The sequence below is a fragment of the Dreissena polymorpha genome, chromosome 16 (genome assembly GCF_020536995.1).
Source record: "Dreissena polymorpha isolate Duluth1 chromosome 16, UMN_Dpol_1.0, whole genome shotgun sequence".
NCBI lineage: Eukaryota > Metazoa > Mollusca > Bivalvia > Myida > Dreissenidae > Dreissena > Dreissena polymorpha.
Window position 1 is genome coordinate 49,846,680 of NC_068370.1, and position 134,247 is coordinate 49,980,926.

At 35.1% G+C, this 134,247-nt stretch overlaps 1 protein-coding gene and 1 long non-coding RNA gene across 5 annotated transcripts; both read left to right on the plus strand.

Moving 5' to 3' along the window:
- Positions 1-18,539: 18,539 nt before the first annotated feature.
- Positions 18,540-109,493, plus strand: LOC127862067 (uncharacterized). 2 transcript variants are annotated; one of them, XM_052401014.1, is made up of 10 exons: positions 18,540-18,633; positions 57,488-57,620; positions 70,945-71,041; positions 81,397-81,452; positions 86,211-86,258; positions 88,676-88,769; positions 91,498-91,549; positions 92,500-92,598; positions 94,738-94,818; positions 98,323-109,493. In XM_052401014.1, the coding sequence occupies exons 2-10, from the start codon at positions 57,509-57,511 to the stop codon at positions 101,893-101,895; spliced, it is 4,212 nt and encodes a 1,403-aa protein (XP_052256974.1). In that variant the 5' UTR covers positions 18,540-18,633; positions 57,488-57,508; the 3' UTR covers positions 101,896-109,493. The 2 variants fall into 2 exon arrangements, with proteins under 2 accessions (XP_052256974.1, XP_052256973.1); XM_052401013.1 differs by lacking the exon at positions 18,540-18,633 and adding an exon at positions 42,701-43,576.
- A 6,784-nt stretch (positions 109,494-116,277) lies between these two features.
- LOC127862443 (uncharacterized) lies at positions 116,278-128,219 on the plus strand. 3 transcript variants are annotated; one of them, XR_008040616.1, is made up of 4 exons: positions 116,278-116,591; positions 124,609-124,757; positions 126,037-126,161; positions 127,850-128,219. It is a non-coding gene; the product is annotated as an uncharacterized LOC127862443 (long non-coding RNA). The 3 variants fall into 3 exon arrangements; XR_008040617.1 differs by lacking the exon at positions 116,278-116,591 and adding an exon at positions 117,511-117,665; XR_008040618.1 differs by lacking the exon at positions 116,278-116,591 and adding an exon at positions 118,675-120,396.
- The last annotated feature ends 6,028 nt before the right edge of the window (positions 128,220-134,247 follow it).

Genomic DNA, 134,247 nt, shown 5'->3' on the forward strand with positions numbered 1-134,247 from the left:
ATAGTAGAAATTTGACAGCTGTCAAAAATGGGAATTTCCCAGTTTCTAAAAATAGAAACGAGACGAACGATGGACAACAGAGTGAGCCGGAGGTCAAGAAGTAGGACGGAGAGGAGAAGATCAAAGTTCGATGCGCTTATATGAACATTAACGGACTATGTAGTAAAAGGACTGACAAACTGAAATCGGATTTTGTAAAGAAATTATTCGATAACAATGATTGTATTTTATTTACAGAAACATGGACAGATGCTTTTTCAAATTTACATGTAGATGGTTTCGAACATTACGTTTTAAATAGAGAAGATATTAAAAGCACAGCAAAACGAAATTCAGGCGGTATTATTGTTTATATAAGAAATAATCTAGTGTCAGATGATAGTTTAGTTTTTACATCAAAAGATGACATTATTTGGGTTAAATTATCTGCCAAAAAGTTAGGTACAGAGAGAGACTTTTTTATAGGTTTATGTTATGTGGTTCCAGATGATAGTAGCCGCCAATCTATGGATGAGACTAATGTTTTTGATAGGTTAATTGATTCCGTTATATATGTAGAAAGTTTGTCAGAAAATGAAAATTATTATGCAATTTTTGGAGACTTTAACTCACGCACTTCAACTTTGCCTGATTATGTAGAAAATGATATTGTGAACAATTTCAATATTGATTTACTGCCTGAGGGGTACCAGTCGGATATTGAATTACGTAGGTTTTCATTAGATAAAACGTCTGTCAACAATAATGGAAGACTTATGTTAGATTTTTGTAAGCAAACGGGCTATAGAATTGTAAATGGTAGAAAAGGCAATGATAATACGATAGGGAAACATACATTTGTAAGCAATAGGGGATGTAGCGTGGTGGACTATTTGTTATGCAAATATGCTATGTTCAAGAATATTTCCATATTTGATATCGATGTTCCAAATATTGTCTCAGACCACTGTTTAATGAGCGTTACATATACATTAGACTCAATTATCAGTAAAAATACAAGTGATAGGTGTGATACAAAAGATTTTGAAAGTGTAAACTATAAATATGTATGGAAGCCCGACTTGAAAAATACTTATATTGAAAATTTAGAAAGTGAAGAATGTTTAGAAAGCTTAGATGTTTTGACGAATAATATAAGGGCTAGCATGACATGTGATGATATAGATGTGTGTATAAATAATTTCGAAACTATTTTAGACAATGTTGCCTCACCTTTTGTTAAAAATATATGTACAGAAAATAGTAATTATGTTGTTAACTCGGAAAGTTCACAGCCATGGTTTAACGAGGAGTGTTTTGAGAAAAGGAATATTTTCTTAAGATGTCTTAATCAGTATAGAATTAGTCAAAATGAAAACACAAGAGTGAATATGGTGAAATCTAGGTCGGATTATAAGTTAACAATAAGAAAATGTAGATACAATTATGATAAAGAAAAAACAAACAAACTGTTGAGTAACAGGCACAAAAATGCTCGTTTATATTGGAATATGCTAAAGGAATCTGCTGGTATCAAAAAGTCAAATATATCAATGTCAATGTTTGAAAATTATTTTAAAGCTGTTAATAATCCAGAAGATAGGTTTTTTACACCTGATGAGGATATTATGTATTTTATTGATAGGTACGAAAATGATGAATTTAAAATTATGTTCAGTGAATTAAACACATGTATAACTATTACGGAAATAACAGCAGCCATTAACCAGTTGAAAACCAACAGGTCAGGTGGTCCTGATTGTTTAATAAACGAAATGTTTACTGTCGGTAAAAATGCATTGATGAACGTGTTTTATACATTGTTTAATAAGATTTTTGAAAACGCATATTTCCCCAAGCGATGGTCGGAAGGCTTTGTGATTCCACTGCATAAAAAAGGCAGTATAAATAATGTGGATAATTATCGGGGTATAACTTTATTGAGTAGTTTAGGTAAGCTGTTTACTAGGATTATAGATAATAGATTGAAATCATGGGCCGAAAAGTATAACGTGTATATAGAAGCCCAATCAGGATTTAGGGCAAATATGAGTACGGTAGATAATATATTTGTGCTTAACGGTTTAATAACACATGTTCTGAATCAAGGGAAACAACTCTATACATTATGTGTTGATTATACTAAAGCGTTTGACTATGTGGTTCGTGAAAATCTTTGGTTTAAGCTGATACAGCTGGGACTTAGAGGTCATATACTCAACATTGTTAAATCAATATACGATTCTGTTAAGTCTAGAGTTAAGTATTGCAATAAGTTAAGTGATGAATACACATGTACTCTTGGGGTACGTCAGGGGGAGTGCTTATCTCCCTTTTTATTTTCGATGTTTATCAATGATTTAGAAGACATGTTTATTCATAACAATGCAGATAGTATAGATGTTAATATGTTTAAGATATTTATGTTACTGTATGCCGACGACATTGTCATTTTTGCAAATTCGGCTGAATCATTACAGCGTAGTATTGATATATTATATGATTATTGTTTAACATGGAAACTGAAGGTAAATGTTGCTAAAACAAAAGTTATGATATTTAAAAAAGGCGGTTCTATCCCAAATGACATTGCTTTTTATTATAATGGCGAACCAATTGAAATAGTTAACAAATTCTGTTATTTAGGTGTGGTTTTTACTACAGGGGGTTCGCTTAGTACCGCACAAAGTACTTTGGCCGGACAGGCACAAAAAGCCATTTTTACTATGAATAAATACTTGTATAAATTTACTTATATACCGCCAAAACACAAGTTGGAACTTTTCGATAAGCTTGTATCGCCAATTTTGAATTATTGTTGTGAAATATGTTGTTTTGCGAATGACTTATCAATTGAGACAGTACATATGAGATTTTGCAAAAAACTGCTTGGTGTGAAGAAAACTACTCAAAACGATTTTATATATGGAGAATTAGGCAGAGTATCTTTTAAAACTATACATATGTATAAGGGTATTAAATATTGGTTACGAATTCTTCAAACGAAAGAAAATAAGTATATTCTTCTTGTGTATAATTTATTAAAGAATGATTTAGAATTGTATCCCAATAAAACAAATTGGTGCTCCTTATTGAAGAACTTATTATGTTCGCTTGGTTTTGTTGATGCCTGGACTTTTCAAGGTGTAGGTAATAATGACACGTTTCTATATATTGTTAAGCAGAGATTAAATGACCAATTTATACAGAACTGGTACGCCAGATTAACTCAGTCTAGTAGAGCTTTATTCTACAACACAATTTCATCTTTTAGATTTCAACCATATCTCGAATGTTTTAATATAAGCAAGTTTTGTCAATCGTTTTCTCGTTTTCGAGTCTCATCGCATAGATTGCATATTGAGACTGGTCGATGGACCAGACCTTTGAGTACCTCAATAAGTGATAGAAAATGTGCAAGGTGCAATACAATTGAGGATGAATATCATTTTGTTATGGAATGTGTAATGTATACTGACATAAGGAAAAAATATATTGGCAGAAAATATTGGTTTAGACCTAGCATGGCTAAATTTGTAGATCTTATAAAGTCAGAAAATGAGAATATACTTAGAAACTTAGGAACCTATATTCATAAAGCATTTATTATTAGAAATGAGGTAATGTATAGAAATTGACATGGTAAAATTGTTGCAAAATGTGTTTCGTGTGATACTGAAAATACATGCTTTCTATGTGTTTGTTTGTACTTGAATTGTATATATTTCGTGTTTTCAATGTTTTTCTGCTGAAACTGTTAATATGTCTGATGTACTATGTATGTTCCTTGGTATATTACAGAAACCATACGCAAACTATGTTTACATGATTGTTGGTTACTGTTACATACATTTTGTCATACGGATAATAAATATGATATGAGGCCTTTATGCCGTTTTAATTGTTTTAATTGTTAAGTATACCAGACTATGATAGCGTGCTATTTAGAACTGTAATGTATTGTAGTGAAATACGATTACATTATAACATTTACATGCATTTTTCTATTACGATTAATAGATAAGACATGTTGCCTTAATACCCTTTGTATTATTAGTAGTTCACGATCGTACAATTAATGTATTATAATGTGTCATTTTAAGTCTAGTTTCCACAATATTTGTCTTACATGTTTCTTTCGGTAAGACAAATATATGAAAAGTGGATATAAATTGTTAAGTACAGATGTTAGTGATAGCAGTTGCATATGATATCAGTCTTACATTTTCGTTTCGGTAAGACATATATATCTATGGCACTCTTCATGTTAATTCCATAGATGTTAAAATACCATCTGTGATAGATATATAACTCATACATGTTTAATAATTAAACTATATTATAATTTTTTGTATTCAAAGGTTTCTTTGCGATTGGTTATGTTACTTGTTTTTCGTAATAGTAAAATTGAACTAAATTTATAAACATATCCGAAGAGGCCGATGTAGAGAAACCATTTAATGCAGGATAAAGTGGTGTAATATGGCATACTTATGTAAATGTGTATGTTATGTCGTTGTTTGTTAAATCGATGCATATGTTTAGAATACAGCCCGAAAATGCTTCCTTTAAACAACATACTACCATGCTTATATGATGATATTTGATAGTACGAAACAAATTAGGATAAATGTATGCTACATTTTAAAAGCCAATTTCTATGTTTCTACATTGTTATTAGAATATCATCCAGTAATCGGATTGAAGAAACCTCTAAGAAAGAAAACATATTGTATTATATCTTGAAATAGATTGGTTAAATGCTTAGAAAACGTTCCAGAATTATCTTGCATGTATGCTTTTTGAAATATTGTTTTCAAAGCGATCTTCTCCAAATGTTGGAAACATACAACTACAACTTTTGTTAAAATTTTGTATTCTAGTCTACACTGTTCGTCAACACTTGTATTGTATATATGTCCTCGTGGGCTTAAATGCCTTATTGGATTGAAATAAACTGTCTGTCTGTCTGTCTGTCTGTGAAATTTTAGCGGTTTTCTCAACATTGTTTCGAACCGTCTGAGGAAATGCGTTACACTTTATTTTGCTGTTCCACATATTGACAAAGCAGACTGTTGAAAAAAAAAAACACACGAAGTACATATGTAGAACCATAAGTAAGCTCAGGTGATAAAATTAAAATAGTCATACTATTGGGTCATTGTTATTGCAGTTCATTATATATGAGAGTTTACTTTCCAACATATGAGATGCAGTATATATCACTAGATCAAAATACGTGTATACAGTGTTCATGGATGTCTATATTTTATATTATTCTATATCCAATAAATTCATCCAATTGGCATTCTTCATATGAACCACGAGACCGTCCAATATATTCCGGTATTGGGTCCAAAAAGTCTGTATTTTTTCCATATTGGACAGTTGAGTACAAGTGCACTAAGCAATTGTTTTATAACGATAAAAGCCGTTACCGAGAAAAAAGTATCCGAATGTACAATAATCGATTCACCCAGGCGCTTGTCTTGAAAAACAAAAACAAAACAAAAACAAAAACTTGAAAATAGCACATATGCAATCAAAGCATTTCAAAATCAAAATTATAATGAAGATGACACAAAGAGCTGAAGAAAGGGATATATAATAAAAAGCTTATTAGACGTTTAAACTGTACAATACGTGATATATTTGGACTCGCACACAGTTTGAAGTCATATTGGACTCGCCTAACGGCTCGTCCAATATGACGTCAAACTGTGTGCTCGTCCAAATATATCTTCGTATTGTACAGTGAAACGTCTAATAACCTATAATTATTGTTAAAGGGACCGTCAACCACAAACGACGAAAAAATAAAAGTTCTAAAATACCGTATTTTTACAATTATTAGTTTATATTGATTAAAATATCACGACTAGTATATTACATTACTTGAAACAGTTGTTACGTTTTCATATTTTTAGTATATTCGGTAATACAATTTTACTATGTACAGGTACCAGGTAACTACCAGTTAACTATAAATAACGCAAGTACATTGATCATCATCGTCACGTGGTAAACCCAGGAATGCAAATTGTGCATGCGTAGTGAATTGTATATATTTTATGCAGTCCGCACGGGCTAATTTGGGACGACACTCTCCGCTTTTATGACATTTTTCGTTTAAATGAAGTCTCTTCTTAGCAAAAATCCAACTTAGGCGGAAAGTGTCGTCCCTGATTAGCCTATGCGGACTGCACAGGCTAATCTGGTACGACACTTTACGCACATGCATTATGCCCAGTTTTCTCAGAACGCGACTCATATATAGTATTCGTTATATGTCAACTCTAAAATGTTTTGTGAAACCAATATCAATAATCAAGTGTGATATCACTTTGTTTTCACAAATGGACATTGCAAGAAAAGGTGTTAACACGGCCTCGGACCATGGCGTACAAACAGGAGGTCACGCGTTTCCTTAATGGAGAAGAAATTTCGTTATTGGGGAAACTGGTTGTTAGATTTAAGCCACTGTCTCAAAACATTGCCACGCTAAGTTAATAAAATGTGAGTGCATGTGTTGTTGTTCGTTTGAATGCTTTTTTTTTCAAGAAAGATGTATATGTTTGTAATCAAATAACTCAAATAACTTTGATTTAGAAATAAATCGTACGAAATATAGATAGGATTCAATTCTTTGTGACGAGACTATACATCATTTCACGTGGAAAAGGTCGTCGTGACTTGCAGATAAGGCTTTACCACGTTGTTTGTGTTTTCACTAACCACACCGACCTTTTTCGTGCAGACCCTAAATTTGTCATTGCTTGGATCACTTTTTTCGTAGGTCCCGATAACGTGCGAAGCGTAGCACACAAATTAAGATTTCTCATTCAATTGAACGAATATTTATCAGTCCATGCAAAAAAAGAGAAAAATTAGCGACCTTCAAAAACTGATATTACTAAATGTTGTCTATATTTCCTACTTTCCTACTTATTTCCGTAGATGTCTTTGCTGCAGGTTCATGACATTTTAAAGAGAATAGTTCGACGATGAAAACGGGTAAAATTATATATAACTATTGTCCATGCTTTTAATTAATTAATACAATATAACTATATTTGTTTATTTAATATTGAATGAAATGCTGTCATTCTTAACGGATTTCACTGCATTGAACTCTACGATAAATACAACCGCCAAATAATTGTAAAAAAAAAATAGCATTTGCAGTTAAGTAAATGTGTTTGTGAAATTTAACAGGTGAAATAAGAAAATTACTATAAATTTTCTATTATGTTAACGTTCTGCGTGTTATTGTAACTATGCATATATTTATATACATTATTTGTAAAGTGTTAATAACGTTTAATACCATGATCACGTTAATTATATTGTTTTAGTGTTACTGATGCCACACGTCCAGAATTAAAAATGTTATTGTTCTTGTTTTTTTATTTGTATTTAGAGTTGAAAAAAAAATACCAACGTAGTATAGATATTCGCAGATGTTCGCTCATTTGAGTGATTTGCAGGACTTGAAATAATCCATGAGTAAAATAATGTATAATCTATTTATTTGACGAATAAAGTTCATCACATTTGGTATGTCAATCGTTGAAACCATGCAGATAGCGAATATAGTAAAATAATTTAGGTTTGAACTAGTTTTTACCGATACACTATCTTAATAAGGTAAACGTTCAACAAAAACAATTGCTTAAATCGCTCCTGATAAACCTGTGCGAACACCATCGATTGAACTTTTTAAAACGTGACGTTGAACGCCATTTAATGACAAAAGTTAACTACCACACTACCACACATATACATGAGAACGATTGAAATTTGACGCCATCACGTATAAATGAACAGTTAACCTCTTCAAACAACGAATCATACACTTTATGGCTATAACACAAAGATCTAATTTCACCATAAAATCCACGTACACTTTTACACAAATGTATATAAACATGTCACTGCACAATCGTATGAAACAATTAGATTAACCTTTGAAAATAAAGAATAAATCGCCACTTCCACGCCGGGTATGCGAATACTTCGTTGACGGATGGCACTTCATTAACAGAGAACAACAAAAGCCACGCGCGAGAGGTGAGTTCTTCAGCTTTTTTGTATTTATGTTCTGTTTATTTGGTTTTTAGACACAGAACATTGTTTGGGTGATTAATGGTATAGCACTTCGTATTGCGAAGAAAGAAATTCGCGGAAAAACGGTGAATTATTAAAAAAAAAAACGATAAAATTCCATCGATAATCAGCATGAATTGAATGATCAGTACATATTTTAACAAAATAAACATACTTGGAAATAAATCAAGAACGTGCTTACTATTCGAAATAAAAGATCAATATATTCAGTAATGTTACAACATGTTACATTTTAGTTTACTAATGTATTTGAGAAAATTCAAATGTTTTAAGAGTCGCATGCACATTTTTCATCTGCACTTCGTTTACCGATCATCTAAAAAACAATGGCACTTCGTTTCCCGACATCTAGACACTTTTTTACAGATATAACACACTCGTTTTTTGTGAATCAAAAATGCAGAATTCGCTGTGGAATACTGGTAAAGTAAGCAGGCAATAAATAAAAATGTATGTACTTAGTACGCAAATAAAAAACGAATTACCGAAGCATGTTCTTATCCCTTTGAAATATGATTATGATTTGGTATAAATGTGAAAGATAAATGTTAAACAAATTGGATATGTCTAATGAGTAAAATCTATATGACCATATATTTTAAATTACGTTCTAAACGGTTGATCTAAAACATTTATCTTTATGTCCAAATGAAGGTACTAAGGCTATTTACTTATATATTAGATAGCATGTCATGAATTATCACTCTACTTAAACTGCCTCTCAGAGATTAATATCAGCAGCGATGCAGGTCCGAAATTCTATTGGAACTTTTAAGCTCAATGCCAGTAAACGAAAATAGCAATAAAAGAACGGGCGGGGTCGATTTAATCACACGACAGTGGTGTAAAAAGTTATGCATATCCGTCTTTGTTTTTAATATAAACACAACACATGCTGCATATGAAGTTGCATATAAGTGGTGACACAATTATTTATTACAGGATGAGTGAATCGGAGCTTATGAATGTCGCCGACGGTTCGTTGTTGGACATTAGTTTAGAAGAAGAATTGTGTACAAGCGAACGGTTCTCGTGTGGAATTTGTGAGGCCAGTTATGCTAGGAAAGCCTACTTGAAGCGTCATTTGAAGACACATGACTTAGTTTTGACCCCGCATGGCCCATGTTTGAACTTTGCCTATACATCATCAAGATACAACTTCTGACCAAGTTTGGTGAATATCTGATGAATACTACTTGAATTAGAGAGCGGACACCATGTTAAATGTTAAAAAACGCACCAAGTGACCCCGTGACCTAGTTTTTGGCCCGGCATGGCCCATGTTCAAACTTGGCCTAGACATCATCTTAATACAACTTCTGACCATGTTTGGCAAATATTGGATGAACACTACTTGAATTAGAGAGCGGACACCATGCTGAATGTTTAAAACGCACTAAGTGACCCCGTGACCTAGTTTTTGACCCGTCATGACCAATATTCAAACTTGACATAGACATCATCTAGATACCACTTCTGACCAAGTTTGGTGAAGATCGGATGAAAACCGAGAGAGCGGACACTTAATACGGACCGACCGATAGACAGACAGACAAGTTCTATCCTATATAGCACCCTAAACTTTGTTTGTGGGGGTATACTAAGTACTGACTCCATAATATGACATTTACACATTTTATGTACGCATTCCTTTTTTTCCAGAATCAGTTGTTTTTACGATTTAATATTACCCGTGTTTCTTTAAACTCAACCAATACAGTGATTTAGGGTCAGGTGAATCGCACTTCGAGCAAACGTTAGCGTTGCGTAAAGGGAAGTGCTTCCTATAAGCAGGACTCAAAATTAAGGGAGTTTTACCATTCTCTTTTTAAATTTGTTGCTACGCATAAGTATCGTCTTGATGATTCGATTAAAATAAGCACAACCGACATAGGATTTTATGAAGAACAAATGTGTATTTGCCTCATAAAGACCCATTCACTACCGTTATCTAGAGCCCTGCTATAAGTAAAATTAAACACGATTGTGTTGATCCGCATTATCCGTTGTATTTTCATTTCTCTGAATCTCAAGTTACTAATAAAAAACAAGTTCATTATGTACACATTTATTTAATAATAATTATTATCTTATTTGAAAATTGCAATTATAATAAACATAGTATAAATTAATAGTAATGTGATTTTTGAAAAATATATTTTCAAAATGTTTCGTATGAATAGCCATAATATAAATAAATGCATTTAAGGTAGAAGATAAAACTCAGTTATTAGAGTGCCCGCTTTGTTGAAAGTCTCCGTAATCTGAAGTGCCCTTTATCGGTAAACAAAGTGCCTGCAACTTTATGTATGCCACCTATTACAACATGCACTATCTTTGTTTATATTTCATTGAATACTATCAAAATTTCAGTATTTGAAGCACAGTGATTACTCTACATGCTGGAATAGCAAAATAATTTCTTGCAATAATTCTAAGTAGTTTTATTTTGTTAAAATGTTTACTGTTCATCCAGTTTATGCTGTTTTCAGATCGAATTTTCTATTTTTTGGGCAAAACTGTACCATTCTTCCGTGAAATTGTGTATTCCCAATACAAAAGGATACACCATTTATCAACTCGACCATGCGTCTTGTCTTAAAAACTAATCTTTAGGATATAACTTTAAATAAAACAGAGGAATTTACCTCTCGCGCGTGGCGTTTGTTGTTCTCTGTTAGTGAAGTGCCATCCGTCAACGAAGTATTCGCATACCCGGCGTGACTTCTATTATTCAAACGTGCATATAAAACGTAGTTTCTTTAGCATCCAAAATAAATGTGGCCATACTAATATACCCATACTTACAACATGACCTACGCTCCAGTAGTGAAATAACGTAATGCTCAATTTTGTTTATTACATAGAGAATATAGGTTAGCGTTGAATACAGAGAAGTTTATGTTGCGAGGCTTAGAACGCCGGAAGCGCGAGCCTTGTTCGAGCCGAGCAACATAAACTTCTCTGTATTCAACGCTAATCCTAGTATTCTATTTATCCCATTTGATTTTTTTTCAACGTGACATTTAACATAAATAGATCTAATAACCTTAACAATAATTTTAATTCGGTCATAAAAGCGCTTAAAATCTAACAAATGTAACCATGCGTAGTGATATACATGTATTTGTTATGGTACGCAAAATAGTCTTTAAAAAATTCACACACAAACTGTAAAACAAGTAAAAATATCATCATATGCCTACATTCAATTTTACGCAGTATGCGAATTTTAATACATTACGACCGCGAAAAGATGATTGATTTTACTTTACTATAATTCATTTTATTTTCGAAAGAAAATGATCAAAATCCAATATGGCGGCGATTGCTCCTGACAAAATGCTGTCGATGTCAACATACATGTACACCATCGACGACCTAGTTCTGGCTACCATAACTTTAAATGTCGCTTTTTATGATTTTTGACTGGCGCGACTTTGTACAGCTCTGTCAATACTAAATAAACTGTACGCTGAAGTTTCTTTAGCTATCGACGACCTTGACAATTTTGACGAGTAAACAGACCATTGCAGCGACTGACACTTTATTTGACAAAATATACAGGGCAATACGTTTTCCGACTACGGACGACGAATTTAAGGACGCGCAGAACGTGTTTTTTATATAATGTTATGGGTATGCCGTGTGTGATCCGATGCATCAATGGCGCCCATGTTAAAATCATTTCCCCGACAACAGGGAACGACACAAGTACAAACAAAAATCAAAACACGTAAGAACTAGTATCTTACCTTTAATTATCCTTTAAAATCCATCTATTATCCATTTAACTCAATAATTGACGATTTTGCATCTAGGGTCTTTAATAATTATTTTAGCATACTTTTATAAAGACCCTTATGCCATTCTATCACTTTATAAAGTCAAATGAGTTTATGAACGCGATAAACTTTCTTCTTCGTCACACGCTACGTCATGTACTCTACATTACTGCTGTTCAAATGAACCGGAGCAGTTTATCTAATAATAGCCGTTGGTAAACTCGGTTGCATTTGCAGATTTCTTCATACAAACATAATTATGTTTAAACTTGCACAATGTTTTATTTATCTATGGTAAATGCCCTTATTGTACGAAAAAATAATTTAATATATAAATACACAAAGAATGGAAAACATTCCAGTACACAACAGATAAATGAGTAGAAAATACCCGTGTACAAAATGGGACGTTCCCAATTCCAGTGTGGTGCTATTTTTACCATCTTATACTTAACACAGCTCTATGCCTAACGTGAATTAAATAGGAAAGCAAACATAGCAGATTATTCATGAACTGTGCGATATGTGTATGGCTTGTTGTACATTCTTAATATTTAAGTTAAATGTCAAAAGTAGATCTATATGCTTTGGTTATAAACAATGCACATTACACGAAATTAGTCAAATGTGATCAATTGACAATTCAGATATGTCGACATACAGTACATGTAGAAAACATGTGAAATAAGTCGCGTTTATAATAAATCGCAATAAGTATGTCATTTTATGACGCCATCAATCAACTGATTCATTAAACGGATGGCGAAAAAGTATAACATATGACTAGATTTAAAGGTTGAAGGTCGTATAATTTTGAAGCTTAAGTTTTGTCGACTTTGTTTCTTATGAAAAATCATTCAGTGGTAAAGTAAATATAAATAAAAAAAATAACAAAACAAAAATCGTGTAATTTGTTATTTTATTTCAACATTTCTTTTGGTGAATGTGTCATATATATTTTTTTCTGCAAAATATGCACATTTTCTTCTAATGGGTGTCCTTAAAATTCGATAAATGAACCAAACAATATCGACCTAATTTTAGCGCATATTGCATGACGTCATTTAAAAAGTAGTCCGTGCACGCGACAGGTATATTCCACAGTGTTGAATACAAGCAAGTATATTCCACAACGTGTTATACCGTCAATGTCGCGGTGAAAATGGGATAAATGGGTGTTATTACACTAGTTATATAACTGTGAAATGACGTCATTTTTTGTGACGAAATGACGTCATTATCCCAGCAAATTTCTTCAGTTAAACTCTTTTACAATGTAATAAAAAGGTGGAAAGAGCATAAAATAAAGAGAAAATGTGTTGGTCATGTTATAAATAGAATCTTAGATTCGTAGTCATTTTGTATTGAATTTATTAAACTCGTCATCTAAATAAAGATAAAATCTCGGCAAGCCTCGTTTTATCTTTATTTAGATGACTCGTTTAATAAATTCAATACAAAACGACCACTCATGCAAGATCCGATATATATATATATATATATATATATATATATATATATATATATATATATATATATATATATATATATATATATATATATATATATATATATATATATATATATATATATATATATATATATATTTGTAATTGCTTTTTTATGGTTCTATTGAAGAATGTTTTTTTAAATCTTTTCCAAACCGAGATACTTCTCCGTATAGACTCTATGGCAATTTGAAACAATGTTTATTTATCAATTCAATAAAAAAAAAATTATGCTTTTCGGTGGTTTATAGAGAGATATCAGTGAAATGACGTCATTAATCCAGCAAAATTATCCAGTTAAACTCATTTACAATGTAAATAAACAGTCAAAAAAGCATAAAATAAAAAGAAAAGTTGTTGGATTCGATGGAATATCGATTTTATTTCACTCGTGATCATAGAAAATATATATTTTTTGGCTTTGCCACTCGTGAAAATATTGTTTTCTATGATCACTCGTGAAATAAATTCGATATTCCACCGAATCCAACAAATATCCTCTATATCTTTTGCAATTTAATATGTATTCATGAGTATGCATATTTATTTCTTGCTGTCTGTCGATGCTTCATATGTGACTTCAACATATTACCCTTACAACAATTATGATGAAGAAGATAATTATTATTGTTATGATAATGTACCTATCTTTATTCTTGAGATAATTAAAATAATTATAATAATTATAATTATAATTTTAATTTTTTATATATATTTATTTATTATTATTATTATTATTATTATTATTATTATTATTATTATTATTATTATTATTATTATTATTATAATGGTTGTTGTTGTTGTTGGTATTATTATTGCTGTTTTTGTAGTTGGAGTTGTGTTATTAATAGTATCATTATTATTATTATTTGTAGTAGTAGTAGTAGCATACGTAGTATTAGTATTAGTATAAGTATGGGTATAAGTATAAGTTATAAATATTAGCATTAGTTTTAGAATTAGTATTAGTATAATGATTGTTGCACGTGCCGAACGATGTGTTTAATTTAATTGACTCAAAATCTATACTATCGTGTGCACATATATATGGAAATTTTAAACCAATATGAATTCCCAACAAACGAAAAATTAAATCTTTTTGATAAATTAGTAACCCCCGTTCTTCACTATTCTGCTGAAATCTGGGGACAAGATTCAGGAAAAGAATTAGAACTAATTAATACAAATTTTTGAGAAAAATTCTATGTGTCAACAAATCAACAAATCTATAAGTACTGTATGGCGAATTAGGACGATACCCCTTATCTGTGATGCGTAAATTACACATATTTAAATATTGGTTTAAAATAATGCCATGTACAAATGATAGTCGCATAAAAATAATATATGAATCACTATTCAAAGACGCAGAACAAAACATAACATACAACAAAAGAAATTGGGCTTATCAAATCAAATCAACACTCGAGCAGCTAGGTTTAACTTGTGTATGGACTGAACAAGAAACCCTGACAGAAAAATCTGAACACACCTACATATACAATCTTATAATACAGCGATTATTCGAGCATTACAAGCAATACTGGTACAGTGAGATCAATAATTGATCAAGGCTAAATACATATTGCCGCATCAAGGACACGTTTAATACAGAACAATATCTGGATATCATCGCAACAAAAAAAATAGCACTTACTCAATTACGCCTATCATCACATAGATTAGAAATAGAACGAGGTCGATACCACAATATTCCTCGGGATAACAGGAAATGTAGATTTTGTAATCTTAATGTCGTAGAAAGTGAATACTATTTCTTATTAATATGTCCAACATACAAAGATATTTGAAAAACTTATTTAAAGGCATATTATCAAAGATGGCCAACATTAAATAAGTTTGATTTATTAATGAAAACACAAAATAAAAAAGAAATCATTAATCTTTCAAAATACATATATAATGCGAGTTGTTTACGGAACAGTTTAGAAACAAATTAATTTATCTATGTCTTCTATCTTTTCCCATAATTTGATGAGTAATAATCAATATGAATGTTAAAATGAAACTAATTATGTAGAACAATGTACTCTTTGTCTCATTATTTTATTAACAACTTTCATTATCGATGTTAGAAGAACATATCCTATGTTATGAATCAGTTAAATATTTGTTAACTTCCTCCATTACATAATTTTTATAATCATTACCTAATTTCATAATAATTATCATCCATGTCATTACACTTGTGTATTATGTATAATTGTATAATGCATTTGGCTAAAAAGAAATTGTATGCTTAAGAGCTAATAAATGTTGTTGTTGTTGTTGTTGAAATGATGACCCACGTAAATAAACTGGCAAATGTTTCTATTTATAAACATATAGAATAAATAATACTAATAATACTACTTTCTTTTTACATTTAAAACAACAACAACAACAACATTTATTCAGCAATTAAGCTTAAAATAAAACTTCTAGCCTACAATGGTGAATATAAAAATATTTACACCTGTTTTATCAAAATCATAGTTACTATTTCTACCATTTAAAAATGCTACATAAAGTTTTCATTGTATTAATAGTTGATATGTCAATTTAAAGTCATGACATTACATTTAAATATTGCAAATCCGACAAAACAATAACATATGCTATGATTATTAATTATAATAATAATAATTATTATTATTATTATAAACAAATTACAATAATTAAGTTAATTAACAGTTTCAGTTATTTTACAATCTCAATTGCATACTGACCGTTACATCATAAGATATTTTTAAAAGAAAATTGATAAATACACATCAAGTAAAATGTTCATAAAACGTAAAATTTACACAAAATAGTTACACACTTACTTCAGTATCCTTATGAAGCAAACATTCGAGCAAAATTAACATATATTTGAATAATATTTGAACATTTAAGAGTTTGTGCAATTTGTTTTAATATTCATGTTTAAAAAGGGCAAATTAATATTTAGTTTCAAAAGTAAAGTGTTCAATACGATTCACGGTAATATATATATGAACCTTTGTAATGGAATATTCATACTTTATTGTGCGAAATAAAATCTTTTAGCACAAGTCGTAATAACTTGATTTCCACTAAACCGACCGACTCCACTGTTTGACTGCCGACTGTAAGATTTCTGTTTGGTATTTCGTGTTGAGATTTTTATTATTTTCCACATTTGATCATATTAAAAAACATATTTCGCACATATCATGCATGAATGTCGACAGAGATATTTGAGATTTTTGTTATTGAGCGTGTTTAAAGTAAGAACAAAAACTTCCATATGTAAAAAATATTTAAAAAATAAGAAGACTATCAACATACCCTTTGTCTGGGGTTAAGACAAGGCTTATTTGTTAAGCCTTGTTCTGAGAAAACTGGGCTTAATGCATGTGCGTAAAGTGTCGTCCCAGATTAGCTTGTGCAGTCCGCGCAGGCTAATCAGGGACGACACTTTCCGCCTAAACTTGATTTTCGGTCCGGAAGGGACTTCCTTGAAACTAAAAATACATTAAAAGCGGAAAGTGTCGTCCCTGATTAGCCTGTGCGGACTGCACAGGATAATCTGGATCGACTCTTTATGCACATGCATTAAGCCCAGTTTTATCAGAACGCGATTCAAATTAATTTTGTTTGGCCTTAATGTGCGTCAAGTATGTCAAGTATGTCATATATGATGGCACGAAACGATTATTGGGTACTTACATAGCAGTAGGTTATTTAACTATTTTGTCAAATGGTAACCAATGAAATGTTTGAAACAGTTCGATAAATTGTGTTCATACAGGTCTATGAAGAACGATTATAAGATTTATTTGGTTTTCATTAAATATTACAATAATCAATGATTGGTAAAGTATATGCGTCATAACACATATACTACAGTTTATCACTAGAAAAAAATATATGATGTATTTTATTCATTTTATTTTACTGTTGAGCAGTTTACAGAGGTGGTCTCCTTAAACATAATAAATGAAACATGAAATTCGATTGTTTGTATGTTTTTTTCTATGTCATTTCTATAAGGATTTATATAAAATGGACTTATTTAATGGCGAGACCAAATTTAAGTACCTTTTGATTTTCTAGATTTAGTGACAATTTACTATTTAAACACCATTTGTTGATACGCGTCATCTCTTCAGACTAATGTTCATTTTGCATTTGAAACGTATCAAGTTCGTATTAGTTATCTTCAGATCGTAAGCATTCAATGATATACTAGATGATTCCAGTGCAGGACCATTCTTTTAAATAAAACAGATTCGCAAGGCCACAGTATTGATCTCTGTGGAACACCGGATTTATATGCAACAACTCCTGATGTTATGGTTCCAATTGTAATAACATGTTTTCGGTCAGTTAGATAACACTTGTTAAATTTAATTGAATGCTGTGAAATTTAAAAACTCTGAATACAATTTGATGGTCTGTAGGACCAAAGGACTTTCGTTAGCCTAAAAACACCGTACCAACTTATTTTCAAGAATCGATTGCCTAAAGCTAAGTGCATATAATTTAAATAAGAACTGTATCGCATAAGAAATGTGTTTTAGCCAGAATATGAATGATTATTTATGTTTATTTGTTCAAGATATGAATGGAGTTGAGAACGATACTCAGTCGTTTTGTATTTGTAATAATAGTTGATTTGTAGGTCGTATATTCGTTTACTGTAAGACTCGTCGGGTGTATAATCGTTTATAATGTCTGAATAATAGTTACATGAATGAAATGTCCGTGTGCATTGAACGAATCTTAAATCGCTAATTACATGTACTTTTTCTACACGAATATATTAATTCATACAACCAATTTATTACAGGCACCAAATTAAGTACTGTCATATAAGTGTATGAGTCAACATACACAAAAACGAGAGATTGAGAAAAAAGGAAATTAACATAACGGGCGCAAGTCAAGCCTATGTCTCGCATAATTATTTGTCCATAAATGCACGATAATTACATTTTCCTCATTTGTTATTTATGGTCTGCTGCGCCCATATAAAAATCGGTGTAAAATTTCTCTCGTCGATTTTCCCAAGAGCGAAAATGCTCTCGACAAAAAATATGAAAGCTAAAAATGGATCGCTAAATTATTCTGATCACGTGACCACCTACTTTGCCGGCGATATTATTCTGGCAACGGACTATTTTATATTCTGCATCGCGAGAGTGAAGAGCCGAAGTGACAAATGCTATCTACCTTATTATTGGACTTAAAGCGCGCCTCATCCGATTGTAAGTACACGTATCGAAGTGTTAAAATGTACTTGTCAATCTACGACATGTATCGTGCATGTTGTTGGTCGACTTTTAATGAATAACGCATTTATATGTTACATTTTGTGGCTTCAATCCGATTTCAAAATGGCTGCATTCGCTCAACCGCTTCGCCACAAAATCTAGTCCGTGAATTGACTTAATTCATAACTTCGATAATTTAGCATCAAATTCTTTAAAATTTCAAACTTCGTTCAATTTAGCTCCTTAGAGCATATTGGTGTATTTCTTGATATGAATTTATGAAGGGTTTCGTTGTAATTTGTGATTAAAATCTGATTGAGTAGCACACTTAGCTCCGCCCACCTTGGACTGCTAGTGCGATAGAGCGATAATTTATCGTCTGTCACTCCGCATGTGTGGTTTCAATTTCAACTTTGCAGCCCTAGTACACAGCTGGGTCGGTGTGCAGATGTGCAGACGCTCACACAACAGCATAGGAACGTGTAATTTGCGAACTGAGTCGAGTCAATGCGCGAGATACGAGAGATAAAACGAGTTCGAAATATTGAGATTCATGTCGCTTGCTTGCGTTGTGAAGTAGGTCTAGGTATTTGGCAAATATGTATGATACAACAGGCTTTTGTGCAATTGATTTTATCGTTTGGTGAAGAACGTTACAGAAAATTGCAATTTACAACAACGATTAAGTCCTGAAAAGGGACTTTGTGTACTAATAACTTTGTGAGGGGCTTTTGCTGGAGAGAAATCTGAAACAATTCTAAGGCGACATTTAATTATTAAGATCGAGAAATGCACTGCCGCTAAACGAATTTCAGTTTATTATCACGAAAACGCGGTTAAAAAAATAGTTGTACTCTGCAACTGATTGTTATAAATCAGTCGAAATATTGTCCCGTTGCCACTTGCAGTTTTCATTTAAATACATGCTTCGTATGATTATTTCTTATAATTGTGTCACTTTAAAAAGGTTTATATTTGAACAAGTGTACAAGTACATGGCAATATAAACAACATTGAGAGATGATTTAATTATATGTATAACGACAACATTAGTTCTAAACCATTTTGCATCAAGCAATAGTCACAACGATTAAAAACATTCTAGATGATTTTTACACCCCTATCACGTCTAGGTTTTCCCTCATGTACATGGCTTTTTACGATAACGAAATGATGGCAAAATTATACGTTTGAAGACCAGCTGCCTCTTCTTTACAACTTCGATAGGACGAACCGTCTTCGCAAATTTCATTATCTTTAATTTATCTGGTTGGTGTTGGAAATTAGATTACACATGTTTGCCATGGGGTTCGACCAGGGGACGAGGATGGGATTGTAATTCATGTATGCAAAATAAGTGTGAGCTATTTTGAAAGGCAAAGGTCTCGTGTTACAATTATTTCATAGTATTCTCTATTAAATGTTGAAAGTTTGTAATACAAAACTGTAGCTAACAATATGCATGGACTCGAAGCTAAATGTTAAATCATCATACAAATTCATGTTCTTTCATAGCTATCTGTTTGTAATAAATTATTTATGGATTCTCCACGTTTACTTGTGTACTTAAACTTCTTAACAACGATTCTCTCGGGTGAAATTGCTATAATCATATTGCAATCAAAATAATAACGTAAATGACGCTCACTTTTCTGTTAGAAATGTAAACGATGGCTATGCACAAAAAGTCACGGCGTCGAAACCAATTAACTTCGGTAAACAGAATAGGGACATAGATTTTATTGTCATTTATTGACAGTATACGTTGTAAATTATTTGCCCTTCCGTGCTTTTCAAAGTGAAAGATCAGTTTGTTTTTCTACAATATTTTCGCACATTTAATGGCTACATGTCGAGCACGGGATTTTAATAGTGCACTGTTTAGCGAAATAGATTTGCTTATTTTACCGTGTGAAAATGTATGGTGGTGATTTGATGTAAATAACATTGTAATCGTTCATTGTTGAAGTCGCCGTTGTTGTTTTTATCGAGAAAAAAAAGAAACTCGCTTCTTGTTATGCACTAGATAATACAGCAGCTTCTATCGATCGATCAACAGTCTCGCCGAAGATTGTACGTTTTCCATGCTCCTGTTACTCATATATATCGATGAACTCGGATGAAGGTATAATTAAGTACGAATTCTTGTGTCGAACATGTACAGGCATTTACGTCTGGTATAATGATACATGATTTACAATCGACACTGGATCAGAATTGAAATGAATGAAGCAAAAGTCCCTGCGATGATTGGCCTGGGTTTGAATATGCTCGTATCGACCGGGGACCGCGTGCCCGTATTGATTGGTACATTTTTATTTGCATAAAACCACGAGTTGGTTGATACAGATACGGTGTGTGTGTGTGTGTGTGTGTATGTGTGTGGTGACCGCACAAAGGTCATTGGCATTCAAGATCGCGAACGCATCTGAGTTAGGTGACCAAGTCTTCGTACACACGTAATAAATTGTGGTCTCATGCAAATCAACCCACCTAATACGTCAAACTGTATCACACTATTAAGGTTTATGCAGGGGAACTTTAACTCATTTATGCCTAGTGGACTCTCTCATCCTTCTAAATTGGATCAATTTATTTCCAAAGTTAGGTATGTTTAGTATATTTATTTCTATATTTAGAATATTTCTAACAGAAATTCCTTTAAGAAAACAGCGCATACCCTGATGAGACGCCTGTGTGTGCTTCCTGTAAAAATGTTTTCAAACATGTTCGCTTCCAATGTCATATATAAATGCAAACATAAACAATTTAATTTCAGAAGGGCGGGGGGAAGTCTTTATACCCCCTCCTGAAATAGTAATTATGTTAAAGCTAAATGTGCGACCATGAATTCATTTACATTGCGTATGATTATGTTCTTGTGACCCAATCTCCGTTCACGATTTGATACAATACGAACACACGCAATTGACCGAATGTAATTGGAATTGGTCAAAATCTTTATTTTATCAATTGATCGATATGACTACCGTGTTTATTTTGTATTTTAATTATTTTTGTATAATCAATATTAATATACTGTCAGATATAAGTCTTGTTTACGCAATCATGTGGAAACTTACAGCAAAGACCTTTGAAAACTGTTGGGCTCTGAATTAAATCGGATATCACGTATCTACTTGTTACTCATGACGTCCAAATCTTGAGGCTCGGAGATCCTTAAGGCACATTTAAACCCCAATACTTTTTAATTGACCGTCTCAAGGCGATGACCCAAATTTTGTTCATGTGTGTGCGTTTGTTACGTTCGTGTGTGTCTTGTTTTGGGCATTTGTTATGTGTCTCACTGCTTGGTTCGGTGCTATGAATAAAGGATCGGATTGCATAATAAGGGTTCCCCCATGCTGGCGGAGACTTTTCACTCAATGTGTTTTGTAAGTGATTAGTGTTTGTATATACGTCTAGAATTGGCTTTCACTCCTCTATTCTTACATGAACACACTGCAATACGTGACTTATTATTTTTATGACACATTTCAATCGTTCAAAAATATTCTGCACAATTAATGTCACTTTTTTACGGATAACATAATGTCTCTGGATTTTAGCTTGTGATATCTCCAGTGACTTAATCGGCTTGCACACGCTGTTGATATTTGTTTTATGCGCTAAACGAGTCTTTCAATCTGCGTTCCTTATTAAGTTTGCTTTGATAGGAACTGACATTTTCTGGACACGGAATCGGTTATCGCTTCTAATGAGACCAATAACACTTTGGGCGCGTTGTAAAAGCACCTGGGCACGTGCGTCTCATTCGGCTTAACCCACCCACCCCAATTTATGCCCGGTTGATGTACATGTATTTCTATTATGGGGGGTACGGAAAATGGCGAGTTTTTTTCCAACTCTCTAATTTAGTAAATATCATTGGGCTTATTCTTAATAGATGTAAGTAAGAAATGCGTATGACAAAAAAGATTGCATGTACTTGATTATTTCCAGATAATTCGTTTAGTGACTATTAACCTATTAAATAAACGTTGCTTAGAGTATTTTTGTTAGACAATTATGTTTTGACTAAGGAGTCAGTGGTACGAAATACTGGCCTCCAATGCATAAATAATTGCTTTTATTGAAAGTGTAACACTTTCATCGTTACTTGTATCGAGCCTCTATGTTTTATTCATATCCTTGCCATTAAACCCATTGAAAACTGAAGCAATAATAATCTACAAACGGGCGTATTTTCCGCTTAGCCTAATTTTGTTTTTTGTAAACTCTTATTTTCACACGCGAAAACTAAATTATGACGGCGTTTTATAGCCCAAATTAGTACGCAAAACCACGGAGTTAGTTGCCTGTGAAGCTTACGTTATTGAAAGCTTAACACCATTTTGTGTGATCAAAGTTGACGACATTATTTTAAAAGATCTGTATCATATTGTATATTTTTTAATGATTTTGTACGGGTGTGACCGAACAAACCGCGCTTTTCAATTGTATGTGTTCTAAGCAAATACACCACAACCTCATGCTTATTTAAATGTTTAGAAAATATCGTGAACATGTTGAGAATCTTAATGATTGTGAGATTTAATTTTGATAAAATGTTTAAATATATTGCACCAAATATTATAACATTAAACGTTAGAACAAAACGTATCCTAGATAAAGTCCAGTTAACAAGTCGACATGATTGAACATGCTTTGTTAATGATTGCAGTCTCTATTATGTTTGTACAGACGATCCCAGTGCCCGTTGTTGTTGTATAACATATCTTTTGGCCATTAAATCCGAACATCTCCGATTTGGACATACTCAGGTAAAGAGCATTTTCTCGTTTACAAGGTCATAAAAGAAGTATGGCTTTATTTTTATAGTGATTACGTCTGTTATTTCGCCGACATGATAAAAAAATGGTGTTCTTTGTTGAGTTTAGGGCTGCATGTTTTCGTATGAGCTGCTTTTGAGATGTCAATAGTTGTATGCATTGATGGAACACTTTTTACACTTTTAAGTGACTTATTTGCGCTGTGTCCGCCAAAGAACTTGCAAATCCAGCGTGCGTTTCTCCAATTAAAATTGCCCCTACAATTATGTTGGATGCGTCTCTGTGAGAACATGAGAACATTGATGAAAGAAAGATGTACCAATATCAATAGAGCTTATGAAGAATTCTATGTAATTGGTCAATAATTTGTTTTGTCCATTTCTTATCCCATGAACGTCATACAAAATTGACTATCAACTATTTAATGTAAATATATATGTATGTTATTATTTATATTTTTAATTAGTACATATTTTAAATACGAAGCATCAATTTAAGTGTTAGCGGTTTTATTGCTTGTAAATTACGCATAGTATACCGGTAGTCTATCCCCCGGTAACCCATTTATGCCTAGTGGACTCTCCCATCCTTCTAAATTGGATCAATTTATTTCCAAAATTAGGGATGTCTAGTATATGTATTTCTATATTTAGATTATTTCTTACAGAAATTCCTTCAAGCAAACAGCGCAGACCCTGATGAGACGCCGCATCATGCGGCGTCTAATCTGGGTCTACGCTGTTTTCCAAGGCTTTTTTTCTAAACGCTAGGCATAAATGGGTTAATATCTCCACGTTGTTCCAATACAATTTGACTTGTATCTTTAAACATTAGATCTTTGATGTTGTTCTTTGGGATTGTTTTGCACTACAACAATTATTCTAAAGCAGGATTGGCCATTCCGCCCTTTGTAGGAAGTGTCTGATATTGTGCACGTTTTTTAGCTCACCTGAGCACAACGTGCTCATGGTGAGCTATTGTGATCGCCTTTTGTCCGTCGTGCGTCGTGCGTCCGTCGTCAACATTGGCCTTGTGAACATTCTAGAGGCCACATTTATTGTCCGATCTTCATGAAACTTGGTCAGAACATTTGTCCCAATGATACCTCGACCGAGTTCGAAACTGGGTTATGCTGGGTCAAAAACTAGGTCACTAGGTCAAAAAAAGAAAAACCTTGTGAACACTGTAAAAGTCACATTTGATGCCCAATCTTCATGTAACTTTGTCAAAATGTTTGTCTTAATGATATGTTGGTTGAGTTCAAAAATGACTTCGGTTCATTGAAAAACATGGCCGCCAGGGGGCGGGGCAGTATTCCTTATATGGCTATAGAGAAACCATGTGAACACTCTAGAAGTCACAATTTTTTGCCCAATCATCATGAAACTTGGTCAAAACATTGGTTTCATTGATATCTTGGACGAGTTCGAAAATGGTCCAGATCGGTGAAAAAACATGGCCGCCAGGGGGGGCGGGGCAGTTTTCTCAATATGTATATAGTGAAAACATGTGAAAACTCTAGAAGTCACATTTTTGGTCCAATCTTCATGACATTTGGTCAGAACATTTTTTTCCTGGATACGAAGGTTGAGTTCGAAAATGGTTCGGATCAGTAAAAAAAAACATGGCCGCCAGGGGGGGGGGGGTTCTTTTTTTCTTATATTTATAAGGTAAAAATTAAAAAAGCTTGTTAACACTCTAGAAGTCATATTTTTTGCCTAATCATCATGAAATTTGGTCAAAACATTGGTTATGTGAATATCTCGTGAGTTTGAAAATAGTCGTGAACATTTGAAAAACATGGCCGCCAGGGGATGGGGCAGTGTTTACTTATATGTATATAGTGAAAACATGTGAACAGTCTATAAGAAACATTTTTTGCCCAAGATTTATGAAATTTGGTCAGAACATTTGTTTCCTTGATACGACGGTTGAGTTCAAAAATGGTTCGGATCGGTAAAAAAACATGGCCGCCAGGGGGGGTCTTTTTCCTTATATTTGTATAATAAAAAAGCTTGTGAACACTAGAAGTCACATTTTTTTGTCCAATCATCATGAAACTTGGTTAAAACATTGGTTTTATGGATATCTTGTTATGATATCTAGGCCGAGTTCCTTTATGGTTGCGGTCTGTTGAAAAACATGGCTTGAAATGGCTTTATAGTGTAACCTTGTTTACACTCTACTTTGAAATTATCGATGTACACGTTGAATGAAATTTATGCATATTATGATAATCATGATCTCCATGCAGTCATGTGAATAATAATTCTGCCGTTAAGATATACAGTTAAATTGGCAAATATTTATAAATTTATTTTTGTTCCTTTCTGAAGATGATTATTATGTTTATGATTGGTTGGGGATGAAGTGCAACAAACATATTTTTGCCATCTGAAAACCCTTTAAATAATCTCAAAATTTTAAGTAGTAATATTGATTTCGCAGAAAATTACTTAGGGGAGAAACAACTGTATATAACAGTTTAAAGTCAGGCCCTAAATTCCTGTGCTGGCCACTTTTCACACATTTTGTTGCATGTAATTTAATGACCACAGACCAATGAAATAACCATTAGCCACAGCAGGTACCTCATTATCTCTGACAGTTGTTTTATGCCTAACCTCTTGTTTACAGTCCTTTGCATTGAACAGCATGGAACAGCAATTGCTATACAGTAGTATCAATAAAGAGATAAACACATAAATACATCTGTCTGGCATTTATTTTCGTATAAAAATCAGCATGCTGACTGCATAAAAAGAACAAATTACAACATTGAAGCAAGCTCTTGAAATAGCAAAATTTTGTACTTATATATTTCCAAGAAAGGTTTATACAATATATATAAATTTAATGGGCGTGATATTTCATATTTCTTAGCTTTAAGTACAGTGATGCCTGATTGAACTTACTCAATATGACTATTATTTAACTTATAACTATCACAACGTCCCAGTGTATATTATAAATATCAAGAAGAAAAAGTAAAGATATGTACGTAAAAATATCCTTTACAGCTTAGGCAACAACTGTTGTCAAAATTAAATTATATTGATCAATAAAAAAATAGATTGAAATATTCTCCAACTTTACTGTTAAACATTTATTGACAAAAAACTATCGTGTCTACATGTACACATATCATATCACAGATATACTTTGTTCAAGAATTAAAGAGATAGAGAAAATGTACTTAAAACCAACTATTTGCGATACTTATGATATTAAATGCAGCTTATATTTGAAAATAAATTTCACAATTAAAATGCATTTTAGTTTTGCATTGGTTGTAAATAAAGAGTAGAAGCGTAGAGGAATTGTTTACAAACAACACTTACAAATGTGAATAATTAACAAAAATTAACTCTTAAATGAAGTATGAAATTTCCTTTTAAATCATAAATACAGATTGATATACAAAAGTCATGTAGGCCTACATGGATGATATGTGAAATACAGTATTATGTGCAAGTCAGAAATACCATTATTCTAATTAATTTTATATACAGATGTCATGTATGGTATGTGTAATGCAGTATTACTTGAAAATCAGAGTATCCTTGTTCTAAATAACTTTGAATGCAAAAACAGTGAAAACGTATTTTAATAATAGAGCACACTAAGTCTGTACTACCGCCTGTCTGCTCAGCACTCGTCCTATTTTGAAGATTTTACACTAAATAATCGAACTATAAAGCGCAAGTTAAGTATGTACGCCCGTCTGTATGAAGTATTTTTATTATTTTGAACTCCCCCTTCTCAGAATAGTTTAGTTTCTTTGGTCTCAGGTGAGCGCCTTAGGGCCCATGGCTCTCTTGTTTAATGTCAATTTGGTGTGTCCTTCAATGGTATTCTGTCTTATTTTTTTGCCATTTTAGAGCAAGTATGTTTCATGTTCTGCTTGTCGTAAGATGTAATAATTGCGTTCTTGTTTGTTTGTGTTTTGTTTCTCTCTTACTTGTCGTGTGGTCGTACTTTGCTGTTTACTTCATCGTGGCAGTAGCTATGGTTGTAGAATTTAGAAGCACGAGGGGATCCAAGGGGAACGCCCTTCTTTCCGGTCAATTAAGGTATATGAGTAAATAATGATAATAATAATAATAATAATAATAATAATAATAGTAATAATAATAATATAGCGGGTTTTTAGTGGGGAAAAAAGTGCGATGTGAAAGAATCATTTATGTGTATACTGTTAAAAACTATTGTCTTATGTTATTAATTGATCAGTTGTCCTTGGGTTTAAATCTCGGTTTATAGGTATGAGGACAGATTACATTTCATATTCTTATCTCTGACATAAACAATTGGTAAAACATTGAAAATCTAGTTTCCATGGTCAATTTTCCTGGTTTAAGGCATGAATGTTCAGATTAATGTTTACATTTACTATATACCTACGGCATATTTTCAGCATAAGATATGCCATTGTTACCATTATATCAGATGGCAGGCTGAAAATGTTCAATTTACTATAAAGCGGAAGAACAGTCGAACGCGCTGTCTTGGGAGATCTCTTGCTTCCCATTATATTAAATCCACTTTAAACTCATGTCGCTATTTCCCTTGCTTCTGTATCAAGTTTCGTGATTCCAATTTATATTGATTCACCACCAAAATGAATATTTTATATTTTTCTAATTGGACACATTAACACCCATTTTTCCACGAGCGCAGAAGACCATTGGATGCCTGTCTGGAAATTCAATTAAACCCTGAGTTCGACTGCTTCTGTCCAATTTTCAATCGATCATTTCGCGAATGTGGTTCATCATTGTTCCGTAGACGCTTGACTTTCAACATAGCTTTTGAAACCAGTCTCGGGGAAGGAAAAAACGTTTCCGGCTGGTAAAAGTCTTTTCGGTCTTCAGTAGAGCGGGAGAAATATTGGATCAAGCTTTTAATGAAGTCAGTCCGTGAACGTTTGACCCATATGCGACGGAATTGAAAGAGATTGACAAATGATGGGTCATTGTTTGCATGTCAGTTACCGCTAATGTCTGGACCCAAAGGTGAGAAATTGTCCACAGCATGCGCATGTGGGATATTGATTGAAGTAACTGAAGAAAATGTGCACATGTTCCGACAGTGTTCATAGTTCAACAATCATAAACAATACTTTCATAGGACGATTGCTTTTGGTGGTATGCAGCAATACGCATTATTTGTATATAGATACGTAAAATATACACGATGCACATTACGGCGATAAATATAATACTATAGAGTCCGATATAGCAATAACAGCTATTTGGAAAAAATGTTTCCGCTTTGGTTACGTTTAAAAAATATATACACGACATTGTTAATAAAAAAAATACTCAATATAAGAAGTTACAAAATCGCAAAAATTACCGATTATTTCACTTTCAATATGACTTCTATCGGACAATCTATGATAAAAAATCGCATTGAAGTTATATCAGACACTTCTCTAGTTAAGACGTACTCACACGTTAATTGCTTTTCATAGTAAAATTCAATTTTAAAATTAAGAAATTGGACACATCGTTTTCACAATTCCCAGTAAGGAGGTTACATCGATCTGTCCAGTCCATGCATCGTACATTCATAATGTTTCTTTACATGCATGTAAAGGGCACCTACAAATCATCTATGTCTATGATCTCTGCACTTACTATGCAGGGAAAACATGATCAGAAACATATATAATTATTTAGTGCTCGATTAGTCAGAATATATAATCGTTTGTACACCGGTCTAAAACGGTCAGAAAAATAATGACTCTTTTATATCCATTCCTATATATAACAACTCTTTAATTCATATCAATTCTCATTTTGATACCTCTTTTTCTTTTTTTGTCGAGTGGGGATTTCTTCTTTTATTGTATAATAACCAAACTAAAGATTCATACTAAAGCTTCAGTTATTAATGCATCATGCGACAACACTTCTCTTGCGACATATTCTAAATGTTTCCTCATTATACAAGTATTTGTGTTATTCATTTCCGGAAATCACGAGAGGTCTTCTAGTAATGACAAATCATCCCCTCACTCGCCCCTGCACATTGATGACTACATTTTTTTCACCATTATCAGTCATTTAACCACTCCAGGTTTTTATTTAAACGTTAAATGGTATTATAGTTATAGAAATATGTTGGGGACTTCCGAATTAATGGTATCACGTTAGTTGCACAATGGCTATGTATGATTAGAGAGAATATTTATAAAGTGTGTCATAATTTATTGAGTCCATTAATTGTTCAGTTTTGTTTTCGCATACGTATTTTAAGGGGCATTTGTTTCACCTACGTTCAATTAGTTGGTATAAGCAAAGCACCCACCAACATGTTAAACCGAAGGAAATTATTGTCTTATGTAGATCTCATAGATGTATGGTATACGTCACGGATAAACTGATTGCCGCTTACACAGAGAACATTCGGATATAAATTTATCAGACACAATGCGCACTGAAACTTCTATGACCAAAACATAATTTTAAGTACACTTAGGTGGCTCAATAACACGAGCCTTGTTCTGAGAAAACTGGGCTTAATGCATGTTCGTAAAGTGTCATCCCAGATTAGCCTGCGCAATCCGCACAGGCTAAGCAGGGACGACTCTTTCCGCCTAAACTTGATTTTTGGTAAGGAGGGACTTCCTTAAAATTAAAAATGCCATAAAATTGGAAAGTGTCGTCCCTGTTTAGCCTATGTGGACTGCACAGGCTCATCTTGGACGACACTTTACGCTCATGCATGAAGCCCAGTTTTCTCAGAACGCAGCTCACATCATGCAATAAACGCGCTTACGCCCCCGCACTATTACGTGCGTAGTACGTAAGTTACTTTGTAGATCACCTGAGCACAACGTGCTCATGGTGAGCTTTTGTGATCGCCATTTGTCCGTCGTGCGTCGTCCGTTGTGCGTTGTGCGGCGTCAACATTTGCCTTGTTAACTCTCTAGAGGTCACATTTATTTCCAATCTTCATGAAATTTGGTCAGAAGATTGGTCTCAATGATATCTTGGATGAATTTGAAAATAATTATGTTTGCTTGAAAAACATGACTTCCAAGGGGCGGGTCATTTTTCCTTATATGGCTATAGTAAACTCGTGTTTACACTCTAGAGGCCACATTTACTGTAAAGTCTCTATAACGCTCAAAATCAACGAAAATTTCGTTAAATATTTCGTAAAATAAAGTTAACACCTTAACAATCAGTGTTCCTTGTAGCAATAGCCAAAATTTCAACGCTAGATGTGGTATGATTACATAGATTTTTGTAGATACAAAATGCTCGTTTTTATTTATTTGTGGCCACAATTAATTCCCGCGAATATATCTTTTCATACGACACACGAACACCATGTTAGTGTTCATGTGTCGTATGAATAGATATGCAAAACAATAATAAAAACGAGCATTTTGTATCTACAAACATCTATTTTACCAGACCACATCTGGCGTTGAGATTTCGGCAATTGCCATAAGAAACACTGATGTTTAAATGGCTAAGTTTATTTAACGAACAAGTGTACGAATTTTCGTTGATTTTGAGTAGTAATGTTACTTTAATGAAACTTGGTCAGAAGATTCATCCCGATAATATCTTGGACGAGTTCATAAATGATGCCGGTTGGTGGAAAAACATGGCTGCCAGGGGCGGGGCATTTTTCCTTATATGGCTATAGTAAAACCTTGTTAACACTCTAGAGGCCACAATTATTTTCCGATCTTCAAGAAACTTGGTCAGAAGATTTGTCCCAATAATATCATGTTATCTCAGGTGAGCGACTTTGGGCTTTCAGGCCCTCTTGTTTATCATTAGTATAGGCCATACAGAATTTTCGTGACATACTCATTTTGTTGGGAAAACATGTTGGTTGTCTACCGTTGAAACAGCTTGTATAACAAGAACCGAAATGCCACCCCAATGTGACATCGAATTGCTTCTGTATAGTATTTGAACCCATTTATGCATAGTGGACTCTCCCATCCTTCTAAATTGGATCAATTTATTTCCAAACTTAGGGATGTCTAGTATATTTATTTATATATTTACAATATGTCTTACAGAAATTCCTTTAAGCAAACAGCGCAGACCCAGATGAGACGACGCATCATGCGGCGTCTCATCTGGGTCTACGCTGTTTGCCAAGGCCTTTTTTCTAGACGCTAGGCATAAATCGGTTTATCAAATGTATATGTAATTTATGTCTATATTTGTGTGATCAAACATGTACGGATGTCTTCTTCTGTATGTATGTAAAGACAAATAGTGTATATTTATGGTATCAAATACATGACACACTAGTTATCCCAACTTCCGTGCGTAAAGTTGCCGGCTAGCAATGATGACGTTAATGCTCAATCTGAGTCGTATAAGTCAACAACGTGTAATGTAGTTGATACTCGCGCTGTGAATATGGTGTAGAATGCATGTGTATATAATGTCGTCTGCACAGGCTAATCAGGGACGACACTTTACGCTTAAATTTGATTTTTGCTAAGAAAAGACTTCATTTAAACGAAAAATTTCATAAAAGTGGAAAGTGTCGTCCCTGATTAGCCTATGCGGATTGCACAGGCTAATCTGGGACGACCTATTACGCACATGCATTAAGCCCAGTTTTCTCAGAACACGACTCATTTAGTTCAGTTTCCTCTGTGTTCAACGCTCTCAACTTCCATGCATCAAAATTCATTGATTTGACTCAGTTGATGATTTCTTCGGAGAGATTTAACTGCACCAAAGCGTCTCTGGTTTCCTTTTCGCAATTTTAAGCGCCAAGTAGTTACGATTTTCGAGAACGCAATGCGGCAGATGGCTTTTGAACGTATTACGTAATGGCTATGCGCAAAGGTAAACTTCGCAACGGCACGGCGTCCGATGGGATTTGGTTAGACCGCCGGGAACGGTGTGATTAACACGACCATCAATAAACCGGAAACAGTGTTATTCGTCGTTTGGTGGTAATGATTTACTCAGTAAAACGTATTGGGATACTTTTCCATCTGGAATTAATTTTACGTATTCGGCCACATTAGAATGAATCATTGTTGCATTGAATCTAAAACATTTTATTTGATACGTCAAACTGCATGTGCGTCGTCCCGGTCCGTTCGCCAATAGCAAGAATCGATAGGAACTAAATACATCCATTTGTATGACGCGAACATGTTAATCAACTTAATGATTGTGAACTAATCCGTTTATATACAGGACTTCATGGATGCGATGCCACAATGTTGGGCCACTGTAACGTTCAGAGTGGGACAGGCTCACGTGGCCAAAAGAAAACTGCTTTACTGCTCAAGAAATATCAATGTTTTATGTCGACAGCAAATTCATCTAGATAATAAATCATGGGCGCTAACGCACTTGCAATATTGTTTTTCTCGACGCAGTTTTACGGAGAATCTCTGAAGTCTTTGCACCGGCGTACCTGTGTATTACCAATTTACCTACGCACTTCTAAGACAGCGTCTTTTTAATTTCTGCAAGGTGGTTTTGTCTAGAGCCATTGCACAACCACACTCGCAGATCATGTCTATCGCTAGCAACGCACGTTGCAATAATTCTGATCTTATCTCGTGCGTGCGTACTTACGAGACGATTGTTTATTTAAAAGAAATGTTCACAAAAGATGTCTGAAACTAGTTGTTTTACTTTAAGAGCCCAGAACAGCGAATGAATTCTGTAAAGTATTCCCGTCAACGAGCGTATTGCGGTATTGTTAAATATTATAAAAAAACACGATGGAGATGTATTTTTAGCTCGACTATTATATATGAAATATATATAGTGGAGCTATCCTACTCACCCCGGCGTCGGCGTTAGCGTCTGTGTTAGCGTCTGCGTCTGTGTGCAAATGTTTAAGTTTTCGTATTACCCCAATTATTTTCATTGTCCCTTGACATTTTGCTTTCATATTTTGCATACTTGTTTACCAACATGACCCCAACCTATAAACAATAGCAGACAACTCTATCAAGCATTTTGTCACAATTATGGCCCCTTTTCCACTTAGAATATGCAGCAAATGTTAAAGTTTTTGTACTATCCCAATTTTTTTCATTGTCCCTTGACATATTGCTTTCATATTTTGCATACTTGTTTACCAACATGACCCAAACCTATAAACAAGAGCAGACAACTCTAACAAGCATTTTGTCATAATTATGGCCTCTTTTCCACTTAAAATATGCAGCAAATGTTAAAGTTTTCGTACTACCCCATTAATTTTCATTGTCCCTTGACATATTGCTTTTATATTTTGCATACTTGTTTACCAACATCACCCCAACCTATATAAACAAAAGCAGACAACTCTATCAAGCATTTTGTCATAATTAGTGCCCCTTTTATACTTAGAATATGCATATTATTGATAGATCTATGTTAAAGTTTGCGTACTACACCAAATATTTGCTATATCCTTTGACATATTGCTTTACTTGTTTACCAACATGACCCCAACCTATAAACAAGAGCAGACCACTGTATCAAGCATTTTGACATAATTATGACCCCTTTTACACTTAGATAATTGAACATTTTGCTTAAATTGCCATAACTTCTTTATTTATGATCACATTTTATTATTACTTTGACAAAACAACACTTACCTGAATACCACACTGGATTCCACCCAAACAATACCCCACGCCCCTACCCAGAATCCCTCCCCCCCAACCTCCCCCCCCATTTTTTTTTAAACATCATCTAATAAATTACCACCCCTCTCAACCCCCACCCCCCCTTCCCCCCCCCATTTTTTTTTAAACATCGTCTCTATAAACTACTACACCCCACATTATACCCCCCTATACCCCCCCCCCCTATCCCCCCAAAAAAAATTCCCCATGATGGCTTACGTTATACTGTCAAGCACTCGAATAGTCATGCGCGCTGTCCTCCGACAGCTCTTGTTGCTTAACACGGGCATCATAATGAGAATAATCGTAGTCGCGTTCTGAGAAAACTAGGCTTAATGCATGTGCGTAAAGTGTCATCCAAGATTAGCCGGTGTAGTCCGCATAGGCTAATCAGTGAGGACACTTTGCGCCTTAACTGGATTTTCGTGTAGAAGAGACTTCCTTTAAACGAAAAATACCATAAAAGCGGAAAGTGTCGTCCCTGATTAGCCTGTGCGGACTGTCATCTGGGATGACAATTTACGCACATACGTTAAGCCCCGTTTTCTCAGAACGCTACTCATCTTTTAAAAGTATCGCAATTGTCGTGTACATAGCCATTCGTGTCTTACCAAACACACTTGTTCTGTGCCCAGCCTTGAACTATTTATACCCCCATTACCAATGGTAATGGGGGCTATATAGGAGTCACTTTGTCGGTCGGTCTGTCTGTCGGTTGTCTGTCGGTCTGTCCCGACAGTTTGTCCGGGCCATAACTAAGTTATTCATTGTGAGATTTTGAATTCATTTGGCACGTTTGTTCACCATCATTGGACGGTGTGTCGCGCGAAAGAATTATGTCGATATCTCCAAGGTTAAGGTCACACTTTGAGCTCAAAGGTCAAACATGGCCATAAATGAGCTAATGTCAGGGCCATAACTATGTCGTTCATTGTGAGATTTTTTTTAATCATTTGGCACATTTGTTCACCATCATCGGATGGTGTGTCACGCGAAAGAATAACGTTGATATCTACAAGGTCAAGGTCACACTTTGAGTTCAAAGGTCACAAAAGACCATAAATGTGCTTGTCCGGGCTATATACTAGTATATGTTGTTCATTGTGAGATTTTAAAATCATTTGTAAACCATCATTGGACGGTATGTTGCACGAAAGAATTATGTCGATATCTCCAAGGTCAAGGTCACACTTTGAGTTCAAAGGTCAAAAATGGCCAAAAATGATAATGGCATAATACTTCTTAAAATTCGCCATAAATTAGCTTCTCTTGTTTTGTGAAGACAGCATGCAAAAATTAATAGTCTGTGACAAAGCTCTAGTTACATAATGTGCGCATCGGCAATCGGTTTGCAGGTTAATATCATAAATATTTGAATAACACGTGATTTAAATATGTAGAGATAATTTTATATTGGCAACCCGGTACAAGAACACGTTGTCATCGTTGTTATACTCGAATGAAACGGTTCTAATGGTATACTTATGTGTTTATGCTGGTAGTATACATTTAATACTTTATTAATGTACGGTGCAAAAGTAGAAAGATAACATTCTTTAAATTGCGGAACCAAACTCGGTATCCAATAACGCGACAGTTGATAAGAATGCTTGCGCGCAATATTCTGGCGTTTGCAGAAATCCAAACTATGCATAAACAGATGTGCATTTTCTTAGGAGGATATCTTGTTTGACCTAAATAGTGCACATTTTAACAGTTTGGTTTTAGAATTTTACACTCTAAGTTAATTTCCGATTTCATGTGCACACTCGCACAGTTTGACCAGAAAATTTTCTGGATACTTGACGGCGCATTACTTTTGAGATTGATGAAATGTGCGATGGGAATTCGGCTTCATTATGATTTTGTGAGTGTGCCAATGTAAACACGAGCCCCCGAGGAATTCTTGAACAATTGTGACGAAAGATGCGATCTTGCTTCCCGACCCTACGTTGTAAAGCAAACCATTCGCGGAATACTAGTAATTGAACTTTCCGCGGAAAGATTCGTGCATTGTCTACTTCTTGGTATTCTGCAGGGCTATTTGTTGTTGTTATTTTCCAAAGAACTTGTTTAGGATTTGCATCGGCTGTGTGTTCATTATGCCTTGTTATTGTTTAAGGGGGAAACTATTTAATTCCAGAACATGTCTGCGCATTATCGACTAATATAATTTAAAAGTAGATGACACTGACGTAATATTCGCATCATCTTGCGGTATTTTACCGACCAAACTAGTCAGATTAATTTTGTTTCGAAGCTTCTTCGGCTATCCGTTCCAGCGATTTTTCTAACCCGTTTGGGAAAAGTACCTGTACCATGTCGATAGGGGAAAAATTAGCGCGAAAAACCCTGAAATTGGGAAAATTCGCGATTCAAAAATCTACTCACATATTGATTTACATTCAAATGTTAAGTGTAAGTGCTCATTTTATTAGCTCGGCGTTTTCGGAGAAAACCCGAGGTATTGTCATAGCCAGCTCGTCGTCCGCCGTCCGACTCCCGCCGTCTGACGTCCGCCGTCCGCGTCGTGCTAAAACCTTTACATTGGCTCTAAAATCGAAGTGCTTCCACCTACAACTTTGAAACTTCATATGTAGATGCACATTGATGAGTTATACACGCCACACCCATTTTGGGTTCACTAGGTCAAAGGTCAAGGTCACTGTGACCTCTAAAAAAATCAAAAAAAATCTGACAAGCTTTCATTTATTCAAAACTGCTCTCTTATCCGAGCGTGGCACCTGTTATGCTGTGCTCTTGTTTGTCTACTTGCAGATAATGCACTTTTGGAACAAAATTGACGGAATTTGCCCTCCTTTTGGGAAATTTTCAGACATAAATTGGAAATTTTGTAAAAAAAAATTCAATTGGGAAAGTACCTTTTACGGGTACTTTATAAAGAATGGAACAATCGCTGCGTTCATATACCATTGTACGACAATCGTTAAAACGCGCTCTGGGCAATAAGGGTTCAGGCATTTCGTAAAGTATCGTCCCAGATTAGCAAGTGCAGTATGCACAGGTTTGGATCAAAATAATTCCTTAAAAGCGGAAACTGTCGTTCCAGATAAGCCTGTGCGGACTACATAGGCTAATCTGTTGACGAAACTTAACGCACATGTATGCATGATAATGGTTAACTATGCGCAAAACACTTACACAAAAGTCAGCGAAACTTTGCTGTTTTTTCCGCGCAATAATGTAGATATTATACACTTAAAACCGTTATAGTATGCTTAGTGTAAAGTAAAGTCCAAGTCTACTGCAAAGTAAAAACAAATACAATATGATAACTTTCAGACATATTTCCAGCATGTTCACAATTAACACTGGGTTTTCAATAACATCAATGATACACTTGCTTAATATGAACATTCACTATTCTTTTCTTGTACTTCCAATATGATACATTATTTTCATATCATATAAAACTGAACCGGTTCGACGTCGTAGAAGGCCTGACACTCTCGCTCTCTATTAACCCATTTACGCCTAGTGGACTCTCCCGTCCTTCTAAATTGGATCAATTTATTTCCAAAATTAGGGATGTCTAGTATATTCATTTCTATATTTAGAATATTTCTTACAGAAACTCCTTTAAGCAAACAGCGCAGACCCTGATGAGACGCCGCATCATGCGGCGTCTCATCTGGGTCTACGCTGTTTGCCAATGCCTTTTTGCTAGACGCTAGGCATAAATGGGTTAATCAGACCACAATATACGAAGTGCTCTGTACTTATGTGGATTATATGATTATTTGTCGCTGATATTTTTTGCTATATATATTTTTCATTTTCAATGAACGAGCGATCATTTAAATACATAATAAATATACATGATTACATAATTATATATATTTACGCAATATTCATGTATTAATTGCTGCCGATTCTTCCATAGAAACCAACGACGGACAACAAAAATGTAACATTTTAGTGCTAAATGAAAAATTTTCGTAAGCATAGACAAGTTTTTAACATAGAAAACATATTTTTCCTTTTTACATTTGCATGCCATGTGAATTTTTTGTGCATTGTTTATATGCAATTTTAAAGAATGGAAGTTTATTTAAAAAAACGACAACAACTACGACAACAACAACAAGAACAATAAATAAACAAACGCTGTGTTCTGTTAAAGGTAATAATTGTTTGGTTTTCACAAACTGTATACCGTTCCTTATGTTACTTCTTATGTAAGTACTCATTTTCAAACAAACGAGCGATAATAGAAATAAATCAGAACGCGTGAATATTTGAATATGAGCGCAACAAGGCGCTGTATTGTACTACAGGTGTCCTTTAGTCACTTTATCATTCATACGACGTGATTTTAAGTTATAAATTATTAAAAAATTTACAATTTATTAACGTGTTGAATATTATTTTGCATATCAAGTACATGTTGGTATAATGTATATTTAATGAATATATTTTTCGTTTTATTTTATTAAAATCCAATTATGTTAACGCTTTGCTTTAAGTTTTAAATCGTACAGTTTTATTTATTCCATTTTTATGTCATAGTAAAACAAAAAAATAATACTTTGTCGTGCAATGTTTTTTTCTATGTGAGTTTCGTTAAAAAATATGGTAGTCTTAAATGTACCTGATTATATTTAAATTAACACGAAACAAGTTTGATCGATACTGATATAATCCGTTGAAAAAAATACCGGCAAAACGAACACGTTTTAATCATCGTGGATTATTTATTATGCTTGTAAAATGATTTATTTGTTGCGCTTTTGTAAAGACGCGTTCTGAAGTAAAAAGGTGCAATAGATATAGATGCATTCGGTAGCTAAAACGCAAAGCATGACCATCTGAATTTCATTTCTTGCAACACTGATGAGTAATTTACATAAAAGAACAGTGACTGAAGAGAAAATGGAAATTCACAACGAAACGTTACAAGTTTTTGCTTTAATCCAAGCACGTTGTCAAAATGTTTATCTGCGTATGCATGCAGTTACATAATATAACTACTATTAAATAAATATGAATCATTTGGCATACATTTGGTTAAACGTTTAATAAGAAATTTTCTTACTTGATTTGATGGACATGTATGTTTTAAAATGCTTATCGGATAATATGTAGAAATCATAAATCGTTTAGTGATTTGAATTAGCAAATTGAAGATGCGTTTTTTTTTGCACACGTGGTGGAAGAGATGGTTAACAGAAATTAAGTGTTACTGCTGCCCATGGTTCCTTACATCCGTGTGTCTGTTCGCACGTTTGTTTGTACAAAAATACTATTTAGGAGAATATTCTGTACATTTGAGAGTTTTCGTCGCGCCAACATCGAGAATACGTATGAAAAAAATCTGTTAGGAACGACTTTCCTTTTAGAAACTTAAGTGTTCTTTTATGTAAATAATGCGGACTTAAATTCATAGAGGCAATAACTTCAAAGATTTCACTTCACCATGACGCCTCGAGCTTGGCAAAGTCTGCAGAGAATCTTTTGCCATAAAGAGATAATGCGAACATTAATCTGTCATAATCAATACTGGCCATTACAGTTTTGCAATATAATGGACTCATTAAACAATGCGGTCAGGGGCGAGATACGCCGCATGGCGTCGTAATCGGATAGACCTCGGACAGATAGAGAGGCGACAAGCCACTGATAATGCCAAACTTAATTCACTAATTCGTCAGCTTTTATCGCTATCAATTTCTGTTTTAATGGATCGTTTATAGTAGGTAATAAAACACTTGGTGGATTAAACTCAATGCGATTGTGTTTAGACGAGCTATATATTTATCTGTTGCTGTGCAAATTTTTATCTAAAAATGGAAATGGACCGTTTATATGTCATTTTAATGTAAAATACCACAGTTAAATAATACGATTTGATGCGTTTTAAAGCATCGTAATATTTTTTTACGATAATCTGCAATCATATCCAAATAAAATATTAAAGCTACATAGATTGACGTTAAATATCTTTATTTTAAAAATGCATTGTAGTCTACATAATTTTTATTTTTGTCAAATATAATAATGAATTAAAGAATAAAACGAAATTTAAAAAATGGATGATTGAACTAACGAATTAAGGCTACAGAACAGGAGTAAATGGAGCATTCAGAATTAATTCGGTAAATAATTGACGAATATTTGTGCAATACAATCATTTTAATTTCATTTGTTCTTGATTGAAAAGACCATTTTATTGTTCAATGGCGCGCAAAAAAAAAAATCAAACCGTGTTATATTTCGTTGCATTCAAGTGCACCTCATTATTTTTATGGTTGTTCATCCTTTGTATATACTTGTTTACTTATGGTATATTAATACTCAATAGCAATATCTTCGCAGCGGCTGCATTGTATAAGGATAGAATTCTGAGAATATGACGTAAAATTGAAAGTATCCTTTAATGTAATGTTAAGTGGAACAATGATACACTTCATCGCACATAGAGAAGATTTTCGAAAAAGAAGGAAATGCAAAGAAAAAGCGACCTTTTCTCGTTTTAATATTTGTAACACGCTGTATTTAATCCTTGTTTTGAAGACTCTGCGTTTACACCAATTCAGATTATTATTTGCAGGATATTTAATTGAGTTTAAAAGTATTTACTATATTTGTGAGAAAACAAGTCAACTTAACATTTATAACTCGCTAATTTTCTCCGCGCGGACTTTTCAGGCGGTTGTGTTTACTTAAACCTATTTATCAATGTACTGTGCAGCCTTTGACGGCTGACAAGTTGTTTGTAACATTGTTCAAACAAAATGACGTCACACGTAAGATAAAACTTGCAAAGTAAGATTTTACGACAATAGATTTAACCCCCATAATTACCATAGATCACTCTACGATATGACTGGTAACCATGTTACGTAAAAAATTCCCAATTCTTCGGTCAGTCTGCTTTCGGGGGTTATCGTAATCGTTGTATGGCAGTTAAGTTACTACAGCTCTTAACCACCCTTAAGCCCCATAGACAAATATTAAATTTCTAGATTTTATTGGCGATATGTTGCGATAGTCAAATATTTGTCTCTAACACTAACCCAAAGAAATAATGCAACATTGGGAAATGTCTGCGTGTAATTTGCAAACTATTATTGGGGTATTGTAAAACAATTTCCGTCGTGCCAAAACTGCTTAAGACAGAAACACGAGCTTAATAATTGATTGGTTTCGGAAATTGGTACCGTCTTTAGTTATGTGTGTGTTGGGGGTGGGGTGGGGTAGGGGGTAAGCGGGGACGGTTCAGTTGATACGGGTTTCATTTTAAAATGTTATGTTCAAATTTTAAATTTTGAAAATGTTATGTTCAAATTTTAAATTTTGGCGTGTGTCATTTTTTACATACCAGTTATCCTTGTCAATTAAATTTCACTCTTTGTCAGTTGAACGCTTAGGCGAATTAATGATAACTTAAACGATTTTAATCGATAATAAATATGACACAATTCAATGTGCTATACATTAATGTCAAAAGAAAAAATATGTTTTAATAATTATAATATTTTAAATAATTGAACTTTTGTACTGAAATTATTTTTGACTTTTGTACTCTTTGCAAAAAGTGTGGTTTGTATATTAAATTAGCGATTTTTATCCTTCTTTATATACTTTCCGTGAAACTACGGTACTTTCCCAAAAATTACAAAATGCCCAGTTGCCGTCTGAAAAATTCCCCCAAAGAATGAAATTTGCACCAATTTTGTTCCGAAAGCTCATTATCTGCAAATGTACAAATAAATGAGCACTGTAACTGAATATTTCAAGCAAAAATAAATGAACAAGAATATTAAATTCGCTTGTGCAATTGAATGTCATGCGATTCAAAAGATCCTTAATTCCAAATCTGAAGATTTCACGACGCAAATCGTCTCAAAAATGTGTTTTTTTCGCGCTGATTTTTCTCCCAATTCGCTTTGTACAGGTACTTTTCCCAAGTGGGCAAAAAAAATCGCTGATTAAAAATATCAAACACTCACTTTAATAGTATGTAAAACAATTACTTAACAGTATTAAAGACGAGGAGATTGCGCACAAATGAAGCCATTTTACCTGCGAGGTTTTAACACCATAATAACTGTAATTCAATTGAACATTCTTTCAATGAAGCATGGGCATTATTGTTCTTTTGTCTATATTCATTAGCGCAATATAATACTAAAATGTTAGAATTACAGTTTTTGATCAAACAAGAAAATCACTTAAAGTGTGCCAATCTTTTTGCACAATTTTAATGCAGATAAATGTACGATTAAAAAACTTAGACCCTCTAATCATAAATTTCAATATGCAGCGAAAAGAACTACTTACAAAATACAAATTCTTGTAGTTTCGTACGCGTTTTGTGTGGTCATGTTTCATCGCGTCGTTATCTATATTTCGTTCGCATAACCTTTTACAATCAGCTCTTTGTGTTTCAGATCCCCTCGTTATCAATTAGTTCGAGCGTTCTCTCTGGCCTATGCTTTTAGCATTATCGTACGGGCGATAAAATCTACCATACACATTTAATTAATCACGAAAAGCTGTTGGCTGAGACCCAAAACCCTGCCTTGCGCCCGAGATAACTCCGCCTCTTTGCGGTTGATTGACAGCGAGCAACATAAATGTCGTTTTACACTCGAATGCGATTCGAAAAAGTCGATAGTGCTCCAAGGCGAGCAAGTTTATATTGCCCGGTGTTTAATTTATCATTCGCTGCACACAAAGTAAATTACTGATTCTGTCAGTTATGTTATAATATATACAGTGTGGTCTCGACGCGGCGAAGGTCTAAACCTGTTTGCGGATACCTAAGAGCATACATACATTGTGTGTTAAAACTCGAATAAGTGACATGGTACGCGGATAATAAAAAATGTCCTTGCTTCGGATATAAAGTGGTGGATTAAGGGTGTTAAGGGTATTAAGCACCATTAGTGGGATAAAAAGAACGTTGCTAATGCCGAAGGTTTAAATCCGCGACGTAACAGTGCGATGACCGGCAAAAGGTTACTTTCGTCCGGCTTGAAGATGGATAACTTGTCATTGGAGTTTTGTGTTAGATGTGTGTGGTGCGTTTTTGTATAATCAATTAAGAATATGAAGCGAATGTGAGGGAATTTCTCCGTTTCGATTAGATCGATCGTACATTAGCATAAATGTTAATGTTCATTTGAACACGTGTGTTTTAATATTGTGTACATACAGTATATAGTATTGTGCGCTTTAAGTTAACACGCAGAAAGTGAGGAGTATAATGTGAATATGTTTTGTTTACGGACTACGAGTAATTTCAAAGCCTTAAAGACCTTCATTTTCAATGGAGTATTTTAACTCAGTCTTAAATCTAGGACAGAGATAATTGTGATCACACCGTCCTCACATGGCTTGTCAGAAGTGCATTTTATGCAGAAGTAGTGCAGATAGTGTTGGCTGTAGACTATGGCTTGTTTGGAACTAAGGGAGGTAACGCGGATTTGAAGCAGCAGCCTCTTCAGCAATGGAGACCGGGAAAATTGATATTTGCAAACGAGTAAGTGAAATGGCATCGACAGAAATTCGCATGAGATTGATGGTATTTGAAATGGAGACTTGTGAATAAACGCCTGATTACGTGTTCTTTGATCTCGTTGCCGTTGTAAATCGATTGTATTGAAGTTTCTCCAAAATAATTTGCGTCTTTGCCTTTGATATGTATGGGAATTACGATGCGTAGCTTGTTTCAGGGTAGTTCTGGCTACCATAACTTTACATGTCGCTTTTTATGATTTTTGACAGGCGCGACTTTAAAGTTATGAACCAACCCCATTAAGAAAGTCAACCAGAAATTCCCGAAAAGTTGACAGTTGACAAAGACCGGTCCAAAACAGCTTTTAAATGCAGTTATTGGCCCAAATCAACCACTTGATCGGAAAGATTGTCATTTTTCACATTTAACTGATATATTCTTTCACAAAATACTATCTTAAACATTTAAAATTTATCTATTCTGCTCTTACATATCGAAAAAAACAGTGATGTGACAGACTTTCTTGAAATGCGAATCTCCCGAGATTTCACGGTCATATGACGTTATTTCTATTTTTAGTAACATACCATGTGCTCAAGTGTTTTCAAATTCAGAATGACATTTCCCGGTATTTAAGATTATTCTGGATGTTTTGTAAACAAATTGTAGTGTAAATACAAACTCAATGTAAATATTATTTAAAACTACCTGATTCACACTGAAATCAGTCTTATAATCCACCAGACGTAAGTTGTTAATCACAAATAATAGATTTCAGAAAACGAAAGTAATGTGTACAATTTCAGCAAAAAATGTCAAGGTCGATCCGAAAGTATCCCTATGAAAACACGTCACGTGACAAAGCGACAATGGCGTAAAAATTGTGAATTTCAGACTGATGAGAGTTATTTTCATCTATTGTAAGATGCATTTTAAACATTTGAACCTTAAAATATTCCCCGATGCAGTAATTTATATTCATTCACCAATATACGTAGAAATGTATCCAAGAAAATGAGCTTTCTTTGATTTAAAGCGTGACATAAATATGTTACGACTCTGGTTGACTTTCGATACGGGGTTGGCTTCAGCGTACAGGTATGTCAATACTATATAAACTGTACGCTGAAGTTTCTTTAGTTAGTTTCAGGGCAGTCCAAAATGAACTCTTTAAGTTATTTTTTAGAGCTAGACGCAATTATTTTTTTAGCATGCTTTTGTTAACAATCAAACTTACAGGCCATTAGAATTGATAACAAGAATTTTGTTTAAAAATGTTACAGCGTATTGACAAAACCAGTACGGATCATTTGATGCACACACTTTGAACTTATTCTCTAAATAAATATATTACATATACATATCCGTGCATTCATGTACACACGTGTACACATCACAATCGATTTATTTAATGAAGTTTTTGTTACCATCATTCGGTCGTTATTTTCAATGATAGGGCAGTTTAATGTAACCTTTTTTGCTGCGGTCGCTTCAGCTTTGTTGTTCGATGTTCGAACAACTCGCATGTTTTCTGCTGCATACTTTGTGTTCGTTATAACTTTAAAATGCATGCTCACACACGGTAGAAAAGTGAATACGCCAGAACGTTAATCACGCACCTGTGTTAAGTTACAAAAAATAGATATATATAATATACTGTTAATTTATGACATGTGCATACGATGATTTGTTATGCATCGTCTAGCGGAATTCACGTTTATATAAGGCGCCGGAATGTTGACTTTTAATCATTTATAAGGACAATGACATGAAACATTGGAAAAAATCTAGATCAGAAAATACTAATTGACGTCTTTTCGCTTTGAGAGTTGTCTAGTTTTAGTTATATTGTAAAATAGAGTGTTTAAGTCAGCTCAATGTAATTGTTACCTATTAAGGTTTAAGTGCGGTACATTTATCGATGCCTGTATGCAAAAACTTATTTAACCCTTTTCCCCATAAGAAAAAAGTGAGAATGGCTTTTGTAACCAGCATAAAACCAGAACAGCCTGCGAGTAACTCGCAGTCTGTTCAGGTTCTATGCTGTTTGCTGCTCATTAGTACCCGAGGGTTGAAAATGAAGCCTTTGAAACTTGAATTTAGTAAGAAAGATATTTAATTAAATTTACCTTTCGATGGGACTACACATGCGTCAAAATACGAATCTAAGTGGTAAAGGGTATATTATTGCAAACGCCATTCAATATGACAGCTCTTGTTGATCATCACAGATGGGCAAAAAAATGGAAACATTTTAAGAGTATTGCGCAGCAACATGTTATATTATCTGTGAATCTTTCCCTTAAGACAGTGTTCGCGGTGTGTCAATCTTTCCCTTAAGACAGTGTTCGCGGTGTGTCAATCTTTCCCTTAAGACAGTGTTCGCGGTGTGTCAATCTTTCCCTTAAGACAGTGTTCGCGGTGTGTCAATCTTTCCCTTAAGACAGTGTTCGCGGTGTGTCAATCTTTCCCTTAAGACAGTGTTCGCGGTGTGTCAATCTTTCCGTTAAGACAGTGTTCGCGGTGTGTCAATCTTTCCCTTAAGACAGTGTTCGCGGTGTGTCAATCTTTCCCTTAAGACAGTGTTCGCGGTGTGTCAATCTTTCCCTTAAGACAGTGTTCGCGGTGTGTCAGTTTGGTTCAGAGCATATAAGAAGGCATAAGTGCTGCTTCACCTTGCCCGTCTTTAATTTCTTGTGGACACAATGAGCTAAGTACTTAATGCTTAATTATACCCCCACACACAAAGTTTAGGGGGTACTAGTATATAGGAACTTGTCTGTCTGTCGGTCGGTCTGTCAGTCGTTCGGTCCGTATTAAGTGTCCGCTCTCTAATTCAAGTTGTTTTCATCCGATCTTCACCAAACTTGGTAAGATGTTGTATCTAGATGATGTCTAGGCCAAGTTAAAACATGGGTCATGCCGGTACAAAAACTAGGTCACGGGGTCACTTAGTGCGTTTTAAACATTGAGCATGGTGCCCGCTCTCTAATTCCAAATAGTTTTCATCAGAGCTTCACCAAGCTTGGTCAGAAATTGTATCTAGATGATGTCTAGGTCAAGTTTGAATATGGGTCATGTTGGGTCAAAAACAAGGTCACGGGGTCACTTAGTGTGTTTTAAATATTCATCATGGTGTCCGCTCTCTAATTCAAATAGTTTTCATCTTATCTTCACCAAACTTGGTTAGAAGTTTTATCTAGATGATCTTGAAGCCAAGTTTGAACATGGGCCATGCCAGATATAAAACGAGGTCACTGGATCACTTGGTACGTTTTACACATTCGGTTAATGGTGTCTGCTCTCTGATTCAAGTAGTTTTCATCCGATCTTCACCACACTTGGTCAGAGGTTGTATCTAGATTATGTGTAGGTCAAGTTCGAACATGGGTATTGCCGTGTCGAAAACTAGGTCACGGGGTCACTTACTGCGTTTTAATTATTGAGCATGGTGTCCGCTGTTTTTTTGTGAAGACAAGATGCAAAATATTCTGCGCCAATGCGGCATGTGGGGGTATTCGTCACGTCTGTGACAAAGCTCTAGTTGGTTGTTGTCCTCTCAGGTACTATTCATAAGTACCCCATAGTACTCTTTAAATATACCACACAGTACCTGGGGTACGAAAAATACGCTGAAACTAAGGCATACGGTCATATTCCTTTGTACCGGGTGCTTTTAGTATATTTTCCAGGTACAGTGTACTACACTTAAGTTTTAGAAATAGGAGTACTTTTAAGTAGTAGCTGAGCCGATAGTTACAAATCTAGTCAAAGTAACCTATGGGACAATGGAAAGAGTCGCTATCTTTTATTTAAAAGAAATGGCTCCATAGACAGGGAGTATCGTATTACTATATAATTAGAATGTACATGTTTTCTGTGCTCACGAGGACGTTAGCTCAGTTAAGCCACGAGTTACGGTGACGTGTGGCGGACAATTTTTTTGCTCGTTATGATGATGTTAAAGCCGAACACGCAAGCATATGTCGCATGTCGATTAAGCCCGGCCAACTGCCCCGTGCGCAAATTAATGCAAATGAGCTTGCACATTACTCTATGGATGAGTGATACTTTTCGTGCTGTTTTGTGTAAATAATTGCAGCATGTATGTTCTTGTTTGCTGTACATTGCTCCTTTCACCTTTATATTTAGTTCGGATTTGGTCATCTTCGTCTTTGGAGTGGAGGTAGTATTAGCAGCAACAGTAGCCCTCGTTATATCAGTAGCAGTAATATCAGTCGTGGCGGCATTGCAGCTAAAACAACAGCAAAAGCCAGCGGCAGCAATACTTGTTATTTCTTCCTGATTGTTTTTATTCGTTGTCGATTGTTAGCTGCATGCACGGTGTCAGTATTGTAAAGAACCATTCATTGGGTATTGGTGTCGTCTTTAAATGTTTCTTCTAATACTGCCATATTAATTTTTATAACTATTGTTGTTTTCCAGGGGTAGCAAATCTTGCAACGTTTAATGCTTACAAAAATTAAATCACTCTTCCGTGCATCAATCTTATCAGAACACTAAGACAGATTGAATTTGTGCGTCTTAACTTACTTGTGCAACTTGAGAAGTCATTGAAACGGGATAAAAGTGTTTGGACATAAAGCGCATTTCCCTATTTAGCGAGAGTGCAGTGTTTATGACTGCAATATAGATTACAGCGCTATTGCGCCAATATAAAAATCCATTGTGCGCGCCAAGGTTTCTGTGGTGTAGAATATCATCTAAAATGTCACGTTGTTAGAATCGATCACGTGGGACTTTGTCATCTTAGATGCGTAGTAAATAAAATGATGTCATTTCGTCTCGTGTTTGAAATGGTGTGACCAATGACGATGGTTTGGACATAGATTTCCGGTATCGTATTGAGAAAGACCAATATTCTAACATAAAAACATATACTGAGTAATTGCAAATACATGAGATCATCATTGCATCAGTATTTTATTTTATTGATGCCAAGCAAATAAGGTCGCCGTTGCGAAGTGCATATAGTTTCCGCCAAGCGACCGGGAGGTCATGGGTTCGATACCAACTGTGGGGGCGTTTTTTCAAACTCCCCTAAGGACATTCAAGTATCTGTTTTACCCAGTAAACAGACTCAGAGAGTTTTTCAATATGCCCCTGGCCTTCGATGCAATCGAGCTAAAAATAAGTTTAAAAAGGCAGCTAACAGAGCGCGCGGAATCGAATGAGGTGTGGGTGGCAGAATGGAGCAGGTGCAACACATTGCTATTTTGCATCATATAACCCATCAGTCTTATGTCAAACTGGTATTTTGAACGTTATTTCATTTGTGATATTTTGGTCCATGACAATAAAACAATATTAAATGTTGATGAAAATAAATGTCTAGGCCGGACAGCCATGTGTACTTAAGGTTTGTTTATTAATTACTGATCTTTAGCAAGTTTCGCAGTGTTTCCTGTGATGTAGCATTAACAGTAAATTGTTCAGGGGTTTTATCTAAAATGGCAAAAAATTAACTCAAACGTCTATAAATTAAACCCACAGGCCAAAATAATGTTTTTCACTAATATCACTTATTTTGGTATTAATCTGCAATGGTTCATTTATGTCCACTAGCTGAACAATGGCGTCAAACAATTTTACACACAATTTGTTCAGATGAGTTTTGATACGCCCCCTTTCATTATCGCAAGATCACCTTGCGTATCGGATGACCCAATACCGGCGGAACGTTTCAGACTGACCGATAAAGTTGAGAAAAAGAAACCGGGACCGTGAGAATCGCAAAGTTGACCAATGTATTTCGCATATGTGGATACCTTAATTAGTAACCGCTTGAATAGTCCCTTTACGAAATGCGTGAACAAACATTTGGTCCCATTGCGAAATGCTTGAACAGACTCTTGGAAACTTTGTTGTCAAACTTGATAGTATTTGAGTAGGCGTGAGTTTTAAAAGTTGTATGCAGCATACAAACTACCCGTTTTTCGACGGAGTTTGAAATAACTTACTTATTTTGCATGATATCGTATAAAGTTTAATAATGATGATGCTTCGGTTGGAATGAAATTCGTAGATCACGAATAGCATGTACACACATGCACACACGGGTCTTGAGCCGTGTGATATTCAGGTTTACTTTGTCGAATATATTCTTAGCAATGGAAATAATGGACCTGAAGGCTGATTTGCTTCCAACTGGACGTAATATTGTATTTAAATGCATATATATATATATATATATATATATATATATATATATATATATATATTTGACAAACGAGGTTTGAAAGCTAAATGGTCATTCAAATATGGTTTCCAACATCGACTTGTATTTGTTTTCTGAAGTTTGCAAATCTTTCTCCATGTATGACTCTGGATCAGCCGACGATTTATTCCATAAATTCCGGAGGATTCCGGAGATAGTCGATGTATCACGATTGTCCTTGTATATGACTTCGACGTTATCCTTTGAGGCAAAAGCGACGGGAACAAAATTATCACCCCAATAATATCATTTGCAATTTTGATTGGCCTGCCAGTGAGTCGGGAATAGGCGATTTATCATCGTGCCTCAATCTTTAATGTGCAATTAACAAGACAGCTAATACGATTGTGGGACAATAAAATGCTCTAATTAGATTCATCCGTATGGTTTAATAACTACGGCATATTAAGTAGCTTTGTTCGTTTAGGTGGTGCTCTGTGAGGTGGTGCTCTGTGTATTTTCGCTGTAGTAGGCTAGCTTAGACTCAAATAATATTCACTTAAACAAGATGAATTGCAGGTGAGATAAAATATACATGTATACATACGTAAATGATCTTGTTGGTACATGGCACACACGTTAAGTAAAAACTGCTAATGCATGTATCACTTCAAAATACATAAATTACCGAACAGATAAGTTGACGCTTACTGGAATTGACACATTTCTCTTTTTTTGTTTAATCTTTATACATGTCGAAGTGAGATGAAGCTTTCATTTTCGTAGCGAATAATTGTTCGCGAATGACCAATCACTAAAGTAAATGCAGATTTGATGAGTTAAATAGCCAAATATTCGGTATCGATTTGAACATATTGGCAACATGTTGGAATGTGAATGCGACAAAAACTGGTATGCACGGCCGACACGTTAAGATTGATGTAATATACCAACATATTGAAAGTTAACGAGCTGCTTTTGTTCTTAAACCATTTATGCCTAGCGTCTAGAAAAAAGGCATAGGTCACTTAGTGAGTGCGTTTTAAACATTCAGCATGTTGTCCGCTCTCTATTTCAAGTACTTTAAATCCGATCTTCACCACACTTGGTCAGAAAGTTGTAACTAGATGATGTGTAGGTCAAGTTTGAATATGGGCCATGCCGGGTCAAAAACTAGGTCACGGGGTCACATAGTGTGTTTTAAACCTCACCATGTTGTCCGCTCTCTAATTCAAGTAGTTTTTATCCAATCTTCACTAAAATAGATCAGAAATTGTATCTTGATAATGTCTAGGGCAAGTTTGAATATGGGTCATGCCGGGTCAAAAACAAGGTCACGGGGTCACTTAGTGCGTTTTAAACATCACAATGTTGTCCGCTCTCTAATTCAAGTAGTTTTCATCCAATCTTCACCAAACTTGGTCAGAAGTTGTATCTAGATGATGTCTAGGTCAAGTTTGAATATGGGTCATGCCGGGTCAAAAACTTGGTCACGAGGTATCTTGGTGCGTTTTAAACCTCACCATGTTATCCGCTCTCTAATTCAAGTAGTTTTCATCCAATCCTCACCAAAGTTGGTCACAAGTTTTATCTAAATGATCTCTAGGACAAGTTTGAACATGGGCCATTCCGGGCCTAAAACTAGGTCACGGGGTTACTTAGTGCGTTTTTTAACATTCAGCATGGTGTCCGCTCTCTAATTCAAGTAGTTTACATCCGATCTTCACCAAACTTGGTCAGAAGTTTTATGGAGATGATCTTAAGGCCAAATTAGAGCATGTGCCTTTCTGGGTCAAAAACTAGGTCGAGGGGTCACTTAGTGCGTTTTAAAAATTGAGCATGGTGTCCGCTGTTTTTTGTGAAGACGACATGCAAAATATTATGTGTCAATGCGGCATGTGGGGGTATTCGTCACGTCTGTGACAAAGCTCTAGTTTTGGAAATAAATTGATCCAATTTAGAAGGATGGGAGAGTCCACTAGGCATAAATGGTTTAATGTCCTTTATCTAGATCGATTTCAATCCGCAGTTTAAACTCATTGCCTTTCGATAATGAGTGCATAACTTAACAGCAACTTGTACCTTTAAAAAAACGTCGACCAAAAGACATTAATTTACTCCAACCACGTAATGTTATACAACACAAAACCGTGATTAACAAAGGCTTAACACGATTCCCCAATCAGCCTATAACACTGCATGCCTTTCATTGGACCTTACAATCCCCAAAAGGGTGTAGAGGCGTTGTCCGTTGTTTTATGAAACTCAATACTGGCTTGAAAAGATAAATGAAATGACTTTCGGATTTTGATATAGTTTTAATTAGTTTCGGTATGCCATGTTAATGAAATTTTCCAAGCATGTAAATTTGCATTTTTTAACAAAGAATAACAGAAGAAAAGCAAGATCGTTTACTTTATGAATTACATTGTTTGATAAACGAATATACGGAACTTTAAATGAATTACATTGTTTGATACTAAACTGGATATCGGACGAATTTGATTTAACTTTCGTTTGACGTAGTGTTTAAGTGTTCCAAATGTTAAGTGTACATGGTTAACAATAAGTATTCTATGAGTTTCATGTGTTGCGCTTGAACACTTGTTTGATTGATCGTGAATAAATGATACACATGCAATCTTTCATAAGGAGCATACACGCATGATTCGAAATGAACCCACGCATGTTAGCCATTTACTGATAAAAATATATTGAACTCTTTATATCGGCGTCGTGCTTTATATTGAAGGTCTTGTATATCATTTCTTGCAATCAATTGATAATACTAAAGTATAAGCTAAAACTTGCCCTATTTGTTAAATTTGGTGACGGTTACGTTTTAAAAATGATATGTATACACGTGTCAATTCAAACAATCATTACGGCTGATGTTTGAAAAAGACTCGTATTTCCACTATGGATTGCGCGATTCTTTTAAGACTCTTGCAAATATGTTTATAACTGTGTTTTTTGCCAATTTCATTTTAAAACTTTGTTTATACAAGGAAAAATGTTTTACGACCCAGTTCACGCCGGGAACTACGGGCGCTCTCCGGTATTTAATATGAAGCGATGAATGACATTGTTTAACTGCACGCAATGCATTTGCAGCGGTTTGTCAGTTCAACATTCCTCACACACCAAAATGAGTAAATTATTCTCGTATGTTTTTAAGCAGCTCTTTTCTATTTGCCAATGTCGACCCGATGCCCTTTTCCCATGCTGCTAATCACGTCGCGTAATATCGCGCGAGCTCGAGATCTTACGAGATTTCGCTTTCCAGTTATCGTAAATTGCAATCTCGAGAACTGAGGACTAACACCGCCTCAAATTGCGAACTGTGGGCGGGGTCAATAGAAACCACTACAAAAGACGATATCAGTGAATGATTTATATTGCATTCACAAGTAATACGCTCGTTAACAAACCTTGGATAAGAGTATTGATTGAATGTTTGGTTTAAGTGGATTGGCAGAAAGAAGAAAGGCCAGTTGGCTAGATTACATTTGGGTTTATTGTTGTCTTTGGGTTCCTGTTGATGGGTCTTGCAGATAACAGGCGAGCTTTATTTCCACCCGCTTTTCTAATTGAGTATTAGATTTCTGGCATTGAGAGCAATTGCATTAAGAAACGTGGGTTTCGTTCTTTTTGACTCATTGTCAACTAATAATATTTTAGGGTTTTGTTATAATTTAACCCTTTACCCTGTATAAACCAACTTTGATGGGTTTGTAGTTCCTTAGGAAATCTAATTAAATTACAAATATTCTTTACTAGAATCAAGTTTTAAAGGCTTCATTTCCAACCTTAAGATATTGACGAGCAGCAAACAGCATTAAACCTGAACTGACTGCAAGTAACTCGCAGGCTGTTCTGGTTTTGTGCTGGTTGCAAATGCCATTTCACTTTGCTTCTTAGTGGGAAAAGGTTTAAACTGCGTTTTCTAGAGCTCTACAATATGGCTTCAAAATCTGCTTCACATCAAAATTCAGCTGCAGTCGATATTGCACACCGTCATTCTGGTTCAAAAAGTAGCATTCACGTCTAAATTGATTCTGTAACGTAAAACGTTCATGACTATCAGAATTAGCTCAATTGCCACTGGAAACCATTCATCCAAAAACATGTTGGGTGTGCGCATAGTATATCCTTTCCGAACAACTAGCAATATAATGCTGTTCCTGTTATCGAACTTAAATCAAGTACTAGCAAATGTCCATGTGTGTGATAAACCCATGGACAGGATTTTTTTTTATGCACGCATACACTTTATATTTGGGCTTTGTTTATGTAGATGCACTCATAATCGATAAACTGTTATATTCATCCATTGTTGATTGAAGGTTAACAAACCGTAATCATGCTCTGTTAGAGTTCTGATGGTGTTTTCACCAAAGGCGACATTGCCGACCTGGCAATACACTTTGAACATTTTAACCCATTTATGCCTAGTGGACTCTCCCATCCTTCTAAATTGGATCAATTTATTTCCAAAAATTAGGGATGTCTAGTTTATTTATTTATATATTTAGAATATTTGTTACAGAAATTCCTATAAGCAAACAGCGCAGACCCTAATGAGACGCCGCATCATGCGGCGTCTCATCTGGGTCTACGCTGTTTGCCAAGGCCTTTTTTCTAGACGCTAGGCATAATTGGGTTAAATAATACAAATCTCCATACAGGTTATTTTGATTATTATATATTTATTTTGATTAATTATTGATGATTTATTTTATTTGAAATCAGTTTCACGTTTCAGCTCCTTGTTACGCGTATTTTCATTTCAGTGCGTCCAGTCTGAACCATGCAATTGTTGCTCACCATCTCGAACCTCGTCCTAATTTGAAAACTTAGTTTAAGTCGAGTAGATGCTTTTGTGCCGATAATGTCGCGCATGTTTGTTAAAATCTCTCGAGCAAATTTATTCAAATTAACTTTCTACAAAGCCGCGCATCAAACAAACATTGCACTATCTAATGACGTTGTTTTTATCGCAAACTTGTAACTCTAAATCCCGATCTCGAAGCGAGCGGAAAAATCAGACTTTTGTGAAAATCGCAAATTTAGGGATGAGAAATTCTTACGGAAACGCGGGTTCTTTGGAAACTGTGGCATGACACTACGAGTCTATTCATATTGGACTCACTTATCAGGCGTCTTCAAAGAAAAATCTCCGTGAGTGTAAGTCATATAAGGCCGGTTTTGTGTCCGTTCTCGATTGCCGAGTGCTTTAAATTGGCAATTAGTTGCGGCGACAACCAGGAAACATGACAGGCTTAATCGTTGCTAGAATTAGCGAGACATGAATTATTAAGTAATAATTCTCGAGGTGAGATACATGTCGCGTTTTACAAACGAAATGTATGCGTCATTTTGACGTAACATGCATAAAAAGACACATTAAGCATGGTTCTTGGTCGCCGATACTCATTTATATTTCTGCTGGATAATCGCGTTGACAGTCGGCGACTTTGCAGGCAGACTTAAAAAACGATAATTGAATGAAGCGTTAAAATCAATGATTTAGCAACGTTAAGACAAGTTATCTGCCTTTTTTTTAGCTCATCTATTTTTTGAAAAAAAATTATGAGCTATTGTCATCACCTTGGCGTCGGCGTTGGCGTTGGCGTTGGCGTTGGCGTTGGCGTTGGCGTCGGCGTCCGGTTAAGTTTTGCGTTTAGGTCCACTTTTCTCAGAAAGTATCAATGCTATTGCATTCAAACTTGGTACACTTACTTACTATCATGAGGGGACTAGGCAGGCAAAGTTAGATAACTCTGGCGTGCATTTTGACAGAATTATGTGCCCTTTTTGTACTTAAAAAATTGCAAATTTTGGTTAAGTTTTGCGTTTAGTTCCACTTTTCTCAGTAAGTATCAATGCTATTGCATTCAAACTTGGTACACTTACTTACTATCATGAGGGGACTGGGCAGGCAAAGTTAGATAACTCTGGCATGCATTTTGACAGAATTATGTGCCCTTTTTATACTTAGAAAATTGACAATTTTGGTTAAGTTTTGTGTTTAGGTCCATTTTATTCCTTAAGCATCAAAGCTATTGCTTTCATACTTGCAACACTTACTAACTATCATAAGGGGACTGTGCAGGCAAAGTAATGTAACTCTGACTGGCATTTTGACAGAATTATGTGCCCTTTTTATACTTAGAAAATTGAAAATTTGATTAAGTTTTGTGTTTAGGTCCACTTTATTCCTACAGTATCAAAGCTATTGCTTTCATACTTGCAAGATTTATGAACTATCATAAGGGGACGGTGCAGGCAAAGTTATGTAACTCTGACTGGCATTTGGACGGAATTATGGGCCCTTTATACTTAGAAAATTGAAAATTTGGTTAAGATTTATGTTTTGGTCACTTTACCCCTAAAGTATCATAGATATTGCTTTCATACTTGGAACACTCACAAACTATCATAAGGGTACAGTAAAAGGACAAGTTGCATAACTCTGGTTGTCATTGTTACGGAATTATGGCCCTTTTTTGACTTAGTAACTTTTAATATATGGTTAAATTTTGTGTTTCGATCCACTCGAAGTATCAAGGCTATTGCTTTCAAACTTCAAATACTTACATGCTATCATGAGGTTACTGTACCTGGCAACTTGAATTTTACTTTGACCTTTGAATGACCTTGACTCTCAAGGTCAAATTATTAAATTTTGCTAAAATTGCCATAACTTCTTTATTTATGATTAGATTTGATTGATACTTTGATGAAACTACTCTTACCTGACATACCACAATAGACTTCACCCAAACCATCCCCCGTGCCCTCCCCCCCCTCCCCCCCTCCGCCCCCCCCCTAATTTTTTTTTTTTTTTTTTTTTTTTATAAGATCATCTCACAAATGACCACCACACCCTCACACTATACCCCCACCCCACCCCCCCACCCCCCCCCCCCAAATTTTTTTTTTGATTTTTTTTTTTTTTTTTTTTTTTTTTTTTTTAAGATCATCTCACAAATTATCACCACACCCTCACACTATACCCCCCCCCCCCGATTTTTTTTTTTTTTTTTTTTTTTTCGCTTTTTTGGAAGATAATGTAATAAATGTCCACAACCCCACACTATACACCCCTCTTCACTCCACTCCTCCCTCCTTTGTGATTGAAAATGAGAGTCCCTTCACCTTTAAAAAGAAAATAGATGAGCGGTCTGCACCCGCAAGGCGGTGCTCTTGTTTTCTTTTGTAGGTGAAAATGTTACAAATTAAAGTTTCAATAGCCGGTTCGTTTTTGTTATTTTGTGATTCTCTATAATCTGTTATATTTCTCACACCCACATAATTGTGTTTTAGTCAGTGGCAATGACCGAAAGCACGTTGCCTGCCACCTATCTTCAATTCTAAAACAATGAGATGAGCGGGATGTGCCCAAATTAATTAACGGATGCAGTCGTTTGGGTCAAATATAATTTTCCTAACACGTTTATGACGTGTCTAAATTTTCATTAATTATATATTACTTTTTTGAAAACGTCAACTTATAAGCGATTAAGAGAATACGTCGATTTCTACTACAAGAGTTAGAAGTAAATTTGTCGACATATTTTATAGTATTCCAATACGAGAATACGTCGAAGTTTATGCGAGTAAAAGAGTACGTAGTTATATATTTGCCAGAAACGAAATGTCTCGTATTATACTAATATTTGAGTAAGAAAAGATGCATCATTTAATAGTAAATACATCTCGTGCAACTTTATGGTTCACTTTGTTTATTTCAGCTGGACAGTAGCACCGGCAGCATGGAAGGCCGGAAACGGCTGCGCGTACCGGAAGTGAACCCACACGTTATCTGCGTCTTGTGCGGGGGTTACTACATAGACGCGACAACGATCATAGAATGTTTGCACACATGTAAGTTGAATATCGTTAAAACAATTATGTAGTTGTATGCAGTTCGTTTTTAATCCCAAGGACACCAGAAGTGTTTTAGCGTATTCGTCACGTGTGATCCAAATTGATTGTTCACGTATGAGTGCATTAAATGTATTCATGTAGGGAAATGAATAACAACACTTAATTCAAACTGTTGGTGGCTCTACCTTAGTATTACGAGGATAACGACAAGATAGATGGAAATAATGTATGCAGACAAAACGTAGAGACCCGATGGTATTACTGTCAGCCGATGATGGATGACGCCGGGCTGGAACGGTGCATTATGGTAGGCGAGACATATAAACACGATGGGTCGGCCTGTGAAGGCAGTGTATGCATGTACTCGTACTAAAGGAGGAGGGGTTGTTTCACGTACTTGAAAAACTTTTTTTTTCACGCTGATCTAGAAACGGACCACTGTCTTATTATTGACATATTTGAGTCTTTTATTGCACCCAGTGGTATACGTGTATATTGGCAGTCTTGGGTGATTTTTTACTGTATCGAAAAGATGACAACATCAATTAAAAACAACAACAAAAGCATTACATGTTACTCGCGTAGTATGCTAGTCGTAGTGCTTACTTATCCGCTGTAGGCTTTTATGGCTTTTAATGGCGCGCTCTGACAGGCATTCTCAGACAAGTTACTCCGAGTTCGACAGCAAGAACTAAACAATTATGAAAATGTTTCAAGTTACTATTAGATGTTATATCCGTGTTAGAAACTTGCTTAAACTCTGTTTACGTAAATAATCCCACAAGACTTTTGATCACTTTCCACAGTTATGGATTGTTTTAAATTGCTGGAAATTAAAACACTAATCAATTTCAATTGTATTTATGAACCGACGCTGCAATAGAAACTGCAGTAGGGAAAAGGTTTGATACTATCGTAATAACGAGGTCCCTCGGCACAAAACAAGGCAGTTATCTTTCAATTAAGGCAGATTAGAACCGGGACTTTACGGCGGTTAATGAATACGCAAACTCCCAAAGGCGTTTTCATATCCACGAGCAGGGCGACTTTGACCGTCGATGACCACCGGTTTTATGCAAATACAACATTTCGACCGTGAAGAAACATTGTAATGAGGGAAATTATATACTGCGTTTCTCTCACGTGGGCATTTGATAGAATTTATTGTGAATTCGGTGAATTCAGTGAATTGATTGGCCAAACCAAACCGCGAGATTGGAGAATAGTTCCCAGGGGCATATAACAATATTTCGTCATCGTGCAAATAAAAAGGGGATTTCGATTTTCGATTGTTATTTTGTGCTTTAACACGCATGAGTTCAGTTTTGATTGCTGTATTTTGTGAGTTTAAAGCGGCATTAAAAGCAATTGATTATAGTATCGACTGTTCGCAGACTGATGTTGATGGGCACGAATATTCTCTAGCACTGGTCTGTGCTCATGTACCGGATGTGACGTCAGCTTTTTTGCATTAAACAGGAAGCAATCATGCATAATTCCTCGAGTTTTGAGTCGCTTAATGCGTTAGCACGTTTGGCAATATGCGTCCTCGTGTTGATGAAAGTAATTAAGCATAAAAACTATATAAAAAATAAAGTAGTACAGATGATTCAACGATTCAAATTAAGGGGACGTTCTACCGAATAAACTGATTTTTACGTCGTGTGCGTTTTTGAAGAATATTCTTTTACTTTAATGATTTTCTTAACTTGTAACATTCTCGTCTCTCACCCTTTGAATTATACTTAAATTCAGAATGTCTATAAATACGTGCACAGTGCAAGCATTACATGGCAACTAAGACCTTGTTTTGATAATCTTAAGCCATGTACATACATGTATCATTCTTAAATGGCGATGCAAATGTCAAACTTAGTAAAGCCTATTATCTCCGTATTAGTGTGATATTGATCGGGCATCGTAGCTCGTAAATTTACGCAATGCTTCGGAAATGCCCGTGATTGAATCTCCGCAAAAAATGGTGATCGATTTCATAATGTTCTTGAAGTCTTGGAATTTGCGTAAATGACTCGGCAATTTCCGTGACAACCATGGCAATTTCCGAGATAATGTCGTGAATTTCAGAGAATAGCGGCAAGTATGATCGAGCATTTGCAACAGATTTCAACTTTACCAAAGTGTCCGACGATAGTCGATGACAACAAACCACACGTGACTTTAAATTATATACCATGCTCATTTAACAATCTTGAATTATGACTGCTGTTCTCAAGAGTGAGGTATGTGCCATGTGCTTTGAAATTGCACACGTTACAACACAGATGATGTCTTTATAACATTTTACACGTGACGCTGTTGCCTCACTATCGAAGATCAATACAAGCTCCGCGTGCAGTTTGTAATTTATAAAGAAATTTCTTTCATAGCATCGCAATGTCCATCTAACAATGGCAAACAGTGAACAGTTCAGATGTCATACAATTTGTCACGCCGTTCAGCAAACACACGTCAAAACGGGACATACAATTAGGACAACCGGTTAGAATGGTCGTTTTGACTTAGTGTGACAGTTTTGTTACAGTTTTGTGATAGTTGTCTCCTACCGGTGAAACCGGAGGGGACTTATGGTTTGCGCTCCGTCTGTTAGTCTGTCTGTCCGTCACACTGTTCTGGATCCTGCGATAACTTTAAAAGTTCTTCATATTTTTTCATGAAACTTGAAACACAGATAGATGGCAATATGGAGATTATGCACGTCATTATACCCCCACAAACGAAGTTTAGGGGGGTATATAGGAGTGAACTTGTCGGTCGGTCTGTCGGTCGGTCCGTATTAAGTGTCCGCTCTCTAATTCAAGAAGTTTTCATCCGATCTTCCCCAAACTTGGTCAGAAGTTTTATCTAGATGATCTGAAGGCCAAGTTCGAACATGGGCCATGCCAGATCAAAAACTAGGTCACGGGGTCACTTAGTGCGTTTTTTAACATTTAGCATGGTGTCCTCTCTCTTATTCAAGTAGTTTTCATCCGATCTTCACCAAACTTGGTCAGAAATTTTATCTAGATGATCTGAAGGCCAAGTTCGAACAAGGGCCATGCCAGATAAAAAACTAGGTCACAGGGTCACTTAGTACGTTTTACACATTGAGCATGGTGTCCGCTCTCTATTTCAAGTAGTTTAAATCCGATCTTCACCACACTTGGTCAGATGTAACTAGATGATGTGTAGGTCAAGTTCGAACATGGGCCATGCCGGGTCAAAAACTAGGTCACGGGGTCACTTAGTGTGTTTTAAACCTCACCGTGTTTTCCGCTCTCTAATTCAAGTCGTTTTTATCCAATCTTCACCAAAATTTGTCAGAAGTTGTATCTTGATAATGTCTGGGGCAAGTTTGAATATGGGTCATGCCGGGTAAAAAACAAGGTCACGGTGTCACTTAGTGCGTTTTAAACATCACAATGCAGTCCGCTCTCGAATTCAAGTAGTTTTCATCCAATCTTCACCAAACTTGGTCAGAAGTTGTATCTAGATGATGTCTAGGTCAAGTTTGAATATGGGTCATGCCGGGTCAAAAGCTAGGTCACGGGGTATCTTAGTGCGTTTTAAACCTCACCCATGTTGTCCGCTCTCTAATTCGTAGTTTTCACACAATCCTCACCAAACTTGGTCACAAGTTTTATCTAAATGATCTCTAGGACAAGTTTGAACATGGGCCATTCCGGGCCTAAAACTAGGTCACGGGGTCACTTAGTGCGTTTTTTAACATTCAGCATGGTGTCCACTCTCTAATTCAAGTAGTTTACATCCGATCTTCACCAAACTTGGTCAGAAGTTTTATGGAGATGATCTTAAGGCCAAGTTTGAACATGGGCTTTGGGTCAAAAACTAGGTCAAGGGGTCACTTAGTGCGTTTAAAAAAATTGAGCATGGTGTCCGCTGTTTTTTGTGAAGACGACATGCAAAATATTATGTGTCAATGCGGCACGTGGGGGTATTCGTCACGTCTGTGACAAAGCTCTAGTTTTATTTTGTTCCTACGTCAAGAATTCTGGTTGCTATGGCAAAAATAATTTAATTTTTTTTTTACTAACAATGGTGGAGTATCACCGGTAGGGGACAATATTGCTTGGCAATCTCTTGTTTAATATAATGACTTTTTTCAAAAATACTAAATTCTTTAACCCTTACAGTGCGGGAACCGAGTTGTGAAGGCCTTTGCAAACAGTTTGGATCCAGATGAGACGCCACAGAACGTGGCGTCTCATCTGGATCCAAACTGTTTGCTATTCTGATAGTATTCTTTGAAAAAAAATCGAAGAAAATGCTAATTTTAGAAATTCAGCAGACGACATTTTTGCAGACGACAAATTTCCCAGCATGCAAAGGGTTAAACAAGTCTAATTAAGGCTGATTGGACTCTGATCAGACTCTATCCAAATGTATTTGTGTAATTCAAAAAAAGGAAACTTGTCATAATAAGTATATAAGTTTAAGGGTGGGGCTACTACATGTATTTCATTTCGAGACACGAGGCACAATATACTTGATTTATATTGCGCAGTATTATTGGCTTTGTTTGCTATTGCTGTAATCAGTTGAACTCATTCTCTGGAATAACGATCGGTGTACATTAGAAACAGACTAACATCTTGCGATAATCCAAGAACCCGATCTGAAAAACAGACGCGTAATATCTACTTCTTCAGACAAACATTCCAAGCACGTGCATTTCGTGCTCTCTACTGAAGCTTATCTCGTGCAGTTGCGCAACAATTACACGAGGCTCGTTTACCAGACACCTATATAGCAAGTGGTTGTTTCCAAGAACAGTTCCAAACATATTCCAGATCTTAACTTTTATATTGGATTTGTACGTACCTTAAAGGGGCTTTTTCACAGATTTTGGCATGTTTTGAAGTTTGTCATTAAATGCTTTATATTGGTAAATGTAAACATTGGATCTAAAAAATCCAATATAAAATCAAGAATAAAAGTAAATAAAGAAAAAAAAGTAATACCCATCGGGGCTCGAACCACGGACCCCTGGAGTCCTGGAGTAAAAACCAATTGGACCGCTCGGCTATCCTGCCAAATATGTATGAGCGATGTATTTCATATAAGCAATCTTCGTAGTTTCACAAAATTGAACGACACCAACAGAACTCTCAAAATTATTCAATCCTTTCGCGTTGCAACGCTTTATAATTTTGAGGTTTTTAAATCGTCAAAAGATGCATATAAAAGCTATATTAGGGCATGGTTAATGTTCAGTATTACTGTTTCCACACAAATATCATAACTAAAACGAAAATTTGCGAATCTGAAACAACTTTCTTTTTTCAATTTTGTCAATTTACCCAAACGTGAAAAGGCCCCTTTAACTGCTTACGATTTCTAAACGCTATGCGTTATAACGATCTCATAGTTAACCCCTCAAGCGTTGTGGAAAGGGAATTCAATATGGGTTTAAAGGAATACACTAATGCATTCGCTTCTGTGAATGTTTAATAATTTCAGTACGGTTTATGACTAAGTGCATACAGTGCTCTTCATTTTGAACTTGCTTAAGACAGTAGTAACATGTCACACTCCATAAGAAACGTAGTTTTATTAAACAGAAAAACGTAATTCTCAATTATTTATCCGATATGATTCATAGAGAATTAGTTTTATTGAAAATTCAGTAAAAAACTATCGGGCAAAAAATCGCCCAACAGTTATACTAGTAAGTAATGTAATACAAGCAGTAGATAAAAAGGTTAAATGTCTGTCGATTTGTTTGTATTTTCAATAAAACAAGGCAAACTATAAGTACCCAAACCATAGGGTAATTAACAGTGTAATTGTATTTAATACTAATACGTTGATCGTTCACAGCTCCTGAAAGCAGTTTCTGGTTGTACGTATTATAATTTTATAAATCATAGCATTGTTCATCAATAAATTCTGTTCAAAATGTCAGTGTACCGATTTTACCAAACATAAACTCTTCATTATTATTTATAAATATGTAGTGTTTCTTTACCTCGAAAACAACCACTAATAAGTTCTGTTATAATTGTCTTTTACCCGGATGCCTCCCGGATTCCAGCAAGCTATCTTATCACCGGTTATAAGCAATGGTGATACGAAACATTTGCGTTACACTCGTGATATCAGCTTGCAAATTAATGCATTTTAAATGTACCAAGATGTTTCTTGTATAAAAGAAATGTCGACTGACGAGCGGAATAAAATTCGCATTTATCATGTTTGTATACTGAAAATGTTGCGCTGTTAATGCGTATACCAGACATGATAACGTGTGTTTCCACGCCTTTTGCATATTTAGGTCAGAACAGGTGGGTCTATTAATGAGCAAATGTTGACTCGGACTATGTACTTCAAGTTCGTCCCTCACACATACTCGACAATCTGACAAACTTATCGCTGAATTATTTTTAACATTATCGCCGAAATATTATTAAAACTCATATTTCATGATCTGTATAAATTTAATTTGGCGTGTTTTACTATTGAACAGTCATATAAATACATTCGTATAAAGATACCGTTAAACATCGCACATAGATATATAGCGCATGTTTCGAATTTATTTTTATAACCTTAAATAACTGAGTACAAATTATAGCGAATTAATTTTGCTTGACACATGATTTTTTTATATTTGGTACGAATTTTATTAGAGCTAAGATTTCAAGCTATTTAGTTTGTAATAAAGAAATCGTTTTGACGAGGACTTCTTTAGGCGGGGCATTGTATGACGGAGTACCCGGAGGAAATCCCTCCTGTTCGATTTGATGGCCAGCAGCCAAACTCACGAGCACCGGAACTGAGATTAAACCCGCGTCGCCTAGGTGAGAAACGCGTGTACCAACCACTTCGCTAATAGGACTTCCTCTGCGCAAAACTCCACATGCTTTTGTTATTTACTGAAATGTGCTACATTGCAGAGGATATATTTATGTTGCTGTGTAAAAAAACGAAGCAAATGAAATACGTCACACAATATTTTTTGCTATAAACAGGATTCACCTACAGCAAAGCCAATAAAAGTGAAAAAATCCCAAAGAACCAACTTACGAAATAATAAACTTACCCACTAAAAGGTAATAGACGATTGCCCCACGTGTTTTTTCTGTAACTGACAATGGTCGTAAAGAAGAACTTTGTTTATTGGGCGTTCTGGTATAATCGTGCACAAAACGCGTTCATCATGATAGATGGATACCGTTACAGATGTGGACTCGGAATGAAAAAAAACACCTGGTTTTCCATTATCCGAAGCCTGAAATAAAATTATTGAACAGAATAGTTTAGTCTTTGCCATCATTTGATGCTGATGCTAATCTCCTATTATTGTTCAAGACATTGATTTAGGTATTGTACTCGCATATTATTGCACCTATTTTTACGTGTAAAGCTGACGTTGTAAACACACCTTTCCTGCAAAAGTCGTGTGTGTTTTTCTTAGAAAGAACCAGATTCGCAAAATAACGATTGTCATATTTTTCACATACATGTATCTTGAAAAAAAGATGCACGTGTATGCGACTTTAATTTTATAAATTAAGTTAGTATATAATTCAGTCAACTCTCTGTAATGCTTTAAGCAAAGCCCGAGTAGAAAAGTCGCAAATTCACAGGGAACGATTTCTTGGAAATACATGTACATTAGTACAATTCTAGAAGCTGTTCATAAGTAACAATTTCGCCTGAATATAATGCGTATATACATGTACATAACGTAGTTCAATGGTCTATCTCTAAAGTGCAATTAGTGTGCATGTTCGCCTTTCTGAAGCACGCGTTGTCACGTGCGTGTGATTTATACATTTGATGCATTTGTAGCTTTGTAGATGAAAGAGCAATGGCTAAAGTATAAGCTGGTATCAATACTAGGAATATACATTTATTAACCCATTGAGAGCACTTCAAAGTGAACGCTTGTCTTTCGGTCATATAATCTGTAATATGCATAATGTTCAAAACGTGGTATTAATTACGCGTATGCCCATATGGAAGTTTCCATGTTTTTTATGTTTCCCCACTTTTCTTCAGAGCAATCAAGGGGCGGCGTTACGAGCTCGTGCTTTTGCTCATCTCTTGTCGCTACTCTTATCTCTTGTCGCTACTCTTATCTCTTGTGAGCCCTAATAATGTACCCTTAAATAACAATTGTGATGCATTTAAAACGAAAATTGAAACTAATTAAAAGTACTATAAATTATTATTTGATAGTGCATATCTATACAATCTAAAGAAGGTGCTTGTCCAGAAAATATTTTTATTTTCAATAAAATAAAGTTTAAAACTTCTATCAATTTCTTTATTGTGCTCATTAAGATTTATTATTGGCTGATCGTTATATTAACATTGTAAATGCACACACATGTTCAACAACTCTACAAACACTTATCAATATAGGCAACATGTGTAGCCAATCACAATCATTTTTTTTATAATTATTATTTCTCCGTTAGCTGCATGTCCGTATTGTACCGAAAAATGATACCTATGATATTGATTTCTTAAACAGAATAACAGTTTTATTAATAGATCAAATATGATCTATGTGTGCTTTACATATAGTACTTATTTGTATTTTATAATTGTAAAACTTATAAATACCTGTTCTTCATTTAAGGAATGATAAGTTGTGTGTATGTTTCGATCGGTTTCTTCATATCTACGACTCGTAATTCAGATGCTGTTGTTTATATCACAACAAGTTGGCCAACAATCTATAATCAACAATCAAATACTGCGTATGAGTAATTAAAGAATTGCACACACTATTTTGGAGACTATTTCACATTTATGTTTTCATCCGATAAACTTATTATTATGCTATAATCACCAAATAATCGATGTTCTCATAACAAACACAACGTGCAAAGAAGTAGTCTAGTAATTTAACAGTAGTGACCGAAATTCATGTATTCAACTGAATGAACATGTAGTGATTTTGATTTTTAAAAAGAAGCCCCCCCCCGTCCCCCCGTCCCCCCGTCCCCCGTCCCCCCTCCCCCCTCCCCCCCCCCAAAAAAAAAGAAACATAGGACGTTTAATATGCACTATAGACACAACACAGCAAATTAACCAAATAATAAACTGTATTATGTATTTACAAATTGTGCTATATAAAGCTCTAAAACTAAGCAATAAAATTTAATTGAAAAACGAAACGTGCGAACAAAATATCTAATGCCGAAATAATAATTGATTCGTGATCACGCATTTTATCTTCGCTTAAAAACAGCACCAGTCGCGCGTAAAATATTTCTTTCGCTTTTCGAAGTTCCCAATATACATTAGCCACATTAATGGCAACGAATGGCGTGAATTCATTTTGCCATTCAATGCAGTTTACTTAAAGATTAAATGGATTTATATACAACGATCCAAAAGCACGCAACTTGCTCATAATTTACGTACATTGTTACCGAACGGTGTCCTATTTCTTCCGCGTAGGCTTACAAATTCCGCTGTGATCTGGGAGAAATTTGGTCGGACATATATATTTCATTGATAAAATGTGCCTATTTTGTCTGCCAATTCGGTGTAAAAGTGTACCGATCACGGATTTGTTAGCGATTCAATGACAATGCTTTTTTTTCAAAGGTTTTTTATTAAAATCTAACGTGGCTGATTTCATACGCGCAATGTTTTATAAGTTATAACCATTTGTATATACCGGTAGTACTCGTCTTTTCTGTCAACGGCAATAAACCGTTAAATTGACTTAAAAAAAACACAGCAAGACACACATTGTTCACAACAGTTAAAACTTCGTATGCAATTTTTAATTTATATAAACGCAAAACTTTCAAATGATGTGTTCTACTTACTATGTTGGCAGTGAAGTGCTGTACTGATCATCGTAACAATATTTACTGATTTTTAGAAGCTTCATAACCTGACTAGCAAAATACCATTAATGTCAGATTATGTAATAAATCCATTTTTATGTCCCCCACCACTATAGTGGGAGACATATTGTTTTTGCCCTGTCTGTTGGTCTGCACCACTATAGTGGGAGACATATTGTTTTTGCCCTGTCTGTTGGTCTGTCTGTCTGTTTGCGCCAACTTTAACATTTTGCAATAACTTTTGCTATATTGAAGATAGCAACTTCATATTTGGCATGCATGTGTATCTCATGGAGCTGCACATTTTGAGTGGTTAAAGGTCAAGGTCTTCCTTTAAGGTCAAAGTTCAAAAAACCTAAATCAAAGCGGCGCAGAAGGGGACATAGTGTTTCTGACAAACACATTTCTTGTTCTAATATAGTATTTATATGTATACATAGCATTATTTGTTTGTAATTATAAGTAATGAGAAAATATGAGTCAAATTTAAACTCTGTAATAAATGTATAGGTCTAGATATAAAATATTTTATGCTAAGCAAAGTTAGGAAAGAAGTAATCGTTCGAAACCATCAATCAAATCCAAGACCAGACCTTGTCCGTAAAATCTTGCAATAGTGCTTACAAATGTCAACATCTCTAAATTTGATGGATGATGACAATTGTGTGTTACTTCGCTTAAAATGATAGATTTTCAGCATATTAAGTTAAAACAAATATTTTATTGCTCGAAACATTGATTAATTTCCGCAAAGAAACCGTGAAAAGCAATTATACTTGTTATATAAACAGATCGATTACAATAAAATTTAGCATTGTCTTGTTATTATTTTTAGCTTTGCGATAGTCTTATGATTGTGTTTAGTGTAAGAACAACACAACAAAAATTCGTAAACACACAAAAACTCAACATATTTTTATGAATTGCGTTGCGTCATAAAATTGTAAGGTGGTTCTAAATGCTTAGATTTACCAATATATTGAATATGAAATACTAATATTAATATCAAGCTTTATGATGAAACTTTATAAAACTTGTCAATACATAATAACATTCTTGCTCTTGTATGTTTTGAAAATTCTATATATAAATGATGCATTTGTGTTATCACTAAAGTCTAAATCTGTAAACCAGCATGTAGACCTTCTGCAATACTTGGGCTTATATTTAATATTTCATCTAGAATCATTCGTCATAATGTCGGAGAGATGTTGCAAACACGAACGTGCTGTATATTTTGTAAACATGTATGTCTATAGTAACGAGACATATATAAGCATATGTCAGTTACAGTAAATAAAGCGTTCACTTACATCGGAGTACCAAGTTTATCAGTCATAATATTTATTTAAAAATGATCGTTGTGTGATATACGGAAATAAAATAAAACACACACAAAAAGATTCAATGGTTTAGTACAAAGCTGTTGTTTGGAAACTGACATATTATAATAATATTCGCTAAAAAAACTTTAAAAATCACGATTGCGAACGTCGCACTTTTTCAAATGATTAAAACAAAAAACTCTGATAATTCCATTATTTATTTAATTCGTGAAAAACGTTACCTACTTGTTTCTGATCCAAGTCATATAGTTATATTTATTTATTTATTTATTTAAATTTGTCACGCAACAGGTCAGACTTCCATCGTTGTTCCGATTAATTAATTAATGTATTATATTTGTTTTCCTTAAATAGAAATTAATATATATACAGCTAGTGAATTCGTATGCGTTAACAAAAAAAAAAATAAGAAAAAAGTGAACTCAATTAACACATATATTTTGCAACCGAAATATCACATATATTTTGCAACCGAAATATAAGCATTTGGTTACATTTCTGTTAAATGTCCGACATTATAAAAAGTGAATTATTTTGGTTTGAAATAATATACACTCAGTATAAAAATATATCATTTGTGTGTTAACTAAACAACGCATAGTGTTAAAATAATACTTGTCTCAATATTGTTTTTATCACATGCCATACCTTGTTTCCCATGTAATATAACCATTACATATTTGTTTATATTACACATGTGTTATACAACATTTTTAAGCGTTTTCATTGGCTTAGTTTTCGTTTATTGACCAATGATCGTATTTTGTTATTTTGCTGAAATGAAACGTCAAATGACGTCACGAAATGGTAACAACATTCGGGATTTATCATTATTTTTGCGTAAATATTTATTAATTTGCTCAGTAAAAAGCATGTGATAAAAAAAGATCTGACACTCGTTGTCATATCATACCATATTTTATTAAACTCGTCCAGGAAATTCGTTATTAAGCTCGCCAAAGGCTCGCTTACTAACAAAATTCCTGAACTCGTTTAATAAAATATGGTATGATATGACAACTCGTGCCAAATCCTATATTTCGTTTTATGATTAAAGGCATACGAGAACAGTTTTTATATGTTTTAAAATGGGTCTCCGTTCACCATATTTCTAATAGCGTTACTCGTGATTCCGTGCTTCCACGCCGCAAAGGTCTGTTTGTATATAATACTTACATTCCGTGTTAAAAATTGCCATATCTCGCGCAGGCGTGCTATTATGTAAACTACTCCGATCTCGTGCATCGGGTGTCACAATACCAAGCTATAAATGAATTGTGTCTTCTTATTTTCCGATCTGGTCCATTGCGTGTTCTTATATGCCGATTCCGTGCTTCGCGCGTTCTTATTTGACGACCTCGTGCGTTGCGTATTTTTGTTTGGCAACACGTGCATAACGTGTTCGTATTTGCCCATTCCATGTATAACATGTTCGTTTTGGCCGATTCCATGGATAACGTGTTCGTACTTGCATATTCCATGGATTGTGTGTTATTATTTGCCGATCGCGTGTATTGCGTTCATTTCTTTGGCAAACACTTGAATTGCGCATTTGTATTTGCCGATTTCAAATGCCGATGCCAAACTCGCGCATTGCGTATTTTTTATTTACCAAACTATTTCACTGTTCTTATTTCCTGGTAACCTTCAAACTGCAATAACTTAACTCGAGTACATGGGGTATTACTTATTAGACTGGTGCTTTAAAAATCCGTCGCATTCACGCAGTGTGATAAGAAGCTACCCTGCCCGCTAATGAGACCACGTGACCTTGTTTTACTGTACAGCGGACCGCGTAGCTCCTGACCAGACTGCGCGATTGTGATGGCTGGTCTGGGGCAACGATTGCCGGATATGGCGTATGACCCATTTTCGCCTGACGCGTCTATTACACCAGAAAACAGTCGACTGTAGACACACTTTTGGTTTGTCAGTCGATCTGTTTGTCTTCTGATTAAACTTCTTCCACATTTCTCAAGCGATTAATTTTGAGCGTTAGCTATGTCGTCATCATGAAGTGCAATTCCCATTTGATTCAGCCCAATCATTCACATAGTCCTGATTGCCATTGAACAGCATGACATTTTCAACTGAAGATGAATTTCCGTGATTTATTTATCAATATGTGTGTGTTTTTTCCAGTCTGCAAGACGTGCATTGTGGGATACCTGGAGGCAAGCAAGCACTGTCCAGTATGCGACAATCTCGTGCACAAGACCAAACCACAGCTGAGACTCAGGTAATCTTCGTCATCATTATGGGCCTTGTTCTGTGGAAATAAGGCTGAATGCATGTGCGTAAAATGCCGCCCCATATTAGCCTGTTCTGTGCGCACTTGCTAATCTGGGACGACACTTTCCGCCTTTACCGGATTTTGGATAAGTAGAATCGTCCTTTTCAACAAAAAGCCATATAAGTGGAAAGTGTCGTCCCGGATTAGCCTGAACGAACAGCACAGGCTTATATGGGGCGGCATTTTACGCACATGCATTAAGCGCATTTCCCCAAAACAATGCTCATATCATCGCCGTCATCGTTACCATCATAATTATCGTCAATACTATTATATACTTGTTAATACTAATAGTTCAGTATATAATTCTGTATTTTTAAGGAAATATTGTTCTTTAGCGCGTCTATAATTATGTTTGTTCCTGAAAATAAAAGAGGTTCAAAAAGGCTATAGATCAATTCAGATCATGCACTGAAGAGAATGAAACCATCGATCAATTTAATTATTTAAATGCGCTTTAATATGCGTTAAACCCCATTGAAGAAGAAGCATTGTATTTCATATAAAAAGTGTTGTAATAATGGTTGTCAACTTTTAAAAACAAACAAAACTAGATTTGTTCTTAAATATTGTTAGGCTTAATGAGCATTGAGTTTTCCTCAAATCAAAGTTGTACTATTATTTAAAATATATAATTATCAAACTATCAAAGTTTGTAGATAGGAAATTTAAGTTTTTGAATAATTCCTGCTTACACAAAGTCAAAGCCTTAGTTAATCGCTCATTCCCGTTTCCCGCTGTAAGGCATGTTTATTATATATATATATCCCATTAAATGCTGTATTTTGACATTTGTAGAAACCTATTCAAACAACGGACCATGTTCGCTTATTTACGCTAGTCGTAAAACTGTCGCTTATTCTATCGTCCATTCAAATGTAACCCTATCCGATGCGTTGATGGTGCATGCGTAAATTGCAAGTCGGTCGTAAGAATTACCATTTGTCCGAGGTTCTCATTCTTATTCAAAGTCATCGTTTGACAAAAATCATGTTATAGCTCGATTTTAATGTCGAAATTCATGGTCTACAGCTTAAAACATTTCTCACGTTTCCATATCAACTAGAACACAAGATACAAGAGAAGTTTTCATTGATGTACGTACATAAACGAATTGTGAAATCTCACTAAACTACATGTAGTTTATCGGGGACTCGGTGGTAAACTCGTTCTTGCTATGGTTTTAAGTTCGAACACATACTTGAATTTTCATGTTCCACACTTGTGTAGCATCTCCGGATAGCAAAAATATTAGGTACATAAGTTTGAACCCTTATTATCCCCCGCCATAGGCGTAGGGATATTGTTTTGGGGTTGTCCATCCTTCCGTCCGGAGCCATATCTTGGAAGTGCTTTGGCGGATTTCATTGAAATTTGGTATGAGTATATATATGGATAGAGGATGATGCACGCAAAATGGCATTGTACACCATCCTTTAATAACGGAGTTATGGCCCTTTGTATCTTGAAAAAATCCTTTTTTGTGTCCGGAGCCATATCTTGGAAGTACTTTGGCGGATTTCATTGAAACTTGGTATGAGGATATATATGGATAAGAGGATGATGCACGCCAAATGGCATTGTTCACCATTGGTGTTGCAGACTAGCACCATTGTTCAAAATAGCAGAATGATGATTAAACAATAACGGTGTTGCGGGACTGGGAGGGTCGACCACCCATATACTTTAATTGTTATGTCACATCTAATACTTGTCAATTCTTTGAAGTTTCGACACTCCGAATATGGTCATCGCATTTCCGGAACTCCAAATTTGGTAAAAGATATATTTAGACCGGTTGATATGGCAATATTCTATATTTTCATTGGTTTACCTTTATGAATATTAATTAATGTATGTAAATTTTTGCTGAACGTTCTCTTAGAAATCGCCCAAAGCATCAGTTTGGGAAAAGGCTCTGAAACAAGTGGGTCGTATTATTTGAATTTGTGTACGTTTTGGGGGAATTTGGCATTGTTCAGTAAGTTTTATTTGTATTTGTGTGTGTGTGTCTTGTTTTCAGTATTGTATTGAGCTTATTTTACAAATAAGTTACAATGTACTTTTTTATGGATTATTGGTCAATTTTTGAAGTCTCCTAGAAGTGTATTCATATTTATAAGTAAACCTTATTTTGTATGAATGGAAGTTAAGTTTATTTTCAGAATGCGTGATTGATATTAATTGTTCATTTACATGTGTAAATGTGTAGATCAAGCATGGCATGTGTTTCTTTTCCCTTTGTTATTTCTTTATAATATTGTTTATTTCAGATAACCGCAATCTTAATCGTAATCGTAAACGCAAACGTTGTTTGAATTGATGTTGAATGATAAAGAATGATTAAACGATGTATGAACTGTAATGCGCGTTATTGAGTCTTTTAACCCTTAAACGTATATCAGGCCGACTTGCATGTGGCAACTGTTTGAAAGCAAGTCGAGGCCGTGACTTTTCGCAGTACGTGCGAAACAATTGGATAATAACGGAGTTATGGCCCTTTGTATCTTGATAATGCTTTTTTGTGTGTCCTGAGCCATATTTTGAAAGTGCTTTGGCGGATTTCATTGAAACTTGGTATGAGGATATATATGGATAAGAGGATGATGCACGCCAAATGGCATTTTACACCATTGGATAATAAGGGAGTTATGGCCCTTTGTATCTTGAGAAAATGCTTTTTTGTATGTCCTGAGCCATAACTTGGAAGTGCTTTGGCGGATTTCATTGAAACTTGGTATGAGGATATATATGGATAAGAGGATGATGCACGCCAAATGGCATTGTATACCATTGGATAATAACGGAGTTATGGCCCTTTGTATCTTAAGAAAATGCTTTTTTGTGAGTCCTGAGCCATATCTTGGAAGTGCTTTGACGGATTTCATTGAAACTTGGTATGAGTATATAAATGGATAAGAGGATAATGTTGGCATTGTCCATCTGTCCAGAAATATTTGTGTCCAGACGTATTTTGGCGGGGGATATCAGTTCAACGAATTTGCTTGTTAAACATGGTTTTCAGCTAGAAAAGTCTTTCAGAGTCGTGTATCCCTGGGTCTAGTCGAAGACTTCCGACTACCGAAGTTAAGGAAGGGATTAAGATTGCAATATCGTTTACGATAGTTAAGCGGGCGTTAAATTGAACACTTTTATTTAACATAGCCGAGTATGGACCCGAAGAATCGGGTTTGGCGGCGTTGGTTTGCGTTGATCAGTTTTGATTAAACGCTGGATATACCACGCGCGCTTGAATGTGAACCTAGCTTTCGATTGTAGTTGGGGCTAATCGAGTCGAGGTCATTGTTAAATTAGTATCGCGGTTTCCGCTAAATAAATTTAGTTTGTATTTATAGAAATTGATGTGTTAACGCACACCCTGCTTGGGATTCCGCAGTCATTTGAATTAAAGTACATTTATAGTACAACTTAAAAAATTATTTTCGTGGCATTGTCATTTTTCTTATTCAAGGAAGTATTACAATGCAGAACCTAGCACAGTTCATATATAAAATATTAAACTCGTTTCATCTCTTCTTAAGTTTCAGAAATCGATTAAGTTGATGGCATTACTTTAAAACAATATATCGTCTTACATATCGTTCGAAGCACTCTAGTAAAGTACCAACGACTATTAGGAACAAATGAGTTTAATGTAATTACTTCCCTCAAGATGTTTAAACACGAGCTCCGTTATAGCCCCGGCTTATTGGGAAACCCAACCGCAGGGTGTTTCAATATTTGCTCTCTTCTTTCGCGTGCGGTCTCCTCCGCGAAATACGCATGCGCAATGTATGCACGCCCCCGGCCACGCGGTACGAGTCGGTGGTATTGATCGAGGAAGTTCATATGAGCTTTAGCAGCCTATCTTCACAGATGAGTCTGCGAGTGGGAATGGGTCCAATTTTATGCATTGTGATCAATTTTCATGCGCAGGGAAATTGCGTTAATATCAGTATGCCGTCATTCAGGTTATTTCTATTTCCGTTCGTTGAAGAGTTCAGCCATTTTGTTAAGTTTAAATTTCAAATTATGAAGGTAAAGTTAAAGATAAATCTATTTTTAAAATCCTTTAATATTAAACATACACATTTGCGGTCATTATTAGCATCAGACAAGGGTTTCCTTGCGACGATCACACTGTACAATTCTGCATTGGCTCAATGCTTCAAAGCATAGATGGTTTCTCTTCTGCACAAAGCGCGTCACTTAATTAATGTCAATTACATGGAACTTCTTTCTGAGCTCACTTAAGAGGTTAGTGACATGTTGTCGGTTTACATGAGATTGTACAACTCCGTGAATTGGGACTATTTTCTGAGCCAATTACAGAGGCGAATTGAACGTAGCCGGTGCACGGCCGTGAATCACGGGCGCTTCCTCTTATTTGAGATGCATTAATAAATGAGCCAATGCTACATTCGAGGTGGCGCGCAGGCTCGGAAAGTTCATGGATAATTTTTCAGGGTGATTACGTTGTATGTGTTATTTCAACATATTTCTCATTATTATTAAAAATCGGCAAATGTAGTGCGATTCAGCGAAGATTCATTCATCCAAAAATGTACAGACACATACAATCACAACCAATTTGGGAACAAAAGGACCTTTATAAGATGTCATGGTAGACTTCTGCCTGTGTGGCGAGCACATTCACAGCAAATTAAATCGCTTATTACATAAAACGATTGATTTGAACGTGTTCAAGTTAATGCATGCACAAAAACATCGGCTTCTAGCCGATCTAATACATGTAAATAAATTTGAATCTTTATGCCCCCGGATCGAAAGATCGGGGGTATATTGTTTTTGGCCTGTCTGTCATTGTATGTGTGTGTGTGTCCCAAAACTTTAACCTTGGGCATAACTTTTGCAATTTTGAAGATAGCAACTTGATATTTGGCATGCATGTGTATCTTATGGAGCTGCACATTTTGAGTGGTGAAAGGTCAAGGTCATCCTTCAAGGTCAAAGGTAAAAAAAAAAAATAAGCGGCGCATTAGGGGGCATTGTGTTTCTGACAAACACATCTCTTGTTTTTCAAAGGGATGGAGCCAATGCCAATGAGGTGGCGCTTAGAATAGGAGGTGGCGCATGTTCACATTTATTGCTTATTTAACTGACATGTGTTATTTAATTGTTTCTAATATGTTAACATGACTTACATTTAATTTTGTAAATTGACTACTTCAGCAGATTTGAGTCGCGTGCTTTTTTAATTACAAAAAGTAGTTTTCATATAAAGTCTTGATGGATTTAAACGTTCGTCTTTGTTAGATATGATCATTACACATGTATTATACACAAAAGTTACCGGAAAACGACCGAGCTATCTTTTTAGCTCATCTATTTTTTGAAAAAAAATATGAGCTATTGTCATCACCTTGGCGTCGGCGTCGGCGTTGGCGTCCGGTTAAGTTTTGCGTTTAGGTCCACTTTTCTCAGAAATTATCATTGCTATTGCATTCAAACTTGGTACACTTACTATCATGAGAGGACTGGGCAGGCAAAGTTAGATAACTCTGGCGTTCATTTTGACAGAATAATGTGCCCTTTTTATACTTAGAAAATTTAAAATTTTGGTTAAGTTTTGCGTTTAGGTCCACTTTTCTCAGAAAGTATCAATGCTGTTGCATTCAAACTTGGTACACTTACTTTCTATCATGAGGGGACTGGGCAGGCAAAGTTAGATAACTCTGGCGTGCATTTTGACAAAATTATGTGCCCTATTTATACTTAGAAAATTGAAAATTTTGGTTAAGTTTTATGTTTAGGTCCATTTCATTCCTTAAGTATCAAAGCTATTGCTTTCATACTTGCAACACTTACGAACTATCATAAGTGGACTGTGCAGGCAAAGTAATGTAACTCTGACTGGCATTTTGACAGAATTATGTGCCCTTTTTATACTTGGAAAATTGAAAATTTGTTAAAGTTTTGTGTTTAGGTCCACTTTATTCCTACAGTATCAAAGCTATTGCTTTCATACTTGAAACACTTATTAACTATCATAAGGGGACTGTGCAGGCAAAGTTATGTAACTCTGACTGGCATTTGGACGGAATTATGGGCCCTTTATACTTAGAAAATTGAAAATTTGGTTAAGTTTTGTGTTTTGGTCCACTTTACCCCTAAAGTATCAAAGATATTGCTTTCATACTTGGAACACTCGCAAACTATCATAAGGGTACAGTAAAAGGACAAGTTGCATAACTCTGGTTGTCATTTTTACGGAATTATGGCCCTTTTTTTACTTAGTAACTTTGAATATATGGTTAAATTTTGTGTTTCGATCCACTTTACTTCTGAAGTATCAAGGCTATTGCTTTCAAACTTCAAATACTTTCATGCTATCATGAGGTTACTGTACCTGGCAAGTTGAATTTTACATTGACCTTTGAATGACCTTGACTCTCGAGGTCAAATTATAAAATTTTGCTAAAATTGCCATAACTTCTTTATTTATGATTAGATTTGATTGATACTTTGACAAAACTACTCTTACCTGACATACCACAATAGACTCCACCCAAACCATCCCCCATGCCCTTCCCCCCTCCCCCTCCCCCCCCCCCCGAATTCCCCCCCCCCCCTCGAATCCCCTCCTAATTTTTTTTTATCATCTCACAAATGACCACCACACCCTAACACTATACCCCCCCCCCACCCCCCACCCCCCCCAATTTTTTTTTTATAGATTATTTTGAGTATCGCACATTTTTAGCTCGGCTGTTTTCGGAGAAAACCCGAGGTATTGTCATAGCCAGCTCGTCGTCAGCCGTCCGCCGGCGTCGTGCTAAAACTTTGACATTTTGCTCTAAAATCAAAGTGCTTCCATCTACAACTTTGAAACTTCATATTTCGATGCACCTTGATGAGTTCTACACACCACACCCATTTTGTGGTCACTAGGTCAAAGGTAAAGGTCACTGTGACCTCTAAAAAAAATCTTACAAGCTTTCATTTATTCAAAAATGCACCCGCTGCCGAGCGTTGGAACCCGTTATGCGGTTCTCTTGTTGGTATATATCGCACAATATGTTTTATTGAATTGATAACTTATACATCTAAACAAGCTACATCTTATTTATCATAGAATGTATATGTTCTGTAAAGATTTGGGCCTATGTATTGAGCCTACGTTGAAAAATAAAGTAATTAATAAATATAACAAATATCATTATCTATCAAATGTACGTCATGTGATGAATTAATCTTCGCGGAATCACATTACATTGACCGATTTTAATAATAATGCGATATATTCTGAATAAAACATATAAACCCTAATCACCCTGTAAAATTATCCATGAAATTTCAAAACATCCTGGCCTGAGCGCCACCTCGGAAGTTGCACTGGCTCATTTATTAATGCATCTCAAAAAAGAGGTGACGCCCGTGATTAACGGTCGTGCGGTGTAGATGAAAATGAAACATGACAGCCAAGTCGCTTTGCATTCGACAGTAATGTATCGTTGTGCACCATAGTACATGCATTATTTTTCCCTAACAATAAAAATATGTGCGACATGTAGAGTTATGCATTATTTTACCCTACCAATATAAAACTCGATAGAGAGATATATGATGGATTACACAGTATCACACAGATGCGTCGTTTAAACGAGATTACAGGTTATGCAGTATACTCTTGTAAATGCTTCAAACAATATAGCGTGCACATGATGAGAACGGATCTAATGAAGCCAGAGCGAGACTCTAATTACGGTCACTTCTGATTGGTCGACAAGCACTTTGCAGATAATCATCCTTATGGCGTTGCCATGGCAGCGTCATTCCGTGCGCGTCGTATTTTTCTCTCTCGAGGAATTGGAGTAAATCAGCAAGGATTCCGTGAATGCACGGTGCTAGCCAATGAAATAAAGATGAGCTGTAAATTAAAACAGCGCCTTGCGAACTTAAACATGGCTGCATGCCAGTTTTCCGCACGAGGCTTCCTGTAAAACTAACTTCATGGCGGATCCACATTTAAATCATATCAACGAACATGCCGGCATGTTAGAAATGTCAGGTTCTCATCACATCCGAATGAAATGTTATTTCTTAAAATATCGATCAAGTCAATTATGCTTTTAAGCCAAACATCCAACAAATTACCGGTATCAGTTATGGTATCAGTTCTTTTCTCCGTCTTATCAAATAATACTGTTGGCCTTGAAACTTCTTTAACATTACGAACTTTGTTTTTGGTGTAACTGCGTAAAAATCGACAGTCACTTGTTATTTGAAATACGTGATACGTGGCTATTACGCTTTGCGCTGCACGTGAAACATAAACAACATTAGTTTGTTGTTTTTTTTTACGGTAAAAGCGAAGACACGGGTTCTGCTTGTTTTGTTTTGCTTGTACTGTTTCAGTTAATACGTTCTTGTCACGGCGTGCCACTTTTAGTACACATACCATAAAAATATCTTGCAGCAGCATATTATTGACAGTGGGAGTACTAAAACGTGTGATTTGCGATATAATCTTCGTCGGAACAACACTACAGCGAGCGCTGTCCAAAAACAATCCGATCTTAAAACACGAAACGGACGGAATGAAAATATAATTAGTGTACGCTGCCTCACGTTTCTGCTTCTAAACGGGCAATTAGGAGATTAAAGTGGCGTGAGTGGATGTTATATTGGTCAACCATCCAAACGCAGCAGTGGTAAAAAATTTTCCCAATTTCATCGGAGTTCTTTTTTATGCCTCCGGTAAGGTGGCATTATAGCAGTTGAACTGTCCGTCAGTCCGTCTTCTTTCCGTCAGTCCGTCCGTCCGAAAACTTTAACATTGCCCATAACTTTTGCAATATTGAGGGTAGCAACTTGATATTTGGCATGCATGTGTATCTCATGGAGGTGCACATTTTGAGTGGTGAAAGGTCAAGGTCATACTTCAAGGTCAAAGGTAAAACAAATCCAAGGGAAGTAACAAGCTTTAAAGGGAGATATTTTATATTTATCATTTGGCAGGTATAGATCATTTTTACAAGGGAAGTAATATTTGTTATATGGATATAATTAAAAAAAATTCAAAGCGGCGTAGTAGGGGGCATTGTGTTTCTGACAAACACATCTCGTCGTTTTGCTGTATTAAGTTTAAAGACAATTATTGCCTGGAATTATCTGTGTGGAAATGAGGAAAAGTTTGGTTCCGCAGAAGGTTTTCGTTCGGGGAGGGGACGGGGATCTCAGAAAGAACATGGCGATGTTGCACGAACAGAACGACTTTTGGGACAAACGAGCGTTGGCGCTTCTATTGCGAAATAAGAGCATTGGCTATATCGTCTACATGTGTCAAGCCATGCAAAATGAGCTGTGACTATTATATACTAGTTCTTTAATTATACTGGTGCACATATTGTTAGTCAGAGCCTTGCATTAAAATAACATTTCCATCATGCATATGTTGGTCTATACATCAGAACAACATTTGCAGATTTCCTTTGCCATTCCATGTAACTATTCATTTGATTTAATGTCGTAATTTCAGGTCAGATTTTCCCATTTATCAGAGGAAATTAAAACAATCTTTTCTACGTGTCGTCTGCTTTTGTTCTCGAGTAATTTACCGTGATACAGAAGCTCAATAAATATGAAAATAATTGTTATTCTTCAAATCTAGCCTGCGCCATACTTTTTTCATTGCAATTTAGCGTCGCTTTCTAGTTCCAAAACACATGTGTCTGCTCGAAGCATTATTCGCTGTATTTGCGCGCTAATTACAATATCGTCTGGCATTTTCCAGTAGCACGTGACTCGCGCGTGACTTCTGACAAGGCGCACGCGCGTACGGTAGGTTTTACGAACGACAGATTACTGGATTTGGTTTACGAATGAAAAACTGCTAAAACGCCGTGACAAGTGGAAACAAATATTGCTGTCATATGATTTTAACAAAATATTCTGAGAAAACCTCTGGAGCATTGCTGTAAAATCGATTAGAAAATGTAAATGCACCCAAATGTTCCTGGTGAACAAGCGTCCATATTTATTAACTGATATTTCCCGATATGAATCTTGAAGCGATGTATTTTTTTGAGTGTATTATATGCTATTTTTTTTACATGGATACCGTGAGGGCGTGTTCTCTATGAACAGTTTACATAATGTACCGTTGTAAACACTGCAAAATTGGTGTGCTGAATGCAAATAAAAATATTTTTATGCATCCTTGTTGAACTCGGGAAGTGAATTGTGTTGCCTGCGCTAATAAACTTGTACTCTTATTTCTAGTAGTTTTGTTGGCTTTGAGCTAGTTTCTAGTTACACATGCGCTGTTCTATTTACAGGCCGGACCACACGCTACAGGATATTGTGTACAAGTTGATTCCTGGGCTGTTCCAAGGTGAGAGCCTTCCCCACCTCAATTAGAAGTTTTGTAACCGTCTTAGTCCTATAGTACACTCATAAATGCCAACCCCTTTTGACCCACGTTCATCGTGATCAACTTCTGAGGCACACTGCATAGCGCCCCATTGGTGAAAAAAGGTACCATGTGACATTGAAATTATAAGGCACATGGTACCTTTATGCACCTAATGGGCGATATATTGTTCTCTCTCAGGCGCATTGTTATAACTCGTTCAAAAAGGCTTCAGTCTTTTGTCTCAGTAATGTTGAACATTTATGGGAAACTAAACACTCGGATTTTACCTGGATTATTGTAGAGCATTAAACCAAGAGGGCTCATCGTTATGATCATACTTTGTAATTGGTTCCATACACAATTCATGTCTTTTCGTTTTCATTAGCCTTATAACTTGATGCATTAGAAAATAGACCGTCGTGTAAAACCGCTGTAGTAGGTTTAATTTCCAGACAAAATGTTCAAGAATTGCTTCCAGTTATTCATTCTGTGTCTAACGAAATCAATTCCACTCTCAACGAAGACCATGAAACCCATTTCACGCAGCTATTTAGCTGCTTGATAATTTGACAAATTCACGTTGACGCCAAATTGACAAAATCTCATTGAAGCTGGAAATCGATAGTGCCCGTATATTCCGAATATGATGGGCAACTTTTCCCAGCAAGTCCATTAGCCGGCGACTCTCTGGTGTATTCGCCGGGGTCTTCCCGGGGCCGGGTAATTGGGTAATTGGATTTTGCCCAATCACGTACCTAAATCGCGTCGCCTAGCGACGGTCTGTCATGCGTTGTGGGGATATTTCCAGAAGTATTGCGCGTTTAGGCGTAATTTTGTTTGCTTTATTAAAATCATAATTAAAACAAAGATATTGTTTGGTGGTTATTATTGTTTTTATGCAATTTTAGCTGCAGAATAGTAATACATTGTTAGCAGAACATGAAGCTATAAATAATTTAAAAACAGCTGATACTATTTTATAATTAAGAATATGAATTTCAGTATGTGAACTTTACATTTAAACATGAACAGTGCTACCATAGAACTGTTAGTTCAACTGTATATCGACAGCCAAATATCTGTTAAATCCCCCCCCCCCCAACACACACGCGTTAAAACGCGGTAACAAATATTGAACACTTATCAATAATATGGGCATCGTAGCGTTTGTAACGACCCTTTGACTGGTGTTCTGTGGTCATGGAGACAGACCACTGCCCCCTCCCCCCTCCCCCACCGTCGATAATCAGAGTCCGCGAAACGGTGGTTTGGACGACGTCGAGTATTAGTCTATGTCAGTCAGATGCTCTTCTAAGTACGAACGTCGCCTGATTAAACTGCCGCCTACAAATCAGCAACAGCACAACACAATCTACGCGAATGCTGTATAACAAGTTCACGATGCTTATAATCACGAAAGTCGAGTTCGATGTTATACACATTTTAACGCTAATTCGATATTATACACGTGTGTACGCTAGTTCCATATTATACAAATGTGTACGCTAAAACTATGCAACATCATGCGACGGTGCACAGCTATTTAAGTAATTTAACGCCATAAAATAACACGGTCAGAGCTCCAGATAAGGTTTTGTGAAATTCTTAAATTACTACCAAATTTTCAAAAAGAATTCTTAACTCTGAAATTTTATTCTTAACGTTACTACTAAGTTTTGGAAAATAATTCTTATTTTTTCTAAATAGCCTAAAAATAAATAATAATGGTTATTTTCATGCAAAAAAAATCTAAATAAACATACTAGCAACTTTATTTATACGAGTTCAACAGTGTCTTTTCAGTATTATACAATTTTATTTTTCCGATACCTTCATATGCCCAAACTGTGTTTAGATTGAATGCCTTAGATGAATTTTTACATATTTCACATTTAAAACGGGTCTCCCCTTCAATCTTTTCAACGATTAGCCACGGGACTTGTCCCTTCCACTCGTTCAATGTTTTTTTTTTGTGTTTAAGTTTGGACCCGTCGTGTCGCGTTTTTGTTTAGCTTTTCCGACTGTGTCAGCAACTGAACATACAACATCGCATAAGAACTTTTCTATAATGTCTTTCTAAACATTTAACTTCGGCTCACTTTGCGTACAATATGTTGAAAGCGTGTTTTTGGACGCTTTGCAGTTTTTAAGAACGCTCTTGGGGCGCCGCCATTGTTTTTTGACAGATAGACTGTATACGCCGCTTTTATTGAAAAAAAAGCGCTTTGTTAAACAAACCCGATAACCATTCTATATAAGCACCGCAAAGATCTTTAATACGCGAAAAGAACTCAATAAAAATCGATACGAACCGATGTAAAAATATTATTCGTTACTTGATTTTGTAATTCTTAATGGTACGACAAGATTTTAAAATAAATACGTAACGGACTTACGAAAATACGACCCTTATCTGGAGCTCTGACGGTGTTATTAATGGTGTTACAGTCAACGTTTGAATACTGATGTTTTGCTGTAATAATCAAACGCAAATACGTATCATACCTGACAAGAACACCTATTACGTGTATGCACTGTTGTTACTAGTTTGCTTCTTCCTCAATATTCGTTAAAACGTTTCCATTTTTACATTGATTTCGAATAAAAAAGTGATAAGTGTTCGTGTGTAGCCGGGATCCGCAACCGTTCTATAATTGAGCCTTGTTCTGAGAAAACTTTGCTTAATGCTTGTGCGTAAAGTGTCATCCCAGATTAGCCTGTGCAGTCCGCACAGGCTAATCAGGGACGACACTTTCCGCCTAAACTTGATTTTCGGTATGGAGGGAATTCCTTGAAACTAAAAATACCATTAAAGCGGAAAGTGTCGTCCCTGATTAGCCTGTACGGACTACACAGGCTAATCTGGGACGACACTTTACGCACATGCATTTAACCCAGTTTTCTCAGAACGCGACTCATTTTTTTATCGTTTTGTTTCCAATTTTACCATTGGTAACATGGTTTATCCTTGCAATGTACATTGTTGGTTTTCAAGGTTGGCGGTTTACTTTCTTGAAATAAAACGTGTTCTTAATCATAACAAAAAGTAAAAAGTTTATGTACCGTACACAATTGATAAATTATACCTACACCTTAAAGAAAACAACAATAACTGACTCTTACATAGCTATAAGGTAACACACTTGTGGTGTTTTTTATCTTGTACAAATGTTTTGTTGTTTTTTTTATTTGAACGCGGTATTATAGTTTTCCTTCTTTGAGAAGTAAAATGTTTATACATGTGCGTTATATTTAATTATATGGCTTGCAATCTATTGTAGAATGCATATGACCTAAATCCCATTTTTGCATGACGCGGCTGATATGTCAATAAATGTAAGATCATATAAAAACTTCAAAAAAACAAAACAACAAACAAACCAATCAGGTGTTTTTCAGTGATTATATTTTGACTACTAAGTACACGGTTAAACAGGTAGCATATAAATATTTTTTCATTAATATTAAACACATTTCTCGAATCCTTATGAAGTCCTCTTGTAAAATGTGCGTCACAATTTTCTGTCAAAACAAATATCCAGAAAAAAGATAGTTCGTGAAGTCTTGGGGCCTTTTCACAGATTTTGGCATGTTTTGAAGTTTGTCATTAATTGCTTTATATTGATGGATGAAAAACTTAAAATTTTAAAAGCTCCAGTAAAAAATCAATCATAAAATTTAAAACAGGGAAAAAAAGTAGCCCGCAGCAGGGCTCGAACCAGTGACCCCCGGAATCCTGAAGTAAAAACGCATTAGCCAACTGAGCTATCCTGCCAAGTATAAATAAAATGCATATTTTATACGTTATATAAGCAATCTTCGTAGTTTCACAACAGAACTCTCCAAATTATTCAATCGTTTCGCGTTGCAACGCTTTATAATTTTTAAGTTTTTAAATCGTCAAAAGATGCATATAATGCCTATATAAGACCATGGCAAATGTTCAGTAATACGTTTTCCTCACAAATATCATAACTAAACCGAAAATTTGCGAATCTGAAACAACTTTTTTCAATTTTGTCAATTTACCAAACCGTGAAAAGATCCCTTTAAGTGAAACAGTCATCTCACGAAAATCCTGAATCGTTTTGGAATTGTGTGAAATTCCTAGTTTCACAGATTTATTGTAACATGTACATGTATACGGCTAAATTAACGTCTCGTATACGTCTGTTAAGAATTACAGACATGGATGAGACGTAAATAAACTAAACTGTAATAGAAATTTTTTTTTTCCAGAGAAGATGATCTTTAATGGTTCACATTCTTTTTACTGTTAACGTAAAAACGAAAGCTTAATGTAGAGGTAGCCTTCGTAATATAAACAGCTACGTTTTCTTGTAAACTTAAAGCAAATTGTAGTTAAATCGTCAACAAATAAATAAGCACTTCCGAAAATACATTTATATTGGCACACACTTGAATCAATGGCATATATATCGTTCTATTGATTTATTTAAGTATACCGATAGTTCAAATGGGTGTGTTGGCATGAACGTCTCATATCGAGTCCAATAACAAGTTGTGTCCGAATGTTAACCGAATAGTTGTTTCATTTTAATAAGATTCCGACAAAAGTGGACTTTCACTCCGTGTTTGTTTTTATATATGTAGTTCTATTAACGTACTCGAATATTTTATACGTTTATTCATGTTGCTGATATCGTTGTATGCTTTTCTGAAATATTGCTGAGGTTTGAATTAAAATGAACGTTTTTGTCACCGTCGTATTTTCAGATGAAATGAGAAAGCGTAGAGAATTCTACAAAGAAGAAATAGAAAACGGTCAGTATACACTTATACAAAATAAATATAAAAGTGATTATAAATTACATTGTTTTCTTTTATCATACCGTTAATTGTGTTAAGAAGTTAAGCAGTTGAATATTCGCCTTATAAGACCAAAAATGCCATTTGTTTCCAATAAAATCGTCAAAAAGTAGACAGGCCGGCTAAATCATTTTAATGATTCCATCTTCGATAAAAATATGCTAATAGACATGCACAAATCTTCCGAATCTCCTTTTAACATTCTTGTTTTTGTGAATTAAATGTTAATTGAAGAAGCGAATATAGTAAATATTATCTTAAACTAAGTAGTTAATTAAGTAAATATTTAATTTTGTAACTAAACGATCAAAAACCAAAACCCGCATACACAATAATTCTGTCGAGTTATTGGAAGCAACAATGTTTTGCGCCTTGAATTGGAAACAATCATAATAATTATTTTTTAATTGAGAGCAAGTATCGAAAAAATAAAGTTATTATTACATACATAAAGTATTAATACACGTGGATAATTAAAGCAATAATTTCTGATGTATAACATTTTGTAAAATCATTATTTTGTACCAATTTAAAGTAAATTTTCTTTTTGCATAATATTAACATAAATATTTATAACGTCGTAAATCGCTTGTTAATCGCTTTTCATTTTCATAATTAGTCGAATATATTTACGCAGCGTTTTGACATATCGTGTACCCTTAATTTATTGTGTGAAATACATTTTATGTTTAGATCTTTCATCCAGTTTGAACCTTTGTTTGAATTAATGAGTTATTTTTATCTTAATTATAGACTTACGATTAAATTGAATCTCGTTTTAAAACATGCATGTTAGTATTTTATTTCATGTTTATTTGTTAATTGCTGCTTTATTTCGGGTCTGTATTTTCTTTTACAACACACTTCATGAACGGACGATTAAATATGTTTATGGCTTTGACAATATTTATACTTAGTTTAAAACACATGCTTTACAAGTTCGATCAATTTATTATTTTTTGGGTCTGTTAATATATTTTTTAACATTATGATATGTGAATGTGAAGTTAAATATACTCTATTAACTGCTTATACAAATGATAAAAATATTACATTTAATTTTTTACTTGTGCAAAATTAACATAATAAGCCATGCGCACGAATTACACTTAATACAGAAATTAAATTGTACCGTTAAAAGCCCATAGACCCTCAAAATCAACGATTATTTCGTACAATATATCGAAAAATAAAGTTAACACATAAAATTCCTTATATATAGCAATAGCCACAATTACATTGCTAGATGTGGTCTGGTAACATAGATTTAACAAGATACAAAATTATCTTTTTTTGCGGGACAATATATTCAACACATATTAATGTACCATGTAAGTGTTTGTGTGTCGTATTAATAGATATCGTTGCGGGAAATTGAAATGGAATATATTGTGCCACAAAAAGTAAAAACGAGCATTTTGTATATCTTTAAATCTATGTTACCATACCACATTTAGCGTTGAAATTTTCGCTATTGCTATAAGGAACACATATTTTTTTGTATGGGTTAACTTTATTTAACGAACTATTTTGCGAAATATTCGTTGATTTTGAACATTTATGTTACTTTAATCATTTTAAATATTTTTTACCTTACATGTGCAATTAAGACGATTTAATTTTCTGGCACTTTAAATTATGATCTAGTTACAAAGAATCTAAATAATGAATTGAATTAAAATGTATGATACGCTATTTCATCTTTTATAACTTGATAGGCAATAACGATTGTAGTGTTAGATAGCCTATTTGTGGAAAAATAATATGCAGTGATTAAACGGCGTACTTTGTTTTATGCATGCTCACATATATTGGAAGTTAACCTCTGAAAATTATTGAAAGTATTTTGAGACATCACTGCACGTGTTTGAACATATTGTTTACTTCAATTAATGGATTTTTTATGTAATAAACTATTTCATTCATAAAATATCTATTTATTTTTTTAATTGTAGCAATATAATTAAATGTTGATGTTTCACTGAACATTTGGCTAAATGAAGTGTAAATGACACAAGTATGAACTCATGGATAATTGTATAGTCTAATTTATCTGCTTTAATGATATATTACAAACAATGTTCTGTTAACGAAATGTTACATCATTATTTGGTCATGGTTAGATGCGTTTTGCGCAAGTGTGCTAATGGACAATGTGAATAACATGTATTTCCTTTTCGCAAGACTTTGCTCTTCAATGCACGTTTCCCTTCAACATATGCAGCAGGAATGAATACAAATTAATTGTAAATTTTCTTTGGAAGTGATTTTGTTCTGATTTGTCCCGTAATAACCTCTCAAGCACGGCTGTTTTCGAGTTAGTAAGAATCTACAAGAATGCAATGGCATGGTTTATTCCTATTGATATTCAGGTCGTGTGGGTGAGCATGGGATACCGGAAGAACGGGAACGCATCATCTACTCAGCAGACGAACAGATCAGCCTCGTTCTCGAACTCAGCTCTGAGTGAGTAGGAACACGTATATATCATTGGGATCATGATTACGAACATAATTTAGTTAAATCGTAGTCTTATCAAATCGAAGTTAAAATATGGCAAGTAATCACAGTAGTCAATATTTTACGTTCAGACTTAGTTTTTTCAAATTACATTGAAGGGCATTTAATGTTTTGTGGTATACAGGATGTTAAAAAATGTTACGTTGCACGTGCGCGTCGCTTCATATTAACATGCGCAAACGAACGCATGTATGCGATGCCTATAAACACAACATAAAGCGGACGTTTTCCTTTGACGACGTGCACCGCATTAATCAGTCGTTTATAATTGTTGTATTTTGTGATTAAAAAAAAAATATTAATGATATTAAAATATTTCTAGATTAACTCACTTACAATAAACAGACAGACAGACAGACAGACAGACAGACAGACAGACAGACAGACAGACAGACAGACATAGTTTATTCAGACTTATACAATAGTATATCGTCTTAATACTAAAATTACACATCATATTCTGTCACGTGAATGCGAATAATAACATAACATTATATAACATAAAATCAATACAAATAAACATAATATATGGTAAGAACACATAAGTTCTAACGAGGGGTGGTGAAAGCTATTCAACAGTATTGTTTAGTATTGTATTTCTTACAACTAGAGCTTCTTTTATATATTTGCATACATTGGAAATTATTAATCAATCACAAGTAACTAATAATTTGTGAAATTTATACACAGATGGATTAATATAATATGTATTCCTTATATATTTTTTTCTTAAATCGATGTAACATCGGCATATACATATAAAATGATGTTCGTCTTCTAAATCAGTGTCATTACAACATAAACAATATCGTTCATTGCGTGGAATATTGTGTTGGGCATATCTGCCAGTTTGAATTCTCAACGGGTGTGCAGAGACTCTTATTCTTACAAAAAATAAACGCAGACGTCTAGGAAGTAAGTCCAAATATTCTTCATATTCAAAAGAGGTTTTAAAAACTTTATACATATCTAATACAGGACTGCTATTCAGTTTACCACGCCACTCTTGTCTAAAATTGTCAACAAGTCTACATTTGAATTCTCTAATAAAACTATTTATTTGCACAACATTTGGATTTTCAAATGCATAACCAAATCCATAATTATTTAACATGTTTTTGACATGTGAGACCCAATTTGTAAAACCTTTATTACAATCGTTTAAAGCTTGTTTGTAAACAATTTGCATAATAATATTTTCACTGGTTTAAATTTTAAACCAATATTTTATTATTTTTAAAAACATGTTTACATACAATGGATATCTACCTAATTCTCCATAAACAGCAACATTACATGTATTTATTTTAACCTGAAGTTATCGTTTGCAAAATTTTAAATGTATGCGTTCAATGTTATCTGACTTGTTAAAACCCCATACTTCTGCGGAATAATTTAATACGGAACCCACAAAAGAGTCAAACAACTGACATAATATTTTTGGTTTAATATCGAAGTCATGACATTTTATCAACAATGTATTCATGGCTTTAAGGGCTTTACCAATCAAATGTTCTTGGTTTAATTTAAAACTTCCAGTATAATTTAGTACTGTGCCTAAATAATTAAAGTTATCAACAACTTCAATATCATTACCATTGTATGCCCATTTTTCATTTTGTTTTAAACCTCCTCTCTTCCGAAACACTATAATTTTCGTTTTAGCAGTGTTTACATTTAAACCCCAAGAATTGCAGTATAAATACAATCTATCTAAATGTGACTGGACTTCAGCAGGTGACTTGCCTACAATGGCCATGTCATCAGCAAATAATAGTAAAATCATCGTAATATCATCTTTACTCAAACCAGAGTTAATGTTGTCTTGTAGGTACAGTTCAAGATCTTCAACAAATAAAGAAAACAAAATCGGCGACATAACTTCACCTTGCCTCAGTCCAACCGCATAACTAAAATAATCGGAATACGATGAACATGATTTAACACGCGACTTAACATTTGCATACATATCCTTCACTATTCTAAGCAATTTACCTTGTATACCAGACTTGAACATTTTCAACCATAATGCATTGCGGTATATACTATCAAAACATTTTAACATATCGATATAACAATCAATAAATAATCAAAGAACACATTTATGGTTGTAAAAACGACTCCCAAACATCGCAAATTTGAGAAACTGATCACAGCGTAGAAAAGTAGTTCCCATTCAAACTGCACATTTGGTTTGATAGCTCACCTGAGCATGTTAATTGTTAGCATGTGTGATGGCTTTTTGTCCGTCGTACGACGTGCGTCTTCAACATTTATTGTCCAATCTTCACGAAGCCTGACAATTATAAAAACAATAAGCCTACACTTATTTTGCGGGGAATATCAATTCAACAAATTTGCTTGTTTCTAATGATATCTAGGCTGAGAAAATGGTAACCGTCCGTTTAAAACATGGCCGCCGGGGGGGGGGGGGGGCATTTTTCCTTATATGGCAATAGCAAAACCTTATTAACTATCTAGTTGATATTTTTGGCCGAGTTTGAAAATGTTTTTAGAAACATCTAAAAGTTGCTGAGAGCAGTAACTAAGTTCATTGAAGTCTCAGATTAGCGTCCGTGGGTCTCTGGCCCTTTTGTTGTTTGTTTATGTTATGGTTCGTGTATGTCGGTGTTTATGTGGATGGTATCATGTGTATGACGTATGTATGTTACAGCGGCACACCTCCACTGGCGGTCAGCGGCAAGTCGAGGCACCATAAGCTGGAGGTCAGTAACGCAGCATTAAGCGCCTAGTGTTCTGTATTAAAAGTAGTTTGTGAAGTATATTTGAGCCTCGCTCTTGTTAAACGGGGTTGAATGCATGAGCGTTAATTGTCGACCCAGACTAGGCTAATCAGGGACGACAATTTCCGCTACAATGGAATTTTTCGTTACATTAAAGTATTTTTTAAGCGAAAATATAGCGTAGGCGGTAAGTTTTGTCACTGATTAGCCTGTACGGACTGCGCAGGCTAATCTGCGGCGACACTTTACGCACTTGCATTAAGCACAGTTTGTCCAGAACTAGACTCATTACTGAAAAGTACATGTTTGTATATTTGTACATGAATAACATATTACGACGAATCACGTATTTCGATGATGCACTGTGATGGAATGTGATGAGTACGACGTCGACGGTATGTTTTAGAGTGTATATGCCTTTTTAGCTCACCTTTCGTGAAGTGACATGGTGAGCTTATGTGACCGTGTGATGTCCGGCGTCCGTTGTGCGTGCGTGTGTGCGTGTGTCCTTCAACAATTTGTTTGTGTAGACAGTAGAGGTCACAGTTTTCATCCAATCTTTATGAAAATTGGTCAGAATGTTTATCTTGATGAAATCTGGGTTGGGATTGTATTTGAGTCATCTGTTTGTTTAAACGGATAACGATGATGCTGATAAAGACATAACCGATCATGATCACGATGAACATGAACATAAAACACCGTCGATTTTGATACTAAATGTGAAATAACGATGGTTGTTAAACTGATGATTATAAAAAATTTGATGATGATGGTAATACGGATTGTTGTCGCGACGATGACGACGAGGATATTGCTGACCATAATGTTGAGGATGACGATACTGGTTATGATGATTGTGATGACGATCACGTTGAAGAAAACGAAAATGATCATGATGATGTCGCTGATGCTGATGTCAATTGTTTCAGGCCTCGGACCGGCGATACCTGCTATGTCCAGGAAAGTTCACGGTTGGACTTCTAAAGAAGTTCGTCAGAATGAAATTCAGCCTCTGTGATAGATATCAGGTAATGCTGTGCAAGCGTGTGTGAAATAGTACATTCAATTAAAGCGCTATCAATTTCAAACTTAGCTTCCCTAATACTTGACGTATAAAAATGTCAGCTAGGTTTCCACATTAACTGTATTTTTATGCTCCCCCAAAAATTTTTGGGGGAGCATATAGTCGCCACTTCGTCTTTCCGTGCGTGTGTCCGTCCGTACACAATTTTTGTCCGGGCTATTTCTCAGCAATGAATGACCGGAATTCATTAAACTTTATGGGAAGCTTCACTACCAAGAGGAGATGTGCATATCATCAGCCGGTTCTGGTCGGATGATTTTTCACAGAGTTATGGCCCTTTGAAATTTTCTATAAACTGTTCATATAGTGCAACTCTTGTCCCCCAACTACTGATTGGAATTCAATGACGCTGTATAGGAAGCTTAACTACCTAGAGGAGATGGCATGTTATTTGTGGGTTCTGGTTAGATGATTTATTAAGAGAGTTATGGCCCTTTGAAATTTTTAAGTTGCTAAACCATCCATCGTATTATTTTGTCCAAAGTTATGCCCCTCAAGACGTTTCCTTTAATCTGAATATATAGTGCAATAACAATTGTGACCAAAAACCTTGGGGGAGCATCACCCGTCTCCGACGGTTTCTTGTTTTATTTATATTTTGATTGATAGATATTTGCTTTAAGTTTTCTAAGATATATGTAACATCAATTTTTTTTCTCGTTGTCTTTAAATGTCTTTTAACGATTAATACATTTAAATGTTAAAATTAATATGCAAACGTTTAATTTTGAAACGACGTTAATCTATGCCAACAATTCATAATATTACCTTTATTTGTGTTTGTGGTTTTTTTTCATCAATGGCATAATATGCAACCAAATATTCATTGGTGACACTGTGGTAGAGTCAAATTATTATAGTTCTGTGAAGAAATTCATAGCTTATTTTCGAAAAAAAACGAGTATCATATGAGTTTTATTCGTTTCCCTTGATTAACGTTCCAAACGATGTCAGAAATATACCTTATATTTACCTGCAAAGTATAATACCCCCGACCACCTAATTATGCGTTATCTTTCTGCATAGCAACAGAGACGCGCACCTGCCGAGTTCTGTTTAAATCGCAAACATGTTTTATCGCCTTTGGAAGTGCTTAAAAGTGCAACCGACTGCAATACATTTTGCTGAAATGTTTATTGCAGTTTTAGTATCCATGTTTATTTCTGCTCTTATGAACGGAATCACTTTATCGTCGCTTCTTGGCCTAGAGATTTTGCAGTTGCGCGGGGTAAAATGTTCTATTTCCAGAATCGACTTAATGGTGTAATTATGAAACGTTTAGAGTAATTTTGTGGAATTTTAATCACTTCTTCGATCGGAATGTTTATCGAACCAACGTCAGAAGTCTTTGCGTCATTCGTAACATCTTTAAAATACGTATTGGTTCATTTAATGTTATGTACAAAATAACTATTGATCTGCATACTACAGCAACAAATGCAATGCAAATTTATTAGCTCGGCTGTTTTCGGAGAAAACCCGAGGTATTGTCATAGACAGCTCGTCTTCCGACGTCTGACGTCCGCCGTCCGCGTCGTGCTAAAACCTTAACATTGGCTCTAAAATCAAAGTGCTTCCACCTACAACTTTGAAACTTCATATGTACATGCACCTTGATGAGTTCTACACGCCACACCCATGTTGGGGTCAATAGGTGAAAGGTCAAGATCACTGTGACCTCTAAAAATTCAAAATAAAAAAATGACAAGCTTTCATTTATTGAAAACTGCACCCGCAGCCGAGCGTGGGCACCCGTTATGCGGTGCTCTTGTTTTCATCACAGTAAAGTGCTGATTTTACATTGAACTGGTGTTGACATCTTTCACTCATCGATCAAACTCGACGTATTAAATATGACGCTCAAAAACTGTACGACACTTTACGACCCTGCTCATTTGCGCCTCCATAACAACGCCACTATACCACCGTCTCTAGACAACTTGGCTCTTATCCTGTTTCTTTTGTTTTCGATTCTCCTTGTAGATCAATGAGTATTTACATGATGTTTTCGATTACATGAATTAAAGTTATTATCAGCTTGTTAAACATACATGTACATTGTACATACGTTTTTCTATTACAGATCGATTTTTTCCACACGGACGAAACACTACGCGACCACTTCACGCTGGTGGACATCGCCTACATCTACTCCTGGAGACGGGTAGGTGACGATAAACATCGCAGGCGTCATCATTCTAAGATGACGTCATTTTAGCTCACCTGAGCACAACGTGCTCATGGTGAGCCACCTGAGCACAACGTGCTCATGGTGAGCTTTTGTGATCGCCTTTTGTCCGTCGTGCGTTGTGCGTCCGTCGTAAACATTTGCCTTGTGAAAACTCTAGATGCCACATTTATTGTCCGATCTTCATGAAACTATGTCAGAACATTTGTCCCAATGATACCTCGACCGAGTTCGAAACTGGGTCATGCTGGGTCAAAAACTAGGTCATTAGGTCAAAAAAAAGAAAAAACCTTGTGAACACTGTTGAAGTCACATTTGATGCCCAATATTCATGTAACTTTGTCAAAATGCTTGTCTTAATGATTTGTTGGTTGAGTTCAAAAATGGTTTCGGTCCATTGAAAAACATGGCCAACAGGGGGCAGGGCAGTATTCCTTATATGGCTAGAGAGAAACATTGTGAACACTCTTGAAGTCACAATTTTTGCTCGATCATCATGAAACTTGGTCAAGACATTGGTTTCATTGATATCTTGGACGAGTTCGAAAATGGTCCAGATCGGTGAAAAAACATGGCCGTCAGGGGGCGGGGCAGTTTTCTCTATATATGTATATAGTGAAAACATGTGAGCAGTCTAGAAGACACATTTTTTGCCCAATCTTAATGAAATTTGGTCGGAACATTAGTTTCCTAGATATGACGGTTGAGTTCGAAAATGGTTGGAATCGGTAAAAAAAACATACGGTTGAGTTCGAAAATGGTTGGAATCGGTAAAAAAAACATGGCCGCCGGGGGGGGGGCTTTTTCCTTATATTTATATAGTAAAGGAGCTTGTGAACACTCTAGAAGTCACATGTTGTGCCTATGGTTATGTGGATATCTCGGACGATTTTGAAAATGGTCATGATCAGTGGAAAAACATGGCCGCCAGGGGATGGGGCAGTTTTCTCTATATGTATATAGTGAAAACATGTGAACAGTCTAGACGACACATTTTTCGCCCAATCTTTATCAAATTTGGTCAGAACATTTGTTTCCTGGATTCGACAGTTGAGTTCGAAAATGGTTCGGATCGGTAACAAAACATGGCCGCCAGGAGGGGGGGCTTTTTACTTATACAATGTATTTATATAGTATAAAAAGCTTGTGAACACTCTAGAAGTCACATTTTTGTCCAATCATCATGAAACTTGGTCAAAACATTGGTTTTATGGATATCTTGGTTGAGTTTGAAAATAGTCGTGTTCAGTGAAAAAAACATGGCCGCCGGGGGTTGGGGCAGTTTTATCTATATGTATATAAGAAAACATGTGAACAGTCTAGAAGACACATTTTTGCCCAATCTTCATGACATTTGGTCAGAAGATTTTTTTCCTGGATACGACGGTTGAGTTCAAAAATGGTTTTGATCCATCTAGTAACATGACCGCCTTGTGAACACTCTCAAAGTCACATTTAATGGCCAATCATCATGTAACTTTGTCCAAACATTGGTTTTATTGATATATTGGATGAGTTTGAAAATGGTCGTGATCAGTGGAAAAAACATGGCCGCCAGGGGATGGGGCAGTTTTCTCTATATGTATGTAAGAAGCATTTTCCTTATACATGTATATATATATTTTTATTTTTTTTTGATCTGGGTATGAAAAACATGGCCACCAGGGTGGGTGGGGTAATTTTCTATATAGGCCTATTGTAAATACTTTGGAACACCTTATTTTTAAAGTCAGTCTTCTCATACCAATAATTTGCAATATTTGCTGAAGAGTTTTAATCTTTGTTTCTTTCCATCTTAGTCTCTCAGGTGAGCGACCCAGGGCTCTTTAGGGTCTCTTGTTTCACTTCTAGATTTACCATGAAAGTGATATAATAACGCATAATCATTGCGCCTATGGTGAAGGCAAAGGCGCTGCAAGTAAACGGCATTTCATCGTTTTGAAGCTGTTTCCCCATTTGTTTTGCTATTTAGAAGCCAATAAAAAACGCTATTAACCATTGTTCGTGTTATGTACTTACTTGGCGAAAGATGGTTCTGTTCGGTTATTTTACTCAGCATTGCATATTTAGTAAAGTGTTTTATCAAAAGAAACAAAAACTGTCCTTCAAAAAAGTATTTAGTAATTTTCCCGGAGTATTGTTTCCTCGTATGTATACCTATATCAATGATGATTTATAGCCTTCACATTCTTAACAAATTGTACGCTTCAAATCATTTGAATGGTCTTATGCCGATATAATAAATGCACTAACGCGATCTGACGTAATATAATTATATTAACCACCGGTGCGGTTTATATTATGCCCTCAAACGGTCTAAGTATAACAGTGAAATGTCAGTCACAATAAATTACATGAAACCGATTCATACATTCACACGAATGCTCGTTTTAGCGCGGTGTTAATTTTTTCTTGGTGGATCTTGAAATAGTCAAGGTATTATATTGGTCTCGTTAGGGGAGATGTTGTTGAAGTTTTTTCAGTCGTCCTGATAGCTAAGTGTTCATGGTTCGAGTCCCAGGCTGGGCGCATATTTTTGCCCTATTACAAATCATCTAACCCATTTATGCCTAGTGGACTCTCCCATCCTTCTAAGTTGGATCAATTTATTTCCAAAATTAGGGATGTCTAGTATATTTATTTCTATATTTAGAATATTTTTTACAGAAATTCCTTTAAGCAAACAGTGCAGACCTTGGTGAGACGCCGCATCATGCGGCGTCTCATCTGGGTCTACGCTGTTTGCCAAGGCCTTTTTTTCTAGACGCTAGGCATAAATGGGCTAAGCTGGGAACAACTCGCTTATCTAGAAGTCCATAACACCTGAATATCGCTAGTCTGTGGCTCTATTTTGCTTTTACGGTATTTTTTGGCCAATTTGTTTTTTATAGACCAATATTCTATAGTCTAATATTTATGTTCAGTAATTTCATCTGCTCATATCCCTGTTGATTATCTCGTGGATTAAAGCGGGACTGCTGTGAATGGCTGAGATTGAAATGCCCGATAAGCTGGCTGAGCGTATAGGATGTATTTTATTTCAAAGAAAACTCAGACGTTTAAATCAGCGACTATTTATCATATCGCGGCGCGCGAACACATAAACCTCATAAAACTCTCATAAATTGTTGTACAGGCGTTTTTTAAGTTAATAATATTGCATCTGCACTGAGAGTAGTTTATATTCACTACGCGCCACATCATGGTTGAAGAGCTGAAAGGCATGATTTTACAATTAATGAATGTGGAAATGCTAGAGCGTTTAAATATCACTGATAGAACATACCCCTTTTAAGTTGATCTCGATATGTTTATATAAAGCGTATAACACTCTAAAATGTTACACGTTTTTCGAGTGAATGACTCAATCTGATTTTGAAAAAAGAACACAATTAACTTCATGAAGCATAACATAATTGTCATGCCATTGAGGAATGCTAATACTTTTATTAAAATTATATTATTTTGTGTTTATTTCAGAAAGGGCCGTTGCGTCTCTTCTACTCGGTATTCACCAACCCTGCCAAGCGGTTCAAAGCGGACGACGAGATTCCTGCAGTCCTGGAAACGGATGACGTCATCAATGACATCACAAACACTTCTGATCTCAAAACTGAAACGAGTGGGTACATTACCGATGATGACAAACTGCACAGTGACCTCGATAAATCTGCTTCGCTAGAATCTGACGAGAGTAAGGTGGATTCCGTTTTAGAGGGAGACGGATTAGACATTGATAATGAAGAATTAGAGAAAGATAAAGACACTGAAACGAGTGTTGCGAAGGCTGGCAAGCCTGATCAGTGTGAAAGTGAAACTGAACACGACCGAAAAAAGGTTTCGGATAAACGTGATCAAGAGAAAGCGAGTATTGGGGATCCGATACTTGTGTCAAAGCCGGAATCGAGTAACTTTAAAAATGAAAGGACTTGCAGCGTAAATGTAAACAATACCAGTCAGCAAAAGAATTCTAGTCATTTGTGCCATGATGATAAGCAGAAAGATGTAGTGAAGCATGGTTCTAATCGTTTGAGTGTAGACAAGTGTGACACAGTATTGGCCTCTACGGGGGTGGGACAAAGCAGTGATTCTAATAGCGATTGTGCAAGGAAAGATTCGAAAGTTAAAAAAGCTAATGAAAAACACAGTAGTGAGACAGAAATTGATTGCGGTACAAACAAACACACAGTTCATAAGTTCACTGAGAACGACCAAGAGACTCATAATAAGGTTGAGACTTCAACTAACACGGTGCCATGTAGTAATGAATGTGCTCGTAACAACCAGTTTGACAGACGGGTGTTAGTGCATAAAGAAAAACGTTCAAAGTCGTGCTTTACAGATGATGATATTTCAGAGCCCGTCGTTTCATCGACCCAAAACACACAAGGTTGTCAAACAGAATCGCACGAAAACAATGATAGTGAACACGAGAAATTAGACATTCCAGACTCGAATAAGGAGTACTGCAAAGGTGGGCTATCTCCAGGTCAAAGACTTACCGCTGATGTGTCTTGTGAAACTGATAACTTCATAGTTGACCGACAACAGCAAAAGGACAATGTGAAACATGAGAAAGAAAAACATATCAAGGTTTCTGTGTCGACGTACACTGAATCTGAAAGTGCAGACAAAAAATTGAAATTTGTTGATTCGGCCACGGATGTTTATGACTTTCCTAAGTCAGACATAGAAAATGAAGATTTGGTAACATTGAGTGCTCATCGGTTGTCGAACTTGTCATATGACAGTAGTAAACGAACGCAGCTTTCAGTGGACTGTTCGGTGTCCTTAGATGACATACAATCTTCCAGCAGCAAGCGAAAATATAATGATTTAGATGAAGCTAATGCGGACTCAAAACCAAAAATATCAGACGTTAAAATCCCAAAGCGAAGCATCAGTTACTCAGGACAGTTGACACCAAAAACTGCGTATCTAGCACAGCCTTTATCCCCAACAAAAATAACACTTAAATTTGCTCCGCGTCCAAAATCGCCCACCAAAATACCGTGCCCTAAATCTCCGTCTAGATCAGAAACTACAGGGTTTCAGTCAAAGTACCAGTCGTTCGTTATGGATTTACCTGAAAAGACTTATAGGTTTGAGGATGATGAAAAACCTATCGAAAAAAATTCGTGTTCAAAATCGTTCAAATATTCTTCGAAATGTGCCTCACTATCAGATTCTTCTGATAACTCTTACTCACAATCTAGCTCCTCCAAAAGGTCTTTTAAAACAAACAGACCACGCGGAAGGCCACCAAAAAGCAAACTTAATGACGAACACGAGGAAATTCTGGCCAAGGACAAGAAAATAAAGTCTAGAAGCCATTCACCAAAACAGCAGCATTCCACTATAGATGGCGTCTCGCAGTTGTTTAAAACCAAATCAGTGTCTTCATCAGGCGATTTGCCAAAGTGTTCAAACACATACTCCTGGATACACCGATTAAGTGACACAAAAAGTGCAGCGTCGTCGCCCGATTCAAAAGTTGTGATAAAATCAAAATTGCCAAACACCAAGGAGTCGCCACCTCCAGATTTGCGAATTCCAAAGCAACTCCTGTGCTTCACAAATGGACAATACACTTTGACCACAGTCAGTAACACATTGAGCACAAAACAAAGCAGCCCAATGTCTCCTCCGCCTAGGACTGTGTTTACATCGGATTGGAAAGGCAAAAGTAAAGAAATCAACAAAAACGCATCAGCAATTGACAGCAAATGTGGTAAGGAAACAAAAACAGACAAAGTGAACATAATTCGGAGAGAAAACAAAACGCAATTGAATAATAACGGTAAAGTCTTAATGAAAGTAAAGGATATTAAAAAGGAAAAAGCGGACGATCCGCGTGCAAAATGCAAACGACTAAATACTGGTTATGAAAACAATCAGCAAAAGATTGCTAGCGCGAAAGTTAAGCCTAAAGTGGACATGAAAGTTAAGAAGGATGCTTACGATAACAAAACTTTAAATCAATCCAAATCTGCTTCCCAAAATAACTTAACAGGCTCAATGACATCATTACTGCAAACACCAACTTGTTCGCAATCGTCACCCATACCATCGTGCATTTCAACAACAAGGAGCCACCCAGCGCAAACAATTTGTGTACCTTCATCAAAAGCAGCAGCAACAATTTCCAAAGGAACAAAACTGACAGCGGCCAGTTCAAAACCCATCGACTCACCACATCCACTGCCAGCATCATCTTCATCTCTGGAGACAGAACCATCAGCGTCATCTTCAGCGTCAATCTCCCGTTCGGAATCAAAGTCCAACACAACTACTGCCCCAATGGAATCTACCGCTTCAACACTGCCTGAGTACCGCCACCAAAGCCCGTTCTTCACATCGCTCAGTGGAGCTAAACTCAGTTCACAGCAGCATCGGACGCCCACTCATCTGAACGTGCCCAATCTGGCCAACCATTTTTCGGGTGCTCACAGCTTGTATTCCTCCAGTCGTTTTCATGAGCGTCTTGCCATACCGAACTATAGGTTTTCAATGAATCCAAAAACTGCCAGCTCAATGGCTTCAAAGCTTGAGGAAGCTCGTGCGCTCGAAGCAATAGGCTCACATTATAACTTCATGGCGCATTTTGCCGACCCATATTATGGTTTCATGAATAGCCACTTGGTTTCTTTGCTTCCACCTCCGCCGCATTTGGCTTCGTCCGTTTATCAAAGTTCTACAAATTCTTTAACCTTCTCAGAACATTCAGCAAAAGGTTCTTCCTCGTCTCCCGCGCAGAATTCTAACAGGGCCTCGCCTAAATCCTTTCCGACGAACGGCAAAGTAAAAGAAAAGAGTCTTGACAAGGTTATTACGGCCATAACAGAAATGCGAACGAAAAAGGAGACGCAAGAACAGTTAACAGGGATGGATCTAAGTACGAAAGGTTCAAAGAAAGACAACAATGCAGACACCAACGGTGATGATGGTGAAAAGGCTGCTTTACCGACCGTTTGTACTGATATTAAAGACAGTGAAAGTTCAACGGACGCCAAAATTACGCATGTAGGAAATGGTGAAAACTGTAAAGACTAGCATTGGGCATTTATGATACCCATACCTGTGCGAAAACATCGTTCTATCTATGATTATATATCGGTAATGCCAGTGCAAACCAATACCATGATACCATGATTTCGAAAGAAATATTTAGCTTTGTTGGGAAGGAAATTAATGAAAATGGTGATAGTTCTGGAATCGGTGTATCTTAGTGATTTTGGAAAAAAAAATGAAGAAATATTACCATACTAGTATATTTTTCAAGCATGTGAAACTGATTTCATGTGGCTTGTACAAGTAATTATCCCTTACCGGTAGCGTGTTTTCATGAGATTTGATGCGTGTATCGGTGTTTAATCTAGGGGAGCTTAAAATGTGTTCGCTGCAGCAAGAACGCTAGGCGGATGTACAGCAGACCTGGTGCAATCTTTTTTAACGTATCTTTAAATAGAATTGACCGAAGTTGCATATTATGTGAATGACGAGTTTGTGTGATTGATTGAACACATTTTAAAAAAAGATTCAAGTATGTGATCTATTAAGTAATTTTTGTGTGGACTATATTCCTCATAAATCGCACGAAACCCGGCAAGCTGGATGATATGTGTAAAGTTATCGGTGATTTATGTACTTTGTTCAAATGGTATAAAGTAAAAAATATAGTGTCGCATAATGTCAATTGGATTAAATTTCACTCAGTGTTTTGATGTGTCTTTGGAATAGGATTGTTCCTTGCGTGATGAGATGTTTGTTCAAACGACATTCATTACATAAAGAGTACGGCTTTACTGCATTTTTCACCGATCTATATGGCTTAAGATGAAATGCCTAGTTATAGTTGTTGTTAGTTGTGATAAATTTAATACATTGTGCTTATTGTAGTTAAGTGTAGTTTTTCAGATCAGAAAATCGCAAATCATGCCAATTGTATCATCCCATGCGCTTTTGTTCCATTATAACATATTAATGTAATGGTTAAATATTTAAAAATCGATTATGTGTAGCTCCACTGGCCAGAGGCCAGCGGGGCTTATGTCATGGTCCTGTGTTCGTCGTGCTTGCGTCCGTGCGTGCATCCGTGCGTTAACTTTTTCTTTATTCATCTTCTCCTAAACTACTGGTCCAATTCTGATGAAATTTCTCAGGAATGTTCCTGGGGTGAACCTCTTTCAAGTTTGTTCAAATAATAATTATGCCCCTGGGGTCAAATTTGACCCTGCCCCGGGGGAAAATTTGCTTTATATAAGGCCTATTTTGTGAAAACTTTAAAAATCTTATCGTCCATAACCATTGGGCCTAGGGCTACCAAATTTGGTACGTAGTGACATCTTATAGTCCTCTACCAAGTTTCTTCAAATTATGCCCCTGGTGTCAAATTTGACCCTGCCCTGGGGGTCACAAAATTGAACATATGCTTAAATTAGGCCTATTTTGTGCAAACTTTAAAAATCTTGTTGTCCACATCCGTATGGCACAGGGCTACCAAATTTGGTATGTAGTGACATCTAATAGTCATCTGCCAAGTTTGTTCAAATTAAGCCCCTGGGATCAAATTTGACCGTTCCCCAGGGGTCACAAAATTGAACATATGCTTATATTCGGCCTATTTTGTGCAAACTTTAAAAATCTTTCTGTCCATAACCATTGGGCCTATTTCTACCGAATTCGGTATGTAGTGACATCTAATAGTTCTCTACTTAGTTTGTTCAAATTATGCCCCTGGGGACAAATTTGACCCTGCCCCGGGGGTCATAAAAAATGAACATATGCTTAAATAATGCATATTTTGTGCAAACTTTAGAAATCTTCTTGTTCATAATTATAGGGCCTAGGGCTACTAAACTTGGTATGTAGTGACATCTAATAGTCCTCTGCCAAGTTTGTTCAAATTATTCCCCTGGGCTCAAATTTGACCCTGCCCCGGGGGTCACAAAACTGATTGATTTTTACCAGGGGAGATTACTGTGGCTGGGACCAACAACAACAACAACATCTTGTAAACATGAGATAAAACCCTGTCATTTAGTGCCATTTAAGATCAGATGGTGACTGCTTACAAAGCAATTGAAGTAAGAACATGTGTTATGCATGTTTTTCTTATAAACTGAAAACAGTCGGGTTTTATTTAAATATGTCGAAAGTGACCATATATCCGGATAACAATATTTCGGATGACATGTTAATTTCATGTCTTTTTTGTAGTGTTTAAACCAGTTTAATAATATCTGATTGATTTTAAAAACACTACTTCCGTGAACATAATTATTTCAAGAAAAGTCAATGTATGATACTGCATGGTAAACTCAAACTTTGTATCCAAGAGAAGGTGTTGAAATTAATGAAGTGCAATGTTCTTAACTATCGTATAGGCTGCTTTTTAATTACTAATGATTCATTGTTCCATTTGTGAATCGTGACTCATGAATTGTCGATATGATTGTCAATTGCTCAACGATCCATATATATTTCTGACCATTTTAAGTTATGAATTGATCTTAGAAGTCAAATGTATTACTTAATTAAATACATTTATAAATATAAAGAAATAATCTTTAGATTATCATAATATTCTCAGGCCTGTTGGTCTTAGGGATGTGTGGGTTGTTAATTATATTTTGAGATGATTCTTTACAATAAAAAGATGGTACTATTGTATTTGTGATAAATGTGTGAAAGGCTCTAAGAAGGAACCAGAGATTATTAACCCTTTACCAAACACTAACAGGATTTTACGGGTTTGTAGCTAAGCAATTTCTCCTTTTATCACAATTATTTCTACCCTACCTGATCATTTCCTTCATAGTCCATTACAATTTAATTGTCATCTGCAACCTCTGTCAAATTGGGACAGTCCAAAATGTGTCGTTTGGTAAAGGGTTAAGGCATTTTGATTCCTATGGGTCTTGTGAATCTGTTTCAAATCAAATGCGTAGATTTGATTTTCAGCATCTAAAAATATGTGAAATAGAAAGAACAACAATATCTCTTAGAGAGATAAATGTACCTACGTTATAAGCAAAGGACCTGTGCGACAATTCCCGGGCTTTTTAGTCTGTTTAGTTAACACCGTAGTAACGTTTTCCATATATAAAAATGCTCACCCTTCCAACTTTAAGCGCCCAGTGGGACGAGGGATAGAAAGAGAAAGTACATGCTTGAGTACATTTCAACCCATGCGTATTGCACGTTTTTTTCGCATAAAAAACAGTGGAGCGATACAGGGTCGTCATGGCCCTCTTGTTTATGGTAACATTTGGGGTGTAAACAGATTTCGAATTCGTAAATCGACTATGATTTGCAAATGATGTCCACGTATATATGTAAAATTATAAATCAAATACGCCATACTTGTTTAAGGATCTTTGATGAACAGTAGTTTTTTGTTCTAGTAACTCCAGATCACATCTGACTAGAAACTGTTTATTAAATCTCAAAATTAAGAGTATGTTTTGCGCTTTTACCAAAATTATCTGAACAAATATCTGTTTTAAAACTGTCACATGACCATGTTATAAATTCTGAAACTTACATTTATCTTTGTTTAATAGTTTTTGTTGCATGTAATATGAATTTTATTACGGTTGTTGAACATTTTGGACTGTGTAATTTATTACTGTTGTGTTCACATAGATATAATTCAGTATTCACCTGGTATATGTTAGTTTCGTGTGGAAGTTGAGTGGTGCATGTAATTCATAATGTTAATATGTAAAAGTCATCATTTCTAACATGAATTCATCTTAAATTCCATATATTATATCAAGCTCGTGTCGTTTTTGACAACTTTACACTAACAGTAATTACATCGTATGTATTTAAGTTTGGTAGTATGTAAAAAAAATCACGTGCTGAATTGTGCTTTTCAGCAAGATTTTGACAATGGCATTTATTATAAAAATAGGGCCGAGTTATTATGGGATTATTGTGGTATTGCCTATTATATTAGTTCTCTGTACATTTCATGCCTGTATAGGCTTTGTCTACTATCACATTTGTTTATAGAGGATATTTTCCCCTTATGAATAAGAATCTCTGTGCAGTTTTCAAATGTTTTCACAGTATTCAATATCATAACTTCTAACTGTTTTACGTTTTTCATCAACCGGTAAATACATTGGAGAAAAACCTGTTCAAACTTCAGTGCTGACTTCGCAGTGCGTCGTATTATGCGAATTAACTTTAATTTGTCAAGGTCCTATTTATTGTTTGAAACAAGAACTATTATGACTGTCAGAAAGCTAAAATCTACTTTCAAACAGATTAGACAAGATTAAAAAAAGAAAAAGAAAATGTATCTAAATCAGTTCAAAAATAATTATAGAATCATCACCGATTATACGTTTAATCGATTCAGGCGAATTACCCAAATAGTTAACAAGACCTCAATTATTTCCTGAACTAGTGCGCATATTATTTTAATGTTCAAAGTCTCCCGCCAATACATTTTTTTAACTGTGTGTATTTTTTAGTTTATGATCTGTTCATTTGAATAGGGAAATGAGATAATGTGAATGTAATAATGTTTATAAACAATGTTTTGGTCGGTGGTGGTTTATGCGGTTATGCGGTTAGTTTAAGGTTTTATTTTATCTGGATTGCGGTTTGGTTTCGCGACCACAAGTCATATACTAGTACTTAATCTACCCATGGCTCGTTACACAGTCCATCAATATGTATCGACAGTCGACTTGCCACACAATTTGAGAATAATTGCCTTTTAACTAAGACTGTATAAATATGCGTACATTTTCTTGTTGCTTTTACTAATCAAGTCAATTTTATTTGGATAGTGATATTAAACAACGCAAAAAATAAACAAAGAAATTCAACGTAACGGTATTGTTAGGGCATTTTGGTTGTAAGAAAGGTACCAATGGGATGTCGATTATTTCAGATTCGGATAAAGGCGAATGCATGGTACATGATTTGAAAATCACATAAACGTGCTTTCTGTTAACTTATTTATTTTTTTTAAAGATAGACTTCTACAAAAATGGTAAGCACAACCAGCATCTGTATTTGCGTGTATTTGTTGTAATGTTTTTAAAAATAAATATATAGTTGACCTACATTTGACATTTGGTGCTTGCCCAATGCTCGCCCTTTTAAACCAGATGAGCTAATCGGGCTCATTTACACACATGCTGGTGGGACTTTTTTGGCATTGATGGGATAGTAATTTCCTAAGAAAAGTAAACATTAAGCCATAAATTACACTATGTAAACTAACACTGAAAACCCCATGAAAGGCAGGTGAGGTCAATAACTGGTGAAATTTAAAGGGCAACGTTCGAGCAATACTCTGTTAATATAAATAAACACAATTTTTGCAAATGTCTTTCAAAAACAACCCACCATTTCAGTATTTTAAAGTCAGACAAGTTGGCTTTTAAACATTACTGATTGCAGTACGTTATATATTGTGAAAGTATACAGCCATCAGATTTGACTTTGGTGGTTTAACATACGTTGATTATTATTTATTTATATTTTATAAATACTAAAAGTCTAAATACTATTGAATGACCGTTTTGAGAGCTTAAACTACATTTAACGTGCCCATAATTATTCTTTCCTAGTTTTGTGTCACGTGTGTATGTTTTTTGTCAGTGAATGCTTTCATATAAGCCAGCGATTTATATCAGATGAAAATATTTCTCATTTTGGTAACAAACAAATTAATTCATCAAATAGTTTGTATTCAAATGAGAATTTAAATTCTGTTGAACACGAGTGACTCAATACATTTACAGCCTGTCTTAAATTTCAATGGTAAGATTTCAAAGCTTTTTCATAGCCGGTCTATCGGTCATTGTTTTTCATAGCCGGTCTATAGGTCATTGTTTTTCATAGCCGGTCAATCGGTCATTGTTTTGCAACAGTAATGATAAGCACGTTTTTCAGAAAATTCCAAAATACGAAAACCAACTGAAAAGTGAAATCTTAATTTGTCAGAAAATGCGTTAGCAATTCAATCGGCGATTATGATAGTGCAATGTATCAACGTTACAAGTTGTGCTTCAAATGTACATAGTCATTATTTATACATGTATATATTAATTTCCAAGTTTTGTTAAGAAATCAGGCCTTTGTGACAACTGCTTATACTTTAATAAAAGCTGGTTTTATTGTTGATCTGATTTTTGCTAATATGAACTTGTTTTTTGTTACTCCATTAATCGGAAAAAGCTTTAAAATCTTTATATTGTTTACGTTAAATGGCAGACCTATTGAACATAACAACAATGTGTGTGGTCCTTTTCAAGACATAACAAGAAATCACAAACGTAATAATATGCCTGGAATAACAGTCGTGATTATAGATACCTATGTTATTCTAGACCGAAAGAAAATGAAAGTTGGGGGATTTTGTTCATGATGTATTTAAATTAGTTCGATTGAACTACATACAAACTTAATGTCAATTTGATGTTTACAGATGACTTCATGTTTCATTTTTTCTCTAATGCCTTTATGAACTTAATTCATAATTTAAATTCACTGCAAGCTTCAACTTATTCCTATGGCTCGGAATTATCAGATACAAATACATCATACAAACCACACCGCCAACGGAACAATACGAATGACGAAATAACAATTTAAAGATGCTTCAATAACTGCTTTTGTACATGGTCATTAAATTTAATGTCAGATTAGAATAATGTTTTATGTTCAGCAATACAAAATTTACTTGATGCTCCTATATCCCATACCAAGCCTACAGTTATCGGTATGGTTCTTACAAATATATTTGCTGTTTTTGCGAAATGCTTTACACTTCAATACTAAATGTTCACTGCCATGTTCTTTGATGATCACGCTGTCACGTATGGAAGAATGGTAGAGTTTCGCTTAAGAATGTTTGAATGGTGTTTTCACCTGCTTGTTTGGTTGATTTCCCATCGTGTATAGTAGAATTTACATGTTTTGTTTCATGTTTCTGATGTTTAACTATGAATATTATTATGTTATCATGATTATAGTGTTGCGGAAACTGCGCACTTGAAAATGGCGGTTGGTGTTTCATATGCTTTCACGTGTCATGAACGGGAACTGTTGTTATTTTGTTGGGATCATTAACAGATGTTCATTGCTATTTATAAAATGCAAGATTGGTCTTTTAATATCCACTATTAAGTAACTTTATATGTCTTAAAAATTTAATCCCAATATGAGAATTGTTTGAAGTTCAGCTAGATATTTCAATTACTTACATAAAAAACGCAGCAAATGTACAATTCATTTTCAACATACTAAAGACATACTTGTAACTTAGCGTTTTATTTATCACAAGAATACTACAATTCTTGAAATAATCTGGAACGTGAATTAAGTATAACCACAGTGGCAGTAAAATTATTTTTATCCGTGTTCGAAACTCGTATGTGCCCTGTCAAGCGTATTTTTTTCATTCTTTCTAGCATTTGCCAGACTCGTCAAAAAAAATTCTTACATCGTCTTTAAGTGTCCCTGCCTACGCCATTTTTATGTTCACAGTTTCTGGATATTGCATATTTTTCATCGTTTTGTTCCATGAAAACGTTGTTTTGTTATGTGTGTGCTAAGTATTCTATACAAATCCTTACAACAACAAAGACTTAAGGAGACAAATAAAAAATGAGTAAGAAATGGCCTGATTGTTCTTAAATGTTTTATGGCGGTACAAAGTGTATTGGTTGCTTTTCTCATGTAAAAGATCACCCACCCACCCCTCTGTAACACGAGAAAGACTCTACAGAGGAATTGACTAAGATCAAACTTTAAAAAGAAATGGTTTATACCCGTGAACGTTCAGTTTTGCAATTTTCCACCGGACGTGGTTGTTTAAAAGACTCAAGACTTAGTATTAAAAAGCTATACACTTTAAAGGGGCAGTCAACCAGATTGACGAAGTTCCGAAATACCGTCATTAAATGCTTTATATTGTTAAATTTAAACGTTGGATCTAACAATATCCAGTAAAAAAATCAAGGACAAAATGGAAAAAAGAGAAAAAAGTAACCCTGAATAGGGCTCGAACCACTGACCCCTGGAGTCCTGGAGTAAAAAGTATCCCTTGTAGTCCACTCGGCCATCCGTGCTCATACAATGAGCGTTGTATTTTATACTTTATATGAGCAATCCTCGTAGTTTCACAAAATATAGCGACAACAACAGCACTCACTAAATTACCTGGTAGACATACTCAGTAAAATTGTATTACCAAATATACTGAAAAAATGAAAACTTAACAACATTTTTCAAGTAATGTAATATACCAGTCGTGATATTTTAATCAATATAAACTAATAATTGTAAAAAAAATACGGTATTTTAGAACTTTTCTTTTTTTCATGATATATAGCAATCGGGTTGACGGCCCCTTTAACATACTCATCCGAATATGTGAGCCTCTGGTTCGGTGCAGTTTTTCCCCTGTGTGGCGAGAAGTTATCTTCCTCTCCCATCCTTTGCCCTTTCCCAAACCTGTTGAATAATATTGAATGAAATATCGGTTATAATTTATATATAATATTATATTTATTATAAATTGAAATATAAAGGACAAACGACTGGCTTTCAGACAAGCGGTGGTGCGGATCCGAATAATAACAGTTCTAAACTCTAAACAAATTGAAAGAAAAACAAACGCGATTAGAAACGAATGAAATCACCCCGCGTTCAAACAGACCCATCATCAATAAGAAATATCAAATTGATATATCGCATTCAAATGAACACCCGAAATTGCGGGTAAAGCTATCGGGCGCAGCGAAGCAGCAGCAACAAAAAGCCAATGTTTTCCTAAACCATACAAGTTATTGACTTCCGATGTCTCGTATTTACATAAAAATCTCATTTGTCACGGCTAGAACATACTCAAAGTAAATGGAAATCGGAGCAGGGCCATTGTAACGTGGTCTCCTCGAGAAATCTAATTTCTGGGTTAGTATTTCAGTATTTCAGTGTTTGGTATTGAACATCGTGGGAACGCCGGCCTATGGCCTTGTCATCGGTGTTTGCCAATTTGTCAGACTCTCGTCGGGAAATAGCTTCGTTGTCCTGGTTATTGTGGACGTTAAATCAATCGCGTCCCTTAATCCCCCTGTTGCGCTGACTCCAGTGCCTATTACCCATGGCCATTTAGCTGGAATGACATTTGGTAAACATGGGTCGCGCTCTGCTAAAACCGGCCTAAATGCACGTGAATAAAGTGCCGTAAGAGCTAACCCTTTTAGCGCTAGAACCGAATTGTAAATGCCTTGCAAACAGTTTGAATCCAAACTGTTTGCTATTCTGATAGTGGTCTTTGAAAAAAAGTGAAGAAAATTATGATTTTAGAAATTCTGCAGACACCAATTTAGCAGACGACAAATATCCCAGCATGCAAAGGGCAAAGCATGTGGGTATACATGGACGACACTTTCCGATTTCATGGAATTTTTCGTTTTAAGGAAGTGATTTCTAAACGAAAATCCAGTCTGGGCGTAAACTGTTGTCCCCGACTAGCCTGTGCTGACTGCACCGGCTTATCTGGGGCGACACTTTCAACACATGCATTTAGCCCGGTATAAGCAGAGCGCGGCTTAAATGTTTGTTGAAACCGACCCTCCGCAACTACAAAATAAATCTGATGTGCTTCTAAATGAAATCGTTATAGTTGTTGCTACTTGAGTCGCGTGAAAACTTTGAGAAAACCGGGCTTCATGCATGTGCGTAAAGTGTCGTCCCAGATTAGCCTGTGCAATCCGCACAGGCTAATCTGGGACGACACTCCGCTTTTATGACATTTTTCGTTTAAATGAAGTACATGTACCTACTTAGCAAAAATCCAATTTCGGTGGAAAGTGTCGTCCCTGATTAGCCTGTGCGGACTGCACAGGCTAATCTGGGACGACACTTTACGCTCATGCAGTATGCCCAGTTTTCTCAGAACGCGACTCATGTAATGAACCATTTTATTGAAATGTATTTATCTAAATGTGTCTACAACGTGCATCTACTCAATGATTACTTTAACGTAGTTACATAGTAATAATTGTATGATCATGACGGTGATAAATAGTGTTGATGTCATAATCAACAGTAGCGCAGTTATTGCAGCTCTGCATTCAAAGTCGTGTCATCGCAGATCCGCATGATCATCAGTAGTTTCGCGACATTAAAAATCATCATCAGTATCGACGTATAAGATCAAAACACGCTACAGCGGCGTTTCCTTGCCACGATTTCAAGACAGATACCACTCACTGTAACTGATGCAACGAAGAACAAAGAGTCGACTGCCTGATTAGAAAAACACCATGCCTTAACAATTAATCTATATTTACCTCCTATTTTCCTGACATATTTATTTCGTTTTAATCCACATTTGATTGGGTCGGCTTTGGCACGTGCGTACGATTTGCCTGATAAGCCATTTGGCTGGCTGTGGATCGAAATAGACTCCTGAGTTATATCCTAAGATGCGGTAAAATAATTCATAAACTAAACACACTTTGCGATCAGGGATGTGTTGTTTTTTTTGTTTCACTTCCACACGTTGTTATCATACACGATCGTTTTATATAAATTCGTGATTTACATGTACATTAAACGATGCACGTGTCATTTATCTAATTTAATGTAGATCTATTATTTATTTTGGTAGGTCTGAGATTAAAAACAATTTAATCGATGGAATTTCCTTAACCGTACTTGACTATGATCAGTGTTATCACTTTCAATTGAAAATGATCATTCATTTTTGTAAGGTGTTTGCAAAATGAATGAATGCTTTTAATTTGATATGTAAAATAACACATACCTAATAAAGTATTATTGTCAATGCGCTTTGAAATTAGTCAGCTCCAAACTTAGGTATATGAATATCTAATCTAAATATGAAGAAATAAAATTATAGCAAAACCTTCTTTTCTCTGTATATATTTTCTAGAATTCCACCTCAGATCCAAAATATGTAAACAGCATTCTGTAAGAAAGAGAAAAAAACAGCCGAAATTTCTTGTTTAATCATGTCAAAGAAATGCCATTCCAAGCTGATATATCAGAACTATACAACTCAGGTGTTGTATGCAATATCAGTGCAGAGTACATAATCTAGAAAAAAATATACTTTAATACAAGAAATCCGTCACTGTGGTCAGTTTGTTCAGGTAATGCGTTATTACCAGAAAAAAATTACCGGTAAAAACAATATACTAACTAAGAAGTGCTCCTACACATGGAGACTGGTGACTGGTGAACATGTAGTACACGCTAACAGATTGTCTTTTATCTAGAGCATATTTTATATACTTTGCAACATTTTTAAGAACATAATGCGTTAACAGATCTCATCAGAGAATTGAATTTGAAGGTTTAACGTAAAATCTTTTGTCGACAAATATCCGCCTACGAGTAATGTAACATAAACAGAAGCATACACCTAAAGAATTTTCTTACGCAACACTTTTCAAACTTAATTATCTCAGTTGTTAGTTAATATTTTGATTGAAAATTTTACAAGTGATCATTTGACTTCATTCTGAGCAAGATCACGATACAATCATACAACCAACGCTTTAGCACGTGAGGTATGGCAAAACGCAATAGTATTCTAAATGTTTATCAATTTCATCATTTTATGCGAGTTCTTAAATCAGGATAACATAGAACTTGTTTTTTTAAATGAAATGCTCATATTCACGAGCGCAACCGCGCATTTTCACCATTTTCACGTGCAAAAAAAAAGGTTAAACTATACATCCTCCACGTGCTTAAGCGTCCACTCGTCAAGAATTTATTTTATCGTGAGCTTGCTCAAAATGTAGTCAAATTATCAAATATTTTTTTAATCAAAATCTTATTTCATAATAGAGATATTCAGAGAAAATGTGCGTTAGAAAAGTCTCCAAGTGTATACAATGGTACACGTCTTCGTGGGTTCGTATCCGATCTAAAAGCACGGGTCCCTCGTGCGCCATAAATATCGATGTATCTTGTTCCGGCCCCTGTTATCAGGCACTGCCTGCCACTTACCCGGCCTAATGGGGGAGATAAATGAATTGATCGTGCATCGCAATCGCCAATTACCATCGCCTCTGGTCGGCGTTTGGGCAATAAATGTTACAGCAGAAATCCAGACAGATCTTGGAATCCCGACGTGTTTTGTGTTCTTTTTTAGATAGTATAACATAAATATATGGTACAGAATTTTGTATTCTTTGAACCCCGACATGTTTTGTTCTTTTTTTGTAGATAGTATAACATGAATATATTGTGTATTTCTTGTGTTCACAATCGAAACATTAGAGTGTTCCTATTTTTCGTGTAGTGTTGTCAGAAAAGAAACTTGCGTCTGCATAAACTGGTTAAAATTGGACGGTTTCGTGACACGATCGAATAATTCTGGAACAGAAATCAAAACATCGATTTGTCTTTACCTAAGTATCACGAGGTCAAAATGAAAACATTGTGTAGCAATTATCAAAGCATCGCATTGGCGCGATCGAAGTTTTGCATTTTGACAACACAAAAACACATCAAAACACCGCGTAATCACAATAAAATAATTGCGATGTTTCAATCAAAACATCGCGCTGTCAACATCGAAAATATCGCGTTATCACAATCACACCGTTGCGTTGTTACCATCAAACATTGCATTGTTTCAATAAAAAACGCAATGCCCCAATCGAAAGATCGCTTTGCCAAAATCGAAACATAGAAACGCCAAAGATAAAACATTGCATTGCCGCACTAGAACTATGCCTTAAATCTAAATCGAAACATTTAAGTGACACATCTTCACAAAATACTAAGTTTAAACCATTTAAAGTTGTTTGAATGCACAACTGTTCTTGCAAATTGGTTAAATAACAATTTTATCTTGAACAGAATAACTAGAGAAGCTATTCGCGCGAATATGATGTATTTAAAATGTATTTTAAATATTAATGTATACACAGCCACGTTCGGTGTGCTCCCGAAAAACGATCATATTGCACCGCATGTAAGTTGAATGGTTTTATGGCTATAACTGTATAGATCAAAGGCAGGACTAAATGGGAGAAAAATTAATGTGTTGACAAGCTTACACAATGCATGTAAATATTAGCATTAAATATGTATTATTATTCCACTATGAATAATATAATAACACTTTTCTAAACGTTATGTCGCTCTTAAATTACGGGAATGGGTAAGTCAAGTGTAAACATATTGTATGATGTAATAATAAGTTTCCTTCAGTTATTTTCGACTCACCCTACTGAGGTTTTTCTTCCGTTGGTTTAATGAGCATTTTGAGTCAGTATTTCCCAATTCTCAAGTATTAATTTCCCTGCCTTATCTGCTAACGTGAGTGCGCGTGTTGACCTATATTTCTCGGACGCGGATTGGTGGGTCCGTCTTCCATTCATCCTATTTGACATTTACTGTTTGACAGGTACAAGTGCACGAGAGGGGAAAAATCGCTGACATCAGAGATTTTTCAAACAGTTTTCCAACCATCTCTCCGCACCAAAGATGAGATTTGAGAAAATAAAATAAACAATATAGAACTGACAACTAGTGATGTTATAAAATCTGCTTTATTCGCATTTCTTTCTAGATTATAGTAGCCGGAAATGCAAGTTGTTTACGTAATTTGTTCTATTTCAAACGAATCAAACAGGATTCCCGTTTTACTATGCAATTATTTTACTTATGATTAAATTTTAATTCATATGCGTACATTTACTGTTTTATAATGCGTTCACGGAATTACATAAATAATTATATTCCAAAAATAATCATTTGCCTCGATAAGACTAAACTAAAATATCATCGAATGTGACATAAATTAGGAATTGTGTAAGAAAAGCTTAGTAAATTATTATTGTTGTTGATGTTGAAGTTGTTGTTGTTGATGATGATGATGATGACGATGATGATGAGGAGGAGGAGGATGCGGAGGAGGAGGACGACGACGACGATGACGACGACGACGATGATGATGATGATGATGATGATGATGATGATGATGATGATGATGATGATGATGATGATGATGATGATGATAACGAAATCGACAATATTTTTGTGCATGGTTCGTGCGCTGTTTTGCGCTTGTTCAATCTGTACTCGATTTCTCCAAGTTAAGAGCCAGTCCCAGATTACAGTTTTTATCAATCAATTACAATTGTTTCAAGGCTGCGCGGGAGAATGCATTAACCCTTTGCATGCTGGGAAATTTGTCGTCTGCTAAAATGTCGTCTGCTGAATTTCTTAAATTAGCATTTTCTTTGATTTTTTTTTCAAAAAATACTATCAGAATAGCAAACAGTTTGGATCCTGATGAGACGCCATGTTTTGTGGCGTCTCATCAGGATCCAAACTGTTTGCAAAGGCCTTCGAAATTCGGTTCCAGCACTGCGCGGGAAAATGCATTTATGTATGGGATACCAAAGGGGTCGAAACTTTAACTTCTGCTCGAGCAGGAAAAAATGCTGCTTGAGCAGCATTTAAATGCTGCTCGACCAGCAAAATGCTGCTCGAGCAGCAAATTTACTGCTCGACCAGCATTTTTTCTGCTCGAGCAGAAAAATCCTGCTCGACCAGCATTTATTTTTAGATTATGGCATTAGCCAATCAGAGCTCTTGTTATATTTGCCACATGGTGCGAAACTGGTTTGTTTTGAAAAAATGGCTGCCACCATTATGGTGCCTTTTTCACATCTTCTGCAAGTTTATGTGACGACCTGTTTAAAGTTTAACAGTGACACGCGGTAAGTGCTTTATATTTTGTCTGCAAACTAGTCGATCAAAAAATTGTTGCCATTCGCTTAATAAGAAAATCGACCATAAATGTCTAACGGCTGTTAAAACTTTTGCGAAAATCACGACGATGACTGATAAGAATTGCTCAATGGGTGCGCAAGTGTAGGTTCTCTGTGTCTATCGATTTACTTTCTTAATGATTCTTAATAATTGCTTCCGACACAGGTGCCGATTGCCTGTGATTGTGCCTTTCTGGTTAACATTGTTTACGTTTCTCGTTCTCCCCATACATGTATATCTGCTGTCCTAACTTTTACAATTATCCAAAATATTATGTCTGTTAACCAGTTCTCAGTGCCCCAGATAAGCTGCGTATCTGCGTCTTTCACCCTATTAAAATGTTTAAAAATGCAAAGAAATACAATATCATGAGTATTGAAAACGCAACCAATTTGACTTTTACGCAAATTCGTCAAATTAACAATACAAAACTTCGATTAAAAATGCTTTGCTCATTTTAGTTATTTTCTCTTTGGAATTGTTATCGTAATGCGGTGACGCTTACATTCAGCAAGCTCAGCAAACGGTCATAGTAATTAGTTATTCAAACGCTATGCGTTTTCAATCTGACCTAATTCGTCGCTCATTGTGCATGTATTTGTAAAGCGTCTGTACTTTCAGTTTCTATTACAATGCGAAATAAAAATAGCTAAGAGAGGTCGATAGACGTCCGAGATTGTTGCCAAAATATCAGCCGATCGCAAACTTTTTCGAATCAAGAAAGCAAGAGGCAATCAGTGCCGAATCATTTGTGTTATCGATTTTGTTAAAAACTGTGTATACAGCAAATGAGTTGACATCCAAAAAACATGATGGAAAGTCTGTGACTTAACAAACCTGTCAAAAGTATAAAAGAAGTTAGAAATTGTCGACATTTTTTAAAGTTTATATCATGGACAGTTTCAAGGATTAAACATATTACGAAACATCAGTTTTTTAAAATTTATGATGATAGTTTACAGTTCTATTGAATCAATACAAGTGTGCAGCGTCAACGGAAGTAAATCAGCAATTATTTTAAGGTATGCATTTTTATTACTCATTTTACCCTATATGAAGAATGGAATCACCCTATTTTTCAAAATCAATGGTTGAAAACCCTATTTCCCAAATAATTATCTGGGGCACTGAGTTCGCGAGGACTTTTCTCAACTTCAGTGTAAATTATTTTTCACCGAGGCCAATAAGCTTGTTCAAAGCTAACAACAGGTAAAATGTGAGTTGTGTCTGAATTACAAGTTGTTTAATTTTTCATAATTAAAATGTTTACAATTTACTATTTATTGAATAACTTGGCAGTGCATAATTAAAATCTGGGATGTTATTTTCAGCTCTGAACTGCGAAAAAATTGCATAATAATTACATTGGTGGCACTATAATGAGTTACCTTTCATCTGTCCTTCCATTTAAATGTCCCTTAAGCAGACTTCCCAAACTTTGCAGAAAGAGTTTAGGCATTGTATTACACACTCATTTTAACCATGGCATGCTATTGTACAACATGTCTTGACGGAAATAATTTCGATAAAAAATATTTGCAGTAAATAATTTTTCTATTGCGAATCGTTTGTATCTTTTTATCTTTATTCTGAAATGCCCCTCTTAAGAATAATGTCATGTATAGCTGGTTTAGAATTAAGAATGATGATATGTTCTAACAGCATTTTGTCATGTCATTTACTGTACTTCTTAACCTACATGTATTTGAATATTAGTTTAAACCTATTTATTTTAGCTCGATTGCATAGAAAGTAATTCCTACTTATTTTAAATGCTTTCGAGTCCGTTTCCTGGGCCTAGAACCAGTATTTGAATATTCAGTCCCCATATAACTACGCCCATATGTTGTGGACATTTTCATACAAGAATACAAACAGGAATATGTATTGAAGTTTGCTTTTTAAATTGACAGTCAATCGGAGGGTAACAGGTTTTTTTTTTTTACAAGAAGTGAGGAACTAAACACAATTTGCAGGAAAAAAAATTATTTCTTTAAGTATATTTGCATCACAGGAGCTCTGGTGTCCTGAGGTTGAGGAAACTAGTGTTGAATCTAAAACATTTAGCATCATGTACTCAAAAGTGAGAAGCCAAGTCAGACACCGCAAAATGTAAAATAATCTGTCAGATGTTTGGTCTGACAGGCTACGAAATTCTGTCAGACTGAAGGATAATTTCTGGATTCCGCTTATTAACATACCTGATAATAGCATATTTCTGTTATTAGCATATAGAATGTCAAAGCACAGATTAATTCTTAAATTTTAATGTATTTTTCTTCTATTAATAGCATAATTTTTAACCCCAATATTCAGAATTCACTTAAAGTCTTTATAGCATAGAACATTCTCAGAATGCCAAGAAAATATGCTTTAAATTTGCAAAAATATGCTCAAATGCAAATGCAAATACCTAAGAATACAATTCCATTTGATAAATAGTTATCTTAAACATCAATCATATACAATGTTGAATTTAAATTTCACTTTGACGATCAATTATTAACAGATTTGACTTATTGTATGCCCCCAGTTGCTATATTTATGCTAAAATGTGTGTTCCGGTTAATAGCATATTCCTGTTATTAGCATAATTTTGGCTGACATGGTATGCTAAGAACAGGATTCCACTGTAGCAACATATTAATCAGGAATTATGGTTTGAATCCGTGAACTATTATTTTTAATGGTGAAAGAAAATCTCCATGACGCGTTTTCAAAAATTCCTAATCAAGCTTGGTAAAAGAGCACACAGAATAGCAAATTTATTACAGCGCCAACTTACGGGTAAAAATGATTGATTTTTTTTATATTCCGTAAAGACAAATGCCGCATCATATCCTATGGGTGATTTAAAAATTAATGAAGCCTAAATAAAACATGCATTTATTTTCTTACCATTAAGCATGTTTGAGTTCTTTTTCTATCTTACAGAAGTGTTTCCATGTGATTAACTTAAATGTGAAAATTCTTCTCAATAACTTTCTTCATTAACAAAATATATTGAAAAATATCCTTAAAATTGCCCCAAGTGTACTGGTTTTGCGTGACATTTTATGTAAAAGGCAATTTTCAATTCTATACTTCAATAAAACTTTCAGAAATATTAGGTATTGCCATCATTTAATGAATATAAAAATTCATATGCTTTAAGAAAAATAAAACAATGCTTCTTACTTAGGTTGATATCTTTTGTAGCAAGTGTTCAAAGCAATGATGTTCTTGTCAATTTTGTGCCACAATTTTCAACTCTCTTCATGTATATTAAGAGATGGGATCATAAAGTGCTTCAATATTTATAGGCAAAAAGTGTCCTTTTAACCTGTCACATGTTTTTTCTACACATTTGTACAGGTATTTATACAATTATTTGTTCATGTAAATTTTGAACAGCTGAATACTAAATGTGGTCAGAATTTGTCCCTGTCACAAGTGTACATTTTGCAAGAAAGTTATTTTAAATTTTTCATAAGATAGAATTTTCAAGGTTTTACATCATTTTCTTCAAACCATTAATGCTTATCACTAGATGTACTGAAAATTTGATGCCAAAACCTTGTGAACTTTTTTTGCAAGACAAATATTGCATTGTACCAAGTGTACGAATTTTTTATCATGTTTGATGGACAGGTGATAGCTTTTAAAAAATAAACAAAGGCACTAATTTTCTGGAAAGAAGTACACAGAAGATGTAATCTCCAAGAGAAAAAGGTGTTGTCTTCACTCTGGGGGTTAACTACTCTTATTATATGGGTATGTCTCCATATTTTGTCTTCAGAAGAAAAATATAAGCATATAAATGATAATGTGTGGGAATTATATTTGACTTTACCATAACATTATTACAAAAACACGTTTCCTCTTCTCAAATTAATGTCAATTTTAATCAAAATGTTTCTCCAATTATCTTCAATGTTAGCCTGAAGTTGGTTATTAAATGTTGTACATGTACACTTGGGACACAAAATGAATGTTTTTCTTATAAACCTCAAGAAAGTGAAAACAAACTTACATTATAGCGGAATTAATGATTAAATTTTGATTTAATAAAGCATTCAAAAGCAACTGAAAAAAAGCCAATATAAAAGTTGAACATGGTCAAATGTCAAATATGATGGATGAAAAAGTCTTTCAGACACTTATAATTAAACCACGCAGACTGTCACCCTTGTGGTACAATTCCTACACATCTAAACTAAAAACCATGTTAAAACCTTCGATAAACAACGGTACAGCACTTATTATTATTTCATTCATTTTTAATGACACATTACCAAAATATATAGAGGATATATTGTATTACAGAGGAAGGTCAAGTAAGAGGACATCGTGTTTAATGTATAAAGTATAAAAAGAACAAGGTCTAATTTATAAAGAACAAGGTCCGATATATAGAGAATATAATGTTTAATATATAGAGAGCAAGATCTAAATATAGAACAGTGAATTATATGTGTCTTGTTCTGAGAAAACTGGGCTTAATTCATGTGCGTAAAGTCTCGTCCCTGATTAGCCTGTGCAGACTGCACAGGCTAATCAGAGCCGAGACTTTCCGCTTTTATGGTATTTTTAGTTTGAAGGAAGTCCCTTCTTACCAAAAATCAAGTTTAAGCGGAAAGTGTCGTCCCTGATAAGCCGGTGCGGACTGCAAAGGTTTATCTGGGACGACACTTTACGCACATGAATTTAGCCCAGTTTTATCAGAACAAGACACATATTATAGAAAACGAGGTCAACTGTTATGAAAAAATATAAACATGTATTTGTATACAGAACCATGTTCAATATTTATAGAAAAGCGTCCAATATATAGAGAACACAATATTAGATCAACTTCAAGTATAGAGAGCAATGTCTTATATATATATCAAATTCCAACATATAGAAGAGGCATAATGTCTTATATTTAAAGATCAAGGTCAATGCCATAGAGAACAATGTTTAATATGTAGAGAACATCATTTGATATGTAGAGAACAAGGTATGCTACCCATTTGTATAGAGAACAATGCCCAGCATATAGATCTCCAGCATATAGAGAGCAATTTATAATAGATCTTTATTATATAGAACAAGATAAATTATGAAACCAAAGTAAAATATATACAACTATGTGAAAAATATTTAAAACCAGGTCAAATGTATCTACAATTTGTGAAATATATGTGTTGTTTTATTGAAAATACAGATCTATGACAGACTGCATAATTATGGAGATTCCTTATGCCTCTGATATCCCATCGGTTATAAACATATTTAGGGCCACAAAAATACCTCAAATGAAATACATATAAAAGTTATGCTATTTTTCTTCAGATTTTCATCCATTTTGAAAATGTCCCAAGTGTACAGATTTGGCCTAAAATCATGCTAGATCGTTTCAGCAAACAATTCAAGTTCCCTGTAACTTATCTTATAATTTTATAAGAATATTTTATGCAAATTTAATTTGTATTCTATATTACTGACTGTTTGGGTATTTCTTAGAATAAATGATAACTAAAGTTGTCAAGTACAAATAACCTTAAATCTCTAAACATCAACCTTAAATCATCAAACGGACACAGAACATTATTTGGGGAAACATTAATTTGTATAGTCAAATGTAATACAAATTTAAAAAGTATTTATATATGTTGAATGGTTTGCTTATTTAACTTGTATACAAAAGTCATGTAAGTGTCCCAAGTGTACACATGTTTGAAAATTGTATACAGTTTTGGCAAAAGCTAGTTTTTGCAGATTTTCTTATATAATAAAAAAAAACTTCACATATATTTGAAGGTCATCCTATATTTTGATAAATCTGAGTTTTTCCTTTAAGATACACTGCTTTGAGGCCAGGTAAAAAACTTTTAGGAGTATAGTTTTGAAAAATATGTGTTAAAAAACATGAAAATTTAATTTTTCCATATTTTTTTTTTAGAACACTTCTGATTTTGTATTTAAATTTTGCTTAAGAACATACTGCATGTTGACAAAACACACAAAATATTGATAACATGTTTTAATGGGATTTTATTAAGTGCAAAAGACATGTACATTTATAAAAAAAAATTCAAAACATTTGGTTAACATCTTTTGTTGTGAAAAAGTGATTACATCTGACAGAACGGCCCTACTCATTTATAAAACTTGAACCCTTTCCCTATGCAATACAAACAAAACTGTTGCCATAACTTAACATCTAAAATTTGAGAAATTTTTTCATTTAGGCTTCAATATCCCCACGCTTTTCGGAGAAAAAGTGGGGATATTGTGGTTATCTCCGTCTTCTGTCCGTCCTGGCCACTTTCTCCTCCTACACTATAAGCACTAGAACCTTGAAACTTACACACATGGTAGCTATGAGCATATGTGCGACCCTGCACTATTTGGAATTTTGATCTGACCCCTGGGTCAAAAGTTATGTGGGTTGGGGTGGGGCCGGGTCAGAGATTTTTACTCATTTTTATGCCCCTGGATCAAAAGATCGGGGGTATATTGTTTTTGGCCTGTCTGTCATTGTATGTGTGTGTGTCCCAAAACTTTAACCTTGGTCATAACTTTTGCAATATTCAAGATAGCAACTTGATATTTGGCATGCATGTGTATCTCATGGAGCTGCATATTTTGAGTGCACCGGAGACTACACCGAATGTCTTCAAATTGATACTGAAGCTCTCTTATGGCAATACGGATAATCTCAACTATACATGGCCCCATTACCAACCCTGGGGTGCCCCGCCCACATTGGCCACGCCCACATAGACCACGCCCACCCAAAATTGCCTTTTACTATAATTTCTTCATTTCTACACCGATTCACTTCAAATTGATACTGAACCTCTCTTATGACATTATGGTTAATCTCAACTATGCATGGCCCCATAACCAACCCTGGGGCACCCGCCCACATAGGCCACGCCCACCCAAAATTGCCTTTTACTATAATATCTTCATTTCTACACCGATTCACATCTAATTGATACCGAACTTCTCTTATGACAATACGTTCAATCTCAACTATGCATAAAACCATTACCAACCCTGGGGGAGCCCTGGGTCAAACATGCGGCGTGGGGATACACGTCGGCCTCAACCGCGCCATTTCTAGTTTATATTTTTGAAATCACCCATATTTGTGTAAAGTTTGGAGAAAAATCAAGAAAAACATATTTTAACAATGAAATACATTTAAGTTGTTTGATGATATTTTCATGTATTTCAACGTTTCCAATGTCCAGATAAATACCCTATTTGTACCCATTGAAAACCTTTAAAACTTTAATTTTGCATTGTTATTTTGTGTTGGGCTTGAAGAAAAAAGATTGACCTGTAATGCAAATGTTTACATTATATCTCGCAATCATAACAATTGTAGTGGTGACCGGGTTTTATCATTATTATATGATTATTAGTGCTTGTGGTCATATTTCAGATGCCCAGGGGCCTTTATGGTTGGGTTAGTGAGGGGTGCTCCCTCCCTTCCTTAATTGATTTTTAGCTCCACTGGCCAAAGGCCAGCGAGGCGTATGTCATAGTCCTGTGTCCGTCATGCTTGCGTCCGTCCGTGCCTGCGTGCGTCCTTGTCCTTAACTGTAGGATCTAGGGCTACCACATTTTGTATGTAGTGAGATATAGTAGTTCTCTATGTGTCCAATAATTATGTTGATGAAGGTGGCAGTGGTAATGACTTGATATGTCTGTGAGATATGAATGCCAAAGTCTTCGTTTTACATGACATGAATTTTTATGTAAAAGTGGTGGTTCTTCATAAATTCTACATGTTCTTTTCAAATGATGACCTCTACAAAGTTGTTCCAGGAGTACCATATTGCCTGACAATCTTTTGTTTTATTGTTAACTTAAACTGTACTTGATTCTAGCATGCCACTATACTTCTTTGAAGTAATTTGAGCAAATTTCTCACTGTTTAGTAATGTATACATTGTTTAAGGTACATTATAATTTCACATTTTGTAGGTGGACTTCAATATGTATGATCTACTTATGCTGCCACAATGTAAAGGCAACAATCACTGGGTTTTGCTGTTTGCAAGTGTTATGTCCAGGACTGTAACCATTTACGACTCGTTGGGTGGTAACAACAAGGCATTGTTCGATTTGTTCTGGTAAGGTTCAAAGCTGTAATTCATTTTTATGTCCCCCACTATAGTAGTGGGGGACATATTCTTTTTGCCCTGTCTGTTGGTTGGTTGGTCTGTTTGCGCCAACTTTAACATTTGCAATAACTTTTGCAATATTGAAGATAGCAACTTGATATTTGGCATGCATATGTATCTCATGGAGCTGCACATTTTGAGTGGTGAAAGGTCAAAGTTAAGGTCATCCTTCAAGGTCAGAGGTCAAATATATGTGGCCAAAATCGCTCATTTTATGAGTACTTTTGCAATATTGAAGATAGCAACTTGATATTTGGCATGCATGTGTATCTCATGGAGCTGCAAATTTTGAGTGGTGAAAGGTCAAGGTCATTCTTCAAGGTCAGAGGTCAAATATATGTGGCCCAAATCGCTTATTTTATGAATACTTTTGCAATATTGAAGATAGCAACTTGATATTTGGCATGCATGTGTATCTCATGGAGCTGCACATTTTGAGTGGTGAAAGGTCAAGGTCAAGGTCATCCTTCAAGGTCAAATATATGGTCAAAATTGCTCATGTAATGTCACTTCTGCAATATTGAAGCTAGCAATTTTATATTTTAAATGCATGTGTATCTCATGGAGCTGCACATTTTGAGTGGTGAAGGGTTAAGGTCAAGGTCATCCTTCAAGGTCAAACGTCATATAGGGGGACATTGTGTTTCACAAACGCATCTTGTTTGTCTTACCTGCTTGATATAGCAGTCACAGTAGCAGCTGGTGTATGTGCATTTTATGTGTGTCTCTGAGCTTATCCAAACTGTGATTCGATAATTGAATATGCCATTTTTAATATAGCTTACCACATATGTTCTCCATGTAGAGAAGCTGCAGCGCATGCGTTAACAAGAGATCAAAGGTCACATTTAGGGAGCTTTTTTGGCCAGTTCCAGTTATCATTCATCAGGCAATATACCAAACAAGATATTCAAAAAACTTTGTAAATCTTATTTGTTTTCTATATTTGGATCTTTATCTTAAATATTAAATTGTTATGACCACCAACACTTTAAAAATGATAGGCTATATATAAATTTAAGCTTGCTTTCTTAGTTCATTCTTATTTATTATTGTGTCCTATCTCTCACACTTATGTGTTTCCAATAATGTGTTAAGAGATTCACATATATATATATATATATGTTTGAAAACTGATTACCAAAACAATTTGGTATAGATAAAGTACCACTTAAGTATATAGGCACATGATTTTTGTTGATTTTTACCAACAAAATATTTGTTGCAGCCAGTTCATGTGTCAACGAGCGCAAATTGTGAACGATGGCTTGGAAAAAATTCAGTTCAGAGTTCAAAGCGCCACCTTGCAACAAACAGCGCCATGGAAACAGCTGTGGAGTGTTTGCATTGATGGTAATAAATTAGCTTTATATTTCTATATAGGAGTCACTTTGTCGTACTGTCGGTCGGTTTGTCGGTCTGTCCCGAAATTTCATCCGATCTTCACCAAACTTGGTCACAAGTTGTATCTTGATGATGTTTAGGCCAAGTTTGAATATGGGTCATGCTGGGTCAAAAACTAGGTCACGAGGTCACTTAGTGTGTTTTAAACCGAAAGTTTGTCCGGACCATAACTATGTCATTAATCGTTAGATTTTTAAATAACTTGGTACATTTGTTCACCATCATGGAACGGTGTGTTGCGTGAAAAAGTAAGTTGATATCTCCAAGATCAATGTCACACTTGGAGTTCAAGGGTCAAATGCTTGTCCGGGCCATAACTTTATCATTTATTGTGAGATTTTAAAATCATTTGGCAAATTTGTTCACCATCATGTGACGGTGTGTCGCGCGAAAGAATTACTTCAATATCTCGAAGGTCAAGGTCACACTTTGAGTTCAAAGATTAAAAATGGCCATAAATGAGCTTGTCTGGGCAATAACTATGTCATTCATTGTGAGATTTTAAAATCATTTGGCACATTTGTTCACCATCATTGGACGGTGTGTGGCGCGAAAGAATTACGTCGATAACTCCAAGATCAAGGTCACACTTTGAGTTCAAAGGTTAAAAAAGGCCATAAATGAGCTTGTCCAGGCCATAACTATGTTGTTCTTGTGAGATTTTAAAATCATTTGGCACATTTGTTCACCATTATTGGACGGTGTGTCGCGCAAAAGAATTAAGTCTATATCTGCAACGTCAAGGTCACACTGTGAGTTCAAAGGTCAAAATTGGCCATAAATGATCTTGTTCGAGCCATAACTATGTCATTTATTGTGAGATTTTAAAAATACATGGTTCATTTGTTCACAGTGATTGACGATGTGTCATGCGAAAGAATTATGTTGATGACTCCAAGGTCTAGGTCACACTTGGAGTTCAAAAGTAAAAAAAATGGCCATAAATTTGGACTGCATGTCATGCTAAAGAATTCAAGAGTTCAAAGGTCGAAATGGCCATAAATGATAATGGCATTATCATTCTTAAAAATCGCCATAAATTTGATTCTCTTGTTTTGTGAAGACAGCATTCAAAATAGTCTGTGTCAATGCGGCATGTGGGGGTATTTGTCACGTCTGTGACAAAGCTATAGTTTGCTTAGTAAAGATTTGCATTAACGTTTATTCAACAAAATAATGGGAGAATGTAGAATATAATCATCGTACCTTTCTGTTGGTGCATTGGTTTTTAGAGCCTTGCATTTTCTTTTAATTTATAAAGGACACGATATTTCATATGTAATATCAAACTGTGTTATAGAGTCCCACTTTTGTCAAATAACCCTGAAAAAAGGTTAAACAAGAAGATTACTCATATTTTAATTTATTAATGTGTCATATAATGAAAAATAGCATTCTCTTTGCTCCATTATATTATTTTGTATGAAAAGTTGTTTTTCAGTGTCTTCATGTGATTGTATATTTATGATGCATAAAACATGAATTCTTTTCACTGTAAAACTATCGTTCTTGCAATTTTATTTTCAGAAATAGTATTTTTTGTGAACACTTAATCTAGTGAATATATGCTTTTCTTATTGCAAACAAATGTTGTTGTTTTTTAAGCTAAGTATGAATGACTTTTACTTTATTTCCAGACTGCCAAATGTATGGTCATGAAAAAGCATCCCACAATGTTGCGACAGGCCCATGATTCAGCTTATCAAGACTAGTCGTGAGACGCAGACTTCTGATTCATGGAGTGCGGCAAACATATCTGTGTGACTCGATCACTCCACTGTAAAGACCCGCACGGCATTAAAATGGATATTATCAATATGTGTTGTTGCTCGAAAATATGTTTTGTAGCAGGAAGTGCTTTGGGCTCGATTAATCTGAGAACTCAACAAAATATTAATAAAATCCTTCTGTGCCTTTTAGTTCTGAAAACAGAAGTAGCCAGTTGGTATTACACATCTCCTAAACAAGTACAGCACAATAAAACTGAAGGTTTTAAATCCTACATTTTTATAACATCTTTATATCCACACAAAAATATTGATGATTGTGGTGCTCAGATTGCAAAACCACCTGTTTGGCAAAAATAATGCAGATGGTTAGATTATGATAAGTGCAACAAAAAAAGAATAACTCTGGAGATAATAATTGATATGATAATCATTGCTTGACAGAATCACAATTGACCTAGATATTTATTTATGTAGTGGTGTATTTTTCAATGAGTGCCTTAAGATTCCAAAAACATATTGACTTAAAATAAATAATCCCGATGGCGTAAATGACTTATCATTTCATGTTCATGAACCGGTTTTAAAATACTTTGTAGACTTATCTGCTAGGCGGTGAGGACTTTTAGACCACCTGATAAACTTCAACTTTATTTGCCCTAGTTAAGTAACTGACTAAAGATATGTTAACATAATACTGATGACTGATGAGTCTGTTGTGTCTTATATTCTCATTGCTACTTAAAATATTAAGTCTTTTTCAACGTTGAGACTAATAATAAGCAAATTCGTTTAATTGATATCCCCCGCCAAATAAATTTTGATTATTGATGGGTGCAGAACTAACAGAAAAGTTTATTTGAAGGGTTGTACCCTTATCTCACTTATTTAAAAGTAACAACATAAAAAAAACAATTGGCAATAACTCTTATTTAAGAAAGTGTAGGGTTATAGATTTTGTGCATGACACCTCTCCTCATTGATATCTTAACATCCATTAAATTTCATCTTTAAATCGTGTATAGTATCTGTGATATAGTCCTGTAAAGTAACATCAGACATGTACATATGTACTAGGGTTATGTTTTTTGTGCATGGCACTTATTCTCATTGACAATTATACACCCATGAAATTTCATGTTGAAATCTTGTATTTATAGTTTCTGAGATAAAGCCCTGAAAAGTTTCATCATATAAAAACAACAAAGGGCAATAACTCTTATATAAGAAAGTGAAGGGTTGTAGTTCTTATGCATGGTTCTATAAATGAGATATAGCCCTAAAAAGTTACATCATAAAATAACAATAACAAGAAAGGGCAATAACAGTTACGTAAGAAAGTATACGGTTATGGTTCTTGTGCATTGATAATTATACACCCATGAAGTTTCATGTTAAAATCTTGTATAGTATCTGAGATATAGCCCTAGTTACATCATACAAAAACAACAAAGCGAAATAACTCTTATTTCAGAAAGCGACGGGTTATGGTTCTTGTGCATGGCACCTCTCCTCAGCTATATTTATACACCCATAAAGTTTCATGTTGAAAACTTATATTGAATTTCTGAGATAAAGCACTGAAAAGTTTGTGAGTGACTGCACTGACAGACAGACCAACGGTACGTTTAAGAATATTTAGCGTACCCGGGGTACATTAAAGTATACTTAAGAGTACACGGGGTACTTTAAAGCATTGCCCAAGCCGAACCGACAATTACCAATCGAGCTTATTGACATGTTAAATAAATGATGATAGTGGTAAATATGATTGTGTGAAATATAATACAATAGTTTTCCTGAATTGAGTGTACATGTGAATTAGCTAAAATAATGATAAAAACACCGATTGGGATTAAACATTTGTGGAACTGAATTTGGTTCATAATCAGTTTTTAACTTTTTTAAGGTGAAATAATATATATATATATATATATATATATATATATATATATATATATATATATATATATATATATATAATCTGAAAGTATTTTCTTAAATCAATGCTATATCTTTGTATTAAAAAACTGCAACACTCATGACTGTAAATTAAGCATTACCATATTTCTTTACAACGTAATGCATGTACATCATCGATATATATAGCATTTAAAACGAAAATCGTTTTAAAATTCAAATGTTTGCATGGTGTTAGAACTACTGTTTTGATATCTTTGTTGTGAACAATGTGTTTAGGTTCAACGTCCGAAAAAAAAGATGTCCGAAAATAACTGCGAGCTGTTAAAACGCGAAATTAAGTTGAATTGAAACAACAATGCGTTAAATATTATTTTTCATCAATCTGACATTTTTCACGGCAACTGATCGGAGCAATATCACGAGGGTACTGTGAAAATCGTCAAATCTCACGATCTGACAATATTGACTGTTATTGACGCTTCACCGGTCTATTTCGTTTCCGTAGAGATAGCTAATGTCGTCCGTTTGTAAGCTCAAATTTGATTGGCTGACGGGTTCAATGGCTTATTCTAAAAATAAATGCTGCTCGAGCAGCATATTGCTGCTCGAGCAGGAATTTTGCTGCTCAAGCAGCATTGAAATGCTGCTCGACCAGTAAATTGCTGCTCGAGCAGCAATATCCTGCTCGAGCAGCATTTTAATGCTGCTCGAGCAGCATTTTTTTCTGCTCGAGCAGAAGTTAAAGTTTCGACCCCTTTGGTGCGCCATATTTATGATGCCGCGCGTGCATAAAAATGCAACAATGCATTAGTTCGCTTGCATACTGAGTAGCGAAATTCTTGCAGACGACATTCCTGCGTTGCTTTCGAGGGGCCGTTTCAAAGTTGTTTTCTCGTCTACCATACGCGAGATAACCATGGAAATATGGCGGAGGTCAGCGGGTCAAGGCACGATCGATTGCTCCGCAGGATATAAAGCCTCACAGATAAGAAAGGGGCCCAACGAAGGTTTTTATCGAGAGTGCTAGTCCTGTATTGTAAATTAAGGCAGAAAACTATACGATAACATGAAATATGAGACACAAGAAAATAATATAAACAAATCATCAGTGTCTATCATCAATACTATATTTTATGTTTTCGTTTCCATGGTATATTTAACGTGTCTTACAAATGTTGTATAACTGTGTAACTGTATTCAATTATAATCAATTATCTATATTGTTACCTAAATAAGGTATAACATTGCTGGCATAAGAATTGGCGTGCGAACATATATTTGCTACTTCGTATGAACGATCGAACGAACGACACATTAACGAAAGAATACAGTCGAATAGCCTATTGCTCAAATTCTTCAAATAGGTGATAAACTAATGGTATACGATAAATATTTTTCTTAACGCTTTCTGATTTAAAGAATGATTGTGTAATTGCGTCAACCTGTAATTCAGGCTATAAAAAGAATGCACGGGTCATAAAATAATTATTAATCAATGCTCTGTATCCTAAACGTTAGTTTGACAGATTTACGCAATTAATACGATAAATAATAAACAACAATTTGCATATGTCTCATTAGCGTTTTAGACGACAAACCAACAATCGGGTGTGCAACGTTAAATCGAAAATTGCCTGTAAGTGTAATCGATGAAGATTGAATAAACTCTATTTGTTTTCATCAATGTTTATTGCAAGTTTGTTTAACATCAATGTTTATATACTGCAAGAAGTCGCGTTGAACTCAGAGTGTCAGTCTCCAACAGCGGTGCAACAATGAGTGAATTATCAGCGGTTGTCTAAAAAAAAAAAAGAACCATTGGTGTGCTCATGTGGTAGAAGTCAAATATAAATAAATATTGGGTCATTGTTATTACATTTAATACTATTTTGAGTTTAACTTCCAACAAATTAGATGAAGTACGTATCACTAGCTCTAAATATCAAGTCTACAATATAATTGGATGTGGTTATTGATATAGTATTGTTAATATTTTAAATACGTACTTGACTGTAAACTAGTTTAAACTAATTGCAATTCACAATAATAATTAAACAAGAACCGAACATAACGGAATACATGTAGTTTATTTCGACGTAAGCATTTATACAGCCCATCGTCATATACATATGTACGCAATAACAGCATGCGTTTCAATTAAATACAAAACATACATCATTTCGAAGAAAGATCAAGTTAAGAATATAAAAAAACATGTTTTCGTGAGAATGTTTCACATGGATGAGGTTTAATACATAGTGAACACATAATGTCAAAACGTAGTTAGATAAACGCAAAAAATAACACATTATTTTAGCTGATTGTCATTGTGAAAAATATATAATTTGTAACACCGTTACATATTTAAGACATTATCCCGAATTTAAAAGCATTTTAAACAGAACATAGCTAGTTTTCTTAACACTATTAAACAAGACACAGCCCCTTACGAAAATGGTTGTGTGGTCGGTCCACACAAATGCAGGGTCCATCTTTTTTCGATTCACCTCTTTTTTCAATTATGAAGTAATTAAAAGTATGTTACACATCTAATTGGATGGATTCCAGGACTTGTTGTAATAAGTGTTTCAGTCGGATCTTAGTTTTTTTGTAAATTACTACGTATTATACATACCCACAATTATATACATGTGTGAGTGATGACAAATGAGTTTTGTTCGGATTTTTAATATTTAAAATGTTGACTCTATAATTATCTGTGAAACATAAATTGTTTTGGAAAAATATATATAACTTTTATATTTACGTTTACTCATTTACTTTGTTTACCGGTACATCCATTTGCAGTTTTACACAATATTTAACATAAACTATGACCTTTAGGTAAATCCTTGATGTCCCATGTTTCCCCAATAAAGAAGACGTTTCAGGATAAGGGAAAATAAAAAGATAAGGCTGCTAAAGTTCAAGCTAATTTCTAAAAATATAGCCGCGCCTTATTAACAAAATTTTAGAGCATATGAAAAAGAAAAAAACAACAGTTACTATTCATATTCGTGTTAAACTCAGAGGAGTTTGGTTAATGGATAAATCGGATTAAAATTATTGGCGATCTAAGTGTATGTCAAAGAATTAAAAATTAACTATTGTTCACGGATTTTTAAATGAGAGAGTTAATTACCGAACGAACGAACGGACGGACGGATGTGTGGGCGAAATATTAAATGAAAGAATATCTTCCTTAATGGCTTTTATTAACAGAAGACCTTCGCAATCACGAGGTGTTAATATAAGATGATTTAAAATCGTGTATAAGTTATAATTAATTTGTGTATATATATTAAATATTCTCTGATCATTTTTTACAGAAAGTTCAATAATGAACTATATTTATTTCTCCATAACAACCGAATGTCAAGTTTCTGCCATGCCATATAATGAACACTCTCAAATGTATGCATATTTATAGATCTACTAAAATCCATTTTACGCATAATGCGAGAGCCATAATTGAAGACTTTGAAGATATTCTGTCATTGCACTGTTGCTAAGTCCGTCTGGAATCTTGGACGCAATAATTTGCGAGTGGTCTCCCTTCCACAAAATGCTGGAATCGGTTGATTATGAAATCTTAAGTAAATATTCAAGGTTATTTATTAACTTATTCATTTATATATTGATTTAATAAACTTAGCAAAACAACAAAAACAACAACAACACATTAACATTATATATCAATGATATTTATTATTTAACTCTAGTCGTTGTTATTTTTATTGCTGCTGATTAATAATAATAATAAAAGCATTATTATTATAAATGATGATGATGATGATGATGATGATGATGATGATGATGATGATGATGATGATGACTGAAACAAGGGATAAATTAATGAATGGATGAATGAATTAATGAATGAATGGAATAAGGGATGAATGAATGAAGGAATGAAGGAATGAATCAAGGAACTAATCAAGGATTGAAACATGGAATGACTCAGAGAATCAATTAACGAGCGAACGAAGTAAAGCCGACATTTATGTTGAAGGGATGATCTTTCCTATTTTTCCAAAATAAATAAATCAATCAAAGAATTGTTTCTATTTATAATTTCCCAGCCAACTTTGTTTATTATTCAGAACACATGTTATAGTAAAGACATAAACACGTTTATAATATAATATACAGAATAAAATTAAAGGTGAATATGTTAAGAACAGACTTGAAGAATTGTTAACAAAATTATATCTTTCAATTTTTGAATTTCAATAAAAAAATTCATATTTTTCAGCTTGTTTAAGTATTTGTGCTTAATGGTGTCTTAAAGCATTGACATTTATCATCCAATTTAAATCTCCAGTTTAAGAAAAATATTCTTCGCAGACTCAATTAAAAAAAACGCTCCCGTAAAACATTATAGA

What these genes read in the sequence shown, in the direction of transcription:
- LOC127862067 (XM_052401013.1), top strand. Translation starts at nt 43,544, where the DNA reads ATGGAGACCGGGAAAATTGATATTTGCAAACGA. An exon ending in CATAGAATGTTTGCACACAT is followed by an intron (nt 57,621 to 70,944) that starts GTAAGTTGAATA and finishes TGTTTTTTCCAG; the next exon opens with TCTGCAAGACGTGCATTGTG. An exon ending in GATTCCTGGGCTGTTCCAAG is followed by an intron (nt 81,453 to 86,210) that starts GTGAGAGCCTTC and finishes TCGTATTTTCAG; the next exon opens with ATGAAATGAGAAAGCGTAGA.